Below are 129122 nucleotides of genomic sequence, written 5' to 3'. Positions count from 1 at the left end.
TCACAGTGGTTGAAAAACTTATCAGAAAATCAACAGGTGCTGAGAGCTCCATCCAGCGGTCCATGGAACCAGCAGGGGGCATTACACGTCACGTCACACAGCTGGTTAGCAGCAGTCATGATGCAAGTGAAGTGTTTACATCAAGTAAAAGTATCAACATAAATCATCCATAACAGGCAAAAATACTGATATTTTGATATAAAAGTACTACTACCCTTCAACATTGTACTTAAATAAAAGTACAAGGGAAAACATCCACTTTGCATAACGGCCCGTAAACAGTTGTAAGCATATTTAGGGATTTCTGTGTGTATTGTTCTTATTGTACCTTGGCTTTGATGTTTAAGCTTCACTGTGCAGAGTGATGGATGTGCAGAGTTTGACACTAAAAGGTTGTTTTTCACTTTCATCTGCTGAAGGAGAGTTTAATGGAACACAGCCAGGGGCTGCCCCAGGGTGCTGTTACTTCACCTGTCCTTACTTCATACACGAGTGTAAAACTACATCATTCAGTTCTCAGAGGATAATGTCATCTTAGGTCTAACGTAGGAGAGCTACATTTCAGGTTTACTGAGAAATACAAAGATTTTGGGGTGATCCTAACCACCTGGTCTCCTCGTACTAATACCTTGGTTTTGTTAAGGACAGCTCGCTGACCTGAACACGCCTGTGGACGGTCTCTGTAGCAGACTAACAGCTGCCACTCAGAGTTCATGGTGAGGACCTTGGTTTCATGAATGCATCATGGGTGGACCCCCAATCCAAACTCCCTACAGCGTGGGACAATAAAGTGAATCTTGAAATGAAAAATAGTTGTACATTCATTGATTCTGAAGGGAGGAGATGCAGTTTTCTAGTTAGGCAATCCAACTTTAAGGCGTTCACACTGCAAGTCTTAATGCTTAATTTGGATTTTTTGTTTGGCTGTTCTTAGACCTAGTTCATGCTATAGTTCACATGGAAATGTGGCCTATATCAGATTCCAGTGTGAACCGTTTGCGGTTTCGAACTGACCCGCATGAACAAAAGACCAATGACATCAGACGCAGCAGGCTGTTGCACTAAAGTTAGGGAGGTTATGGAGGAAGTCACCATTTTCACTTTTATTTCAAAATGTTTGTGTAATGGCAGCCGTAACATTAATGAGCAAGGTGCTGAGGAGGAGAAGAATGAAGAGAAAGAGAGAGAAATTGGCTATTTTGGCCTTTTGTGAGGTCATGGCTGCAAATTCACTACAGCGGTCTTGTCTTGCTGCATAATTGTGACAAATATCGATGTAGATTGACATAAGTTACATCAAATCAAATCCGCCTTGGTTGTTCACACTGCAGCCACATAAAAAAATAAATAAATAAAACAGACCAGGGTCTGATTCAGGACCCCATACAGAAGTAGTCTAAAACGGATTTAAAAAAAAATCTGATGTGGGCTAGATTTGAGCGTTCACACTATTTCTGAAGAAGTCTTACCTGGTCACTTGACCTCAAAAAAAGAAAAAAAAAATCTGATTTGGGCCACTTTTGCCTGCAGTCTGAACGTAGCCTTAGTTATCTTTATTAGACACAAATTACTATTCCGAGCAATAAGTTTTGTGTCAAAAAGAAAACGCCACATACAATATTAAATGAAGTTAACTGTTGAAACAATACAGAACCGTGAGCTATTTAAATGAGCTGATACATGGTTAAACCTCACTAGCTCTTAGCAGTGGATCTCTGTACTTTGTCCACAGCAATCCCACCAATCAGTCCCAAAACGTCCCAGTTAGAGAGGAAATGACATAAACATCTTTGTAAATCTTTACAATCATTCTCTGAAAGAACCGAGCAGGCCTGTCTTGTTGCACCGTCCTTAACTTCTTCACAACTGGACATTTTCAGCGTGTAGCTCGCTAGCTCGAAGGTTGTTGTTGTTGTTTCCTGAAAGGGAGAACAGCAACACATGAAAAGAGGAAGTTGAGGAGCAAACGTGCTGGACCTCAGGATTTATCCTGGAAATATACTTCCGTTGATCCAGACTAGACCTCTGTCAACACATACTGTAAAACTACCGTTTAACTAATTGAAAGAAAACAAGCATGCAGCGGTCATGGGCCTATTAGGATGATTTTATTTTCCATCAGCTTTACAGTGTCTCATCTTCAAAAAGGACATGACAAAGGGTTTTTTCTGTTTTCCTGGTCTTTAACTTAAAACAGGGTGGTGCTTTAAAACCATCTTAAAACCGTTGTCTCACTTCTTCTGCCAAAACAAACAATGTGCCAACAAACCAAAAAACAAAGCTGTTGCTATGAGAACTGTCAAACATCCATCTTCCATCGGTCCGCCTGCAGAACAATAACATGATCGGTTGAACATTTGGATCTTGTTTTACAGGGTGAAATCTCAGACCACAGCAGTACAGTCACAGGATTGAGGTTTCTTACAAAGTGTCAATTTGATTTATGAACATTGATTCCTCAGACACCTACCAGGATCTTGGCTCTGCCATCGTTCTGTGTCCATGGTTCTTCAGAGCCAGTATACTTGTTTGTTTTTTTACAATTCTGGGCATCTAACCAATGTTATATTACAGAGGAAATGGTTCCATCTTACTATAACAGGTCTTGTATATTCTAACAACAGTTATACATTTTTGGTACAACAGAGTCCTCCAGAGTAGGAGTGTACCTGGATCACAGTCCAGGTATTCTGTCCTTCTACAGAGTCTCTGAAACCATGACTCTCCTCCAGAGTCCAGACCACATTCACTCAGCCGCTCTATGCTGGACTAAAGGTTTATTATACTCGAGAGACTGCCGAGTTGTGTAAACTGAAATAGACCGAAATCATTTTAAGGGTTAAATTCTGTCTTTTAACTCTTTGACTTATTTTAGTCTCCATGTTTGTGGCTAAGAGCTGATGGTTGATAGTCTATTTTTCGACGTTTTTCATGCGTTTACATGTTTTTGTAAGGACAGTAAGAAGATCTTCACTGAGCTGATCCGTCTCATGGAGAAAAGAAGCTCTGATGTGAAGCAGCAGGAAAGAGAAGTGAGTCGAGTCAAAGAGCTTCAGGAGAAGCTGGAGCAGGAGATCACAGAGCTGAAGAGGAAAGACGCTGAGCTGAAGAAGCTCTCACACACAGAGGATCACAACCAGCTTCTACAGAACTACCCCTCACTGTCACCTCTCAGCCAATCAGCATCCAGCATCCATATCCGTCCTCTGAGCTGCTTTGAGGACGTGACAGAAGTCAGAGATAAACCATAGGAGGTTCTGAGAGAGAAGTGGACAAACGTCTCACTGACAGGGACTGAAGCGGACGTTTTACCGTCACAACAGCAACCCAAGACCAGAGCTGGATTCTTAAAATATTCACGTGAAATCACACTGGATCCAAACACAGCACACACACGGCTGTTATCTGAGGGGAACAGGAAAGCAACATTCATATTGAAACATCGATCTTATTCTAGTCCCCCAGACAGATGCACCAACAGGTCTCAGGTCCTGAGTAGAGAGTCTGACTGGACGTTGTTACTGGGAGGTGGAGTTTATGTAGCAGTCGCATACAAGAATATCAGCAGAGCAAGGGGGGGTCGGATGAATGTGGATTTGGACTAAATGATGTACAAATAAAGGCCACATAATCATCATAACCTGTGTTCAAGCTCACAAGGAAAGTCTCAGGATTAACATCTTCAGAAGACTCAAATCATAACATTTGTTGAAAATCATTTTGTTTCTAACCCACAAACGATCTTAACCGTGTTTCTTTTGTAAATCCAAATCACGGCTCACGGATTGGAGTGATGGACCTGGAGAGGACATGTCTCAGTATCAGCTGCAAATGGACCACAACTAAAAGCCCAGGGCAGGTGCAAGTGCAAGACTTACAAAGCTGAGAATAGTGCGGAAGAGTTGTCTTAATAACCTAATTAAGTCCCATAGTACAGTAAAGAGTATAAAACCTGTCAAAAACAAACATGAAGACTGTTTGTTGTTACATACAATTTACTAGCTGAACTTCATTGTGTATTTGTGTGTGTAGATTAGTCTTTCAACAGATACTCAAACACCTCTTGTTCATTTATAGGTGAAAGTCACCTAACAAAAGGTAAGAGGAGAACATACTGAGACAAAGCTTCTGTCGTGCTACTGAACCTGGACCAGCTGCAGAGAAACACAGGGGCAACTATAAACGGACCAGAAAACTCAAACTGAAAAACAATTTTGTATCTGCAAACAGCAGAATACAAAATAGCAATGAGCAACAGAATATACACAGAAAAATGATAGTGGTTCAGATTAGTTCAATTCACTTTGGTTGGTTAAGAGGGGCTCGTCTGTAAGGAAAGCATGATGAAGAGGTCATTTTGCTAATCACCTTTACGAGCTCGGGACATGGAGTACCAGGTACGGCACCAAAGAACTGAAAACCTCAATATCCCTTTTAACCAACGTATCTCCAAATCAGCCATTTAAAACATTAAAAAACTTCACAATAAATGAAAAAGCAAAGGGTTTAAAATGTGTATTTACATGTTGGTGATCATTGATTATTGTGGGGGCGGGCGGTGTTTGATTGACGCACTGATTCACAATCTGGTCTTTGATAACTGTTCCAAGCACAATATTAAGTGAATATATTCATAGGCAAAATAAAGAGCGGCTGGTATTACTTTGCCAAACAATGTTAGAGTTTGTTACTGCTCGTTACTTCAAGTGAAATGTTTCAAATACAAAGACATAATTCCATTTTCATTAACGTACTTGGAATGTTCAAAATCACAACTGTAGAACGTTGTAGAACTAACTGAATCAGGGTTATCTGCATCTTCTCCAACCGCCAGGGATCATTCAAATTGATGTGATGGCAAACTACCTCCTTCAAAACTTGGAACATTAACCATGAATGACAAGTATCTTCATTTAGTGATGACTTCCTCTCAGACTATGTTGGTGCTGGGAAACTAAATTAACAGCTATTGCAACTATTTTATTTACATGAGCTGACTGAGGGAACATTTCCATTAGAACAAGGTTGGCGGCCGGCAGTTTGGATGTCAAACTCGAATAACTGGAAAGCTGAAAACAGTTTTCACTGACTTCAATTCATTTGAATGTATCCGCCTGTGTCTGTTTGCTTATAAATAAAAAAAATTCCCTGTAAAAGCCTCAATGTACCAACATCACAACACGTGATGTGTTCACACTCAGGCCAAGGAGGAAAATCATACTTTGGGAAGACATACAGATCATGTGACCAAGAGCAAGTGGTATCTCAGAGACAAACTCAAGTACCATATACTACATTTCATTAGGAAAATCTACATTAATATCTATATATACACATATAAAGGCTTGGAATTTGCTAAAGCAGCATAGTTGTAAGAACAGCAAGCAGGACAGCAGAAAATCAAAGTGAAAAGTGAAGGTACATCAAATAACATCTCCTTTTAGCAGAGCAACATAAAAAGGAGCTGAAGGAGCTGCAGAAGGCGTGGGCAGAGACTGACACAGGATGTGGCTTTGGGTAGAACAAGTAGCAAAACACACCAATTCATTCAGAAGACTTTCAAACCGAAATAAGCATTTAAGAGCAGAGAGCAGTCTGTCATTAGCTTGGACGATATCTGTATATTATGTGGGAGATGACACAGGTATGTGCAGTGGGGTCTGGTATTTTATGGGTGTGTGTATATGTGTGTGTTTGTGTGTGAGAGAGAAAGAGACCCACAAACATCAGAATGCAGTTGATGTACATGGATGTGAAGCTACCGTGTTAAGTATTTACATGCAGCTTCCCTTCTTTGTGCATGGTCGTTTTTGCTGCCCCCATTTTTTTTGCAGCCACTTCAATGGAGGCAAAATGGCTGCCATTACAAGCTCACACAGATGGTACACGAGGTGAAGGCCAAGAATGTGGAAATGTTAATGTGTGTTTGCCAATTGTACTCATAGTCCGGCTACATGTGTGGCTGTGTTGAGTTCACCGGTCCATCATGCTGAGGATCATCTCTGGCGTCAGGTCTCCGTTGGCGGCGGCAGCCGCTGTTTCCTCGTTCACAGCCAGCTCAACAGTCTCCACCCCTTCCCCGTCCAGCCCCACACCCTCCACGGTCAGGGCCATGCCCTGATCCAGAGGAGTCACCGCAGAGACGTCGCTATCCTCCTTCTTCACTATGATGTTCTCCACTGCTCCGGTGCTCTCATCCTCCACCTGGATGATGGCAGCAGCTACAACACAACAAAGACACACTTAGGTGCTGCCTTCAGGGGTTATGGGAATACAAGAAAAGAGGCTATTAATTTCTGTCCCAAGTAACATCTGCACTGTAAATGAAACCGTTCTAGTCCTGTTTTACATGTTACAACATAATTTATTATTTTTGATTTGATGACTCAGATTGATGCGTGACTTTTAACAGAAACATTACCAGCTAAAAAAATTAAAACAACCTCGACCTTCGCCACAGTGCAGGCTGACATCATAACGCAATGCATTACATAGTGGGTACAATACCCTGGGGGTGTGTAGCACTGTACACAGCGCTGTACCATTTTTAATGTTTAGCTTGCCAGAATTGCAATGACCGAGCAGTTTTGCTGCTGTGATTGGGTCACATTTCCTTTAAGTGAGACGCTGTACATTATTGGATAGTTCAAAGAAGATTTTTAGTTTAACAGTTCACTGGCACATGTAACAACAACAACTCGTGTATACACCAACCTCTCTAGAAACTGTTGCCTGATAAGTCACTAGGAACCACACTAAATACAGAATTATGATTATATTTTAGCTACAGTGGATGTGCTTCTACAGTACTTAAATGTACATGTTACCACCCCACCCCAGGACTAAATACATCCAGATTCCATAAAAGGGCACATCATTAACTGGTCTAACTTCTTCTTCTTCTGTTCTCACCAGAAGCAGCCGCCTTGGCAGCCACCCTGACTGATTTGCTGGGTGTTGGAGTCTTGGGGGCGTTCTTAGGGGGTCGGCCTCGTTTCCTCTTGACCGGTGGCTCATCGGGAGCCGGTACTGGGATGGCGGCAGGCGCCTGGTCCAGTTCCATGTTTTCTGGCTCCTCCTCTTCCTGTAGGAGCGATGCATCTTCCTCACCTTCACCCTCACCGTCGTCGTCCTCCTCCTCCTCGTCCAGTTCAGCGTGGTCCTCCTCTGCACGACAGAGATGTAACAAAGACAGACATCACGTAAACGAATCAGAACTGAGCAAACACAGCATTATGCGCACACCAAATTCTCACCGCTGTCATCCTCATCTCTCCTGCTCCTCATCTTCCTCTTTCTTCCTCTCTTTCCTTTCTTTGGGGTTGGAGCTCCGTTCTCAGCATCCTCCACTTCACCATTGCAGTTCTCAGCGTGGCGAGCCATGGTGTTCTACAAGAACACACTGTTAGATAGTCTGTTGACTTTTATAACTTATAACTCATGGGTGGGCATGCTGAACCACCTAAAAGTATACTCCAGGTGTGTGACAAGTAGAATTAGTGCCGTTACCCTGCGAGTGAAGGTCTTGCTACACTTGGGGCAGACAAAGGCGGTGGGGACAAAGTTGGGGTCGTGGTAGCGTTTGAAGTGCATGTCCAGCAGCTGCTTCTGTCTGAAGGTCTTCTCACACTGGCTGCAGGCATACGGTTTCTCTCCTGTATGGGTTCGACGATGCATGACCATATGGCGCTCCTGGACCCAGCAGCATACGACACAGTTACACAGACAGTTCTATATAGGGCAGGGCTATATATCAATATTAAATCAATATGGTGATATGAGACTTGATATACAGTAGTCTTAGATTTTGGCTATTGTAATATGACATATATATAATCGTCTTTTCCTGGTTTTACAGCTTGCATTACAGTAAAGTGATGTAACTTACAACAGTAACAGTTGTTGTAACATGTAACAGTTTGAACGGTTTACCCACCCATCTTTGTATCCACATCACTGATCATTATTATCACATATCTCATTTTGTACATATTTTGCGAAAGCACTATTTGTCAACCCCACCATATTGTAGCAATATCGATATTTGGTCAAAAATATTGTGATATTTAAATTTTCTTTATATCGCCCAGCGCTACTGCTATACAGTGCCCTGTCTGTCGACTCTTAGTCTTGTTAATAACTCATTTTTTAAATTCTTGGGTGACCAATACTTGATAATCAAATGAAACTCCTCATTTGCTATGAGTATGGCAGCCCTACATATCACTACACAGATATTTGTGTGCACACACCTGGCGGCAGCAGTAGTCGCACATGTCACATTTAAACCTCTTCTCATTCTTATGGGATTTCTGATGCTGGATCAGAGCATAGCGCTCGTGGAAAACCGCGTCGCAGTAACGACACTTCTTTCCAGTCTCAATGAATGAGTGCTGCTTACGAAGATGGACACCTGGAGATGCACACAGATGAAAATATTAAGCACGTTAGACACACGAAACAATGTGGCAAATTCTTGTCTGTCTAGTAAGTCGGTGTTACCTAAGTCACTCTTGCGTGCGATGACAGTGTCACAGTGCGGACAGTGGAATTTGGCCACATTCTCTGTGTGTTTCTGCAGAATGTGCATCTTCATGGTTCCACTCTGGGTGAATCTGGCATGGCAGATGTAGCACTCATAAGGTTTCTCTCCTGAGAAGAGGATAGAGAATGTACACAGGTTTATCATTGTTCAATGTCAGAGGGGAACCCCTAGTGACTTCTAGGACTTCAGAGAAAGCACAACATATCAGCATTTTAAATGTTATTTTCAACATTTCAATTAATAATAATTCTCTTTAAATCTAATTTGAGCTTGATTTTCTATCAAATTTGCTTCAGAAATGACAGGGTTCGTGACCTAAAACCTTAAAATAGATTTATCCAATCACATTAAGTTGCAGCTCGGTCACTCATTGGTTAGGCCTTCATGACCGGGACAGAAGTCCGGAGGCTGTGTGTTAGTTTAGTATATATATAATATATAGTATATATAATATAGTGGGCCGGACAAAAAAAAACATCGCCGTACACCTTCTTAAAGGCCGCAGCGGTTGATGCACCTATTTTCAATGAGAGGCGAGTGTGCAGGTAGGGGGACGTGGATGGTTTATCAGGACATACAACAGTGGAGTTTTATTTGCTTGTAAGAGCATAGGCACATGACTGGATGTACAGGGTAACGTTACTATAATTCATTAAAAAAAAAAAAAAAAAAAAAAATATATAAATAAATAAATAAATAAATAATGATTATGCTAATTTAGCTAACTTTAGCTATCAACAATAACACTCTGGTTAGGGAAGACTAGGATTGCCACTATTTGTTATGAAACGACATGTGAATAGGGATATAAGATACCAGAGTCAACTCATGTCAATTAGTTGTACCAGTGAGGATATAGCGATGTGTGTATGTTTGCACGCGCGCGCTCACACACAATGTGTCGGTTCCGTTGGGAGGGGTTTGGCAAAAGGTCAAATGATCTCCTATCCTTTTGATTGGAATAAAATATTTTTTATTAATAGAGCTAAAATAAGCCCCTTTCATACGAAAACTCGGACAATTTATATGGGGTGTTTGCCCCCCTCCCCCTATAAAAATATAAACACACACACACACACACACACACACACACACACACACACACACACACACACACACACACACACACACACCTTTGAAAACTGACATATGCCACTTGGTCCTCCTCTACTGCTTTAAAAGTGTAGAAAAGCAGTTACGTTGTCAGTTTTACCTGAGTGTGTCCTCATGTGTCTCTTCAGCTTGTACGTGTCTCTGCTGGCGTAGCTGCAAAGACTGCACTGGAATGGACGCTCACCGGTGTGGGAACGAATGTGACGCTTTAATTTGCTCACCTACACACAAACACATCGTCATATATCAGAACACTACAGCAAAACACTACAATTACAAAAATACATTTAAACTAGATCCCTCCAGCGCTGCTGACTAAAGAACTGTGAATGTATCTTTTTCGCTTTTGGAGGAGTGGTTGTGGATGAAGAATAGTGTAGCAAATGTAATATATTAAACTTTGTAAACTTAAAAAAACACAAAACAGACCGGAGCTTGTATTACCTCCACACTGGCGTAGTCACACATGGAGCATTTGAAGGGTTTCTCATGCGTGTGCTTGTAGCGACGATGACGAACCAACTCTCCACTGGTCACAAAAGCCATATCGCAGTCTGTGCACTTGTGTGGACGAGTTCCTGCATAAACACAAAACAAGACACGTGTGAGCTTGCATGTTATTATAAAAATGATCTTAAACTACTATGTTTTGATGTCTTTGGAGTCCCATGCTTTTATGAAGATGTGTAGTAGTGTATACCAGTGTGTGTATTGAGATGGTTTCTTAGCAGGGTGACCGTCCTGAAGGCTCTTCCACACAGGTGACATTTGTGAGGTCTCTCGTCTGTGTGGCTCTTCATGTGTCTGTCCAGGTTGGAGCGTCGAGGGCACGTGTAGCTACACAGCTCACACTGAAATGTCTTCTTCACTCCTAACAACCAACAATGACACACAGACCTCACATTCAATTACAGTGTTTGTTTTACAATCCCATAGCCACCGCCTCAGTGCAAACAATGTTATACTAAATACTGGGGAAAAACAAAACTCTTCATACATGTAAAACAAAAACTTCAATAACTGATGAGATTAGTACAATTGTTATACTGTACATTAGGGGCGTTGAAATTAATTACTGCATCAATCCACTGCAATGCGAATGTGGACGATTCTGCATCAATGCAGTGACAGACCATAATTGATTATTACCTACTGATGTAACTTGTTGATTTTCCGCTCAATGCTTGTTTTGTTTTTGCCTTTTGTCTGCTGTGTTCAGACTCCACTACATTCAGGGAGTGTCTTCTTTAAGAGCAGATACAATAGGGGAATTCATATATATCTGACTGCTTGAATTTGTTGATGAAAACCATGTGTAGCAATATATAATATTGATAAGGTGACGCATATTGAACCGCCGACAGGATAGTCGTAATTGAATTGTAAAGATTCAGTAAAGATTCAGACCCCTACTGTACATATAACGCTTATGGATGTTGCATGTTGTTGTCATTATGTACTCAATGTACTTGTACTTGGATTTGATATAGTGGTATTAGTTTGTACGGTTACTGTGTATGAAATTCTCAAGTGGAAGTGCTGCTGCGTGTGCACTGTGAAAACTTTGACTTCACAATTAATTTGTAGTAACTTCACTGTATTCTTTGCCAATTCGGCACTCAACCCATTCAGCCTCTTTTTTCTTATGCAACAGTTATTTTGTATGTATATATTAGTTTTTTCTGTATTAATTGTTTATTTCATATTAATGTTTAATATCTTTGTTTATGTATGCACCTTTCACCAAGGCAAATTCCACATAAGATTTTATTGTAGTAATTATTGTGGCAATAAAACCTTTTCGGATTCTGATGTGGCTTATATTACAGTTTAACAAGTCTTTCTGGGTAGCACAAAACAATCATGGATGTATCCCAATCCACATCAAACTTCACAAACAGTTACCCATGGTGTCACTCTCATCATGCCCTCAGTCCAACAGACAGCAGGGTCTCACCTTTCTTCTTGATCTTGGTGGGTTTGGGTGGTTTCATGTTGCCCACCACTTTCTCAGCATTGACCTCAGACAGAAGGCCCTCCTGTTGTTCCTCTTCAAAGTCATAGACACTGACATCCATGTCCTTATCTCCTTCAGCATAACGCAGGCGACTCTTTTTACCCTGGACAGAAAGCAAGTCGGATGACAATTAAAGATACACCTACAATGTATCTTGTAGGTGTATCTTACCTACATGTTGTACATGTCCAGTTATACTAACAGAGAGTAGTGTCACATCCCCAATAACAAAGAGATTGATACCACACCAACTGTCTTACCTTCTTGGTCTTCTTGATAGTTCCACTTGGGGGCTGATAGTCCGGGTCTTTAGCCCAGTTTGAGTCGTCATTAGTAGGATGAATGGGTTCATCCTCCCCTTCTTCCATCAGCTGGGTCCCCACCTCCTCATCTTCCTCCTCTTCAGGGTGGGCTTCTCCTCCCTCCTCCTGCTCTACTGTCTCCACCTCCCCATTAGCGCCAACCTTAACTACCTACACATCAAGTGCATTCATTGTTTAGTCAGTCCCTTGTGTAATATTCATTCTGTCTGGTGCTGAAGTGAAAATTAGTGCATTAGTGTTATCCGTTTGAGTTGAAGCCCTGGGAGTATGTCTGTTTGTGTACCTGAAAGCCCTCCGGCAGCGGCAAGGTGTGGCAGATGACTGGGTCTCCGTCCTTTGGCATAGCAGTGGTGTCTACAAAGGTGCCTTGCTGCAGGGCCTCCACAGTGGTGGCAGAAACAGGCACCTGGACCAGCTGCAGCTCCCCCAGACCCAGAGCTGCCTGCTCCTCCATGTTTACCACCTGAGAACAGAGACCTAGGGTCAGCACACATGTTGAAAGAATCTACGGGTTATCTATTAAGACAAATTCAAAACCTGAGAGTTGATACAAACCATCTGATAATTGAACTGCTTAAAACCAACTAACAGAGAGTTCATGAATCCAGCTTTGTCCCAATAGGGACAAAAGATGAAATAACTAGAGGATGCGATCATGTAAAATGGCTTCAGAAGAGCACCTACCTGTAGTGTGATGATTTGAGTCTGGTCCACTGTTGTTACAGTTGCTTGGTGAGCGCCACCCGCTACCCCTCCAACAACACCCACAGTCGTTGCTCCCCCCACTGCAGCATCGATCACCTGCAAATCAACTTATTTTAATGGATTGTTACAAACAAAAAAGACATTTTGGGCAAAACAACATTCTCTGGCAGGCACTTTAGCCCCCCCTTAGTTCAAGCTGATTTCATTTCTAAAACTAGAGTGACGTCAGCACAAATGAAACTTCCATGTGAATCCAAAGCGTGATTTATTTCTAAAACTAGAGTGACGCATGCAGCACAAATGAAACTTCCATGTGAATCCAAAGCTACCCAGATTCCCCTACAGTGATTTATGCTTTTCCATCCCTGTGGAGGCTAGGGGCATTGAACGTACAATGACCTGAGGTTTATACTTTTTATTTACCTCTTTAAGAGGATAGCAGGGCCGGTGTGTGTATGCGTGGAGAGTGTGTGGTAGGGCGATTGAGAGCAAGTACTGAATCTGGAGGCAGACGGAGAAAGAGCAAGGGGATGTCTCCCGGAAGTCACTGTGCTCTCTCACCAAAGCCCCGGGGAAATCCGTGGTGCCATTTTGGAGGCCTTTATTCGATCTGGGGCGGGAGAGCTTAGACATGAAAGGGGCCTCCCTGGTAAAGAGGTGCTGGAAAGGGGGGAATGACATGCAGCAAAGGGACCAGCATGTCCTGGAACCTGGGAACCCCTACATGTGTTTTGTGGATTTGGAGAAGTGGACCGGTGAGGACAGCCTCTGTACATGGGGGTGGGCTGGGGATCTCACGCAGATGATGTGGTCCTGATGGCATCTACCAGTGAGCTACCCAGATTCCCCCGATACAGTTCAAGCTTGGGGTTTTAACGGAGATTGGTCGGAGACTACATTGGGCTTAAGCCTGTGTCCTGCTTTGGCTGCCAAGACTGAGTAACTATCATGTCACATCAAACACAAAGCTCTTAACAGTGAGCTTACCTCAGTCTTCATCTGCAACAGGGTGGGATCCAGTGAGTCCATAACCATCATTTCAACCCCTGCTCCACCATCCACACCAACCCCAACCCCAGCTTCCATCAGCTGCTGCTGGGCCTGGGTGGCTGTTACCATTCCGTCCCCGTGACCTGAAACATAACATTGCTGGAGATAAAACATTTAACCACATCCTTCACAAAAACTGGCAACAGCTTTTATTATGGGCTCTTTTTTACATATCGAATGTGGGCCCATTTTATGTCCAATTGGTAAGCACCTTGTTCCAGGAGGACTCCTGCTTGTCCCTCTACCATGCCCCCGGCCTCTGCAGCTTGCTGGAGGAGGTCAGCCACCATGGCATCCTGGCTGTGAACGGCCTGGATGGAGGGAAAGTCTTTGCCGGGGACCTCCACCACACCTACACCCTCTGTTGGCCCTCCGTCCATTCTCGGTAGGAACTGAATTATGGCATTGTGGAAACAAACATTATCTAGCAGCGTAATACATCACCCCCAGGCTTTTTAAGCTATCAACTGGAAACATGTTAACAGTGGTGTTTAGTCTTATACCATTGAAGAAATATGCAGCTTTTTCCTGCAACTCATCACAAAACAGCTAACTGATGAGGGTCTTCAAAAAACAGCACAATGAACAATGAGACAATGAACTAGCTAGTCTTGTCGCAATACAAACCCTTGACCCACACCTTGTGTCTGATTCAAAGTTCTCCCCATTCTTAGTTGAGATTGTTGCTGAGCAGGGTTAAACAATGGAAATTGAGACTTTTACATTTAATGCAAATTCTCACCAAAAATATGATGAAGATGGTGTTTTTTGGTGTTTGGTCTGAACAAATTTCCAAACCCTCAACATCTAAAATTCAGGTAAAGCCATTGCTGTTGTCGGAGGGTGGAGCCTGTTTTCTCTGCTTGTCAGGGGTTCAGTGAAGAAAAATTAATAACTACTAGTGCCCACCAAGCGCTCCATGCTGGGTGCGGGCGGACCCTGCTGTCAAAAAGTGCCACAGTGGACACGTACCTAGCTAACCATTTACTACGGACTTCTAACCTGCATGTTCTGTGAAAAAGGTGTTTCAGAGAACGTCTGTGGCAAGTGTGACATACTTCAAACAACCCATTGTTGGCACTTAACACTACTAGTGTTACCTGGAATAACAACGATAAATTGACTGTTTTCATGATTTCTTTCCACTGGGCTGCAGCCTGCAGGGCTGTGATACAGGTGATCTCCCTTTTGCTTTCCTGCTGAAAGCCCTGAGCTTTGCTGAATCAAATGCCGGCTACCTGACTGTCCCTGCCAACCTGAGAAAGGGAAGAGGGAAATGTTACACAGCTGCACGTATACACCGGGATGATTCTTTCACAAACTACCCACATAGTGACGTTAACAGCCTACACATCTCTTAACAATGTTAACTGTTCTTTTCAAGACACTTGCGCTCACCTGAGGCCTCCTGAGGCTGTATACCTGACTGTAAACCTGCAAGAGGGGAGGGGGAATACATTGTCACAGTGAAATGGACAAGAGACATTCACTCTACTATTGAGTGTCTCCAGGGCAGCTACTTTCTTTTTATTCTTCCTTAAGATATTTTAGATGGAGTGGCTATATACATTAACAACCAGAGTACTTAAAAAATAAACTTCAAGTCTGTGTGCTTGAGATGATGCGTGGTCGAGCGGTCAACTGTATTCGCTTAACTCATTTAAAAACAGTTACTGTGAGTGAATTGAATTAGGGCTGGGCGATATGGACCAAAAGTCATATCCCGATATATTTTGGCTGAATATCGATATACGATATATATCCCGATATTTTTTTCCGCAAAGTGAGAGCAAATGTTCAGTCAAAGCCAAAATCAAATATGACATGTCACAAGTAGTTTCATAGAAACAGTTGCAAAATCAAATAAATAATAAACCGGTTTCTTCACCTGGTTCATGATTAAATGCTCAGCTGTTCAAATAACAATAAAATGTAAACCTAAATACTGTATAACAGGAGTACCTTTTTTGAAATCAAAGCTCCATATTTGTGATTCGTTCCAAAGGTCAATTAAGCTTTTGATATTAATATAATCTACTTTGTTCAAAATGTAATGCCTCATGCCTGTAAGCCTAGGTTTATAGTCCCATTCTTCCACTTGATACTGCTTCCACTTAAGTAAACTAAAAGATGAACTATCGACTACAAAACAAAGAAACTAATTAATGTGTTAATACAAAGAATATTTATTATGATCGGTTCACAGATCTGAGTCCAAACGTACAGTAAACTTCACCCTTCTGAACTAAGAGTTTCTGCTTCAAGGTGAAGTTTAAAACAGACTGAAATGTCCAGGCTCATTCCTCCACTATTTATTTCTGTATGTATTTATGCGTTACATGTCATTTTAACGGGCACTGAGCTCCAGATCCTGCAGCTGCAGACGGTCTCTGCTGCCCCGCTGTAGCTTCTCTCCGTCCGCCTGCCGCCGGCAAACTTAGTGGAACTTTCCGCCGATATCGACATACAGGTCGTCCTGGACTACGTGTAAGATCCTACCGATCACCACTCTGTCTTTGGCTGGTCCGATTTGGATCAGCGGGGACCCAGCGCAGCAGCGAGGCAAAGCTGTGTTTTTACGGGGAAGAGACGCTGCGGCCGGGCCACGGAGCTCTCCGCCTCCCGCTGCCGCCGGAGCTCAGGTTGCTGGTCGGGCGGCATACATAATCATAAAACACATTGTCACCTGTTAAATGTTATTCATTGCTGTTTGTTCTTTTCATTTCCTCTATCGAACATAATTAAGCAGTACAAAAGTCCGGCATCTTTAGCGTTGATCTGAATGCTTCGGACCCCTGTTCCAAGATGGCGGCGGTTTTGACGTATGTTTAGAACCTCAAGGCGACATCTGTGTATATATCTATGGGAGCAAGGATCACATTTGAACTATATCGATATATGCGATATGGTCTAATTCCATATCTCATTTAAAAATATATCGATATATTTTTAATATCGATATATCGCCCAGCCCTAAATTGAATACAAACTTGGTAACTACTTGGTAGATGTAAACTGCATGCGTCATTATGGACAAGGAGTGTAGCAGCTGCATAGTCATGTTTGTGACAAACACTGACATCTGTTTGTTTGCAGGTTCCCATGTCCACTTGTCTTTATGTTGCTAAATGGTGGAAGCTGGGAAGGCTCTGGTATAACTGTTAGGCCTTCATAGATCATTTGACTGATGGTAACCTTACATCCAATTTACCACAACATGGCAACAATACTGAGCGCCCAGCCGGGCAGCTGTCGCCTCCTTGCACAGCGGTATTTTTGTAGCTCTCCTAGCCGAATCGTAGAGGGAGCTCTCTGCTATAATATATATCTGTGGCTATGATGCTCTAGGTGGGCTTAGAATAATAGACAAGCGGGCGACGGGTGCAACAACAACTGCCAATTCCGACCACAGCGCGATGACGGGGGGAAAAAAAGAAGAGAAATGCAATAATTCGACAATAGGAGACGGCATATTTTTGGGAGAACACATATCGTGTAACGCTACTTAGTGAATCAGCGGTGATTACCGTTTCACTGTGAATGCTTCGCCATTCTCTTTTCGCGCTGGCCTTAACGCCACAGTCCAGCTCGACACCAGGAAAGCGTACCGTCACTGAACGAACTTAGCTAAACTTCAGTAATAGTAACGTTAGATGCGACCACAACCAATTCAGTTAGCTAAGTTAAATACAAAAACTGAGGTTTGCTGTGGTTAGTTTTGGGGCGGTTTCAAACGTAGCTAACATTACTAACGTTGAGGACATTGGGTGGGGAAGGGCCTAGATTATTATGCTGGCTAACGTTGACGTTGAGATATCGAGTAACGTTAAAGGTCTGGTTTAAAACCATGTGGTAACAAGCAAAGAAAATACAGCCAGTTTTGTAAAATGTGACCCGGTTGTTTGTCTGCAAACCCGCAGTGGTGGCATTGCGTATATAGATATGTTTGTTTGTGTTACACTCGGCTTGTACTAGCATGCTAACGTTAGCTATTAGCGATAAGTTAGACCCGCCAGTTTCCATGTCGTCGAGGCTGCTAAGAAGACGGGAAACAAAGAAGCGAGAAAATGGACGCCTTGGCCTAAACTCTCCAACCAAATCGTCGAACTATTAGTAAGTTATCTTCGACGATATGCCCACAGATACGTGTAAAATACAGCTGGTTGTGTATACATTTAATGCAACTTCGGTTATTTAAACGTATTTTGACGGGTTTTTCGATAACGATAGAGGGAGACAAACACTCTCCGACGAGCTGCCCGGACCCAGAGCCCCATCGTGACACCTAGAGGCCGATTAAAGATCCTGCAAACTCCCCCCTTATCAGAAAAGTAGTGATACTTTACCTCTTTTTTGTGTGTTTCTCTTCCTGTTTAACTCGTCAGAAAGCAGAGAGTCTGCGCTACAAAGTTGAACAGGCTGGCGAGAAATGCAGGCTTCTTCGCAGTTTGTTTTAATCCTTCTCCCGCTTTAGCAGAGTAGCCTCTGCCACAAAATGGCAGTTGGGAGCTCAGTGCGCCTGTGCGGCCGCTGGGGGGTGGTGTCGAAGCTGCTGCAGACACCCTGATTGGCCAGGAGGGGCGCCCCGTTGGAATACATTGAAGCCCATTTATCACACTGTTATGAATAGTGCTTCTTTCGGGACCCTCGGAGATATGAGCTTACTATATGAAGAGAACCTCGAGATGTCAAAGTCGGTATAGAAAGTAAGCATAACAAGTAAAAACCTTGTCAGATATTCTGTTAATTTCAAATAAAAGTATTTATTTAAAATGATGGGAGTGCATCTAAATAATGCCATGTCAATTAGATTGAAGCCTACATATTGAGTGCAAAAATGACCATGTGAAACTGAAACTGCACAAAATCTTTATTCACTGCCTTTTGACAGCTTAAAATTGGTTTGACTAAATCACGTATGTTCAAAATTTTTCTCATTAATGCAAGAATGACAGGGCTTCATTCATGATCCTCTTGATTTACCTGCACATCTGAGAGCCAGAGACAAAACAGGACTGTAGGTTAGCAGCTTACTGTATAATTAACAAACACAATGGCACATGAGACAATCTTTAAACACATTTTTAATAGTTTGTATATATATTTGACACCAGAATGCCTGGAAATATATTTTTGAAATAAAAAATAGAATAAAATTTTCCAATGCTGCACAACTTCTCAAGATTGTGGGGAAAATATATACAGTATGCTGCAGTGTTTTTTTTTACTGCTTTACACTCTCTTCATTCTTAAATAAAGTATCTCATCTATGTCTTATTGCATCTGTTACTATCAAACCGTGAGGCACTTAAACACTGTGATGCTTTATGGATGCAGTAAATCTGCAGATTGCTGCTGTCCTTTAGAAACTAGTGGTTCAATACATTGAACTCTGGAAGCCATCATAAATACATAAACAAACAGTGAGTCCCCCCCACACACACATATCAGTTCTATATGATGATTCCAGTGACACTGCAGCCTGTTGCCTTTTTTTTTTGCTGTAGTAAAAAACTAAACCTCCAGATTTTAACAATATAATACTTCTCTCAGCTGAAAATAACATCTGAATGTCAGTTCTTTTCAGGGACACAACAGTACATCAGGAAATCATTATTGCCTTCAATAAATGTTTCTATGATGCATACAAGAGGATTATAGTGCTAGTGAAGAAAATCTGATCTGAGATTAATCCCTGAATACTAAATTCAGAGATTAAGATCAATTCATAGAGAATACTTACTTTTAACTACTCTTGTTTCTCACTACACAGTGTTGCTAAGAACATCTATGTCAGTCTAAGGGAAGTAAACCTGGTTGGCACATTGTAAAATTACTGAACCCTCCTGCTTCAAGACAAAAGACGTGTCCCATTTGCACACTTTACACTAATTCTTACGCCTATTTTGAGTATGTGGAACGCACGTCTGAGAAATAAATATAAAGTGATGTACAGTTACAACTGACTACGATTTGGTGTGATGTTGATGGACACTGCACACAAAAAGTGAAAATTGTGGACAGTGGTACGAAAGCTAAGACAACACAAAAAGTCTACAGCCATGCTAGCAGCCCTGTGAGGCCGTTCTTAGGCACGTAAACATGTTATCAATGACAATGCCAACATGCTGATGTTTAGCAGTAGCAGGTATAATGGTTACCATGGTCACCATTTCCAACATCAGCACTGAACACAAAGTGCAGCTGAGGCTGATGGGAATGCCATTAGTCCTGCAGGTATTTGCTCAGAAACCAATTGGACAAACTGAGATTTTGACCCGATGATGGCACTAGAGGAAATATCAGAGGATCACGATCGGTTATGACAATTCATCCTGAGGGGACACAAATGTCTGAGCCAAATTTCACAGATCCGTCAGTTATTAGTTTAGATATTTCAGTCTGCACCAAAGCGGTGGACTAACTAACCAACACGGTCATCACTCGAGCCCCACTGCTAGCGTGGCTAAGAATCACATAGCATTTCCCTTTCAGTACAAATGTTTTTTTTTCAAGGCTCCAACATTAATACAACATGTTTACATCATAGTATTAGTATACAGTATGAGACTGGGACACATCTATATGCCATCATCAGTCATCGGGCTAAGAGATGACGCTCCAGTAACAGTGCGCAGGACATGAAAAAGGCAGAGGGGCAACATCACTGTCAGCAGAGTCACTATGAAACAAATGACAAGATTACAATAAACAGGAACAAGTGAAGTCACTGGGGCTGGACATTTTGGCATTTTACACCGACAGTGGTCAAACTCAGTGTGGATAACTTGCTGAACTACAGTCAACTCTTTCAAAATATCGCCACTCGTTAAAGAGTGATACCAGTGTTTTTTTTTGTTGTTGCATCTTTTCCCCCCAAGCTTGTAGTCTTGTACTTTTGTTTTTTGAATGTGTGTACAGTATCACTGTCAAGTCACAAAGAGCTGACGCTTGAGTTGGTAATCCATCACAGTGAACGTCAGAAATACTGAGTCAGCATGATCTAATAAAGATTTATGAGGTCAATCATTACAAAATAAGGTCTTCAGTGTTTTTCTTTGGTGAGTGCAATGGGCCTACTTTGAAAAATGGTCAGCAGCATTGTAACAGCTTAGCATGTTATTTGTAGTAAATGACAGATATGGCACAAACACACTGGTAAGGCCCTTTAATATTTCATGGTGTAATGTTTGTGGTCCATTTACTTGACATGTAATCCAGTTAATTTATAATTATCCCTATTCAAATGTTTTAGGATGCCAATATTAACAACCGAGACAAATGGAAATTTGTATTCTTTCTAACAGAAGATATCTTTAGTTTGAGTATAACTGGTGTGAATTTAAAGGAACACGCCGACTTATTGGGAATTTAGCTTATTCACCATAACCCCCAGAGTTAGACTAGTCCATACATACCCTTCTCATCTCCGTGCGTGCTGTAACGCTGTCTGACGGTTCCAGCATTAGCTTAGCCCAGCACAGATCCTGCAGGTAACTGGTTCCAACTAGCCTACTGCTCCGAATTGTGACAAAAGTGACAAAATAACGCCAACATGTTCCTATTTCCATGTTGTGATTTGTAGAGTCACAGCGTGTACAAAAAACAACGTAACATGAGACACAGCCATCTTCTAACTGTAAACAAACCTGGAACTATATTCTCAGACAGGCTTGCTGCGAGCATATCGCTCCGCCCAAGTATTATATTCTTCCCCCCTGAGAATATAGTTCCCAGTTTGTTTACAGTTAGAAGATGGCTTTGTCTCATGTTACGTTGTTTTTTGTACACGCTGTGACTCTACAAATCACAACATGTAAATAGGAACATGTTGGAGTTATTTTGTCACTTATTGGGAGCAGTAGGATTACTGGAACCATTCACCTGCAGGATCTGTGATGGGCTGATGCCGCTGGAGCCGTCAGACAGCCTTACAGCACGCACGGAGATGAGAAGGGTATGTATCGACTTGTCTAACTCTGGGGGTTACGGTGAATAAGCTAAATTCCCAATAAGTCGGCGTGTTCCTTTAAAGGAAACCAACCCTAGACTGGATGGACCAATCTCTATAGCTCTACCCGGTGATTGGTCTTTGCCCTCTCATAAGACAAAGTCCTCCAGAGCAGTCTGTGACCGTAACAAATATTCAGCGACTCCAAGCATAATGCCACCCCATTTACAGCACATATGTCAGTGTCACAGGTACAGTAAGTGCCACAGAAAGTAATTTAATGAATCAATTCATCAAACCGATTGGTTGAATGAATATTTGAATGAAAATAAACTGTCATTAAAACAGTAAAAATAAATGCAATCTTATAAAACAAAGTATACATTTACAAATGAAGAATCTGCTAAGATATAAACAATTTACAATCACAGAATATTGAATTCCAGTGGCATTAAGTCATATTATATGCATTTCCATCAATAATAAGATGTCATTATTGTAAGGAGTAATGGCACTGAATTGCTTAAACCATTCTCTATGCAGAAGCAGCTTGACACGTTTTCTACAGTCTCAACCCTTTATACAGAACTACAGTGTGAGCTATGCTTTTTTTTAATCTGTTGCCAAAACCTTGACAGCATTAAGCATAAAGGCCTGCGAGACAGAGATTGAAAAGCTTTCATGTTTATCTTTTGAATTGGAAGACGTTTCACAGTTGGTAAGCCAGCAGTAGCAGTGTTGCAGTTATGTTGTTTGGACTGATGAATCTCCAGTATTTGTCCCTGCTTCAGTCCCAACATGGCATCCTGAGCGACACGGTGAAGCCTGCTCACACGATACGTGGCTTTATAATACAATTGGCTAGAAGGACCGCAGCTCCACTGACCGATCCAGGAAGAATGTAAAAACATGTACAAACATCATGTCTTTCCCCTTCACATCAACAAATACAATCCAATAAAAATCTCAATGTGTTTGCTTCCCAAGGTGTGGCTCAGTCCTGTGATGTACAAGACTCCATGACTACGTTTACATGCACATAATATTCCGTTTTTTGCACTTATCCTAAAAAGGCAATATTCCGACTAAGCTGTTTACGTGGCTAATGAAATTGAACATTGCACTAATATTCCCATTTACATGCAGCCATGCAAAACAGATTTTTCAATGTTTTCCAGCGGTGGCGGACTTGTTTGTCCATGCAAACACAGCCTCCCTCTTTCATTCCTTCCTGAAAACACCGGCGTTGCGATGTTTTTGCATATTCAAAAACCCGTTGCTACCCAAGTCTTTCATAATGTTTTCAAGTAGCTGTGTTTCTCCTATTGACCAGAGATGTGGGCCTTTTCTTTTAGCCATGCATCTCTACTGCAGCCCTGCAGACTGTTGGCTGCTTGGTTTGGGTTCAACAACCATAGCAACACACAGAGCTGACCATAAGCCGTAAACAGGCAAGAGGCCGTAAACTGTCGCAAACCTAAAAAAACCCTGATTGAGATAATATTCGGTATGTGCTTAATACATGTCCAAAGAATGCTTCGAAATCCTGAATAATACCTGCATATCCCATATGTCATCATCAGAAAATGTTACATTCAGAAGAAGGCCTTATTGGGAATATCCAAACGGAATATGCCGTTTACAGGACCTGTATTAAATCCAGAATATTATCCTATTCGGAATAATAGTGGAATATTTTGGCGTGCATGTAAACCTACTCAATGTCAACCTCTAAATCAAGAATGTGATGCCCACTGTCATGCAACATGCATGAAGTTTATCTCTTCTTTTAGCTCTTTGCGTCCGACAGTTTTTGTACATTTCTGGAACTGACAACCTGACAATCAGCCCACCCTGCGCAATGATTGGCCAGGTGTGTTTGGACATTTCTGTCGACCTCTCCTTTTTCATTATTCACACAACTATCTGTCACGTTTTGTGTTAACAAACAAGTGCAATGCCATGAATGCCTTTGAGAGTCTGAAAGTGTGCAACGTTATCCCTAAATAACAGTATGAAAGATATTGAATGGGCACGGTTTCAGTTTTTGTCTCGGTCTTTGTCTTTGGTTTAACTTGGACTCGGCTACAAAACCACTCGGGCTCGGACTAGTCTCAACTTATCTTGACTACCGCCTTGGTGCAGGAAACCACAGCCATTCTGGCAACAATTTCAATCATCAAGCATGAGTAGAGCCAATGGCTATAGTAAAGGCAGAATTGTATGAGAAAACGTGCAGTTCACAGGCATCCGTCCATCTGGAGGACTGTTTAGTCTAAACTAGAGACATCAGTATCTATTAAGAAAAGTAGTTTCATGTAATGGTAAGGGAAGCATTATACTGTGGAATTGGCTATTTACTCTATGTATGCCTACTGGTTCACCATGTAACCAGTCAAAACCACAGAGTCAAAGTAATAAAACATATCAAAAACACAAGAAACTCAACATTTTGGGCACTTTGTGGGTTATGAACATGTGGATTATCTAACAAAGTGACTTTAAACAGTTTTTTGACTTCAATATGACTCCGGGCCAACATGTTCCTTCATGTCCTGCTCCACATCTTCTTGCCTCAGTGTCCATTTCATCCTTCTACTCCTCCCTTTATCCATCCTTTCATTCAAGCCTGCTCAGCCCAGTCTGAGTAGTTAGCACAGGATGAGGAAACGTACACTGGTGTGTTTGTAGCTTACTGACTGTAAATGTTTGCCCAGTGTTAAGTAGAGTTTCTTTCCTTAAAGGGTAACTAGTGTTTTTTTCAACCTGGACCCTATGTTCCTATGTTCCTGTGTCTAAGTGACTGATGGGAACAACAACAACCTTTGACATTGGTCCAGTATTAAGAGAGATCGCTGCAGTCAGCAGCGGTGAAACAAGCTCCAATGTAAGTTAATAGGGCAGTTGTCCAGCTTGTATTTACCTTCACAAAGTGCTCGTTTTGACGCTGACAGACTCAGATTAATATTCTAAGAGTCTGACAACATTATGGAAAGGATTTCTAAGGAGTTTGACCTTTCTGTTAAAGAGTAAGATCCTTTTTTAAAAATAAAAACATCCGCGAAATTGCATTCCCTAAAGTCACCAGACTCCATGTAAATAAACCGTAATTTTAGCATCGTAAAATACCCTTCATTCAAAATCGACAAACTAAATAAAACTATGAAAAGCCGTTTTGGGTTGTCTTTCCACTGTTCCAACTATCACAATTCTAGTTTTGGTTGAAATAAAAACAAAGTTTACCGATTTACATAATACAAAATATGCTGGCTCTATGAACACTAAGTTTTTTTTTTTTTTTTAAACAATATATTTTTTTTTAGCAACCTCCGAGTGGTTTCTGGTTAAACAGAAAGGTCTCAAAGAGGTTTTAAAAAGCCCTCTCTCTGTAGAGATCCTTTCCATAATGTTGTCTGAAACTTAGAATAATAATCAAAGCATTTCAGTAGCATTCACGCTTAATACTGGACCAGTTTCAAAGATTGTTGTTCCCATCAGTCACTTACACACAAACGCAGGGTAGGGTCCATGTTGAGAAAAAACGAAATTACCCTTTAATGTGAGTATTATTGCAACCTCTCCGACAGTGTATATACTGTATACCATGCACTATATTTGTCCTTGTATGTTTTAGTGGCGATAGAAGAAACAACCTGCTGTATATTCTCATTGTGACATAGTGTTAAAGCACTGCCAAAACACAACATTCACATTGTGTTGTTCTGTGTGTGTGTGTGTGTGTGTGTGTGTGTCTGTGTGTGTGTGTTAGAAAGCTGTGCTGGCCATGCTTCCTGGAGCGAAGAGTCTAGGTATGCTGTCCTGAGACGTCTCCACGTGCCTGTGCGCCATCTTCCCCTCCTCTCCTGTGCCACACAGTGAATTAAAGGACAAAAAAAAGTGGAATGAAAGAATGGACAAATGAATGAATGCAATCGTCCTTTCAACAGACATTTGTGTTGGACAAAGTTAAATGGCAGAAAACAAGCAAGATGTGCATGTCTCATTTCTGACTTAAATATTGTCTAATGTCACAAATATATGAAAGAATGGAATAAAAAAAAAATGAATGGATGAAAAAAAAATACAGAGAAGCAATTTAGCATAGTTAGAGTAAATATTTAAGAAACATCAAGTAATTGCACATCCAACCAATGTCAAATTATTTTGCAACAGGAGTCTTATTTTATCCAGAAAATGTATTGTTTAGCGTTCATTCTAAACTAAAATGATGATTGTTATTACCGAGCACCAGCAGCGCTTGTTTGGCAGCATCGCGGACTTCGTCCTTGTCTGTGCGACACAGATACACTAACTGGTCAATACTTTCTTTGGCCTGGAATGACAACAGATGGAATACAGTGGTCAGCATGATAAGGACTAGGGCTGCAACAATCCATTATTTTCAATGGCAATCATCTATCGATTATTTTCTGAAAGAAAAAACTACAACACCATGCAATAAAAAACAAAATGGATGTAGGAAAATTAAGACCGGTTTAAAATAATTGAAGACCTAGAACACAACACTTCAGCGACTTTAAAACTTTGTACGGCCTAAAATTTTGTTTTTGAAATTTTAGACTTTATTAGACCCCACGGTTAATCGATTTATTTTATATTTGAAAACTAATTGATTAATCTTTGCAGTTCTAATTAGGACATACTACATTACTATACAGTACAGACAAGATTTTATGAGCGTTGAATGTGTAGTCGTTTGACAGCTGTGGATGAGAGCACAGACTGTGCATGTGTTTGTACCTTGAGACAAGCTAAGGCCTTGCAGCCACAGACTCTGGTGTCCACATTCTCATCTTCCAGCAGCTCCAAACAGCTGACCAAAGCCTGAGGAAGACAATGTACACAGTGTTGACTTCTGCAATACATTAACATACGTTACGTACCCACTAGTCTCGCATTGCCAGACCTTCCTCCACAGCGCTGCGGAGGAAGGTCTGGCTAGTCCACACAGCACTCTTGGATGGGAGAAAAACGTGCTCTGGTTTATTTGCATTTCTTTAAACCAATCACAATCGTCATGGGCGGCACCAAGCGCCGCACGGAGCCACGGTGCCTCTGCTAAATAGTCTCAGGAAGGAACTTGTTTTGGTGGAACGTGTACGTTCAAAAGTTGTTTTAGTCATGCAACAGAAAACTCTGCTGAGTATCGAAAAATACCCTATTTCAATACCTAAGTTGTAAATCTCATCAGAATCAGTGAGCCAATCAGCACGCAGCATGCTTCTACCAAGATCTAATAATGTCTGTGATTGGCTGTCTAATGTTACACGTCGTAGAGACACGCAGGAAAAACTCTACGTTACACAGAGACGGCTCACGGAGTAGGAGCTGGAAAATACATACAACAATTTGTGCCGTAATGTGTAATGTTGTAATTTCTTATGTTCATAAAATTGGTAGTGAAAAAAGTACTGTTTAGGATCCGGTATCAAAGGGACGGTATTGGTATCGGTACTGAAAAGTTTGGAACAATACCCATCCCTATACAGCATTGAGAACGGGTGTGTGTCCTGGGCCACATTTAGGACCGCCTACTCAACTGTGAGCAGAACTACATCCCCATTCAAAGTATCCTCACGTCACAGAAACCACTGAGAGTGGATGGTGTGTTTGGGAAGTTATTATCATTTACTGTCGGTGATGGGTCTGGGTTTCTGTTCCGGTGCTGCCTGCTCTTATATCCCCGGCTGTCTGGGGCTCTGTGCCTGACAATAACATTATTTTTAGTTTCATAAAACGTCCCTGAATTCACCAATATGTAGGATATTATTACAGACATTCCTGCTCTTATTTCGTCTCCTTTTGTTATTTGTTAGTCATTGCCAGACATTTCTCCACAGCACTGTTTATCTCCGGATAAAGCCTGAATGGTCAATGCAGCGGCTGTGGAACGGTTTCATTTCCTATAAATTCTTACAATAAAAGCCTCCACCTCACACCAAACGACTTTTCAAGCGACTTCACTGTCGCAGACTACTTTCCTATATCAGAATGAAATCCTGATTGTCTTGCTAGACTTGGGGGGGCTCCAGTCGTCTCCATTGTTTGGTGTAAGGTCATAAAACTCAGTCCCAGTCTGTCTTTCTCCCGTCTGGATGTTCCGACAAAATCTAACGTGTTTGATATTATCCTAAGTTTCAAGTCTTGGTAGTGAAGTTAAATCACGTGAACATTCTTAACAACCAATGGGTGCTCTGCCTCCAGCACCAAACAGGAAGCAGCAAACGGCTATAGGCAGTGTTGTTTAGGGTTGCTATGGCGCCGCGCTAAGCTAAATGCTAAAGGAGGGAAAGTTGCCGATTTTCAACCCTTCTGAAGCGAGATGTCAGACTTTAGTCGTTACAAAGTCTGTTCAAAGTCTTCTAGTGTACGGTAGGCATGAAACTACTTTTGAACGTACACATGTTCCACCAAAACAAGTTCCTTCCCTATTACTATTATACACTATTTAGTAGAGGCACCGTTGCTCCGTCTGGCACTTAGTGCCGTCCAAGACGATTGTGATTGGTTTAAAGAAATGCCAATAAACCAGAGCATGTTTTTCCTCCCATCCAGGAATGCTGTGTGGACTCGCCAGACCTTCCTCCGCAGCGCTGTGGAGGAAGGTCTGGCAATGTGGGACTATCTTCTAAGTAAGATGTTGGTGTGTGCTCTCACCTGCTCTCTCTGTCGGGGCTGGGCCGCCAGGCTCCTCAGCACAGAGCTGGCAGAGGCCGACACTTTGCCTCGCGGGTCCTTCAGTAGTCTGGCCACAGCGTGAAGTCCTTCTCTCCTCAGGCTGCACTCTGCAGGACGCCGCAGAGCGTGGACGATCACATCCTGCTCACACGACGCCAGGCTCTGCACCAACCACACTGCAGGAGGGATGATATCACTGATTAGTCACCGATCAGAAGCTTTTTCATTTAGCTGTGTGTGTGTGTGTGTGTGTGTGTGTGTGTGTGTGTGTGTGTGTGTGTGTGTGTTGTGATGAAAACTCAGCGTTAGACATACACAACATAAAAGTATGAAAAGTACTTTTATTTAATTCTCTCATCAACAGCACAGCCGCGCTCTCTATCTCTCCATCTTTCGCCCGAGACACAGGTTTGCATCCTGCAGTTCAGTACGGCCGCTGGCTCACGCTAGTCTTTCTCTTTTTCTCTCTGTCTTTTTGAAAATGAGTCAGGAAGCCGACAGCAAAGCCCAACTTCACCTATCACCATTTCTAGCCACTGGGGGACCATAGGCAGGCTGGGGGAACTCATATTAATGTTAAAAAACCTCATAAAGTGACATTTTCATGCCATGGGACCTTTAATAAGAATAGAAATTATTGTTGCTACAGAGCTAAAACTCTTGTATTGATGGAGATGAAAATGCTGCTTAAACGTAGTAGTGTAGATGTAGCCTGAATGTGTATATGTCGGAGTGTGTATATGTGTGTGTGATACCTTCTTCTGCTAGCTCAGTGACGTGTGTTTCCATGTCACTGATGCTGTTGGCCTCTAGGTAGCTCCACAGCTGGAACAGCGTCACCATCACTCCGTCTCTGCTGCGCCGTGGTAACTTCTGATCCAGCACTCGCTCAACCAAACACTGGAACACTGGACACACACACACACACACAGGTGTTAACATGGCGCACACACACACACACACACACACACACACACACACACACACACACACACACACACACACACACACACACACACACACACACACACACACACACACACACACACACACACACACACACACACACACACACACACACACACACACACACACACACACACACACACACACACACACACACACACACACACACACATCTTTGTACCTGTGTCGGCCATGTTGCTGGCCCTCTCAGGAAGTGTTCTGGGGTAGACTGTAGACAGCGTAACCAGGAAGCTGTTGGCAGAGACGCTGTACACACTGCCCTGCCCCACACACTGTTGCCATAGTGACACAGCCCCCGAGCACAGGCCCAGCTGTGGTATCACTGTGACAGAGGAAGATAGGACAGAGGATGGAGAAGGAGTTAGTCATTTCTTTAGTTTGGAGGTTCACTCTTGACCTCATGTGAGGAAATAATCTCAGAAGGTTTCAGAATCTTTGGTTAAAGCATACTGAAACCTTTAGGCATAGACGCTCTGTTGGTTTTTTCCAGGTTTCCAATACTTACTGTATCTATCCACATAGGCCACACTCATTTTTGCCCTTTAAATGTTGTGCAAAACCCTTCTATAAGTGTAATCCAATCTTAACCAAATTTGGTAACTGTAAATTGTATTTGCATAGATATAATTATTATCATTCTTCCGCTGCTTTTTTGATGTTCCATATTATTATGGAACATCCGTACCGTTTTACTGTAATTCTTGTGGACTATGTATTTAACATATAAATTGCCATGAGAGTGCGCACATAAACTCTGAGTGATCCTGTAAAATTGGTAGCGTTACGATTTGAAGTGGTGCAACATTTTTAAATAGCTGTAACTTACAAAGCCTGACTATTCCCAGGACTCCGGTATTCTTTAAAATCAGCACACCTATCCATCACTTTGCATATTTTGATGACAATACAGATGAAGATACACAGTCAAATATTACAAAAAGTTTCTGTTATTAAATAACACATTTAGAGGATTGTGCAGGCTTGGTGGAGGTATGTTTTCTTCTTCTGGCAGATGTGTGCAAGGCCTTGTATTTTAATGTGTCAGATCTAAAAGCCCATGTTCAGCAGTGATGAACAGGGCCAATATTAATTTATGATAAGGTATGTGATAAGATATAATGATGGTATGATACAGTAATATGTTACATGTATCACTTAAATGAAAGTTTCTACCAGGCTCATCTTATTAAATAGGAAGCAACATGCACTGAGGAAGTTACTCACGGTGCCTTTTTCATCAAGCTTCCCTTGCATTCACTAGGGTTGGGAACCGAACTCTGTACTTTTTAGGGTACCGACCAAATAACGTTGGCACTACTGAGGATCGATTTGCGTTAAATCAATCCGTGACAAATTTTGGTAGCTGAGAGTGCTAGCTTCTCTGTCCACTCCATGTTTAACGAGAGAGGAGCATAGCGCACAAGTTGTAGTGCAGATGGAGAGAGACTACATCCCCACAGTGAGTGACGGCAATGCCGATAAAGCGATTGAAAGTGTGGTTACACTTTTTAAAACTCCACACAGACAGCGTTTAATTGCTGTAATATAATGGTGAGCCAAAAGCAGTTGCGGAGTGGTTACACTTCCTCTGAGACAGACAGGCACAACGGCGTTCTCTATGCCCTGGGGACAGACTGACAGGCTGGACTCCGTTTCTTTGGGTAGGGCAAGGAAACTTTATTTCTATAGCACATTTCAGCAACAAGGCAATTCAAAGTGCTTTACATAAAACATAATAGAGCAATTAAATGAAATAAGATACAAATTAACAATTATTTTATTTAATAGGTTGTAGGGACTGGTTTGGGAGGGGAGAGGGAGGGGTTTTATTTTGTATGGCGTGTAAAATCTTCTAAATAAATAACAAAATGTTCTAAGTAATGAATTTGTTTTTGCTATTACAGAGGGAAAGTACCAAAAAAAAAAAAAAAAAAAAAAAACCTTACTATGCACTGATGTGAATTTGATCTCTAGGTGGGTCATCTACGGAGGTCACTGAACACAGAGCGACACCATCTATTTGATACATTTCTGGACAACCGTCATTGAACACATGGAGGGCTCAGTGGAAAGTGATTGATGATCTGACGGCTCTTCTGCATATGACAGTGATGGCTGAATGTAATATTGAGACAAACCCAGAGTATAGGCCCAGATACCAGAGCTTACCTTCAGCAGGATGTCTGAAGCGTCTCGGGTTGTCCTTGGCGATGCGTCGGATGATCTCGAGGACTCGAGCCTCTCTCAGCAGTCGGTCCAAGGCGTACATCTCTCCGCACCGCAGCGGACCAAACATACCCAGACACTGCACACATAACGTCATATATCACTTTACACAAAAACATCTTCAAAACAGCTTTGACACAACAGTAAATCTTAACTGAACTAAACACTAATCTGCTTCTCTGCAGCCAACCTCTAACAAGATGGATAGAATGCAATTTTGGTGATTATATGGTATGTTTATCAGAGAACTGACCAATCTTGTTGTTCCACAGAAAATATACCTTTAGGGGCAACCTCTAGCTCACCCATTAAGAGCGTGCGCCTGATGTGGGCCGAGTCCTTTGCAGCGGCCCGGGTTTGAGTCCAACCTACAGCTTTTTGCTGCGTTTCATCCCCCATCTCTCTCCCACCTTTCCTGTCTATCCACTATCACTATCAAATGGGGGGAAAAGCCCCAAAAAAATAATCTTAAAGAAAAGAAAGAAAATATATCTTTACTGCTTCATCATTTAGTTTTACAACCAGTAGGCCATTTACAAATCCGTCTGCTACTTCAGCACCACGGACAGCACCATGGTTTTATCCATAGAAATAAAATTGATTGAAAGGCCATTGAACTGTTTGCTGTGGTCATTTGATTAGAACAAAACAAAATGGCACGTTGTCATGATGACAACACGTCAGTGGGGTCATAAATTGTGTCGCAGCTTGCTGGAGGAGAGCGGTCCAGCGCAGCTCGGAAAATGTTCACCAGACCCGAGTGAGGGGGAGGGACAGTTAGACGCAGCGGCAATGGATCAGCAGACAGTTAGACCCAACCCACCATTACTGCAAAACCTCACCACTTCCTTCAATTTATACGGAAGTTAATACAATGCGACAATTTGATGACTTTCTTTTTTTTCAATGCCGACAGCAATGCCACAATAAGAACCACTGATGGCAGAAGGGTACTTTGCAACAACAGTTTGAGTTTCTCAGCGTTTACGAGGTACAATTGAATGCACTATTAGCTTAACAAGTTGCACATGGATGCGCCATGTGCGCATCCATGTGCAGTCCACATGCTTTATCTTCGTTGTTTGTTTCTATAGCAAAATGTGGCCACACGGTGACTTCAGAGAAGCAGGAGGATATTCCAGATCTGTTGTTATCTGTTATCTCCGACTCCGGCAGTAGCCATGGTGTCTGGAAAAGTGCAGCTGCAGGCTACCGCTAAGCTAACATTACCCTGTGTCTTTAGCTGCATGCTACCAGCCGGTAAGCTATGCTGTCTGTTTTTCTCTTTCTTCGGACATGCGCAAGTAGGCAGGGCTGGAGAAAGAAAGAAATACTGGGGAGTTGACGATCCTGGATTTGATTCCGATCCAAAATCAAAATTGAAAGCTCATTTCAAAAATTGACACCCCTAGTATCTATCACCACAATTATGACTGCTTCATGTTGTATTACAACTATGACTTTTTAATAAGCGAAGTAGAGAAACTATGACTACCATCATATCACAAACACTGTAACAACTAGAACTGCTTCTGCTACTTTTTAAAGGATGTATTACTTTGATTTGTTGATTTCCACTGGTTAAAAAGACATTAACTTTCTTTAGAAAAGTAATGCCAACCACTACTAATACTTCAAACAATCACGCTAGATAATCCAGATTTACTATGTACTTGTAGAATTAAAAAAGAATACTTTAACTTCAATACTTAAAAACAGCCGTTTTAAAGTATTTATTCAACTACTACAGCCTAACCTGCTTCTTCAGGACCGAACTTCAAATTGAAATTGTGTAGATGCTAAATAAAATGACTTTAGTCCGGTATTCCTCTATAAGGTGCTGCTTATGTCCAAGATAGTTTGGCATAACAAGCATGTCTGCTCAGCTGGAACCTAACTGTGTCACATCATGCATCTATTTGAGTGTGGGAAATGAGTCGAGGACAGTGTTTTGGGTGGCCTACCAACAGCTGTGTGCTGCAGTTCTTCAGGTGGACCACTAGGGAGCAGTCTAAAGTGGTGCAGCCTGTGGTGAGGGGGGTGGAGGGGTTATCCCAGCCTCTGTCCTGCAGAGACCTACAGACACACAAGAGCAATCTTTAATGACGTCCACAGAGTTATGGGAGGCTTCTATCAACACTGTTAGTGTCAGGGGTCACTTTAGTTCACTTAATTAGTTCTTTTGTGTCCCTCAGTGGGAACATAGCCAAATACAGACACAAAATAAAACAGGCAACACATCATCAATAAGCAATATATAAAAGTGTTACAGTGGTACAAAAAAGTGAATATACCGTATTGACCCGAATATAAGACAACGCCCCCTTTTCAAGACTCAATTTTTGGAAAAAGACTTAATTGTTGTTGTGTTGTTTATATATGTTGGGGATGTGTATTGGTGTTTAAAATTCTAGACCCCAAATACAAGACAACCTTACGTTCAGATATATTCATAGGGAAAAGAACACCGTCCTACATTAAGTTTATTTGGGTTTACGTGTAAGGAAAGGTGCTATACAAATAAAATTGATATTGAAACTATATTCGGGTCATTACGGTATTATTATGTAAGGTAGCTGGCTGGCCAAGAGCAGTCTGCAGCTCTGTCCCCAAGGGCAGCAGCACCTTTACTCCTGACGTTTCTTGATAAACTCTCCTTTGAAATATGTATGAAAGTGTGGACTGCTGTCTACTCCTCACCCAGACTGTGTACTGAAACCGTATTACATTGTTTTTAGTCATGGCTCTAGGGATGGCAATATCTGTCTGTCTGTCCACTGCTCTAGTAGTCTCTTAGGCTGGGTACACACGGGATGCGTCGCACGAGCGTGTCAGCTGCGTGGCGTGTCCGTTTATATTTGGGCTCCCATGGTAACAGGTTAGAGCTTACACACTGCCTGCGTGACATGCCTGCTAGAAATAGAACCGACGCCTATTTTTCATGCGACACGCAAGCGTGTTGGAAGCGTTTACAGGCAAAATAGAACAGGAAAAGATATTTATATGTCATTTAGACACAAATACATATTAATAAATGACATGTTGATGTTTGAAAGTCTCTAGGTTTTGATATAAATGTAGATATAAATGTAATAAAAAAAAATAAAATAACATTGTACCTGTCAATACAGAACGAAATATTCTGTAGCCTATTTTGCCGTCAATAATACTGCAGACGTTGTCTTTGCTGTAATCAAATCAGTATATATTTATGTTTAACATGGTATTATAGTATTTCACTATCGAATCTCAATACTTCTAAAATCATAATAACTGAAAATCACAATACAAATCCAATCAGCACCCATGTATCGGGAAAGAATCAAATCGGGACAAAAGCAGATCGGCCCAGCCCTACTAGCTAATATTAAATATTTGACCATATTCATGTTTAGAAAAGTATTTTCATTGCAAATATTTTTTTGATTTCTGCAACTAGGCTGCTTTGTGTTTGAACTGATAAATCAACCATAAAAATGGTCAAATGAAATGCTTACCGGTGATGAAATGATCCCATAAACTGGATTAGTATCTGTATCAGTCACATTGTTTAATAGATCAGGCATGAATGACTAATGCAGAATCAATGCATGGTTCATAAAGCAGAGGTTCTCAATATTTTTTCAGCCAAGGACCCCTTACAAGATAGAGAATATACCAGGGGTCCCTCATGGATGTCCCCTAGCCCATTTCTTTACAGTTCTATAGTCTTACTTATGTGAAAGAACAACACAAGAGAAATGTATTAGAACAATTTTAGACATGTATCAAACACATTGGCAGATTCCAAGAGTTATAGATTTGTTGGATTAGAACGTAATGTAGATCATTATTTGATATAGATTTTTATGGGAGCACCAGGGATTGTTTCCCAGCGTGCTCACTGATCTCACAGCTGCAAAGAGCAGTTTCTTCCACAGAGCAGTCCGTCTGTGGTATAGTGATGCTCCAGCACAGCTCCACTAGATGGCAGCAAGACACTTCCACAACAATGAGATTCTTCAACAACAGGAGCTAGACCAGAGGGCTATTTCACAAAACCTAGAGAGTGGATTAAGCCGGGATTTCACAGTTATCCTGGGTGACTTAAGCCTTGACTCAGTTTCACGAAAGCAGAGGCACCTAAGTTACCATGGAGATTTATTCTGTGCAACTAGCATGCTCCTGACCAGGCTAACAGCCAGGCTAACAACTAGCCTGCTCCTGACCGGGCTAACAGCCAGGCTAACAGCTAGCCTGCTCCTGACCAGGCTAACCGCAGGATGTATTCATCCTGGAGACTTTTCTGTTCACTCAGCAGTGGTTTCACCTTATTGTTATCAGCCCGTATTAAAATAACTGTTGCTGTTCAGTTAAATACTGTTATTATTTAAGTTTGTGACCATTCTTTTTCATAATTAGTCATTGTTACTGTTATATTGCTGTATGAAGACTGCTGTTCATATTGCTGTTAGAAGTTTGATTAATATATTCTGGCAGTTGTTGAGATAATTAGAAAAGGCTGATAAAGTTGCAAATGTGTTTTAAATGAAGTCAGTGATGAAGGGCAGTATATAAAGTGCTATACTACATGTGTGTTTCTATAATAGTGCTAACAACGGCTGACTGGACAGAGACCAATACTATATCTTTTTAGATGATTTATTTTTCTATTTTTTAACAATAAAGGATCATGTAAATTACTCTTGCATGTGCTTTTTATCTGCCATTCTTAGCACACAATTTGTGATCTGTCCATTAAACTGGGACTATAATTTGAGAGGATTGTACAATTATATAAACCTATCCCAAATTATAGTCTTAATTCACTGGACCAGTAACTATATAGTGTAGACTACTGTACATTCATGTAACAACAGGGAGAGGACACCCCAATGGTTCTGACCTTATATTTTGCCTGGGGGGGAAATAACTGATGAATATACTCTGTTACAGTCATGTTTACAGTGTGCATTGAGTTTATCACTTAATTATCTTCATAGTTTCTAGATTTTGAGAGTCCAATTTTCAGCGTCTTTTTTTTCTTCTATGTCTATATATACACGAGGAAGCAAAGCATATTTGGGAAGAAGCAAACTCGCTATAATAAAATGGCGAAATTGTGTGACAGACAATAGCAAACGGAATGAAGGATAGTCTAAAAATATACATTTAAGAACCACTTTTAATCCAAAATATACAACTGTTAATGCGTGCAAATTATTAGTAGCACAACGGTTACAGTTCAGAGCCGTGGTCACATAACGTCTAATTTTAGGCTTCTTACACATTCAGTCAGTCTGCGATCGTCTGCCATGCTTTCTCTCGCTGTTTCATCACAGCGGCCGTGTTTCTTTTTTACAAATAACGTGTTTCACTTCATCATACTTCCATAAGAAGCTGCTGCTCACTATGTATAAAGTATGAACAATGCGTTTTCTCCATTTCAGCATCAGTAAATCTGTGATCAACCTTGTGGTCTGTTAAGGAAAGCTGTGAACGCGCATCTATCCAAATGACTTAACCCTGTGTCAGCACTGACCTGATGTTTCTACTCCTCTGGTCGCCCTTCTCCTCCTCTTCCTCCTCCCAGTCCGATGTGTTGAGGAAGTCGAAGCTGCCCAGCGCCGTTTCCACGGTAAGGCTGGCCATGCTGGGTGAGTGGCTGTGCCTGCCGCCCTGCATGCACACACGCACAGACACACACACACACAGACACACACACACACACACAGACACACACACACACACACACACACACACACACACACACACACACACACACACACAAAATAGTCCAATTGTCAGATATGTCTTTAGATGTATAGATGCACAAAGAGCATACAAAGACTTCCACAAACTTGGTTCCACCTTAAATTTGTTCTTTGAAGAATTGTGACCAAGATATGAAGTAAGCCTGACATTTGACAGCATAAAAATAAACATTTCACTACTGTGTTTTACTGATACTGATTTGTCTGTGATAGCCAATGTTGGATGATTATATAAATCAGGCTATAATTACTTATGACAGGAACATTTTCGACAGCAACCTCACTCTTGAACCTCTTAGCAACCAAATCACCAGAACTGCCTTCCTCCACCTTAAACACGTTGCCCGTCTCCGCCCATCACTCCTTGTCTGCTGCGGAAACTCTGATCCACGCATTCATGACAGAATCGACTACTGCAATAGTTAATCTGCCAAAGCCCTAAATAAACTTCTATAGTCATTTCCTTTGAGTGACTTTGAATGAGATTAGAATAATCTGGTTGCTGTCTTCATGTGATTGGAGAGACCTGGATATCCCACCCACCTGATCTCTGCATCTCTGTGATGGGAACTGGAATTATCAAAGTTTGACCCTCTAAGGACGAAAGACGCACCGGCAAGTCCAAACAATGTTTGACAACACTTCTACTCAAAAAGCGATATTACAAAATTTAATTTTAGTAAGTAAATGTAGCAAGCTAAGCTACAGCAACATGGCAAAAGTAGTTGCACCGGAGCCATTTTTTTTTATGCAGCCATAGAGCTGGGCATTATGGAGAAAATCAAATACCACAATATTTTTGACCAAATACATTGATGTCAATGTTGCGGCGATATTGTAGGGTTTGACTATTGGTGCTTTCACAAAATATTAACACAGTGAGAGTTTTGATAAATAATCACCAATAATGTTGATATAATGACTCAGTGGGTAAAGGCAAATAATAAAACCGCTATAACAGTCTAGTCTAGTTTAGAAAATGACATCACTTTACCGTTATGTAGCCTGAAAAAACATGAAAAGACAACACTGATTTCATATCCCGATATTACAATATCCATGTACAGTAACACAATATATAATATCAATATAGAGCCCAGTGCTATAAAGCCATGTACATTACATACACGTCTGTGTTTGGCTGTGGCAGCATAAAGCTCTGCTGTGCTTGAGCTTCACACTACTTAATCAATACAAGACATAAGCTACCTTTAGGAAACAGCGACACTATTGAGAAGTAGTTAAACTAGTGACACTACTGCCCAACACAGCTTGCAATACAAGTGCAGTGACACCGTCGGCATGAGTTGCTAATGTAGGCTACCAGTTTATTTTTTACTTTTATTTATTCAGGGAAAGTTCACTGAGAGGAAGTCTCTTCAAGAACGCCCTGATCACATTCAAACAGTTACACATTCATACCCTATCAGGGTTTCTCCCAGAAAAGTTGTTCAGCCCGGCAGCATTAATGTAGAGCCCAACAGTTTCTGGATAATCATGGACGGAATCATGAAATTGAGAATTTAAAAAAGCTAAAAGACCGCTTTCAAAGAGCCCTATGTTAAATCAGTGCTAAAAGCTAACAGGAGATTTATAAATATAGACGTCTAAGTTTCCAACCGAGCCACCCCGCTGTGACTTTAGTTTAAAAAATTAATTCCCAGTGGCTTAGTCCTGGTGGTGGGAAACTTAGGCCCGGTGGGGAACCCTGCCTATAATATTTTTAAATTTGTCAGAAGGTGTGAAAGTGACAAATGCCGGTTTAATCGGTTAGCATAAATTTGAACAGGTTTGCCTCATACACTGGACCGATAAAACCAGAAATCGACCCAACTCTACTCACGCTTGCTCCATCTTTACCTTGAGTGTAACCTGCAGCAGCTTCAGCTCTTGCTCCAGGAGTTGTAACTCGGGGAACTGTCCTCTGTAATCATCCAGAGAGGAAACGACCGCTGCCAGGGCGTCTTCTAGCCCGCTGTCCACCAGAACACCTTCCTCTTCGGACACACCATCTGGCATCTCCTCATCCTCCACCGACACCCGCTGGGCTACATACGTCTCATCCCCGCTCTCTGGGCGTGTGTTGCACTCTCGCTCTGTGTGTGTGTTCATTTGTGATGGAGTGTTAGGGTCCACTGCTTCGGTCCCGGGGGAGGAGGATGTTCGGACAGGGCTGGATGTGTCCCGCTGCTTCCTGTGTTGACGTTGATCTGGGACAATGTCGCCTGTTGGGTTTTCCTCTACGAAGCCGAGCCTGGTCGGCAACAGGTCCGCAGCAGCAGAGGCGGGCGGCTCAGGAGTTCTGCTGAGCATCTCCATTTCAATGTCAGTGATGGAGAGCCCAGAGGCCAAAGACATCACCTCTCCGGACTCTGCGGACCTGTCCACCATCACGACGCCATCAGCACTGCTTTCGCTGATGTGGCTCAGAGAGCGCGAGTAGCTGCGCGAGGCATGGCTGTTGGTCACCACCGCAGGCACTGCGGTGTCCTCTTCCTTGCTGTCAGGTTTGGTCTTAACACTGACTTTCTCCTTCTCCTCTTCCCTGTAAATCGATTCATTTTATTATTGACAGAGCACCAGCATGCAGCATCCCTGTGGTTATGGGCAAATAGCAAGTAATCAGTCAACAATTATTATTTTTTAAAGGTCCAATATCATGCTAATTTTCAGGTTCATACTTGGGTTTCTACTAGAACCTGTTTACACGCTTTAATGTTCAAAAAACATTTTTCTCATCCGGTCTGTCTGAATATACCTGTATTGACCCTCTGTCTGAAACGTTTTAGCGCCTGTTTCTTTAAGCCACCCTCCTAAAAAAGCCCAGTCTGCTCTGATTGGTCAATGTTTGTGGGTCCGAGTCTCTGCTCAGTCATTGCAGCCGGCGAATGACTGTAACGGCACTGTAGCGCCACTTTCTACCTATATACAGCACATAGTATAGTTGTGACACAGCATACAGAAGTCTTGCTTCGGCTTGTTTAAAGGCACAGTTTTTGAATAGGGGCTGTGTGTATTTCTCTGATTGAGCGTTTAGATACTTTCACAGTATTTATATAGCACCTCCACCTGCTTTTTAATGAAAGAAGTCATGGAAATCTTACTTTTTACAAAATGGGACAGCAACCAAAATCAAACCCTACCTGTTGCTGTGTGCTTGGTGTGTGGACGCGTTGGGAGCCTCACTGACGGTGCTGACTCTGTAGGGAGAGTTTGGAGTTAAGGACGAGGAGTCTCTGGGGCAAAATGAGATGTCGGGCTGTGGGGAGGAACTTCCGCTTACAGCCGGCTGGATGTCTGGTGTCACCACCACTGCCTAGAGAGTGAGATACAGTAACAACAAAGTCAATAACTTCAGTTGTTAGAAGAGAAAAAAGGTCCGGAGTGCTCGGACATTTGAACAAATAACGAAGGTGCTCTTTGAAAGGGAACACATAAGTCAAAAAAATAGAAAGGTCCAAGGCAGTCTGCTGGCAAATGTTTAAAAGAATGCTGCCTGAGAGGCATCGCTCCAGAGAGGCCTTCCGAGCAAAAGTCCCCCTGAGAACCGTGACTGTTTGCACTTATAAACAGGGAGAGATCAAAGCTTGAGGAAATGTCATTTCTTTGTTCAAAGTGAAAAAACAAAAGCATAGATGCCTAAATTAGAGGGCGTAGTTTGGTTAGACTGTCAGGGACGACTGCATGGATCACCATGCACAGCAAGCAGAGACATTAAAAAGGTACCGACAGGTTTCAGCAGGAAAAATAGTTTGATTGCCAGAGTGTCCCTTCCACTGTCGATCTAGCTTACAAACCAATCCTTAGAAAAGATAATGACACAGTGATAAACAGAGCAGAGAGCTAGACAGAATCATAATGGCACAAGACTGCAGACCATCAATCAGGTTTAGTGTCTGTTGTGCGTTACCTTTGGATGCGTAGAGTTGCGTAGCCCTCCGACAGAAAGCCGAGGACTGGAGGAGTCGTCAGAAGACTCCGATGAATTGGACCAAGCTGTTCCATTCTCTAACTCGTCATGGCGGCGGAGCATGTTCTACAAGACAACAGCACTGTTTTAAAGGTCGGGCCGATGTAAGAGGAGTTGGATATAGACCAGTGGTGGAAGAAGTATTCAGATCCAGTTCTAATACCTCACAGTACAAAAACTCTGTTACAAGTAAAAGTCTTGCATTGAAAATGTTACTCGTTAGTGAAAAATGTTAGTAAAAGTGTGTAAGTATCATCAGGAAAATGTACTTAAACTATTAAAAGTAAAAAGTACTCAATGCGGAAACATCCTCCCATTGTAGTGTGTGTAAAGGATCCAACCAGTTGTGTGTTTAATGGTCTCATCATCTCAGCTGGACTTGTAGCCGTTATATTGTTGGCTAGTTTACTTTAGAATCAAACATCAGATTTTATAAACTACATGTGTTCTGTGTGCAGAAATCTGAATGTGTAAAGTAACTAGTAACTAAAGCTGTAACAGATGAATGTAGTGGAGTAAAAAGTCCAATATTTCTCTTTGAAATATAGCGGAGTAGAAGTAGAAAGTGGCATGAAAAGAAAAGACTCAAGTAAAGTACAAGTACCTAAACATCTGGACTGAAGTACAGTACTGGAGTAAATGTACTTAGTAACATTCCACTACTGATATAGAGAGAATGACCACCTATCACACAATAGTGTGTTCCAGATGGTAAAGAAAAGGTTGTTTGAGGAAATTTGTCGTCGAAATGTTTATGCTGGAATAAACAACTGATTATCCATTGCTCAGTACTTCTGTGCAGCATCTCCACTTGTAATGCAGGCTACACTATGTTTTCATTTTGAAGCGGCATTTTGAGACATAAACTATCTTCACCCACACAGGAGTTTTAGCTCCAGTAGCAGAACTAGTCTCTGTCCATATTAACACGTCTGACAAGGAATATCACATGACCATTCACACTGGGCATGTGCCTGTCGGTGTAAACAGGCAGGCACAGTCTGATGACAACAGTCTGATGTTACTCTGCAGCTGAAAATCATGGATGTAGAAGTTGAAAATACAAAAAATTCTTTGGAGAAAGAACAACATAAATTATGCATCAACATACATCATCATCTCTCTCTCTCTCTCATCAGGGCCCGCCCCCTCCTTTGCTCGCGGTCTGTCAGCTGCTCACATTGTTCGCCTTCTTTTAAAATATTAGAAACACTAATGTGGTGTTGCTCCATGATTTCTCAGACCAGAAGTGTCAACGACTTTCCCTCAGATATTCTGTCCAATAGACAGCGACTGTTTCCACCATATGACGTGTGTTTACAATGTTTGGTGTTTGACAAAGTGCAATGTGAACGCAAACCCAACCAAATGTGAAATGCAACAATGTTGTGAAACTCACAAATACAGAAAATATATGATTCTGGAATAGACCGTAGGGAGAGCTGGTTTAACCTGTAACTCCATTATGCTTTTCATTATTACAAATCCTGGAGAGTACTACAAAAACAGAAAACTGAAGGCCTCACTTCTATTCTGGATCCAGGCCACGGGCTGCAACAGACTGACAGCTAGCAGGCTAATACTGGCTGCAGCTTCAGAGAGTCACATAACAATCCAGCTGGCTGGTTCACACAGTTCACACACGTCATCCCTATTAACAAGTTTCACTGTGTATGACTCTGGATTCTTCCGCTTTGCTGATCAGTCACATATCGCACGCTGTCAACAACAATCCTTATGGAAATCTGTTGATTAGGTTCAACTGGATCATGGCGACAGCTTCTGCAGACTCAGGGTGCTTCAGATTAAAACAATCACAGTCATTAATTATCTTCCGTTCATAGAATAGGTAGTGTTCAGCTCTGCTTTGTTCCCTTCTATTCTGCTTCAGTGGCCACATTTGTAGAAAACTGAGCAAACGGCACAAGAACAACCGACTGGAAGGTGATCCTTGAGGTCAACAATGCCACAGTAAGTGGACACACTCCAAAATGTATGTCAATGTGAAGTTTCAGAGAGTGTCCCCTATTAACCTTTTCTCCTTTATAACTGCAATACTACCTAATAACAGTTCACGAACTGACGATGGCATGTCCTTTGAGACCCTATAAGGTTCAAAGTCCTAGCTCGGAGTGCGCGATCACGGAAGGCTTGTATCACACGCGCCGACAGTTTTGTTGTCATTACTTAGAATTCCTCATGGGGGAGACAGAAATGTAAAATTTAAAAAATAAAGGTTTTGTTGCATGTTGAAAGAAAAATAGGCTATACAATGTACTTCCCAACTGCTATGTCTGTGGGTCTCAGTTATGGGTCAGTTATGGGACACATGGCACTATAGACTATGGAGCACTGGTGGGTTAAATCAGCCGTCCTACACAGCTGATATAGCCTGTATGTATGCAGATCTTCAGTTTGACCAAACATTACAGCAGCAGATTTCCAGTTACTGCTCTCAAACTAATCTGAGAATCAGTGAAATCCGCTGGAGAGCAGAGAGTTTGGAAACCTTGCATACATGAAGCCATACACAAACAAACTGTTCTACCGTTCTAGGTTTCTACCATCATTACAGTCACTAGTCACTACACCACTGGGCTCTGTGCTCCTACATTCTCCAGGGGGTTCTACTCCGTGAGGACTTACTGCGGTGGGCTGTGCCGTCGGTGAGTTGTCACTACAGGGACAGCTCTGGCTAAGTGTGTCTCTGAAGATGTCCAGCAGCGGCCAGTGCTGCCGCCTGGTCACACTCCGAGGTAGAGACTGCACGTCAACGTGGCAGCAGGTGGAACAAAGGGCAACGGAGACGTTAGGCACCACGGGCTGGGATTTCTGTCCCGTTCTCTGTGAGTATACGGCCAGTTCCACACATGAATCGGATACATTCTATGATGAGAAGGATTTTGCTTCTTGTTTTCACCTGAATTACCTTTTTTCAGAAATCTAAAAAGACTTAAGTAAAAAAAGGTCACAAACAAACTAAATCCATTAGTCTATGAAGAAAAAAGTCTGTTATTAGTCAGTTGTCTGCTCCTCTTGCATTTAGGGGTTTTATACATTATAATAATCAAACATAAGGGTAGTGAACATTGCACAAAATGCCAGAAATCAGCAACTTTAAGCTAAATATTCCAGTATCACTCTTTGAAAAAAGCATCAGTCAAACGTTTCTCTGGAGAGAACAAGGGTCAAAGAGAGTAGAGCTGCAAAGAGGAATCGATTAGTTGTCAACTATTAAATTAATTGCCAGCTATTTGAGTCTTTTTTTTTGTTGAAAAAAAGTTAAACTTGTGTGATGTCAGCTTGTTAAATGCGAATGTTCTAGTGTCTTCTCTCCTCTGTGACAGTAAACTGAATATCTTTGAGTTGTGGACAAAACGAGACATTTGAGGACGTCATATTGGACTTTGGGAAACACTGATCCACATTTTTCACTATTTTCTGACATCAAAAGAGATCAAACAACTAACTAATCCATTCATCCAGAAAATAATCAATAGATGAATCAACAATGACAATAATTGTTAGTTGCAGCCATAAACGAGAGGCGACTAGAACACAGAAGAACTCACATAGAAGGCTTGTTCACGTAAAGAGGGCGTGTCAGGCGGACTCTGGTTGAAGATGGTTGAGAGTCTCTTACTGACGGTCGGAGCCTTGTTGACGCTGCTTGCCACTGAGCCCTGGTCATCTTTATCAAATGGACTGGGACAGTGGGCGGAGGGGAGAATTGTTCATGAATAAGACTGTAAATTGACAACAATACAGTAGGGCTGATGGATAATGGGAAAAAATCCTTATCAATTGATCCCGATTATTTAACATGATTTGTCATTGACTTTTGGAAAGATGTTACAACTATTGAATTAAAAAAAAAAAACAGTGAAACAATAAAAACACCCAGAACTGTGAAATTTCCCTTCATACTTTTCCCGTTTGAACTTTTTTTTGTTCTTTCTCATTCAGAACACAAGACAAAATGACAGTTTACTTGCAAAACGTAATATGCAAAATTATCATTTTTTATTTTGTTTTTGTGATGGTCAGGAGCCAACATCGTAATTACGATTCAAATTTCTAATCATTGCAGAGCCCTACAGCATGGCTGGCCAAACTTACTTCCAGGTGACTTCGAGGCTCAGCTTAATAGTCCCGAGGTCATTAATATCCACGGCAACCGTCTGGGGGAGTGCAGCAAACAGGTCCTTAGTCTCACAGGAAACACTTCCTACAACCACGTGATTGGCTAAGCTCTTCAGCTCTGTCACCTAGGAGACCACAGAAATATAGTTTGAACACGCTGCCTTCAACAATCCCCTTTGTGTCAGTCATTCGGGTTGAGCCCTTTATACTGTTAAACTCCATCAGTAGAGGTAGTAACATTAGTGTCCCCACTGGAAGAACGTAGACTCGTTTGAATGGAAGTTCTACCTTAGGTCAGAGCTGAGTCAATGAAAGAGTTCTGCAGCATGAGTATAGATACATGTAAATTCAAAAAGGGTGAGATGTTGGGAGGGACTGACCTTCACAGAGAGGAACTCACTGACGAGCGGCAAAAACACCATCTCTTCACTGTCCCACACCTGTTTGGCATTCATCTCTATTCGGCCACGCAGCTTCCACCGCTGCCGACCGTACTTCATAAAGATCTGCACAGACACACAACATAAATAGACATAGAATGGACATAAAAACTGGGGATAGCATGCCATATTAATGGAAAACCAAACACAACTGACACAGACAGTCAGAGGCAGATTCAAGAAAACATGTAGTATGTTAATTTTCTGTATGTCTTATTGAGAAATTATCTTTATTTATATGTTCTATTATTATTTGTATTGTAATTTGTGTTCCTAACACATACACACTAATTTTCCAGACAGACAGACTAACCTCATACTGGTCCCCAGCACACAATCTAGCAAATCCAGCCAGACCTGAAAGACAAAGATCAGTTTCTCATAAGACACACTGGGAATGGATTTAAGACATTGATTTTAATCCCATCTGGGGTGCGTATGCAAGTTATTTTTCAACCCAATCCCAGTGATAATTTCAGCAACAATTCCCTCCCATTTTTCGGTGAACTTGCTGGACCTTCTGTGATTTAAATCCAGGCCAGAGACGAAGTCTTATGCAAGTGAATGGAAAAGCTGCTTGTCCTCATTTTTTTATTTTTTTTTAAATCAACTCCGTGTGAGATTTGACTTTCGTGTGAAGCTGGTGTCAAAGATATGCTGATATTTGTTATAATAAATGAACATGCTAACACCAACATCAGTCTATTTGGGAACTAATAGGATGTCAGAAAATAGGGAAGAAAGAATAGCAAGACCCCAAATGTGCTGTTTTAATGTCAGCTGCAGGTAGGTACTAGTATTTTCTTTTAAACCGTGCTTATTTTTAGGCTATATTTGTTTACATTTTGGCTTAGCTATTAGCAGTGCCTGTTTGCAATATACCCATGGATGTACAGACAATTATGACTGGAATACTTTGATACTGAAAAAAAATAACAAAAAATGTGATGATTCTCAGGCTTTTCTATGATTTTTTTTTAAAGTTAATTTTTTTGGGCATTTTAGGCCTTTATTTGAGAAGTTAGCTGAAGACATGAAAGAGGAGAGAGAATGGGAATGACATGCAGCAAAGGGCCGCAGGTTGGAATCGAACCCCGAGCCACTGCGGTAAGGACTGAGCCCTCGTACATAGGGCACACGCTCAACCAGGTTAGCTACCACGGCGCCCCACGTTTTCTATGATTTGTAAGTGGATTGATGGACGTTTGGAGGCAATGCAGCTTTTTTTCAGCCGAGATGCCTTGTTGAGTCTGGCAAAAAAGTGACACCAAACGTTCAGCGCAGAGTAGACGCTCAGCGCCTTGTCACGCTGCTGTTGTTTGTAGCATTGTGTGGATATACTTGCAGCGCTCCCATTGCAAAACGTAAAGCCACCTTAGAAAAAAAAACACTTTGATAGACACAGAACACTACCAGGTACAGTGTGGACCAGAGATAACCAGCAGGTTATTTTTCCCCCATCGACCAATTGAGAATAGGTCGAATTTCAGTCAACCAAGATTTTCTTAGGTTGAAAACAGCCTATCCCCTAATGTCGACTGTTCACATACGGGATAGTTCCGTGCCCCTGGAAGTTCCACCGGATGTCCCTTACTTTCAGCTTTCTTTAAGTGGAATTTAAGCTCCAGTCGCTAAGCAACATTAACCGGAACCTCTTAGCAACGTTACACGCTGATAAAAGACAAATTCTAAGGACAAATTGGATTGTGCAACAAGTGAATGATTGTAAAGAGTTACAAAGAATATATTTAGGGCATTTCCTCTCTAACTGGGAGGTTTTGGGACTGATTGGTGGGAAAGAAGTATACACGGAGATACACTGGTAAGAGCCAATGAGGTTTAACCATGTATCAGCTATTTTAAATAGCTCACGTTACTGTATTGTGTCATTAACTTCATTTAATATTGTATGTGGCTTTTTCCTTTGCGGGGTGCAAATAAGACTGTCCAATCTGAGTTTTCTGTTCAAGACTAAAACTACTTTTGAACGTACACGTTCCACCGAAACAAGTTCCTTCCCGAGACTATTTAGCAGAGTACCGGCCACTGCGTCCGGCGCTTAGCACCGCCCAAGACGATTTGGTTTAAAGAAATGCCAATAAACTAGAACAGGTTTTTCTCCCATCCAGGAATGTGTGGACTAGACAGACCCTCCGCAGCACTGCAGAGATAGAGCTGGCGATGCAAGACTAAATACAGCCCTACTTCAGAGTATGGGATTTTTGTTTTTTTCAAGGAAAAAAGTGATTCAAGAAGAGAATGAAAAAAGGAGAGAAGAAAAAAGTCAAGGGTGAGAGAGAGGAGGGGAGAGTGAAGACAGACGGTGAACTTGCCCTCGATGTTTCATTCTTACCTTTCATCTTAATGTGGAACTCCCCCAGCTGGTTCTCCAACTCGCTCTCCAACACACACATGTTCTACACAGAGGAACAGAGAGGGAGGCTTTCATTTATTCATTTCTACCAACAGGAATAAACTATGGAGCTGTAGTTTATAAATGATCCCCATTAGTTGCGCTATGTTACATCATATTATTCTTTCATATAGCCTTATTATCTTCACCATTTTTCTCCATTACATCTTAATCCACTTTCTCACTCCATCTCTCCACTCCTCTGTCATCTTCCTCTTACCTCTGTGTACTCTTTGTATCCTTTATTGGCTTCTGCTAAACTCTCCCTGGCCTCCTTGCTGCCTTGAGAGCCAGTGTAAGCCTTCACCATCTTGTTGGCTCCGTCTCGGAGTCTCCTCTGCAGGCAGTAGGCTTCATATAGCTCGTCAATCTGGGAAAAGGGAACACATTTCATCTTCCTATTCAAAGAGGAATGCAGCCTCGTGGCAGGTGGAACGTTCAAAATGTGGGGGGGAGAGAGACTCTGGGCATGTGTCACGTAGCTCAGTTAAGTTACTAGCAAATTAATTAGCAGTTAGGAAATAGATTGTATAGCCTATTTCTCTTTTACAATGCATAAAAAAACATAATTTTTGTTTTTAACTGACAGAAATAAAATCTGTAACTGTTGTCGGTAAAACAGTTAATCATTAATATCCCTAATTCCTACAGGTAGATATGGAAGAAAATGGTAACTTTAATCAAATTAAACATACAGAGGTTATGCGTATCTGATGGAGGTGCTGTATGTGCTCTCAGTCTGTTTGAATTCTCCAGGGCCTAATCTGATAAAAGTATCAGTGTGGCCATTGACTGGAAGACATTTCCTTTTGACCTCTGTAAGATGCATCATGTTGACTTGAAAGCTGACCAATAAAAGAGGGGGATTGTCAGACCTCTACTACTACTACTACTACTACTACTACTACTACTACTACTACTACTACTACTACTACTACTACCTTCCTCCCAGACTAATGTGGGGTACTGAAATGTTTTACTGTTTTAACCCCGCTCTGCACAACAACTTTCCCAACAGATATATGAAGAGTAATCCCAACAAAATGAAATGTCAGGGGGCAGGGCATGGATCAAACCAATTATCGGCAGATTATTTGCAGATTATCTGCATTGGTGTTTTATTTTACCGATAACCGATAAAGTTAATGAATTAAAAAGTGTGCTACTTTGGTTCTGCTACAGCTCTGTAAGCTGTCTGCAACACTTGCAAACAAACTGTAATAATTGCTTAAAGCATTTAAACAAAGTTTTGTGTTGCAGTTTGTAACATTCTAAAATGTTAATTTTGACTAAAAGATTTCCATGTTCACTGTAAATGCATATCGGCTCCCAATATGGGTTATTCTTCATTTCACTACCAATAATCTGTATCGGCATCTTCCCTGGAGCTTTTTTCCCTTTATTTCAGAGTGACAGCGGATAGACAGGAAAGGTGGGAGAGAGATGGGGGATGACAGGTCGGATTCTAACCCGGACCGCTGCAAAGGCCTCAGCCCACATGGGGCGCACGCTCTTACTGGGTGAGCTAGAGGTCACCCCAACATTTACTGATGGCTTGACAGGGATCATGGTGCTCTTACCTTGCTGAGGTGAAACTCCAGTCGTCTTATGTACCTCTCAGTCACCTTCACTTGCTATCAGAGGGAAGCACAGAGTCACATGTATTCCCATTAGTCAACAGGGAAGAAGTCAGACCAGCACTGCAGATAAAGTTATGTTCTGACTACAAACAGCCCAGTCTCCTGTTATGTAGTGAGTCACATCATGCATTCGGGATACTGCACATTCCCACGGCACAGGCAACACAATGCACAAATACTTGATTCTAGTAGTGCTGGTTGAATATGGATAAAATAAATCATAGACGCAATTATTTTTGGTCAATACTGAAATCCTGATTATTTAACACAATTACTCATTGACTTTTGGAAAGATGTTGCAATTAATGAACTTAAAAAAGTTAAACAAATCAACAGTGAAAACTGTGAAATTTCCTTGAATACTTTTCCCATTTGTACTTTTTTTTTTCTTCATTCAGAACACAAGACAAAATAAGAATTTACTTGCAAAATGTAATATGCAAAATAATCCATTTTCTCAATGATTCAGTTTTTGTAAATCATTAGAGCCAAAATCGTAATTAAAATTAAAATGTTGCTTCATTACACACAGATTCTAGTTTCATTTCTCTGATTGCTGTTAAGCTAATGTCAACACTTCCTCCATACGTTTCAAATTAAAAGCCCAGCCAGAAAGAGTTATGCCCTTTGAGCAGTTGGAAGGCTTTTAATGTGCAACATATGTGCAGGAAGTGTTCAGATTCTTTGAGGGGAGCTTTTAAAATCCCAGAAAAGTGACTGGAAAGTGAGAGCAGCAGAGTCCGAACTCTGACATGACTCTGTTGTTGTACTGATGGAATTAGTGCAGTGGAAGTATACATGTTACTGCAGGATGTCCCCTGCCATTAGGAGGTTGAGGTGCAGCACTACCTGGGCTGAATGAATGCTAACTAAAAGAGTTTTCTCAGATCTAATGACTGTAGATGGACTTCTTTAGCTTTAAGTTTTGTCTTTAAGCTTTTTGAGTGCAATTTATTTATTATCTGCTCTAGCTTTTCCAATGTTTTAGACACAGATATGGTCAAGGCCAAGGTAGAGTTTGTTTACAGTGAGTGATGAGTGGGTCAGCCTCCTTTTACACACACAAAAATAAAAATTGAATAAATCAACAGACCACTAAAAATGAAAAATGAAGGTGGCAGACCTGTTTTACTATTACTCATTGATTGTACTGATAGCTACTGGGACAAAGCTGTTCCTGTATGGCTTAATTTTACAGGCTGGTACTTTGTACCTGCGTCTGGATGGTAGGAGCTGAAATTCACTGTGTGGAGGGTGGGAGTGCTCTTTCAAACTAGATCCTCTGTAACAGTTTGGTATACAGGGATTGGCTCTCCCATCAGCCAACTGGACCATTTTACAATTTGGTTTAAACGGTTCCTATTTTTAAGATACAGGTTCACAAACCATAACACCAGGCAAAAAGACTAAATAGATTCAATAAAAGCACGATAAAAAAGGTGTTAAATGGTGATAATAATGCTATAAAATGATGTGAAAAAGAGATGCAAACCTACCCTAAGGGACACAAAGCAGCTACAAAGAGACGCCATATGACCAAAAACAACCCCAAAGAAAACACAAATGATCAAAAAGAGACACAACACGACTACAAATAGATGCAAAAACTCACAGAGAAAACAAAATGTATGGAGAAATTGCTTTTTTTTTTCTTGAGGAAGGACGCCTCAACCCCCCCGCCAAATATATGCACTTAAGTCTTCCACAAAGCTAGGGAAATCACTGTACTGAATTAACAAGACAGCAGGTAAACATGGTTGGAAATAAATAAAGGAAAGGGAAAAAGCCAAAAAGCTTAATATGAGCACTTTACATTTTTTTTTATAGAAATAAAGGCCTATCTCTAATATAAACTCGTCTCCCATTCTCGTTGCAGTTGATGAATGTATTGAAGCATTGACAGTAGCTCACCTTGTCCAGCTCATACAGGAAACCCTAAAGAGGCAGAAACATCAGACATCAGTAGGTCTCAAATGTTTTCTTTTTTTGTGATTAACATTTTTTTTTAATTAATTTTTAACAACACACAAAACAATTTGCAACATTTCACAGAGTTAGGCTTCAACAGGTGAAAGGAACACTTTTCACTTGCAGTGCTGAGCCAAACGTACCAGTCTGGAGTTCCTCTTTGATTCTTTCATCTCTCTGCTGAGATTGTCCCAGTCCATCTGATGAACCTGCAGGTAAGACCTGAGAGGACACACAGACACACACACACAGCTGGTAGAGCAGGCGCCCATATATAGAGGTTTACTCCTAGACGCAGCAGGCCTGGGTTTGACTCCGATCTGCAGCCCTTTGCTACATGTCATTCCCCCCCTCTCTCTCCCCTTTCTATTCTTCAGCTGTCCTGTCAATAAAGGCCTAAAAATGCTCGCCTTAACGAAAATGAATTGGAACCGAGTGTTTTGTGTTTTTCTACCCTTAAGTTGATCTCAAAGCAACAGTTTGACATTATGGAAAATAATTAAACAAACGAGACACAACACGATAATCAGTGAGCTTTAAGTAGTGTTGGGAAGCAGATTTTTCGGCCTTTGGACAGAACAAGGCTCGCTGTTTGTTCCCGTTTCCAGTCTTTATGCTAAGCGAAGATAGATATGTTGGTGGTTCCAATCTATTCATCCCAGTCTCTGGTCTCTGCAAGAAGGCAAATAAGACGATGACTTCCCAAAATGTCGAACTATTCCTTTAAAGTGTTAACCAATGGCCTTTTGGTTATGGAGAGAAAGACACTTTGGTTTGAGATGGTGGGTAGAAAGGCTGAAAAAGTTGTGACTTCACAGGTTTACGTCTGTTTTCTAAGAAGTTCAAATGCTCATTTCATGGGACCTTTAAGCCTCATGTTAATAACAGTTTGTTATTAGCTTTTCCAGTGCAGGCTTACATGAGTTTAGTGGTTTCTTTGCCAAATTGAAGCCAATATTATAAAGTTTGTCTGTGAAAAGGTTTTTAGGTAGACAGGGACATGACAGAGCAGATTTTAGTCAACCCCATGATATTTTTTTTTCTCTGGAACCATACTGCTATAATAGTACAGTCGATTCAGAATTGCAGAAATATCAGTCAGTGAGTAGGAGTCACAGGTACTGCCAAGGACATTATCCCTCAAAATGAAAGCTTACAGTTGCTTTTTGTATGTATGCGTGCCTGTGTGTTGGGAGGGCACTCACTGAAGGCCTTTCTTCAGCGCCTCATAGACCTGGTCCAGTCGCTCAGGCTGAGGGACCTTAGGTGGGGGGTTGGATTTGGTGGACAAGGTAAACATCCTGCTGGCTCTGCTGGTCTTCCTGCTGAGACCTGGAGTGCTGAACACTGAGAGGTTCCTGCAACATCAGCAACATCATCCTCAAATATCCTCACCTGACATCCCCAAACCAGCCTCATCAAACTCTCTAACAGCACTATTACAGTATATCACATAAGACTGTCTGTCTCTCTTTCTCAGTCTGTTTTTCTGTCCGTCCGTCCATCTCTCTTTCTCTGTCCATCCGTCTGTCCGTCAGTCCATCTGCCTCCCCAATGCAATTTGTCCATGTTATGATATATTTTTCACGTTATCACTAGATACCAAATCATTCTATTTTAACATGCAGAAACATCTTAATTCTTTAAATGTTAAGTTACAGTAATCCTTAGTTTTCCCTAGGTTTGTAGAAGACTTACTAGGTGCATCTGGCAGAGGTTTAGGGGCCCTCCCTCAAGAAAATGTTACATTTTTCAATTAAAAAATATGCAATTTCACATCATTTTGGACAATTATTATTACCATCTGTGTGTCTAAAAAAGTTGGAAAAGCTACAGCAGATAGAAAAGTTAAAAGATAGAAAATATTGTGATATGCATAAGCATAAGTGTTGCCTTTTCCTGGTTTTTAAGACTGCATTACAGTAAAGTGATGTCATTTTCGGAACCTACCAGACTGTTCTAGCTGTTCTATAATTTGCCACCTAATCATTGTATCCACATCACTGATGATTATTTATCACAAATCTCATTGTCAAACTTACAATATCGCAATTGATGTATTTGGTCCAAAACACTGTGATATTAGATTTTTTCCATATTGCCCAGCTCTACTTATAGTGGTAGAGAAAACCCTGTAATAATCCATATCAAACCTGAAAATCCCTTATCGGTTAATTTCTACCTTATATAAAAGTGTGAGTGTGTGTGTGTGTGTGTACCTGTAGGGCTTGTCGTGGGTGTTGACTCCAGTGAAGCTCTGACTCCTAGTGATAGATGTGGAGGTGAGGCGTCTGGATGGGCGAACAGATAGCGACATGGTGGAGAGAGTTCGGGATGGACTCCCTGTACGGAGAGGAGGAGGAGGAGAACCGTCACTGATGGGCCATGTGCTTCTGTCATCCGTAGAACACAATGATGTGCAAATAGGAAATCCCAAGGAGTCCCACATGGACACGCAGGGGCATAGCACAACATTCTGGGCCCTGTAGAAAGGCATTCTCTATGGGCCCCTACCCACATCCACAGCTATTCATTCTAGCATCTTTTTGGGCCCGTTTCCACCCACAGTTCGATACCCCTGTGGACACGTGCAGACAATAAAGATGTATGGAAAGAGGGGAAAAAAAAAAACACATGTAATCTCAACATCCAATCAAATGCAAATAATTAAGATAAAACTACCAAATTCTTAAGTACTGCTTCATAGAACGTATTTTTTTTAAATCATTAGGGCTGGCTTTAAATCAACTGCCATTTGAATGATCATATATCAATTTTTAAAATCCAGAGATCGATCCTTTAACTCTAAGAGACCTGCCGGCGATGTCATCTGACATTACGGTCTGTAAGAGGCTGTAGCGGGCTCTGTTTTAATGCTAGAGTAAAGATATTAGTATCATATGAAACTACACAACCTAAAAGTTCAGCCATAGCTACATTGTTAGCTTCTAGCAAAAAGTCAGGCACTGTTAGGCACTGTTAGGCAAGGACACTAGTGGTGTGTCTCAGCATAGCCATCTAGCGGTAGGGGGTTGATCATGCACAACATAACAAAACATGCAAGAATGAAATCCCCCTTGCAATACCATGGATATGGTCAGGCACGCCAAAACACTTAAATATGCACTTCAATATTCAGCATAAAACACAGCGCTTTCAAGCCTTGGGAGCGGCGATCACTTTGCGGCAAAAACAAAATCCGTTCACCCAGGAAACTGCAGTGGGCGGGGCTGCTGCTCAGGTCCCCCCGCGACAGACAGACAGGCAGACAGACAGACAGACAGACAGACAGACAGACAGACAGACAGACGCAGGAAAAACCGGAGAGGAGACGTGCAGGACGACCTAAATCGAGGACAGCTCTGCTCGTTATTGTAAATGCAATGATAAGTTAAAGTCCAATAAGTACTTTATCAAACCGTATGAATGTGTGTCCCAGGCCAGGTTAGGAAATTAACTAACAATGTAAAGATCAACAAGACACTGACACATATGTTCAAATTTGATTCATTCAATAAATTATTATTTTTTGTCTTAAATCCACCAGCCACTTTCATATTATACCAACATTTGCGGCATCCTGAGCCTTTTAGGAAAGATTACTAGGAAATCTCAGCCTAGAGTAGTTTTATTCTCCCCGAAACAAGTTTCCTTTTTAAAAGAAGAAGTTTAGTTAAGAACTATACAATTTTTTTTTTTAAATAATATAAACAATATGATATTCAAACTTTTGACTGCTTTCTTTAATAACTATATAACAGAATACTTGTACTTTTACTTTCAGTACTTGAGTAGTACATTTAAAATAAACTACTTGCAATACTTAAGTACAAAGAATGTTGAATACTTTAGTACTTCCACTTAAGTGTGGTGCTTAAAGAGTACTTCAACTTCTACTTAAGTCCCTTTTTTGATAGAGCACTTGTACTTTTACTCAAGTCTGGGTCTCCAGTACTTTATACATGTCTGCCTACTGGCGGCTAAACAACTACCGCTGGGAGCCGGCGTCCCGGGGATCCATTTGTCCCCACCAGGGATCAAAATAATTCAGCAGAGGCAGGGATATGTAGACCACCCCCCCTCTGCCCTGCCCACGAGTCTCCCATTACTCGTAATCCCATGGAGTTCTGGGGCAAAAATATGCAGTTTGTGTTATTTTTGCCTATTATGAAATATTGTATTTGAATATTTCTTCATACTAGGGTCCCTAAACAGCCCTAGAGTTGCTTAAATTGGGTCTGACTAGACATAATGTGCAAAAATAGTTATTCCAATAGTTCAAACCGGTGTGGAGGAACATTCGAACATCATTTTTGACAGCTTATATGTATTGGATTTATCAGATGAGATGAAAAATTAAAGGAGCCTTGGGTGTGCTTGTCACAGTAGTTTGTTTGGTTTTCTCACTCTCGTTTTCAAGCTGAACAGCCAATCAGATAAATTGGCTGTTCGGCAGATGGCCAACGACCGCTGTGGATCGGCCGGAAAAAGGCAGACGAAGGCCGACAGGAGGCGATGGTGCAGGACCCACCGCACAAACTAGGACCAACGGCCGATGGTCGGCTTGGTGTGCCGGGGCCTGTGGAGGCCGTCTGCCTTTCATACTGCCTCTGCACCCTCTGCACTAAAGAAAGCACTCCATTAACACTCACTGACTGTAGAGTTTGTAGAGTTGCACCTTACTGTGTTGCTGTAGTGTGTTCATGTTCAAAAAGTACATTAATGTAACTGCTTTGGTGTTAATTCTTATTGTAATGTAAACATTAAATAGTTGTATTAATGCACCAAAGGGTTCCCTGTCTCTTATCAAAACATAACTGGTATTGTAACTGAAATCGCTCTAATCTGAATCGGAAATCAAATCACTATAAATCAATATTTTGTCCAATCATCCCAAAAGGTGTCAGAAGGTGTGTTAAACTGCCTTGGCTGATGAAGTTACTGCAGCCATCAGCCAAGATTTACTCTGAATTTTACAGAGCTCTGGAGCCGTCTTATTTATATCAGAAATTTGGGTTTCTTTCAACCAAATTATCAAAAAATAACATGGATGGTTCCATACAACCATTACTCTCCACAAGTAAAATAAAAGATCAGCTCAGTACTTTCATTGATTTTGGGTGTTTTATTCAATTTCAAAGCATTTGGAGAGAAAAAGAATTATAAAAGAACATTGAAAAGAGTGACAAAAATTTCGGAAATAGCTTCAAAAACGTGGGGAAAAAACTAAACAAAAGCGCAGGAAAAATGTGACAAAAACATTGGTAAGAAGTGACAAAATAAAAGCGGAAAAGCGACAGAAGTGTCGAAAAAGACGACCACAACATTAAAAAAAAGAAGTACATTTTGACCCAGAAAAATAAAGAGTTTTACGGTCAACAGGAAGAGAACATAAGGGTTAAGTCGGAAGAAATTTGATAACTTATATTCTTAGGTTTGTGAGGAGGAGTAAAAGGAAACGTAGGCTTTTTATTTTTTATTTCACTTAAGTTACCTTTGTTTACTTCTGTATTTTAATATGTGTCCTTACTTTGCAAATGAAAATGATGACTGACTTAAAGTCACTGTAGGCCTATATTAAAAGGTATGGTTGGCCGCCAAGATTGCCAATTTTCTCTTTCACCTAGCAAAGACTAGATTAATTTACCTGAACTCATCCAAAACAGAGTTCGTTCAATCTGAAACTAAGCTCCACAAACTCTCTTAAGTAAACTCAAATTAAACCCACCAAAACGTAGTCTTCCCAAGAATCACCAACTCTGGTTTGGTCAAAATAAAATCCTTAGAACTTAGCCTAAATGACACCGGGGTCTCCCCCTGCTGTCCACTCACGTTACCCGCGAAGCAGCGGCTAGTTCTTCCGAGCCAGACCATTAAATTAGCTACACAGTAAATTCTTTGAACGAACATAGCAGCCGAGGCTTCAGTGGCCGTGCTTCTTATCCAAACTGGGTTGGAAAAACGATAGATGCCACCCAGTAAGAGCATGCGCCCCACGTAGGCTGAGTCCTTTTACAGCGGTCCGGTTTCGAGTCCGAACTACGGCCCTTTGCTACGTGTCATCCCTCATCTCTATCCCACCTTTCCTGTCTATCCACTGTCAAGAATACTGCATTCACCAGTAGTATGCAGGATGAAAGCGTTAAATCGATTTATTTTGCACTATGCTAGGCCAGGCTGAGCCTTTAAACAAGCTCAATCTCAATTAGGACCTCCAGCATTTGAAGCATGCCGATGCAAAAAGTAAGTAGGTTCCACCCTCTAATTGGGTCTACGACTTACAGAACACAGATGTTCTTTGGCGGGACAGTTTTAGTGTGTTCCATACAGTTCTTTTTTTAATGTATATTTTGTATTGATCCCCAGTGGGGAAATTACAATTTTTACACTCTGTTGTTAGAACACACTACACACAGGCCTGAATTACACACACAAGCTCAGTGCCTATACATGTCAGAGTGAACGGGGCTGCAACTGCTGGACAGGCCTTGAGCGGTCGGGGGGGGGTTCGGTGCCTTGCTCAAGAGCACCTTGGCAGTGCCCAGAAGGTGAATTGGCATCTCTCCAGCTACCAGTCCACACTCCGTACTTTGGTCCGTAAGGGGACTTGAACCAGCAACCCTTCGGTTCCAAACGCAACTCCCCACAGACTGAGCTACTGCCACCCCACAAAAAAAAATAAAAATAAAAAATGTGAATATGGGTGCAGGGTCATTATGTGTGTAGATTTACAGTCTGGATGGCTTTTGGAAAGCAACTGTTCATTAGTCTAATAATCTAGCATAATAGCTGATACCGCAAGTGTTATTGCTATGACAAGCTGCCACAATCCATCATTCAGAAGCCTTTTTGTATCCCGTTAGATCCGTTATAATGGCTACAATTCAAAACTAGAATGGCTAATACCTGGATATGTTATGTGACCTGTTTTTATATCACCTTAAGCTGGCTAATCCTCTAGCCAACATTTGAAGTCTGTGGCCTGAAGCGGTGTTTTTGTTGTTGTGGTTTAAGTCAGTGCTTCATTTCTGTCAGCTAAAGCAGTGTTTTCCTACTGTGGCCTATCCAGTGTCCTGTATCCTGTTTCTTCAAAAAGCTGAAAAGGCCGTTGCAAGACGACTGCCAAACCCCCCACCCCCGCCCCACTCCCACAGCACAGGAAATGTCACAATCCTACAGGAAGTTAGAAGCAACTGCCTCTCCTGACAGGAAATTTAACAAAGGGAGATAGTCCTGAGGGCTGCAGTCATCTGGCTGGAGAGAAAAAAGGTCAATTCTGCTGGAGTTGAACTAAATTACAAAGGATGGAAAGAGTACTTTGGCAATATTGATTGTTGTTGTACAACTTCCACATCATCCATTCAAGTACAAATGTGTTTAACATTTACTCTGAATAGAAAGGAACTATTCAATTGTACTCTTAACTGGGAGTGTCAGAAATACTGTGAATACAGTAACAAATGGTAAAGTAATTACTTACTTCCACCCTAGAAAATCATCAACAATATGTATGTATGTATGTATGTATGTGTGTGTGTGTGTGTGTGTGTGTGTGTGTGTGTGTGTGTGTGTGTGTGTGTGTGTGTGCGTGCGTGCGTGTTGGCGCGCTGTGGGACTCTGTGGTCAACCATTTGTTGACCTAACTTAGTTAAAGTACCCAGACAGAGCCAAAAAAAGCCGAAGGGGAGTGTGAGATAAAAGAAGACAACACATTGCCGAGAAACTTGAGTCTGACAGACAGCCAGAGTGGACACACAGAGCACAGTGGAAAAGTTGGGTCACACTGGGTCCATTCCCACATTCAGGCACTTCCTTTTTAAGTTCCTGCTAAGTCATCATGTTGCATTGTCAGCATTTTACCGTCTCCATTAGAAAGTCTAGATAATAAGTGATAACTCCTTCTGGTTAAAGTGCAGTTTCAGCTCAGTAAGAAGTCTCTATGAAACAATTTTCTCTTATGTCTATGACTTATACAGTTGTCAGTCTTTTATCGATGCCAGCATATAGGCCTAGTGGCCAATAAAGGAGCTCCATCTTAAGACCCTGATAATGATGGTGTCAGCTCCTCGGAGGTGTCATAAAACAAGACCAACATTCTCAAACCACAGCAGTCTGGGAGGCTGATTTACTTGCTAATCTGGTTCTTGGCATGCTTAGGTTTTGTTTTAGCCAGTGGTGGAAGAAGTACTAATACCACACTGTAAAAATACTCCGTTACAAGTAAAAGTCCTGCATTGAAAAATGTTACTTAAAAGGACAATTCGGGTGTAAAATGAACCTAGGAGTTAATAACATATGTGTACCGAGTTGACCGTTCTCTGGGACATGTTTTCATGCTAATCTAATGCGTCTGTAGCTTTAAACAAGCTAGCGCAAACCGGTGATTAGCTGCTAACGCTAGTCTTCGGGGCAGAGGGGAAATCACTATGTCTACACCACTAACAAGGCTCAAAATAGCACCACACTTCAACAGTAGCATAATGAGGGTCCCTACATGTAAACATAAGCATTGAAAACTTTGTAAGTGTACAGACAATTTATTAAAAAGATAGTTTATAAAGACTGTACTGTTCAGGTATAGCCTACAGGCAGGCGCTGTCTTATATATCAAATTGCTTGATGAATTTAAAACAAAAGTAAGGACATCATTTCTAATATTCTTTTATTGAACAAATTGAACATTTTATTGAATATAAAAAAAAGTTTCTTTTTAAAGTGCAGTTTTCTACTAAAAATCTTGGCGTGTGTATCGTGATATGTAGAAGCCTTGTGCAATGTGATTATATATATATATATATATATATATATATATATATATATATATATATATATATATATATATATATATATATATATATATATATATACACAAATTTGGCAGCCCTACCCTAAACCTAAATGCTGATATACAACACCAACCTTGACGCGGCTCCATGTCTCTGTCAGAGTCCCGGTTCAGACAGGGCAGTGGTAGTCTGCACATTTCTCCCCCGTCACACCTCGCTGTCCTGTCTCCATGTAATCTGCAGCCTTGTTGTTGGACGCTCATGAGCTAATCAGTCAACATCCCATTAAGTTCAATGGTCCAGCAGCTCCATTCAAACTTTAACTACATGCACCTTGTCCTGAAGTCGGTCAGTTAAAGCCACCTAACTGAAAATGTCCTTCAAACTGTGCTGCGTTTTGTGTTCCCTACCTGATCCACACACAGTGGTCCAGTCCTGCCCAATGATAACCACAGGTTCCAGTCACACCATCTCCTCTGTTGTTGATGCTCTCACATAAACACTGGGCTCTGTGCCACACAGTCAGCCTCCCATGACACCACACCTATTGTTTGATGCTCTCTGGCCTCACTCTCCCACACCATTCTGGAAAACACACACACACACACACACACACACACACACACACACACACACACACACACACACACACACACACACACACACACACACACACACACACACACACACACACACACACACACACACACACACACACACACACACACAATATGTAAATCATAATCTTTGAAACCTGTACTAATACATTGGGGCTGGATGATAGAAATTATTAAAACACTACTAATAGTCAAACACATCCCTGAAATTATCCATTAGGCAGAGCAGAGTTGGACAAGTAGTGCAAGCTTAACACAACCCCATGCTGTCAATGAAAAATACGTAAAAAAAAAGGGCTAAGCTACTGTTCCCTAAATTCTGACATGAAACATCAATTGTGCCAAAAACGGTGCTTACAAAGCTGGAAAAAGTCTACAAACTTTATCACCCCAAACATCAGCATCCAGACATCCCTTCATCTTAAAAGCCACAAGGCCAGAGTCATGGAATGTGTTTTGTTTTCTGTACAGCTGTAACAGCCGACCTGCGGCCGTTTGCTGCATGTCATTCCCCCTCTATTTCCTATAAAAATAAAGGCCTAAATCCCCCAAAAAATAATCTTAAAAACGAAAAGAAGTCTTAAAAATACATGACAATAATTCCCAGTGGCTTTCCCTGTTGGGGGGCAACTAAGGCCCTATGGGCTGCCGGGCTTGCACTGCACAGGGGGGAAAACCCTGGAGCTGGATTAATATCAGCAAAGTATCCCTTTCAGTATACCCTATATTTAGTATATTTTCACTGCAATATTAAACCTGTCTTTAACATTAAGGGACTGTTCATTATTTATTTAAGGGGCCACCAGAGGAGTTTTGGGATCTTTAGTCAAAATTGAACTGGCCCTCCCTTCACCAGCAATATATTTTGGATGACCCTCCAAAATGATATGAGAAAAAAAAAAACCTCCCCAACAATTTATTGATGCCTTCTGTACTGGTTTGCGCTTGCCCATTGTTTTTATACAGCAATGACATACGTGATTAAACCTCTGCATTCTCATCTTACACATCCTACTCCTCTGTTATGGTGGGGGGACCATTTCAGTAGATTTACTCACTAATGTTGTTGTGGAAACACAATAAGCATGGAAACTAAATGCACGCTTCCTGCATTACTTCAAATACTAAGTTACTCCTCTAGTAAACTAGTATTCACATGAAATAAAACGATAAAACATTGAGACCATTCATCAAAGGACACTGGGTAATAAGAAATTCAACACATGAACTGGTTGCTATGGACTCGTCACTAGGCTTCCTAAGTCATTGTATATTTTAGCATATAGGTAAAGCTGGCGAAGCTGAACATTATCCAAAACTCCATTTCTCAGACGAGCGTCAATTTGGGAGCTTGCATGCTACCACTTCTTCCTTCTCAAATGCCTTGAAAAGGATGTCGTTTGCACAATTTCACAAATAATCACCGGGACCGAAAGGATATTTGAGTCGGGTATAGAGCTACATAGAGCTACATAGATAAATATGCACCAAACACTTTGAAATGTTGCTGTTCTCATGAATACAAAAGTTGGGTGACCCTCCCCACTAAACAAAAAAAATTGGATGACCCTCCCATCAACAAAGACTAAAAAGACATGACCCTCCCCTATTTTCCTCCGGTGGTCCATTCCATAAATACCGAAAGGTCCCTAAGCAAACAATTTGCCTGTGCTAGCTGCTAGTGTAAACTAATGTTACCTGCCAAACAACGCCACTCAGCTGTGATATTATCATGTCGTGAGCTACTGCTTTAATAAATAATGATCTCAGATCACCAATCAAAGAAGAGCTGTGTGTAGCACAATGCAAGAAACAGGGGAGTATTCTAGAAAAGCAATTAGACCCATCATCTAAAAAAAAAAAAAAAAAAAAAAAAAAAACAGTGAGGCCCTCGGAGAAGCATCCGCCAAACAAACTGCACACGTCACATGATCATCTGCTGTTTTTTAGCACTGTATCCTATGACAAAAAAAGTGCTGCTTCCTTTTTTCAATGAAGAAACACGTTACGCTGACGTGCAGGTTTATAAATTGAGATCTGAATCGGGACTCTGTTGGCAGCTCGGACCATAATTAGTCATTTTTCAGTCCTGATTCTACATGTAGGGATATTTAAGCTCAAGAGAAATATTGACTTAACTTAATGTTAGAAAACTCTTGATGTAAATAGTACTCAAAACCCCAGCGTTGGGTGAAAAAGATGTAATTATCTCAAAGGCAGATTGCCATGTAATATGCAGAGCACATACGTGTTCCTTTTGAACTTTGTGACCATTTACCATTGTTTTAACACCACTCCCTGGACAGCCTTTCTTGACTCACTACTGGTAAGCTTCTAAGAATAGCGAACCTGTCAGTATGTTGTTTTTGTCCACTAGAAGTGGTCTCTTCGTCAGAATCACATTTTGTATGTGTGTGTATGCATAATGCACCCCTGGGAACATTGGGCGTATGAATTTCTGTAACATAGGGAATGTCAAATCCAGAGAGGCTGGCTCAACACACACACACACACACACACACACACACACACACACACACACACACACACACACACACACACACACACACACACACACACACACACACACACACACACACACACACACACACACACACACACACACACACACATTATGCACAATTAATTGGTCAAATAATGCCCTTCCTGTCACAGCTGTGTTTACAGAGCTAAGTCCAATCAAACATTCCAGTGGAACTTTTCTAGAATACAAAATGCTGTGCTACAAAAGGGGAGTGTGTTTACTTGCTATTCAAACAATAATCCAATACCTATCATATCTGTAACAGACCACGGCCGCTACAGGAATGTCCCAACTGATAATGCAACATACATAAATATTTAGTAGTGAGTCATATTTCGAAAGTAAAATAAATCTGATAACTGATGTTTTTTTTAAAGATACACACATAACTGAAATTGGTCAGTAGAGACATTAGATATGTAGTGAGACAGGAAATTGTCCATGTCAAAAACAATAACTTCATCATCAAAATGTAAACAAATTAATTAGCAAAAAAGTAGGGCTGCCACGTCTTAGTCGATTAGTCGACTAATCGGTCGTTTTGGTCTTAGTCGACTAAGATTTCTTTAGTTAAGTCATTTTTTATGCTTATTAATGCTTAATTACTCATTTCCAAGAAACTCATGAGCACATTTATGGTAAACACAAGATTTATAGTGTTGCTTTTGCAGGATTAATTGTGGAGAAACTCAGTTTTACAGATAGTTAATTAACTACATTTATATTGTGCTTTTCTAGTCTTAACCACCTCTCAAAGCGCACAGCTCTGTCAATTAAATCAACTAATCGATTAGTCGACAAAATCGTATAAGTTAGTCGACTAAGAATTTCTTTAGTCGAGGACAGCCCTACAAAAAAGTAACACACAAACAACTAAAAAAACTAAAATATAGGATTCAGGAAAGGGTAGGATAGGGTAAAAAATAAAACTTATACAACTGCAGCCCGCCATCATACACACTACAAGAATCCAGCAGATCTGCCAGAGACACTGGCTGGTTGAGCTTTGAAATGCATTGCTATAACAATCTTTTCAATAAATGCAATACTCATATTTCCATGCTGAATGAAGAAAATGAAATGAAATGAAAAAAAAAAACACACAAGCATTGGTTCTTGTTGTTTGTAACAGTGTGGTAGGCTATGTGTAATGTCTAGCAGGCTATAATGATTAAACACTAACCTTTTAGACCGATCATTAATGATTATTTGAGCAGAGGCATTGTTAAATCACTTTTTTTTGTAACGTTACCGCGTCTGGCTCATTTTCTGTTTCTTCAGCGGCGGGCTTACCAAAACACGGCAAGAGTGTAGTTTAAATGTGCTTTTGTTTTACAAATCTACTTTGGTGTTTTAAATTAGTTAATTTCAAATTTGCGCAGGGAATGAACGTTAAGCAACTGGGTTATTGTTCCTAAGTGACTCGCAACACAGATGGGTTGAATTTATGAATGAAAGTGTGAAAGTTCTGTCACAAAACACTCACAGTTACGTGTTAATGGTGGGGACTACCACAGTTGACAACTCTGTGGTAGTCCCCACCCAGACCGCTTGACGACCAACTCTCCCTTACTGCCACTGCAACAACCTGATCATGTAGAGACATGCTGCAGAACATCAGAAGGATACGCCCTCTTCTAACGCAGAACCTTTAAGTGAGGGACATTCATCTCTTCCTGTAACTATAAAAAGGGACCTGTAAGAACCACACTGTAAAAATAATACATGAAACGTCCGGGTCTGAAAAGTAAAGCCAATGCGGAAAAGCCTTAAAGCTGCCTTCTCTCTCATTTCCAGCAGGGGGGCGACTCCACTGGCTCCAAAACAAAGTCTGTTTCTATAGAAGTCTGTGAGAAAATGAGCCTACTTCTCACTTGATTTATTACCTCAGTAAACATTTTCATAATGAGTTTATAGTCTCAATCGCTAGTTTCAAGTCTTCTTCACTACAGTCAGGAGTTGTCCCAGCTTATTGCAAGGAGGCAACTGTTGTACCTCTAATTAAAAAGCAAAATCTGGACGCTACCATTTTAGCTAACTATCGACCGATATCAAAGCTTCCTTTTGTCTAAAATCTTAGAAAAAACTGTTTTTGCACAATTACAATCCTATTTAGATACAAATGGTATTTCAGATAGTTTTCAGTCTGGTTTTAAAGCTTTTCATAGTACTGAGACTGCACTTTTAAGAGTTTTTAATGATCTTTTATTAACTACAGATCGTGGGGACGCAGTTATTCTTGTGCTTTTAGACCTTACTGCTGCTTTCGACACAATTGATCATGCCAGTCTTATCTCTCGCCTAGAGCATTGTGTAGGCATCCATGATACTGCCCTGCAGTGGTTCAGATCATATTTATCTGACCGATTCTTTTCTGTAAAACTTGGTGACTCTACATCATCTATAGCTCCCCTTCTATGTGGAGTCCCTCAAGGCTCAGTTCTTGGACCACTACTGTTCTCCTTGTACCTTCTCCCTCTTGGAAATATTTTTAAAAAACATGGTATTTCCTATCATCTTTATGCGGATGACTCGCAAATTTACGTACCACTGAGAAAAGATGCAAACGGTTCCCTGACTCCTTTACTTGAATGTCTCAAGGATATTAAAACCTGGATGTCTTTTAATTTTTTGAATTTAAATAAAGAAAAAACTGAGGTCATTGTGTTTGGACCCAGCCGGGTTTGTGACTCCACTCCCGTAAACCTTGGTTCCCTACAGCAATATGTAAAGCCAGTTGTTACCAATTTAGGCATTAAAATTGACAGTGATTTTAAGCTTGACAAGCAGATAAACATGGTGGTTAAATCCAGTTTTTATCACCTGAGGCTTTTAGCTAAAATTAAACCTGTGTTATCTTTTAAAATTTTCGAACAAGTGATTCATGCTTTTATTTCGACCCGTTTGGACTACTGCAATGCACTTTACATTGTCGTGAAACAAACTTCCCTTTCACGCCTACAGTTAGTCCAAAATGCAGCTGCTCGTCTGCTAACAGGAACACGGAAACACGAACACATTACTCCAATTTTGGCCTCACTCCATTGGCTCCCTGTATATTTTAGAATACATTTCAAGATTTTATTGTTTGTTTTTAAGTCACTAAATGGGTTGGCACCTCAGTACATTTCTGAGCTCTTGCACATTTATACCCCGTCACGTCATTAAGGTCTGGGGATCAGCTGCGGCTGAACGTGCCCAGGACCAGACTGAAGACCAGAGGCGACCGCTCTTTTTCAGCAGTTGCTCCCAAACTGTGGAATGATTTACCACCGCACATTAAAGGTGCGCCCACCCTCCACACCTTTAAATCTCGTTTAAAAACACATTTTTATTCCTTGGCTTTTGATTCACCGTGAGAGCTGCTGAGGTCTTCATTGTCGCTGTCATTGTTAGTGTTATTTTATTTATTTTGTTGTTCCTTTTGTTTTATACGTTTATCTCTGTGAAGCACTTTGGTAACCTTGTTGTTTGTTTAAATTGTGCTATATAAATAAAGTGGATTGGATTGGATGATGTTCATTTAGTATATGATGGTCCTATTTATTTTAAAATCGACGATAAAGCAGGGGATGCTTTAGGACCGGTCAATCAGGACAGAGGCTTAGCAATGCTAACCAAGCTAACACTGTGAACGTTAAAAGAGACCTCAACTTGTTTTTGTCCATGTTTTCATCTTTAATTTTGACTTAAGGGAAAGTTTGCCGATTTTCTGTTCTGCCGTAGATGCAGATGGATGGCACCAGTACCTGGAGGTCCGCGTTTACGTGCCGGTAAAACTCCACGTTCCCTCTTTAGCATTCAGCTTAGTGCAGCACCATTGCAAGTATAAACAACAATGGCGTGGATGAGTCATCCTCCCCAGCTCCACCCGCTCGTTCAAAAATCATCACATCAAAAAACCAAGATGGCGACGGCCAAATTGCCAAACTAAGAGAGAGAGGGGAGAGGGAGAAAGAGAGCGACTCCTGTCTCTGGCAGGCAGCACATGGAAGCGACAGGGAAAGTTGGAAATGTACAACTGACATGAAAAGAATGGCCTCAAAGACGCCAACGGTTTCTCCAGGTGCAATGTGGCCACTGACAACACAACATATTAAGCTAGGTGAACAAAAGGTCAGTCCCTAGTATTCCTCCTGGGATCATTTATGCATTCATCTGAAGTTAATAGTTCAGTTTCATAACTCCAGTCCTTTCTTCCCTCATATTACTGTCTTTAGGAAAAGGAAACCCAGGAGGGAGTAACATCCTGCAAGGAGGGCAGGGTCAGGAAAGGACTAGTGCAGTTTATGGCTATACTGAGTCACAGGAATAACCCAACAGCTTTACTGTACAAACATGCTTGCTCACTTCCAGGAAAGGAATACTAGTGTCTGAAAAAACTTAAGCTTAAGGGCCATAGCAGTGAGCATCATGCCTGATTTTGTGGCATTAGCGTGCAACAATTATGCAACTTTGACAACAATACAAGTAGACACTGTGTAAGTTTATATTCAAAGAATCCAAACTAGAAGCTGCCTGGACAGTAGACCGATATTCAAACATCTTAATGGAATAGTTCAACATTTTGGGGAATGTAAGTATGTGCTTTATTTCCAAGAGTGAGGTGAAAAGATAGATACAATCTCATGTCTGTGTATTAAAGGAGCAGTGTGTTTACAGCTGTTGAGGAGTACTACTGCATACGTGAAAAAAGTTGCATAAAGCCTAATGTGTCTCCAGGGAGCTGCAATCTGATGAACTTGTTCAAGAGACTTGCAGTTGGAGATAAAGACTACAAGTTTGGAACAGTGGAGTTAGAAAGAAGTTAGCAGAACTCTGCAGCCCGCTCCTCATGTTTGTTGGGTTACCATACAGCACACCCGGCCCCACGAGGGGGCAAAAGGGGGCTTTGCCCCCCCAGTTGTATTTTCTGCCCCCTTTGTTTCAGCATCACATCCATAAAACGTACAAACATAACAACACAGTTAGGCTAGGTCTCCATGGCGTCTTTAACGCAGGGGGCCTTCAACTACTAACAATGTAGTCCCATCTGCGGCGATATCCGACACAGAGAGCGAGCGCTCCAGTTAGGATCTAGTTACAGACACTGACGGGACAGGTGCTTACAGTTAGGATCTAGTTACAGACACTGACGGGACAGGTGCTTACAGTTACGATCTAGTTACAGACACTGACGGGACAGGTGCTTACAGTTAGGATCTAGTTACAGACACTGACGGGACAGGTGCTTACAGTTAGGATCTAGTTACAGACACTGACGGGACAGGTGCTTACAGTTACGATCTAGTTACAGACACTGGACGGGACAGGTGCTTACAGTTAGGATCTAGTTACAGACACTGACGGGACAGGTGCTTACAGTTACGATCTAGTTACAGACACTGACGGACAGGTGCTTCCAGTTACGATCTAGTTACAGACACTGACGGGACAGGTGCTTACAGTTAGGATCTAGTTACAGACACTGACGGGACAGGTGCTTACAGTTAGGATCTAGTTACAGACACTGACGGGACAGGTGCTTACAGTTACGATCTAGTTACAGACACTGACGGGACAGGTGCTTCCAGTTACGATCTAGTTACAGACACTGACGGGACAGGTGCTTACAGTTAGGATCTAGTTACAGACACTGACGGGACAGGTGCTTACAGTTACAATCTAGTTACAGACACTGACGGGACAGGTGCTTCCAGTTACGATCTTGCGATAGACATTCTAGTTAGTAAGTTAGTGTGTGTGTGTTTAAATCTGTAATAAAAGAGCCTAAAGCTCATAACTGACTTTTAAATAGTTACTTTGTCAAGTCGTACTTATTATTTCAAAAAATAGATACAAAAATTGGCAGTGAAGTTTCATCTCTTAAAACTTGTTTTCTGTCAACCATGTGATGCTGCAGTGACTTCCTGTTTACATACAGATGTTTCCTCAATCCTCACATCCCATTTACACATAAAGAAGGCCTTCCTTAAGTTTGACTGGTGCAACCTGATTCAGTGAGTCACTAGTTTCCAACTAGCTGCTGGTAACTAGAAAGTAGGAAAGACTTCACACACGCTTCGTGGGGGCGGGCCGACACACACACACACACACACACACACACACACACACACTTTTTCCAAAGTTGTGGTTGCTTTTTTTGGGACGTTTTTGTCCCGTTTTCAATGTTTTTGTCGCTTTTTTTAAAAAGTGTTTTGGGGAAAAAAATGTTATGGTTTTTGATGACTTTATGGAGGAGGGCGCCTACACCCCCCACCAGATATGCGCACCTAAGTCTTCCACAAAGCTAGGGAAAGCACTGCCCTCTGTGTGTTTCCACAGACAGCATCTCCACCCTGATAGACGCCAGAGACACAGGAACTCAAAGGGAGGATTCGGATCTAAAAAGACAGTAACTTTGATTTGGCAAACTCTGAATGGATCACAAAGGATTTTTACAGAGGTACCGTGGATTTTGTCTCCATCACTAACACTGAAATCACTTTAGGAAGGGATAATAATAATAATAATAATAATAATAATACAGCACTTTCAATCAATCACAAAAGTGCTTTCCAGGATATGAATTAGGAATCAGAAACCCATGTAAGTAAGTAAGATAGAGTGTCAATAACAGAAACATGTATGGAAATGCATCTAAAAAATACTAAAATGATAATACAATCAAGCATCATTTAAATACGTAATCGTAGGCCTGTCACGATAACAAATTTTGCTGGACGATAAATTGTCCCAGAAATTATTGCGATAAACGATAATATTGTCATTGAGAGACCATTTGCATCTAATATAATGATAATGGCATAATAATGCAGGTACACCTTTTCAAAGATCAATATACTTTTATTTCTAAAGAATATTTAACACTGGAACTGGAAGACATTTTAAATATCCACAATATGTCTTTGATCTCCTTTAGTATGTTGTCTTTCACGCTGATGTACAGTTGTGGGATTGCCGTTTAAGTTCTCAGACTACAGACTCTGTACTACATTTTACAATTATTTAACACTAAATATTAAATTTAAATAATATATAATTAATAAATTAAATCTATCTGTATCGCTATATGCCACATGGCCAGTAAATGTACCAAAATAGTTATGTTTTTCAGTCTTCATTTTGGCGAAGGTGCGGCTTCTGCTCCTCTTCAGGTCGGAGCTTCGTGGGGGCGGGCCGACACACACACACACACACACACACACACACACACACACACACACACACACACACACACACACACACACACACACACACACACACACACACACACACACACACACACACACACACACACACACAGTGTCCGCGGACAGCTGTAGGCTTGTACCGTTAATGTTCTGTGCATTGTCGGACACATGCAGCCACTTTCCTGAAACCGCTTGCGAGACTGACGAGTCCAGCGGCGTGTATGTCCGAGCCCGTCTCCACAGTCTCCACCTGCAGGTTGTCAGCTGTGTGGTTTGGAATGAAAGGAAGAAAACGGGACGCCGAGTAACACGGCGGATATCGCTCATATACTTTTTTTTTTTGACGCCGCCTTAACTGCAAAGTGCTGCAGGAAACCCTGCTCCAACTCTCAACTAGCGTTTTTCTGTCTCTCTCTCTCGGCCTGGAGTCCTGCCCACACAAAGACCATGCGACTGACAAGAGAGTTCACTCCTCGTTACGCTAAGGAACCGAGAGTGGTCCTCCAGTCTCTCTGGTAGAGAGAGACGAGGAAAACAAACAAACATGCAAATGGAAATTATCGCGGCCGGAAAAATTATCGAGCTCATTTTTTTTTATCGTGCGATAACTCGATTAATTGACTATCGCGACAGGCCTACGTAATTGTATCGTGCCTTCTCCGTTGTGGCCCCAAGACTCTGGAACAAACTTCCCATTCATATTGCCATTCATATATATTCATATCAGGTCCTCCTCTACTGCGGGGATCTTTAAGTCACACGTTTTTATTCTTTGGCGTACGATTTAGTTTAGGGACATTTGTATAGAAGTGTGTTGTATGTATGATGTTCATTGGGTCTATATTTTTATTGTCTTCCTTTGTTTTTATAACATAATATAACTTTGTACAGCACTTTGTTTAGCCTAGGTTGTTTTAATTGTTCTCTATAAATAAATTGTCTTGACAGAGAAATTCAAGTAAAACCATAAAAAAATAAAAAATGTCTTCACAGCAAGGTTAGAATTGTTTGACTTTATTTCATTGCAGTTTAGTTTTAGTGCATGCTAGTTTTAGTTTCAGTTTTTCAGAAAGGTTTAGTTTTAGTTTGTACTGTATATATATTTATATGACATATGTCGCTACATATCCATACAAAATACATGGCTGTATAGGACTGGCATTAATGTTTAATTCTTAAACGTCCAAAGTAAAGCAATTGCGTCGCAGTGCCATCTGCCTGAATGTCCAGTTTGATAAATTACTGTGTTTTACTGTCACTTTAATGAGTTGACGGAAATGAATGTCTCCTTAATTCAGTCGTGAAATATTAAAGCTAAAAGAAAAAAACTAAAACTGACCTGATTTACGTTCCTTTCCATAGTTTTTCATAGAAGGTTTTGGTTTTCATTTTCATTTTTACTAAAAAAACAAATCTCACTGCTTATTTTCGTTTACTCCATCAGTATGGACAGCAGAAACAATCCAAAAACTGCATCAATGTACTGCACATACAGGCACGTCAGTATTGTAACAAGACAAACATGAATAAATATGGAAGTATCCTTTAAACTCAGTTAAGCAGATCTGGATATTCACACTATATCCAGAGCAGAACTAGGTATCAAAACCAGCCCTGAAATCAGCTTGAGTTAGTTTTTAAGAAAGAATTCTCTCATTCCAGCTTGTTAAATGTGAATATTTTCTAGTTTCTTCTCTCCTTTGTGACAGTCAACTGAATATCGACAGATTAAAGGACGATGAAAGCAGTCGTTAGTTTCAGCCCTATACTTGATACAGCATGTTGCGGCAGCGGCCTTCAAAGAGGATTATTCATTAGTAGGAGAAACACTTTGACATCACCGATCAATTCAAAGAAGTATTTAAGAAAAGTGCCTGGAAAATGCATTTAAGACCGAATGCATGTTGCTGTGTTCGGGGAGGGACTTCCATCGACTCGTACAACTTTAACAATCACATGTTGCTCTAAACAAGTCCCAGGTTTGGTCTCTCAACAGCTCTCCAGCCATCTCCTCATAATAAGTTACAAACCTGTTAACCAGCAACTCAAATAAAAGTTAGTTTCATCCTGACAAACAGGAAGTTAATGATTAGAGAAGAGCTGCATGGCACTGGTTCCTACCTCCATATCCACTGTACATGGTAGCTGTCCTGCTGGATGTTGGGAAGTATTTCTAGCGACAGGTCCACCCAATTCCAGATACAACAGCTCAGACCTCGCTCCAAGTGGACTCTTAGTTGCTGTACTTTTGGATCTTTCACTTTTCCTTTCCCCCTTAACCCGCTCACTCTCAATCTGGTTCCCTTTTCTCTCTATCCCGGCCTATTTGCCTTTTTCTCTTCCCCCATATCCACTGTCACAGTTGTTAATCCTTCGTCCACTCACCTACTGATCCTCTTTCTCTCTCTCTCTCTCTCTCTCTCTCTCACTAACACACACGCTGATAAGAAGAGGTGGTGGAGGAGGGGGGAGGGAGGGAGAGGGAGGGGGAGGAAAAAGGAAAAAGCAAGGCGGTCCTCCCTCCTCTTCTTCTTCCCTGCTGACATCACCGGTTTTTCCTGCCCCTCCTTCTCTCTGCTGGACATATTGTTTCAGACCACACACACAAGTCTTTACCCAACATCCTCCCACCACAGTATCAATATCCAGTTTTCCAAACACCATTAATTCAGACTCATCACTGCAGTTTTTTTTTTAAACCAGACTTTGTGCGGCTTTAAATAGTTTTGGGGAACTTAGTGACACATTATTTACAAAGGTTTATTTATGAGGAAGAAACCTCGGGGACATAACTGAGAAGCCTGAAAACTGAGGCTACATTTACACCGCTAAGTTTAGTTTAGTTCTGAGCCAAAAGCGTGCACCAAGTGTTTTTAGCTCCAGTAGAAGAACTAATCTCTGTTCAAACTAACACGCCCAAACCTCATATCTCCTCAACATTCTGGTATACTGGACATAAACAGGAGGCAGCGTGGAGACTCCGCCTGCTGCTGGTAGTTGCCATGGTAACGTTAGCAGCTTTAAGTCTCAGAGAACGAGACGTCGTGACCGATAAGAACCAATCAGGAGAAACGTTGGCGTCAGCGTCGGTGTTGCCAAAGGTCTCCGTTTGCAGCCGTTGAGACTGTAACACAACCCCGCAGATTCCGAACCAAAACGGGTCAGAAGTGTTTCCAAATGTCTCCAGTTTAGGGGCTCGGAAACTCCAGAGCAGGGGGAATGAGAGGGGGAAACGCCAGAGCAGGGGGATTGAGAGGGGGAAACGCTAGAGCAGGGGGAATGAGAGGGGAAAACATACAAATATTCGAACCCGACCCAAACCCGACCCAAACCAGTCAGGCATTAAGATATTTATGTCCGAGCCCGACACAGTTAAAATCTCGTTTTTTTTCTCATCCTAATGACATATGTATGTTTGTTTGTGTGGAAAGCTTTTATTAAGCAACTGTAGGAAGGCATTCGGAAATGTCAACAGATGAGGCATCAGCGCACACGTTAACACAGGTGCACACCTACATAATAAGCTGTTTTAAATTTTAAATGTTCAATGGCTTATCACGCTGATGTGACCGAGCCCGACCCGAACCCGAACATCATTTCTAAATATCTGTCCGAACCCGGCCTGGCCCGTCCGGTACGGTTGGGTATCCATCCTCTAATACCTGGTGATTCAAACCTGTCAAAACACTGAATAAAGCCGTTTCACGGTGTTTCCACTAACTAAAGATACAGACGTCCGATGACTGAATAGTGACTGAAAAGATCTTATCCAAGTTCAAGAAACGAACAAGATCCAAAAAGTATATCGTAGCAATGTAGCTCAAAACTTAAAAAAAGTCAATTTATGAGCGTTTCTGGCAGACAACCACAACAGCTGACGCATACACAAAGGGGATATGACGCCATCTACAGGCGACAGCAACCAAATGAGACGGACCGCAATCACATATTTCTCTGGCTTTCAAAATTGTTATAAACATTTAGGATAATCTACACAACTCCACACTGCTTTTACTGCTGATGCTTCAAGTACATATGCTGGTCATTCGTCTGTGCTTACGTTAAGTACAATTTGGAGTGCAGGACTTTACTTGTGATGAAGTAGTTTTACATCAGAGGTTTTCCTGCATTGAGGTTTTAGCCAGCCCCAAATGAAAATCACCAGCACCCAAATAAGAAGTTAGAATTAAAATAGCAATTCAAACCTCTCTAAATGTGTTTAAGAGCAATTTACCAAACAACCATTAAACAAGCAGGACATCAACATAAATATGAGAGCTGATCTCAGTTTAATCTCCAGAGTCTGTACCAGACTCTCCCGGTGATTTATTTAAATATTAATATTATTTTTTAACCAGTTTTGTTAATAGGGGTTTACTTTACTCAAGCATAATATACATTTATGTTCATCAAATTGTCAAAATTTACTGTACCCGGACTGATCATGCTTACAGCCGTGCGTAGTCCCCCCCCCAAAGGCTCATTCTGTGCCAGAAAAAACCCTGTACATGTTGCGTTGGTACATTATTACATTACTGTACATATTTCTTTAAGGGTCCATTAAAAGTGAGATTTTGATGCCTTCTTTGATTATAACGCAGGTGGAAGTGCTGTATAATTACTGTGAAGGTATCAAAACGCTCAAATCGGAGAAATGCTCACAGCCCGAATTCAGAAACTGTAACTTTAAAACAAGCCGTCAGGACTTCTGTATGGTTGTGATGTCACAAATATACTATGTAAAGGTAGAAAGTGCCGCTACAGTGCCGTTACAGTCATTCCCCAGCTGCAATGACGGTGCAGAGACTCAGACAGCACAGATGCTGAATACCGGAAAGGCTGACCAATCATAGCAGACTGGGCTTTTTCAGGAGGGGGGTTGGAAGCATCCATGGTTTGAAGAGATAGGTGCTTAAACAGAGCGTTTCAGACAGAGCGTGAATACAGATATATTCAGACAGACAGGATGAGAAAAATATGTTCTTTGAACATTAAAGCGTGTAAACTTGTTCTAATAGAAACCCAAAATACAAGTATGAACGTTAAACTGAAAACACGGAATTCTTTACTTTTTGTTATTGACTAAATTAACACACAGATAAAAGTTTAAAAAGCAAATATAAAAACATCTTGGAGCATCATATTTGTAGAATGCCATGCAATTGGGATTTGAAATGTGTGGAATCAATTAGACTGTAATGTTTAATGTAGGTTTTTAAATGTGGACCCCAGGAAGAGTAGCTGTGCTTAAGGGCACATATAAGTATAATAAACTAAACTTAACCTGAAAATCAGCATAATATGTGACCTTTAAGTAAAGAAGCGGAGTACTTTCACCACTGCCAAAAAACAAAAGCTTCAATTCCCAAAGTGTCCCACAACTGCTTTTGTCATTTGCCTGTCATAAAAAAAAAAAACTAAAAACTGCGTGGTCAGTTACGATTCAGTGTATCTGAAATGTTTGTAAAACACAGTGGAAACACAAGGAAGAAAGTAGTTCTTAAAAGCTCAGGTTGTTGGACGCCCCCAGGTTCCAGGTTGCTGAGTTACTGCAGTGGAAAAGGGCTGTTGGCATCTTGAATTACAGTAGATCTACTGCTCGTCTTCCGATCATCAAAAGCGAGTGATAACTTTCCAGAGTTGTGAAATCCAGTCTCACAGCATAATACATCACCGTGCGGGGATTTGTCATCCGATAATAAGCCTCAAGGATCCGATACTCAACCTAACATCCAGGAAACAGCACGCCCACACCGACATGGCCCCATTGCATTCTTAGTGTTCAGTCTCGACACCTGCTAACAGCCTCAAACCCAACTAGTGAGGCTCTGCCTCCATCAACACAATCTTTTAATGTACAACATTTTTCAGCAAAAGTAAACATATTTTTCTAGTAAATATACCTATTTTAAAATGTTGTTTGCTACTTGGATTTTCTAGAATGCTTGAATCATTGCCCTATTTCCATGGACAAAGACATCCATAGCTTGTAAGACAGCCTGCTGTGGACAGGAGTGCCAGCTCAGCGTTTATCTGGGAAGAGCAGCTGCTATTTAACCTTCTCTCACACAATAGAAGCATCTGACACACACAAACAAATACCATGTTCAAGGGTTATCTCTCCATCTCACCCTAGGACCCACACACAAGACTGTAATTAGGATTCTTTTTTGTCTCAATAGATTTGGACATTGAGACTCGAGGCACCGTGTATACAGCAGCTGCTGCCCGGGTGATTCATCATTCACAGCTTTAAAGGGTAACTTCAGTATTTTTTCAACCTGGACCATATTTCCCCATGTTTTTGTGTCTAATGGCGCTTACCCACTGCTGGTACCAGCTCTACTCGGCCGCGGTGCCCCGTCAGATTTAGTACCGCCTCATGCGTGACCTGCCGTGACCTAATGCGACACACGCACAGAATGTCAAAGGTGTTTTGTCTTGATTCTCCGCATGAGACACATTTAGCTTCTAAAGAAGCTGGAAGCAGCAAAAAAAAAAAAAAAAAACTGCTGGCTAAACTATATAAAAAGGGTTTGTTCAGGACCCCCCAATCTGTCGCTAGCAGTGATGACGCAGTGATTAGTGACGATTCTCTCCGACCAATCAGTAGTCTTCAGGTTTTCACGTCACCTTTTGGTATGCCTCAGCTCGCTTGAAACCTCCACGGAGGAGATACTAAAAAAATACCCGTTAGCAGGTACCAGGGACTTTTTATCATTATGGAAAACCAAAAAAGGCAAGTCAAGGCGAGGTGAGTCGAGCTGGTACCGTGTAATGGAAAAACGCCACAAGTGACTGATGGGTCCAGTGCGTGAAACAAGCTAATGTTAATGGGTAATTGTGCACCTTCAATCTCCGTCCACTAAAAGTTCTGACAGACTAAAATCAAGTGTCTGACAACATTACGGGATGGATCCCTACAGAGATAGACCTTTTAGTTAAAGAGTAAGATCCTTTTAGTTTAACATGAAACAGCCCCGAAATCACCATCACCAAACCCACCAGACTCCATGTAAATAATCAGGACTTTTAGCGTGTATAGAGCCAGCATATTTCCACCAGACTCCATGTAAATAATCAGGACTTTTAGCATCGTAAAACGCACAGCCGTCTTGGTTCATCTTTCCACTGTTCCAACAATCACCACTCTGGTTTGGTTGAAATAAACACTTAGGTTACCCATTTACATGTGGAAATATGCTGGCTCTATACTAAAAGTACTGATTATTTACATGTTAAATAGTGTTGTCTTGTAATCCCATATAGTATGGGCCAATTTTTTAGCATGACACAAAAATAAATAAAACAAAACTAATTATTAACATGGAGCCTGGTGGAGTTTGGTGATGGTGATTTCGGGGCGGTTTCATGACAAACTAAAAGGTCTTACTCTTTAACTAAAAGGTCTATCTCTGTAGAGATCCTTTCATAATGCTATCAGACACTTAGAATAATAATCTGAGCCTGTCAGCGGCAAAAACAGAACTTTTAGTGGACGCTAACGGACGGTGGACAAGACGATTGTGCAAACAAACCAGAGGGCCCTATTTTAACGATCTGAAACGCAAGTATCAAACGTAAAACGCAAGTAGCTTTGTGGGCGGATCTCGGGCGCCTGACGCAAATCTAAAATGGGTTGGTCTGAAGTAGCTAGGTGTGGTTTGGGCGTAACGTGCAATAAACCAATCAGAGCGTCATCTCACATTCCCTTTAAGAGCAGGCGCGCTTGTTCCAAGGCGGATTGCTATTATGACGGCGGATTTGCCTGGCGCACGCCAGCGGGAGCTGTCCGGTATGCGGCAAAGTAATAAATGCCCGTCTTGTCCGGGTGGTGATGTTGCTGCGGCCTCTCTGGCGCATCTTCTCAAGTCTGGAGAGGATTGCTGCAGCCATGGAGCGTGGGCCTCTAAACGCACCACCTGCACCTGTTGTGCCCCTTCCTCCTCCCCCCACTCCATCTCCGTCCACCCGCTCCACCAGGAGCGCATTGCGCATTGCCACTCTAATATTTCCTCATTTATGTCATCAACACATCCATGATTCATGGAAATGTTGTGTAAAACACAACAAGCCACAAAGAATGCTGGGACTTTTTGAGGACTGTACTGTAAAGTGCCTCCTGACCTATCCAAACACCTGAAGCGCATTTTCAGTAATATGTTTCCTTGTAATTATGGTTTGCAAAAATGGGAACTGCTGCATCCGTGTAGATGAGGGAAGCAAAGTGTATGCGCGTTGTGCACACGCTACATCATGGCCAAGCATGCGCCCCTAAAATAGCATCTGAATAACGCGCTACTGACTTTAGACTAGCGCCACTGACTTTAGACTAGCGCCACTGACTTTAGACTAGCGCCACTGACTTTTTGTCTCGACAGTAGGTTAGTTCTCTCAAGCAAAAATGCTGTTACCAGTAGACAGTTATACATATATCAGTGAAGCATGGCATACAACATCTTGGCTAGACCACTGTATATGTACGGCTGATGCTCATGATTGCATGGAGATTGAGATTATGTATGGTGTAGCCACAGCAGATCACATACCTGTCTCCATGATAATACATCTTGACAGTCTACCTGAGTTGACTAACTATGATAATGATAATAATGAGCTAAATAGAAAAGTGGACTGGGCAAAGCTCACAGAATATGATCTATGGAAGTACAACGCACTGAGTGCTAATAGTCTTAGTAATATTGATATACCACTTGAAGCTATTTTGTGTGACAACTTAAATTGTAAGAGTCAAACATCATAGTCAAATAGTTATCATGTATGACAAAATTGTGAACAGTTTAATTAATGTCAGTAAATTATTCATCCAAGAGAAAAGGAAGCTTAACATTAGACCTGGATGGAACCAATATGTGTCTGAACGTCATGTGGAAGCTAAGGAAGCTTTTCTGAGCTGGGTATCATCTGGAAAAGCTAGGTATGGCCCAGAGTTTGAACATAAGAAAAAGGCAAATGCCAGGTTTAAATATGCTGTACGCTTTATCAAGAGTAATGAGCAGATGATGAGGGCAGATTCTATGGCCAGAAAGTTTCAGCAGAATAATTTGTATGATTTCTGGAAGGAAGTAAAGGTCATCAATAATAGCAAGATGCCTTTGCCATCCAGTATTGATGGGATCTCTGGGGATGAAAATGTTGCGGAGCTGTGGGGGAAACATTTCAGAGAGATTTTTAACTGTGTTGAGAGTGTTGAATATCATGTTGATGATGTCATTAATAATGATGGCGTGGTTATTAGACCTGATGAAGTATGCCATGCTATTGAGAAATTGGCAGTGAACAAAGCGTGTGGTCTTGACCAAATAACAGCTGAACACCTGAAGTATGCAAGCCATAGAATCTCAGTGTTACTTGCTATATGTTTTTCTGGAATATTAGCGCATGGCATATTACCTGACTCTATGTTACCTGTACTGTTAGTGCCAGTTATTAAGGACAAAACCTGTAAGGTATCTAGCATAGAAAACTACAGGCCAATCGCTCTGGCGAGTATACTCTCTAAAGTATTAGAACAAATTTTATTTGATAGACTACAAGAATATATAACAAACACTGACAATCAATTTGGTTTTAAAAATAAACATGGCACAGATTTGTGCATATATGCACAGAAAGAACTTGTTTCCAAGTACAAAAGCCATGGATCAACAATGTTTTTATGTTTCCTTGATGCATCCAAAGCTTTTGACCGTGTTAATCACGATAAACTGTTTATTAAATTACGAGAGCGAGGGGTCCCTCCGTACCTAATACGTATCTTGCCTTATTGGTACTCCCATCAAACAATGCAAGCTAGATGGGGCAAGATTACATCAGATCCTTTCCCAGTTACCAACGGGGTTAGACAAGGTGGAATATTGTCGCCTGTTCTTTTTAATTTGTATATGGATGATCTTTCTAGGACATTAGAAGTGTGTAAAACTGGTTGTATGGTGGGAGATAGGCGTATTAATCATCTGATGTATGCAGATGATTTCATTGTTATGTCTCCTTATAGTGCTGGCCTACAATAACTGCTTAGTGTCTGTTCAAACTATGGACTACAGTATGACATCAAATTCAATGCAAAAAAGAGTGTTGTAATGATTGTCAGAACTAAGGAGGACGGGAAGCTATGCTTTCCGTCTTTTTATTTGACAGGGCAAGAGCTAAATGTAGTTACTAAAACAAAATATTTGGGCCACATTATTAGGGATGATTTTTGTGATGATGATGACATACAGCGCCAGTTTTGTAAATTATATGGACAGGCAAATATGTTGGCACGTAAATTTCATATGTGTACTGAAGAAGTTAAAACGTCTCTTTTTAGAGCATACTGTACACCACTTTATACAGCTCACCTATGGTGCAGCTATAGTAAAGCAAAGATAAATAAGATAAAGGTAGCATACAATGATGCATTTAGAATTTTGTTGAAGTATCCAAGATGGACCAGTGCTAGTCATTTGTTTGTGACGAGTAATGTTCCCACCTTCCATGCTGTGCTTAGGAATTTTATGTACAAATTTAGGTGCCGATTAACAGAGTCAAAGAATACAATTTTAACTGCCTTAACTAACCCTGCACTTAGTGATACCAGATTTACTTCCAAACTCTGGAAACACTGGCATACGCATTTGCACATGTTCTAAGTATTGTGTATAACTATCTTTGTGTCTGTGTATGTATGTATGTATGTATGTATGTAGGTATGTATGTTTTGTATGTTCCCTCTGTGTACTATGTGACGGACAGTGTGTCTATATGTTTTTTGTGTTTGGGTGTACCCTTCTGTCTGTGGTATGTTGTGTGTACTTTTATATTTGGACCTTGAGTCTGTAAATAAAGTTATTATTATTTAGACTAGCGCCACTGACTTTAGACTAGCGCCATTGACTTTAGACCAGGTTTTTCCTGGTCTGTGGAGTAATTGTTTTCTGAAACTGCAAAATAGCACCAGGGAATGTTTGCGCCTGAACATGCCTCCTCTTTTCGCTGAACCGCCCACGGGAGCGCAAATACATTCCCTAATTTACCAACGTGCGTCTGTGGAGGGAAAAGTCCGCTGTGCGTCGAGTGCAAAATAGGAATGATACATGAGTCTGTGTACAAAGGCAATTGCGCTGAGTGCAAGATAGGGCCCATAGTGTTTTTTTTCTCCCATTCCAGAAAGTATGTGTGGTGTAACCAGACCTTACTCCATAGTGCTGTGGAGATATGTCTGGCAATGCGAGATTTTTGATAATTCAAAGAGATGATTTCCTGCTACTATTGTTTCGCACTAAAGGGTTACATATGTACATGAGAAGAGATGTGCATGTGTGCTTACACTTGAAATTGATCACCCTAACTGTCTGGTATTCCACTCCAACATGCTTTTCAAAAAGGGAAACACATTACAATAAGGAAAAATTAAACCTTTAATGAGTTACTTAAGCATTTTAGTGGGCGGTGTGCATGGCGTTGGGAGTCTACTGATTTAAGATGCAACAGTAATTTTAAATGTTTTTTGGGTTTAGAGCAACGCTGGCACAACTCCTAACACACACCCCCACACACCTGCTGCTTTAAATTAAACTTGTCTTCACTTAATTCATTTCAACTACTTTTCACACACACACACACACACACACACACACACACACACACACACACACACACACACACACACACACACTCTAGACCAGGTATGCTGCTTGGTCCCCTCAATCTTCCTCCACCAGTGATTTTCTTGGCCTTCACTCTTTCCATTTGTGGATCTTAAAGCTCTGTTGCATTTTTCGACGTGTAAACTGCTGAAGCCTCAGATTAACATTAGTCTGCTACACCACTTATCTAGTCTGGGATAGGGGGAAAAAACGCTCTGGCTTATTTGTATTTCTCTCCAATCACAACTGTCCTGGGCAGCGTCTGGATGCAGCAACGATGCCCTTGCAAAATAGACAGCGGAAAAGAGGGACATCCGGTGAGTCTGTCAGGCTTTATCCCAGCAACTGTTGAGCCAGACTATATGAATATGAACGAGGAATGATTACAGCAAGCAAAAACCGTTTCAATGAACAAGTAAGTAAGTATGACTACTGGTTTAAGACAGAGTTGGGAATTTTCTTCTTTTCCCATTCTTCTATAAAATTTTCTATAAAGTATTCATCATCTCATCATATTGTAACTCAGATACACCATATTGATTTAGGTACCTTGCTGGGGAAATTGTGCATTTGACTTCCTACATGTGAAAAATAGAGGTTTAGTGACTTCACGTAATTCTAATATAGCGTTTCCCAAAAGTCTAATTTGCCAGAATAAGTCAGGCTTTTCCTCCCAGTATACTATACGGCTTAGGCACAGCACCAAAGCTGTTGAGCACCTCCTAAGCCAAAGTGATTTAAAATCAATGTGAGCATCAATAGTAGTTTGTTTAATGGATTGTTTGTGCCGCCTGAATATCCGCCGGATGTCCGTCTCCTTCCTCTTTCTTTGTGTTGGCGTTCTAACCTCCGGTGGATTTGTGAGGACTATGGTTAACTGCTCCTCAGATCTCTGCAGGGTAAATCCAGACAGCTAGCTAGACTATCTGTCCAATCAGAGTTTTCTGTTGCACGACTAAAACTACTTTTGAACGTACACATGTTCCACCAAAACAAGTTCCTTCCTGAGGATATTTAGCAGAGGCACCGTGGCTCCGTCCGGCCCTTAGCACCGCCCAAGACGATTGTGATTGGTTTAAAGAAATGCCAATAAACCAGAGCACGTTTTCCTCCCATCCAGGAATGTTGTGTGGACTAGCCAGACCTTCCTCCGCAGTGCTGTGGATAAAGGTCTGGCAATGCGAGACTACATCAATAGTAACTAAAGGTTTTTTCTCAGATCTAATGATTGTAGTCGATCCCCCGGTGGACTTCTTAACAAGTTTTATCTTCAAGCTTTTTGTGTTATTTATTTTCTGCCCTAGCATTTTCAATTACGTGAAATTACATTTTTTCACTAAAAAAACGTATAATTTTCTTGAGGTAAATAAAACTCTAAACCCCCAACCAAATACGTGCACCTAAGTCTTCCACAAACCTAGGGAAAACACTGTAAGTGCAAACACCTGCGAAGGTGTGCAGGGCCTTTAACAGCCGAGGTAACAGATCACAAGTAGAACACATAAGTGAATCATTTGGATGTATCCTACACTTTCTTTTGCTCTCCTCTCCTTTATCCCCTTCAGGTGCTCCTACATCTATAAATGCTAGTGAAGGCAGTTAATCACTGCACCTCTACTTTCTGTTCTCCCTCTTTTTCACCATCAAACACATAAATCATGGTTTGTATTCCTCACCCAGTACTCCTCTTCTTCCCTCCTTTAAAGAGGCACATACTGCAAATGCATACAACTATTTAACTGTACTGGCAGACTGAAAGTTGTATCCATTTAAGTACAACTTCTGTACACTTTCCATGACTGCTGACCATTTTGTAACATTTATAAAATCATGCCAACAATTGTGAGGCTATTTTAATAGCTTAGTATTCTATGCAAAAAAGGGTATGTATAAAGGCTTTATGTTATTGTAGGCCCAGTTTTATATGAAACTTCATCTTATACAATATATGTAGTAGGGGGTCCCTGCTCCGTCTCTCTTTCTGTTAAGGGGTCCTTGACTTAAAACATGTTGAAGTTCTTCTTCTAAAGCATAACATTAATTTAAAGTCAGTTTCCTACCTACCAGACAGCCACTAGTTTTTGTTCATTTAGTACAATAGATAAATCAGAACTGCTCAGAGCTGCAGATAGCCAGTCTAACACAGTGGAGTATTTGCAGTTACAGGGTGTTTTTGCCCAAGTTAACAGTATCATCATGTGGTGAGCAGGGACAGTGTTGAGACCTCCCTCTACTGGTGACTTTAAATTCACTCCAAGTTCTAAAACTCCAGCAGTATTTCCAAGTAAAAAACCAACTTCACATTGTCATTTTTCCAACTGCCATGTCTGCTTATTGTTTGTTCCTGTAACTGGGATTGTTAACATACTGCGTAGTTAATGCAATACTTTCCTTGATCCTTTCATGTACCACTGGGACGTTCTCAAAAGTGATTGTGATGGATTATTTTTGTAAGCAGCTTTCATGTTTCTACAAGTTATTATTTCATAGTGTACTGACCTACGCAAAAACAAAATTACCAGTCTAAAAACTGTTTAAAGTCAAGTGCATACCATTTCAGAAGAATGGTACTGGATGTAAAACCACTGGTACAGTCCTTTGGGAAGGCTGTTGCAATCTAGTTTTCTCATTATGTTAGTCTTTTAAAAGTAAGATGGAAAAAACATGCATCTCTGACTGCACATGACAAGTACCAGAGGTCTCTGTAGGATGAGGTCAGATAGTGATTTGTATCATTATGCTGCATTTCTTGCTTGGTTCTGTACAGACATCACACATTGTCAGTAGAAACAGCCTTTTTTGTTTACCTGACTTTGACAGTTATTACATGTTCATGGATATACACAAATGTCGATCTAGGAGAATTTTTAATACCTACAGTACAAGCTGACAGCAGTCAGTGATAGAGTGAGTGAGAAAGAAAGAGCAAATGGCAGATGTAGGGGAGGATTCCATAAACAGAGGAATCCAGAAATATTTCACAGGGCAGATTCATGGAGGCTGGCACAGCATGACACGCACGCACAACATATTTTCCGATTTGTCTACCACACCACGGTTAGGAAAAAGGTATATTTAGAGGGATACACCGACAAACAAATATTGGCAGCATTTCATTATACTGTATAGACCTAGCTCCAAAAACACTGGATCCTACACTTCCCGTAACGCAATTCAAAGAATCATTTTGTCAGACCCTTACTGCTTGGTAAAGTCCATGCACCGGTTTGTTATGCTGGCTTTCTTTATTTCATTTCTTCTCAAGCCCAAACTTTACAGCCTAAAACAGTACCAACAGTGCAAATGTAAAATCTCTATACCTCACTGTGGGAATATGCTTATTTGCTTGCTTACTGAGAGTAATATTCCTACTACTTTCATATCTACATGCTAAATGCGATGAAACCGTAATTTAGCTTAGCATAAAGACCATAAAGGGCTGCTAGCCTGGCTCCACCTATTAACATGGTAACTAGCCCCAAAGAGGTTTTCAGCCAGCGCCAAAGGAAAATCACAAGCGCCAAAACGTCAAAATAGAAAACATTACACTTCATAACATTTTATATTTATAACACGATTGCATTATTGTACCAATTATCAACAACAGGGATAGCAGTTACCTAATGTAAGTCATTCCTACATTTTTCAACTTAGGGCAAGGTCAAGGTCAAGGTCAAGGTAAACTTTATTATCCCACAAGGGGAAATTCATGTGGTCATTCATTTTGCACTCTTGTCACAACATATTCTCTAAACATATAGACACCACAGACAAACCAATAAACATGTATATAACAAAAAAGGAAAATTGGATCTACCATCCAGTTAAAGTGCCAGTGCGGGATCCAACTACTTGCGATGTGCATGGTCATTATACAGTCTGATCGCTGTAGGCACAAATGATTTATTGTACCTTTCCGTTTTAATTCTCTGTTGTAAAATTCTACCAGTTGACCTATTGCTTCTCATAAATTTATGATGAAGAGGGTGAGGGGGGTCATTAAGGATTTGGTAGGTCTTTTTTAGGATCCCATTAACTACTTGGGCATTAACCTAAATTAAAGGTTATTATACATATTTACAATATATTTTAAAATGATGCTTATATTTATTTTAATAATTTAGGGAATCCTGTCAGTCATGATAGCTTCCTGAAATGTCAAGTGGTGTAACCACCATTTAAGGTGCCATTTTGTTAAAATCAGCAAGAAGACCACATGACAGGAAGTTACATCAGAGAAAAAGACCCCTGATCAGCATAACTGCTGCAACACAAGGTTAATAACTCTCTGATAAATATAAGTTAATAAGACATTTTTAGGTTAAGTTCAGTTCTTTGGTTTGACCCAAGTAAAACATAGAAAAAAAATCTTTTGAATAAATATTTGTATTTAGTGTAAAAACAGTGTTTTGATTATTTACACCAAGGCCATATGCTGATATATGTGTCCATTATAATGCCAGAATAATTTGATTTAACATTGAAATGTCAAATGGTGTAACCGGTTACACCATTTGACTCCTATTACAAGCCTCTCAATTTTTGGCCAATCTTTTCAAATATAACTAGTTCAGTTACTGGTCCAAGAGGTTATATGAACTTAATTACTATTTAGAACTATTTGTATGTGTGCTTTGTTTGAATTTTTTAAAAGTGGTGGTAATTTATCAAACACTTAATTAAGATAGCTTATTTAGCTTGGCTAAATCATTATAGTGCAAGGCCTTAGTGTTTAAAAAAAGTTTTACCCTTAAATTAAAATTTCCATATCATTCCTTTGCAATGTTACAATAATTTCTTAACAATTTAATAACATAGAATGAGGCAGTTGAACTGTGACCCCTAATGTGGTACAAGAACAGGAGCTTTAAAATACCTAAAACATTCAAGGATTATTTAAGTATAAAATGTTACTTAAATATTAAAAATGCCATTGAAAAAATGCAGTTTATCAAATTGAATTCAGATAAATGCACCAGAATAAGTTAAAGAGCTCATATTATGCTCATTTTCAGGTTAATAATTGCATTTAGAGGTTGTACCAGAATAGTTTAACATGGTTTAATTTTCAAAAAACACCATATTTTTGTTGTACTGCACATTGCTGCAGCTCCTCTTTTCACCCTGTGTGTTTAGCTCTCTGTTTTAGCTACAAAATGAGATCTCACTTCTATTCCATCTTTGTTGGGAGTCGCACATGCGCAGTAGCTAGGTAAGGACTCCTAGCCAGTCAGAAGCAGAGTATGAGGGCGTGCCACGCTAGCAGCTAGGCGAGCATTATAACTTGTGTTACAAAGTGACAATAGAGCTGTTTGGAGCGGTTTGTGAACAGTGATTTCTGTTGGAGATGGTAAGTCCCTTTGGGGTGGACTTTGGGCTTTTTCACTTTGTACACCTTGACATCCCAAAAAGCATAATATGAGCTCTTTACCTGTAAACATGTTAAACGGCATGCACAACCCTAAACAGACTTGCTTCTCCCTCTCTCTTTCACCGATCTATCTACCTCTTTCTCACACACAAATACTGTTCACACACAATTTGTTAAGATGTTAGTTGTTTAATTTAATCTAATGAGTTATAATATATTTAAATATTTGTCATTGAAATGAAATTAAACGCCATGTTCAGTAGTTTAGTGTCACTTACAAGCATCATGTCAGGTGGTGTAACTGGTTTGTGTCAAATGGGGTAACCAGTATTTTTCTTGAAAAAATGATCATGTGCAGGTAAATTAATGTTTGATAAAATGTAATACTCTACTCCACTGTAGAAACAAATTTTTAAGACTTTTTTCACAATTTGTCCAAGATTATTTAGAAGACAAATGTTTCCAGCACGTCTACCACTTGATATTGCAATAACAAATATAATTTAAATTTAGAAGTAATCCTAATCAAATCTATTTTTGGCTGAAATTTGGAAATAGGTAATAGTCATATTTGTATGAGTGCACTCACAAACAATGTAGTGGATGAAATATTAAATATTAATCATTCCTTTGTGGTTACACCACTTGACATTTTAGGTCTATTTGGTCCTACCTTTGTTAAAAAAAAATTGTGAAAATCCTATTTCAAATAAAATAAAAATGTACAATAACACAAAATATACATTTTAACGAAACTCAAGGATGCCTTCAAAAAATCTTTTTCAAAGGTTTTTTCATTTTTTCATCTGCCCAACCCTTATTTGTCACTGACCCTGAGTGCATTTTCTTAGTTTTATTCAATGCACATGTTTTAATGTCATTAAAAATTAATTTAGAGTCAATTTCAACTCCCAAATATTTGAAAGTTGAGACTCTCTCTACTAGTTCACCATTGATCTTAGAAGGGGGGACTATAATTCTGTTTTTGCTAAAATCTTTGACCATCTCTTTTGTTTTCTTCACATTTATTTCAAGAAAATTATCACAACACCACTGAGTGAAACCCTGTAATTCCCTCTGGAATTCATTCACAGAAGAAATGTCAGATTTTAGAAAACCAACCTGTATCGTCAGCATATTTAAAATAAGTGTAAGCTGAAGAGGAGGCTTGACAATTATTGGTGTACAATGTGTATAAAATAGGCGACAGAACGCACCCTTGTGGTGCCCCTGTGTTTATAGTTTTTAAGGATGATATACATGAATTAAATCTGACTTGCTGACTGCGATCCGTCAAGAAGTTATAGATCCAAATAATCAATTGGGGATTTACTCCCAAATGCACCAATTCTTCCACCAACAGGTGGGGTTGGATTGTATTAAAAGTGCTGCTAAAGTCAATGAACACAATCTTGATCAGGCTCTTAGCATGCTCAAGGTGCTCATGAATGCTGTTAATCAAAAATGGCAGCGCATCCTCAACACCTCTCTCTGCACGATAAGCAAATTGATTTTGGTCTAAAAGAGGTGAGAGCTTATGGAGAAGTTCCTTTAAAATTATTTTTTCAAAACATTTCATAACTGTGGATGTAAGGGCAACAGGGCGCAGATCATTGAGTTCCTTAGGTCTATTGTTTTTAGGCACCGGCACTATTAAGGATTTTTCCGATAAACGTGCTCATTAAGGAAAACATTTTTTAAGTTCAAGCCCTGTTCATATTAATTAAACAAACTGGAATGTGGGGTAAAGTTGTTGGACCCAGGCCCAGGTCTCAGATGTGAAAGCCTCCTTACGGCATTATATTCCATTATATTTTAATATTTTAAATAAATGCCACCAGAATTTTTTGTTTTCCTTGACATAAATAAAAGACATTTTTAACCATAAATTGGTGCCTAAAAATGTATCAGAATGCAGGAAATTAAAGGTTTGATGCTGATTAATTTCCTGTAGGGCGATCCCCACAACTACCACTCAATATGTGTCCCCCAAAGGGCCATTCTGAGCCAGGAAAAACCCTGATTAATCCACAATCGGCACCTGTAAAACTACTTACTATTGTTAAAAATGATAGGAAGACCGAAATGTAAAAAGTACAATTCTAGCAGGGCAGTTATATATGGCTGGGACCAGCAGAAAATCAAGAACAGTGCTAAATCCTTTCTATCTGGTTGCCTGAGTGACCTGTTTCCTATTCCTGTTAACATTCCCTGGATAAGGTTAAAAATAACCTTATCCAGGGAAAGGTTAAAAATAACCTTATCCAATAACCTTATCCAGGGAATTTTAACAGAGCTCCACAATGTCCTGCTTTTAGAATTTCACACTTATACACTGGTGTCCAGGTGTGTGCCTCAGTCTAAAAACTCTCTGGTCTAATCTGTGTAGCTGATCTCCTGCAGCTGTTAAAAGCTACACATTCATGTAGAAAGGTCTGGCGCTATCAAACAACCCCTCATATCTTAGCAACTGCATCAAGACACAGCAGGTTTGTCCCCACATACTCTAGCGATGCATGGGGTTTTAGTTATGTCATTTTTTTGTAAGCATTTTGATAACCCAAACTGGGGCCATCTTGCGACGAAATCACTCTAGCCGTGACGCCCCAATCGGGCCAGGGACGTAAAGTTCCCCACTACTTTCAGCGTCCTTGCTCGCACCACACCCATCTTCTATCACGGCCTTCATTATGAATTCAACTACACACCTGTAAAGTTCTGTGACTGCATTTTGCATGGTTGTGAAGCTATCAGAGCCATCATGGTGACAAAATCTGTCCGCAGACAGAAAGATTTTTAAACACATAGCAAAGTAACCGCCTCTGCGCTACAGTTCCTGCTACAGTAGGGGTCTCCAGGACCAAAATACACCAACAAAACTCAAAGGAGTGCATTCAGAAGCGTGTTTATCTTCTTTAACATAAGCTGCTAACATGACACTACCTAAAGTAGTAACCTAGTGTAACTTCCAGGCCAGGAGCACATACTGTGTTGGAGCCAATCCAGGGTGTTACCATATCAGTGTTTAAGCTAACGCTAAGGGCTGTGATCTGCTCTTTAATTGGATTTGGGAAGTTTACACAATGCACCAAACTCATTACACGATAGAGTAACTCAATATTTATCTCTCATCCTATAAACGTATACTCTTGTTTAACTGGAAAGCAAACTGTACAAACAATAAAGCCTAATGTGTGTTGCTTGTCCAAGTATCATTTCCAATTGTATACAGCCACACAGGCATTGTATGCCTTTGATAGATAGTGATAGTAAAGACAAGAAATGGAGAGAGAGAGAGAGAGAGATGAAAGGTGCCCGACCACATTCAAACCATGGACGTTGCGGTTCATGATCTGCGTCTTATCCCATAAGTTACAGGGACATCTGTGATGACACATTTTTTTCCTTATACTGAACTACTAATACTTGGGCACATTTCACCTTGCAAAATACGAACACTTCTTTTTCTTTATTCCCATGTCTTCTGCATAAATCATTAGCTGGTGGGAATGTTGACTTTCTGCCTGGACCATGCAGCTTTAGCCTCAGTCATTTAGCACGATATCTGGTATGTAGCCATCAAAAGCATATGTGAAACTTCCAGGAGTTCTCGTTTTATTTTTAAATGTCAGCTGGAGACAAGATTCACCCTACTAACAGAGTTGAGTTAATAAGCCAGTTAGCTGCCGTGGATAAAATCTGCCAGTGACTGTCGACAAATGAACGGTCGCAGATTCAAAATAAGAACTCTACCATCTGTCTACCTGTGTCTTAAAAAAGGGACCAATAGTTTACCAAGAATTTTAACCAGTAAACCTGCAACTACTACAAAAACTTTGCTGAAAGGCCTTTATTTTGAAGTAGCAGCAGGAAGTGTTCATTTTGCATCCAGCATTCCTGGATGGGAGAAAAACATGCTCTGGTTTTGGCATTTCTTTAAACTGATCACAATCATCTTGGGCGGTGCCAAGCACCAAACACAATAACAGTGCCTCTGCAAAATAGTCTCAGGAAGGAACTTGTTTGGATGAACATGTGTACGTTCCAACAGAAAACTCAGATTGGACAGATAGTCTAGCTAGCTGTCTGGATTTACCCTGCAGAGATCTGAGGAGCAGTTAAACATAGTCCTCACAAATCCACCGGAGTTTAGAACGCTAACACAAAGAAAGAGGAAGGTGATAACCTGCTGAGAATGAGGGACATCCAGCGGATTTTTGGGCGGCACCGGCGCAACCACCAAATGAATTGCTGTCGATATAGACTAATTCTCCAGTAACACTTTGTCCCCAGCTCATACAGCCTGACTTTTAGGTGGTCAGATTGGTCCTCTTTACATGTAGGTGTGCAGAGACAAACCCTGTACTGTACTACACTGTATTACACTGTTCTGTACTGCACTGTACTACACTGTATTGGTTGATGAAACAAATAATTTGAATCATATTGAAGTAGAATGAGCTTGGTAATGTCTCGACAGACTGTTCCTACTTCACTAAGCATCACATGACTGGCTGTGCGTGTGTGTATGTGTGTGTGTGTGTGTGTGTGTGTGTGTGTGTGTGTGTGTGTGTGTGGACCACTGTGAAGTGGGGACTTTCTGGTTAATCTCCAGCTGGCTAATAAGCAGCTTAACTGTCACTGGAGTGCAGCAGGCTAATTACTAGCTTGTAGCCTAGTCTACTATGGTTCAGAGTCACACAACCATACTGAAAATAACCTCTACATTAATACTTGGGTTAAAATAGGTCGGAGGATTTCAATTATGCCTTGCATTTAGGTTGGCAGTGTATCAAAGGTGTCAAGTTTTACTTCCCATTGAATATCAAACGGTGTATATTAATGTGTTACAGACTTGAATGTTTCAAAAAGACCAACCACGTTCTGGATTGTATTCAGGGTTGTTTTACGTGACGAATTTTGACTGTGGAAGTGAAAATATTATGCTAGTGCAATTTCATGTACATGATCATTATGGAGTGTTGATTGTACCCGAGTCTGTGACTCTACACTGTTGGGCCAGTGAGCAGGATGTGCACGCAGGGAAACGGTTTCATTAGGTTAACCCTTAAGGTTAAGCTTCTGCATGGGTAGGTCAGGTAAAGAGACACAGAGCAGATGCTGTATTGATGGTTGACCACAACATGTTAATAGTTTTTCCCCAGCTTTTTTGACTTTTAATGAATAGAGGGGGCGACATGCAGCAAAGGGCTCTGGGTCGGAGTCAAACCCTGGCCTCTGCAGTAAGAACTCAGCCTTTGTCTTAGTATATTGGGTGCACGCTCTACTAGGTGAGCAACCAACTGCACGCCTCAAACCCAAATTATTTAAAGCAGTAGGGGATTCAACAAAGTTAGACCTGTCCAGGCCCCAGTCCAAGTGATTCGTCACTAGGGTACAGCACACATTTAACTGATTGGCTGGCACTAAAGATATCAACATTTCTAATCTTATTCCATTAGTCAAGTATGATCCTGTATACATAGTACATTGAAACCTTGTCACTCACTACAATACACTCAGCTTCCCCCACAGTCCCTTGTCAACATAAAAACATGGATGTCATCTAACCTACTCAAGCTTCAAAGCAACAAAACCGAGCTCATGGTTGTGGTTTCAAAGCGCTGCTCCAAAAGGTCAGAGATCTCCTCAATGTGAACGGCTGCTCCATCTACACATCCCCAGAAGTCCGCAACCTGGGTCATTCTGGACTCAGACTCCGGCCATCACTCACAGACTGTGGCAGAGACACTTATCCATGTGTTCATCACCTCCTGGATTATTGCAATGAAGTTGTGTCCGGGGTACCCAGCAAAGCCCTGGAATGCTCCAGTATGTGCAGAACTCAGCTACCAGGGTTCTCACTTGCACCAAGCCCTGGCAGCCCATTATCCCCACCCTAGTCTTTATCGACAACGTTTAATTTCCAAGATTGTCCAGGTGCCGCCTGAAATTTTGCAGGATGTCCCTAATATTTGGGCAGATGTCTGTCCCTTTCCGCTTTCTTTGTGTTGGCGTTCTAACCTCCGGTGGATTTGTGAGGACTATGGTTAACTGCTCCTCAGATCTCTGCAGGGTAAATCTAGACAGCTAGCTAGACTATCTGTTCAATCGGAGTTTTCTGTAGCACGACTAAAACTACTTTTGAACGTACATGTTCCACCAAAACAAGTTCCTTCCTGATGCTATTTTGCAGAGGCACAGTTATTGTGTTTGGTGCTTAGCACCGCCCAAGATGATTGTGATTGGTTTAAAGAAATGCCAACCATCCAGAGCACGTTTTTCTCCGATCCAGGAATGCTGTGTGGACTAGCCAGACCCTCCTCAGCACTGCTATGGAGGAAGGTCTGGAAATGCGAGACTATCCCCACCCTCATCCACCTTTACTGGCTCTGTGTAAAGGTCATACTGTAACAATTACAGAAACTGGGCTTTGAACGGAGTTGACGGATCAAATGTTTTTTCGTTTAAGTTCAATCACTTAGATTGAGCATGTAGAACCAGTAAACATGGAATAGCCTACACTCTGATTAACGCTTTAGAGGGCACAAAAGTAAGTGGGATAATTTTAATCCTATAGTGCACGTTTCTTGCTGGAGTGATGCCTCTTCACTACGTATATGCAACTCTCAGTGTTTTTGGCCTCACTGTGACCCAGTGCTGGCCTCCGTTTGCTTTGTATGCACGCTCCTCGTTACCACCACTTTCTTTCCAAAGTGAGCACCAGGTTCACCTGTTCAAGGATCAGCTCCAGCATTCCAGACACCTTTACTGCTTGGTATTTATGACCCTTGAAGACAGGAACTGAAGCAAAGACAAAACAAAACTCGGGCTACGGGCTCCCGTATTCATGTTAATCAGATCTCTGTTGGTGCAGCAGAGCTGCACAGAAACAAATTAAAAATAATAAATAAAAAAAATAAATAATGGGGTAAACCGACACAAAAGTTGGTCACAGCTTTGCTTCTGCATGGCATCATTCAACTGCACTGACCAATCTCGCACAAGGAAGAACACATAGCGGGTAGAATACATTGTGTACTGGTTAGCATTTCATTCAACTAACAAGCATTGACACAAGGAGAAAATGAATAGTGCTGTGAAAACGTTCCAGAGTTGTATTGTCCACCTTCAATGGAGTACAAACACCCACTTGATATCTTGGCATTAAATAAACCTTGAAAATCCATAATTTCATAACCCAAAACACAATGGTGACGTTGGTTGGGCTAGGTTCATCCAATTTTGTATTTATTGCTTAAGGATTCATAGAAATACAGTACGTCTTTCTCTGCCTATCTGTTGCCATGGCTTTGGTCCAGCAGGGAAAAGGCCTAGTAATTATTTTATAATGTCTCTCACCACCAGAGGTGGAGAGGACACACACAGAGAGAGACAATCACTGTGACAAACTTTCTGTGTCAGGTCAAAACTCGTTCCTAAACCCAACTGTGGGGTTACGAGAAGAGAATGGGCAAGGCTGATGCAATGAACTGGGAAAAGGATTAAGAAGAGCAGGGTTTTTCCTGCCCTATACATATATATGTCTGGTTTAGACATATCTGTGAAAACAGATCTGCTGTGAAACAGAAATCACTAATAACACTATTAACAAGCATCATAAGTAGGACTGGGTATCGACAATGATTTCTTGAATCGATTTGATTCCGATTCGCAAGGTCCTGATTCGATTCAATATCAATTAGGTCAGAGAATTAATTTCAGTTACAATACCAACTTTGCTTGAAAATATAAAGAGACTCTTATGCTGTCAATTGTAGAAGCAAAAACAACCCTCAGATATGTTTTAATAATGCACCAGGTTAATGTTTACATTAAAAATGAAACCCTAAACATTTTAAAAAATGACTTTTTACTCTTTTACTCTAATCATAAGGAGTGGGCAATACTAAAGGAGAATTAAAGCTGCGAGCAGCGATGGACGGGCCCTCGCGCCTCTGCGTGCGTCGGGGTTACCGGTAGGGCTGCAGCTATCGATTCTTTATGTAATCGATTAATCTAGCACTTTATCGATCAATTAATCGATTAATCGGATATATTTTTTTTGCATTTTTAAACAACCCAAACTAGGGGAAAAAGCAACATTTTCGGAAAAAAGCAACATTTTCGGAAAAAAGCAACATTTGTATTGCCTACACTGCTTACAATATCATCTCTCAAAAAACTAAAGTAAGTGCATTTAAGTGCCATATTACATTGTTTTTAAAGAATGTTTTTTTTCAAATGATATCAACCTCAAACTAAGGCATACATTAAACATACACAAACATTACATTAAAGTTGTGCCACTTAACTTTCAGAACTACAAGTTTCAACCTGACTGATCTGTATATACAGTGGGCCTACATGTAAATATTAGTTATACTCAACCTATTTTCATTTATATATTTGATTATAATGTCACACAGCTCTGTTACACTTATGCTATTAGGTCGTTGATCAGCTGTTTCTCCGTAGAGAGAGAGAGAGAGAGAGATGCGCAACAATCAGCTGTTTTTCCGAAGGGATAGTCAACGCATCAGCTCTTTAGATCAGATCGTGGTCTCCACTACATATTTTCTTGTCTTTGATTTTGGTAGTTATTGTGTTTGGTGTAGTTACATCGTCCATACGACTCTGTGATGTACTTTTGTCGGTCCACTTCGTGGAATGGATGATTAAGTTAGACTCAATGTTTTCTGCTGAGATGCTGAAGCATTGACGTCGTGCTATTATTGTGGTAAGCTAGTTTGATTTTGCAGTAGACATACTGTACAGAGTTTTAGTTTTAATTACGTTTGAACTGATTCCAAACTTTGGACACTTTGTCGTTTTCTCCAGCCTGTCTCTTCTCTTAGCCCCTCGCTATTTACGCTCTGGCATGTGTCGCCAGCAGCAGACTGAGCCGCGTCTGTGCGACAGTAATAATGCTCCGTGCGGAAACACCGTGCGTCAGTGATACAACGTTGGTAACATTGATTTTACAAAGCTTCGAGGCAAATCATTTTGCATCAAGGATTTTTTGTAATCGAATTATTCGAGTTATTCGAGGAATCGTTTCAGCCCTAGTTACCGGTGGATGCCGCTCCTTGCGACCGTGCATTGGTGTGGCACTCAGACACCACAAATCATCAACAATGAAAAGGGAACTCCCCACTGAGTTCAACGATACCTCACACAAGGGTCTACATCAAATGGGTCATTAGTTATAAAAGGGGGCGTGGCTAAAGCTTAGGGGGCGAGTCAAACCATCACCAATGAAGTCTCTGCTGAGTTCAATGATACCTCACACAAGGGTATACCTTAAACGGTTGAAATGTTATGAAAGTGGGCTAGGCTTAAGCATAGAGGGCAGGCCAAACCATCACCAATGAAGAATGAACTCTGCTGAGTTCAATGACACCTCACACAAGACTCTACCTTAAACGGTTCAAATGTTATGAAAGGGGGCATGGCCTGAGTAAGTGGGCGTGGTTAAAGTATAGGGGGTGGCTCAGTATCACATGTAGACCACACATTGTAAGTTTCATGTAAATCGGATAATGTTTGTCATATAAGGCAGATTTCCTGGTGCCATCGGGGGGGTTATGACCAAAAGTCAATTTTGGCCTGTAGGTGTCCTCAGGCCTGGACCCTTGTCAGTCGTAAGAAATTTCGGGCAGATACGACAACGTACACTCAAGTTACAACAACTTCTTTGTTCATCGCTAAACACTCAAAATGGCCGCCACACCACGCCCACACCGTCTGAAGAAAAGTTTTTCTTTTAATAACTTTTCATCGTTAAGGTGTTGGGATGATACAGACCAAGTTTGAAGTCCATCGGATGAAATCTCTAGGAGGAGTTCGTTAAAGTATAGCACCTTGACTTTTAGGCCTACTTCCTGTTGCCACTAGAAGGCGCTATGACTTTAAGTAAATATTGGCCTTTATTTGTCCTCAGGGTTGGACTATTATGAAACCTGAAAAGTTTCGAGGTAATCGCACAATGTACAATCGAGTTACACCCACTTCCTGTTTTGGCGGCGAAACGCACAAAATGGCCGCCCTGCCACGGCCATGCCCTATGACAAAAAGTTTTTCTTTTAACAACTTTTCATCTTTAACTTCTTAAGATGGCACAGACCGAGTTTGAAGTTGATCGAATGAAATCTCTAGGAGGAGTTCGTTAAAGTACAACGTGGAAATGGCCAAAATCGCACTAATTTCGAACTTTGAAATAAAAATGTCGGACTTCCCGTTGGGTTTAGGGTATGGCTCTAATGAAGGTTTTTGTACATCTTGACATGCTTCATATGTGTACCAAGTTTCGTGAGTCTACGTTAAACGCACTGCAAGGGCTCAATTGTTTTAACTTTCTATGGGACGCTAGAGAGCCATTTTTGTGCGCCTATTCCCGAAACCCTTAAAATACGTAAATTTTCACCAGACTTGATGCGACCGCCAAATTTGGTGAGTTTTTGAATATGTTAAGCCCCTCAAAAAGCCTATTCATTTGACGGGAAAAAGAAAAAGAAAGAAAGAAACAATATTTCCTTCAATTTCAATAGGGCCTTCGCCGCTGTCGGCGCTCGGGCCCTAATAAGAGAGAATGAGCAAAGCTTGTGTGATAATAAATGTCCTAGTTAAAGCAAACTCAACACTTCCTGTAACTGATTTTCAAAGCAAAAGCCTTCCAGGAAAGAGACTAAGGTTGTTTCAACAGTAACAGCTGCCCAGGACTAGCCTGACGTGGTCATACTCCGATTCTAGTCAGAATAGGAGTCTGATGCTGCTCCACTGGGCTGTGATTATGGGGCGTGTTTCAACCGAACCAGGAAAGAAAATGCCTCTGCACTCAATTGGATAGACCTACAACCAATCAGAGCAACGGAGTATGTGACCACAGGGTTTTCATTGCGCCCCATCTTCTTAACGACCATTGGGGCCAGCTGATAAATTTAACTTTTGCCGAATCCCGTAGGAAGGACGGCAAAAACATCTTTCCGATCGACAAATGCCTTGATTGCTGTTCTCTGTTCCTCTTTTAAAATTAATGCGCTGTCGATATCTTCTAGAACAGACGCAATGGCAGAATCTATACATCTCAATTCTCCAGCGGCAGCCATCTTTGTTGTAAACAAATTCAACCCAAGCGCTCTTTGGTGACGTGGTTGATTACGTTACTGTTAATCATCTGTCCATCATCGTATAAAGCCCGCCCTGACAATTTGATTGGTCCAAACAGCTCTGGTTGGAGCATCGTTGCTCCAGAAGGGAGCAAGTCCAGACCGAACTTCCCAACCTCAAATGTTGTGGGCGGGGCTAAGTTCAGCTGGCATCCAGGCTAGCCCAGGACCAGTGCTGAAAATAACAGCAACCAACCCAGCAATATCCAAACTTCCCTCAATCCCATAGGAACTTACTTTTGGAAGAACAGAAAGACAAGAGGTCAGCAAAGGGCTAAATAGCTCTTTCAGTCAGTGCAATATATTATTACTGCAACGGCTCTGTTATTATAAAAAAAAAAGGCAACCCTGCATGAGTCACTCTGTACAGTACGCCAGTGCACGGATACACACAAGTGTGTTCGGCTGAGACTGAGTCAGAGGTCAGGTCAGGTAGAACTCTAAGGTTTGATAATGACAGTGATCCAACTTCAGTCTGTTTTCTCAAGGTTCCACCCATGTGTACCTACTGTACGGCTGATGACTATTCCAATGCTTTTGACCAAAGACAACAATAATTCATGTTTCACCCCAATGGTGAAAATATACTACAGTACTAATATATAACATTTTATCAATTATATAAAAACGCTTCTCCCAATCAGTTTAGTTTTAAGGTCTTTCCAAAGAGAATATCTTAAGAGCGGACCATTTGTAAATAAATTAGTGGTCAGTCTTCTGAAGTCCTTAAACTTCATCTCTTAATATTCTCTCTTTGTGTTGTAGACTTAGCTGCCTAGATGCTTAGTTCAACAACAACAACTTCCAAAACTACCTGAAAAATCCAAAGCATGAGCGCTTACGTTAAGAAAATCTGCATAAAATACCTCATTTTGAAAACCGAAGGTCAGGATTTTACGAGAAAAGCTGCTCTGCCTCACTAAATCCACAGTTATGAGTTATGTGAAGCAGAGGCTTATGGAGCAGCATAGTTTGGCTGATTTACAGCTGATGAGATGTCTAAATGTTACTGAGAGGTTGTAGTTTTTTTTAACTTGTAGATTATATATAACGTAGTGCTTGTTTCATGGGTACACTCAGCAACCACTTAATTAGGTCCACCCAGTTAAAACAATATATCCTCCCTTCATACACGTTTGTGTCAAAAAGGTTTAAAGGGGTCGATTTCACTGTATGCTCATTTTGGAGGCTGCATTTTGCGATGCTGTTGAATTGTATTGCATTATAATGAATATGGTTTTTAATAACGGATATAAATAGTAGGGGTGTGCCAAAAAATCGATTCACAGAAGAATCTAGATTCTCATTTGCAACGATTCAGAATCGATCTGAAATGTCCAAGAATCGATTTAATTAATAAATAAAATCAGCTGGCTGTTCCCTCCATTTTTGTAACTAGCCTATACGGGACGTCCGGACGTCACCACGCAGCCGGTTTTTGAACGTGAACGGCAAATCACTAAAACAAAGAGGAAGCAAATATGGATGAGAGGGAGATCCAACCAGCCCCGTCTTCACTTAAAGCTAAAGTTTGGCGTCATTTCGGTTTTTACCGAATGCCTGGAAGCACTGCGCTGGACATGACACACACAGTGTGCAAGCTTTGCAAAACGAAGACCCAGTACTTCGGCAGCACAACAAATGCGCGGGCTCATATTACCAGGCAGCGACACGGAGCAGAGTCAGCCGCCAGCTGCAGACCAACGCACACTGCAGTGCTTCACGAAACTTCCTGCCAACTCCGAGAGGGCAAAAAAAAAAACTCGGTCTATCGCCTGCTTCATGGCCAAAGACCTAAGGCCTTAGTGTGGTGGAGAACGAGGGGTTCGTCTGCATGTTGCAGACAGCGGAGCCGAGGTACGCACTAGCGTTGCAGCTGAGAGAGTTTTCTCCACCGCTGGAGATATAGTAGAGCTTAGATCGGGCCCAAAAAATCAAGCCCGACCCAGCCCGACCCCGTGCACGTTGTGTCCGAGCGCGGCCCGGCCCGACACATTAACTGGAATTATGAGCCCGAGCCCGATTTCAACCCGACACTTTTTTAATCCCTGGGCCGTCATAAATGACGTTCTCAACTACAATTCAGAGTTGTTTTAACTGCAGAAATCTGTTTAAAATGATCTTAATGAATAATGCAACAGGAGCGAAGCATGTAAACTGCGCTGTTTGTTTATTCAGGATGGAACGGATCGCAAATGGACCTGAATGAAGAAAGTAAAAAACTCAACGTATTTCTCTGGGAGGGCTTGCCCGCTTGCCTCGCCCTCAGGGGGAGCCTATGCTCGGAGAACTAACAGAAGAGGAGGTTGAAGGCTGACTATCATCTTTTCTGCCACGGCGAGCCTGCTTCATGTGTCTCTTCATCATCCACGTCTCCGTTTTATCAGCTGTCATAGGCGAACAGCGGCCGCACTTAATGCACTCAACAAAGCCGACACATGTGTTGTCACTGCCCCATGACTTGTTTAAAATGGCTCCATACCTCTGACTTTCCTCCAAACTTGCTTAAAAGGTAATTCTCCTGGTTTTCTTTACATCCTCAAGCTTCATGTTGCACTTAAGCTCCACAATACAGCCCGCAGCCCCGGTGTGATGCGTGCAAGAGGAAGAGACTCCGCACAAGACACAGGTTACATTTTGTAACTGTAGTCCAAATTGTGTAACTTTTTGGACACATTTGTTACTTTGGCCTAAATATAGCCTATATAGATATCCTACTAGTTCTGATTATGGCATAGCTTTCTCCCCACCCAATTAGGCTAAAGTAATGATTAAAAAAAACACAAATGCTTGATCAAGGGTCCGGCCCGGCCCGAGGATAGTGGCGGAAAATAACGGCCCGGCCCGGCTCGGGCAGAGAATCAAAACTCTAAGATATAGTGACAGCACAGCGAAGCAGTCTCACTCCTGCACATGTTGATCAGCTTCTTTTCCTGCAAAAGAACCTGAATGTTGCATCTGCAAATGGACAGTAACCTTGGACACAGTTCATGTACAGTTTTTTTCATGATTTGTTGAAAATCATATAATCAGTTGCACAGTTTACAGTTTTATTGTTGCAAGAGACACTGTCATGAACATTTCAGAGACAGTAGGGGTACTATTTTTCATTTTGAAAGAAGCACTTTATTTTCATAACTTGTTATTCTTTAAGTTACTGAGTCTGACTGAGAAATATAGATTTTTTTTGTCTTCACCGGTTGTGTTACATATTTGTGGTAAACTTCAACTTTCCTGGTAAATGAATCTATTTTCATCCATTTTGTATTATGAAGAAGCACTTTATTTTTGTTCCAACTTATTTTATAGCTAGCTACTAATGGGTAGCAATTGAGAACCAGACAATGTTTTTGATAAAAGACTTTAATGTCTCAGTTTGTCATTCTGTATAGCAAAGCAGATGAGAGTAGATCATGATCAGAAACCCGATTAGAAATCATTATGGATAAAATCGAATCGTTTTGAATCGAAAATCTTTTTTAATCAAAAATCGATTTTGAATCTAATCGTGGCCTCAAGAATCGGAATCGAATTGAATCGTGAGATGGTAAAAGATTCCCACCCCTAATAAATAGGGTATGCTAAATATTTGAATCACCTCTAATACACTGACAACTCAGTGTACATTTCAACATGTAGCAGGATACAAGATCTCCTTGGACATATCTTTGGGCAAAAGCTGCACAAAAGTGACATTCTTTACATACTTCACAGTATCATCTCTCAGGTTTAAAAGTAACGGCTGCTTGGTTAGGTTTCACCTACAATCCAACATAAGTCTAAAGGTTCCTCCATTATTATACCTCAAACGTTAGGCTGCCAGTACGCAGTATGCCTACAAATGTTCCAGGCTTCACAACACTGTCTATCTGAAGAGTCAAAGTCATTTACGCTCATTTTATCTTAAGTAGACCAGACGTGTGTGTGTGTGTGTGTGTGTGTGTGTGTTTCTATGTATGTCCATGTTTGAGAGTTTGCGTGTGTTAATTGGCTGTTTGTCCAGTTCTTCAAGGAAATGTACCCTGCCAGAGGAAGTCATTAACTTCAAAAGGACTGTGTGTGTGTGTGTGTGTGTGTGTGTGTGTGTGTGTGTGTGTGTGTGTGTGTGTGTGTGTGTGTGTGTGTGTGTGTGTGTGTGTGTGTGTGTGTGTGTGTGTGGTTGTGGCAGAGGTCTAAGGCTTTCCAAAAAACAGAATGCCCGCTGGGTAGACCACGTCAGGTCGCTTTTTGGAGCTCAGAGCTGGTTTATTGTCTGCCAACACATGTTCAAACTGCCGATCTCTCTGTGGTGCTTCGTTTTCACTTAACTCTTCCTCTTTACTATCAGCTGGAACGACACAAACATACTTAAAAAAAGAAAAGCCACATTCAAAAGGCAAGGGGACACGTTTGCATCATAGACGAGCGAGACATAAGAATCATCATAAGAAGTGAAATGAACACACTGAAGCGCAGTCTCTTCTCGAAGGTATTCTTAGTGTGGCACACACAACGTGACAGAAGTAGTTGATTAAAGAATGTAAAAAGAGAGCTTGAGGAGTTTGAATTTGCGCCCGCTTTCTGATTGATGCATAACTAAATACTATTGCATAGGAAAAAGCTTCCGTGACAGCTTTGTCCAACAGCCAGAAATTACACAAATTTAGAAGTAGATCATCTTTTGATTCATGCAAAAATCAAGTGTAAAATCACCATCAGACACGGTCTCAGTTCACTTTACAATTAAAAGGAACACAGAAATAACAGACAGCAACAAAACAATGGAACAGCATTAACCTAATTTTATTTTGGCACTTTTTCAATGCATTTGACACTAAAAAAAAGTTTGTCACTTTTCTCAACGCTTTTTTAAATTCATGGTCAATAAACTTAATTTCTATGACATTATACCTAATTTTTAAATTAAAAAAAAGCAGAAATTATGAATTGTTTTGACCAACAGTTGAGATCAGAGGATGTTTAGTCAGGATATGCCATTTCCAATTTTATTAACCATTTCAAAAATGTTTTCAAATGCTATAAAATTGAATAAAACACCCAAAATTCAATGAAAGTAATCATCAATTTTACCTGCGAAGAATGTTGTATGGGTTTCATACAATGCATCCATGTTATTTTGGGTAATTTGGTTGTAAGAAACCCATATTTCTGATACAAAAAAAACTTTAGAAACGGGTCAAATTTGACCCGAGGGCAACACAAGGGTTAAAGCAGTAATGGTGACAAATACAAAACCACCAACATAAGACAATAAGTGAAAAGGTTTGTCTGTCAAGGACTCCGAAATGATGGTGTGTTATGGTTGGCTGTAGTATAAAAGGAGTAGAGGTGGGTTTTCAAATCGACATTTAAAAATGCCAGCTGAGTGAGCTTCTTTAACATGTAGTCAGAGGCCATTTCAAAGATGAGGGACACAATATTGAACAGTTTGTTTTTGACCACAAATAACCACACTAGTATTTGGTTGGAATTAGACCTTCTTAAGCAGTGTTGTTGACTGAGTTTGATTGACAGCTTTAACAGGTTAAGGGTGAAAGAAACCTTGATCACCTACTGGTAGCCTGCTAGGTTTGTGGAGGCAATAATGCAATGCTATGAGCACATTTAGCATTGTGACTTTCCAAATTGACCACATTCACCACTTTACCAAACTAGACACATTCCAGTACCCTGGAAGTGTGAATGTGCCAGAAAAAAGGGTGTGGTCCTCCAGAACAGCTTCAGTGCTTCCTGTCAGACATTCTCCAATGGTGAGGAACTCTGCTGGAGAGAGGAACAGCATTGCTCCAAAACATATATCCTCATTCGGTTTAGTTGATGGTGGTGGAGAGCACTGGTCAACCGGTAAATTCTCGCTGCGCTCCGAAACAATCATGGCCACTCAAGACAATGGTTGTGATTCCGCCAAGCCACGACGCAGCCCATCCCAGAAGCATCTCTCCCCTCTGCTCCACTAAAAATATGCGCCAAGTCTGTTTTTTGAAGGAGCTGCGGGTTGTTCCACAGGCCGGGCAGGAAGGGGAAGGGCTACAGCATCCGGTCAATATCAAAATAAACACCCTCTGAAGACTCCCGATCGTATATCACATGACTGCACTATTTTAACAACTAAAACACAGCCACAAATATTTGCTCAATGTCGTTCATGTTCCATGTAGACTACTTACTTTTACGGTAGAAGCAAAAATATCTAGGAAAAATGACCAAAACACCAAAATCTGCGAGTAGGGCAGGTAAAGGCCCGGACACAGGGAGCCGATAATCGGGCGTCTGACAGTCTGGCGAGGTCGGTGACTCGAGTCTGTTCGGTGTGTCACGTGCCGTCGGCCTTCATTTTGGCCGATTTGACATGTATAATAGGCGGGGCGGGCACAAATGACCCATCTGATTGGTAGAGAGCTAACCCGGAAACGGGCAGCGGGATGAGCGTGACTAGAGTCTCTCAAAATCTGACGAAAATCTTTTAAACTGACCTTTGTCAATTCAGCAACTGCACGGCCTATTTCTCGCTTAAAATGGTTTCAGAAACACATTTCGGTGAATTATTTTAGTCCAATATGAGATCGTATTCTGAACGAGCCGCCATGACAGTCTGGCTTTGAAATTCCGGAGAAAACAGACCCACGTGGCGTGTTCGTCCAATCAGCTGCCGGTTTTCATTTTTTGGCCAACAATACAGATTAGCACCGCCTGCTGTTATGGAGACGTATTACGTCTCGTCTCTTCAGTGTGTTCTGATACATTTTTTGACCAACTCGGGGAGACTGATCAGTCCAACTGCCTTTTCTGCCGACGGTTCGCCGTCTGGTTGGTGTGTAAGCAGCTTAAGACACTCTGCTTCTGAGACGCTACCAGTATGGTATGGAACCAAACCGCAGCGCAGCCGGAACGCGGTACATCAGGTGGAATCCTCCGGTAACAAGTTGCTACCAAATCTAACAAAAGGTGTTTAGCTGGGTTGAGATGGGGTGGCTGAGAAGGCCAGAGCAGGATTCACATCATCCTCATCAAACCATTCAGTGAGCCCTGTGACCTGTGGGTAAGCATCTGCATTCAGTAGGTTTCTAGAAACCTACACATTTACATTCATTAGGCATCTAACGGTTTGCTTCTTTCTAGGTTAGTTATTGGTATTTCCACAGCATGTATACTGTATATCCAAGTGCCTGTATTATTACACTAATTGAGTACTGCCAAAGTTGAGAAGTTCTTAGTAAATGAGTCATCTTAGACCAACTTTTCATTCTCACTTTCTGTTTCAATCATTCTCTTTACCAGATGGAACTGTGAGAGTTTGAAATGTGTTCATCCTACAACTGCATCACTTGCTGTAGGGTTGAGCCAGTATGAAAGCAATGTGCCTTTAAGCAGAGTACCAAGATGACAAATATGTCAGCTTGTCTATCCTGCCAAACAATTTCCAGAGTGTGGTAATGTTCAATAAGCATGTCAAACTACAAGTACACACGTAAAGTTGAAAATGACACACAATCCTTTATGGTCCATCTTGCTTTATGGATGAATAGAATACATGTTGAATGAAAGGAGAATCAGATGAGTGACTACAGTTTCATGCAGCTTTTTAGCTCAGGCCTGATTATTAGCTGAATTAGGTCTTCTAACAGTGAGAGCCCTGCAAAGGCACAATGGACTTACTGTTCACCCGGGCCGGGCAGAGCAACACAGAGACAGTGTGTATGACGTTTGGACGGAGCTTTCCCACAGTCAGCCCAGACGAGTTTGTTTTTGTCACCTACTACAGCAACATTTGGAACACAATCAAACAGGGCTGCGAGTTGGCTTCTGCAGGCAGAGTGCTACTACAGTATGCGCTGTATTTCAAAGCTATGCCAAGAATGCTGTCATTCCATCTGGAGATGTCATAACACAGGGGGCGGGGGGGAAGCCAAGGGGCTGCAACTGACAGTTTCATTATCAATTAATCAATAAACAATGTCAGAGTTTAAAGGTAAAGGTACTTTATTGTTTAATATTTTAACCCATCCCTCAAGGGAGTAGTGGGCAGCCATTTACAGCACCCAGGGACCAACTCCAGATCTAAGCCAGTGCCTTGATCAAGGAGACTGACTGGAGAACCTAGTACATGTTTTTGATGGTGGGGGAAACCCACACAAACATGGGGAGAACATACAAACGCCACACAGAAAGGCCCGGAACGACCAGGATTCAAACCCAGAACCTTCTTGCTGTGAGGCCACAGTGCTAACTAGGGGTGTAAGAAGAAAAAATACACTTGAGTAGCACGATATTTTATTTTGCAATACTGTATCGATTTTCAAAAAGGCAAAAAATATTCATGTAAGACAGTGGTTCACGTTTATGTTGTGTTTAAACCCCCTACCGCTGAGACACACCACTAGTGTCCTTGCCTAGGAGTGCCGAACAGTGCCTAAATAATAATTAAATCACTAAGAACCTGTGAACCACAATCCCAAACTGGCAGTTTGATTTTCTGTGTACTGAATTGTTTACCTAGAGTAAACTTCTTAGACTTTTATGAACATCATGTCTTTTTTTAAATATTAGTTTTTCTAAAATTATACTTCTCCCAATATAAAATCCCAATATATCGCCTTACGCACAGTATCGAAATATATTGCAATATATTGAATCGTGACCCATCTATTGTGATACGTATCGTATCACCAGATTTTTGCCAATACACAGCCCTAGTGCTAACCGCTGGGCCACCATGCTGCACGATGAATGTATTCTGAGTGGGGCTGGGTATCGTTAAGAAATGTTCGATACCGGTACCGGTACCAATGCCGTGACTTCATCACTGGTTCCTAAACTATACTTTTTTTTTTCGATACCAATTGTATATAAAATAAAAGAACTTACAACATTACGGCACTAATCTTTTCATTTATTTTCCAGCTCCTACTACATGAGTCCTGTCTCTGTGTACCGTAGAGTTTTTCCTGCGTGTGTCTGCGACGTGTAACATTAGACAGCCAATCACAGACATTATTAGATCTTGGTAGAAGAATGCTGCATGCTGATTGGCTCACTGATTCTGCTAAGATTTTCTCCTTAGGTAATGACATTGGGTATTAAATGACAAGGACTTTTTGATACTCGGTACTTTAGAGGCGATTCGGTCGGTGCCTAAAAAGTATCCAATTCGGTACCCAGCCCTACAGATAAGAGCTTATTTTATCAGACCAACAATACAAAATAATCCACAATGATTTGAAACAGAAAATGTAGAAAATCCTCATATTTGAGAAACAGATCGTGTTTGGTCCCTCTGAAGATACTATTTCATCATCCCCCTGAATCTAAACTGCACATACACCAAACACACTTAAATTGCAAGGTGAATAAAAATTGTAAGGAAAAACTATCCCTAATTAGGCTTAAAAAGGACTTTAAGTCACATTCCTGATTTTTACAGAAGTCACAGGACATGAAAAACAATGCTGTTGTTCAAAAGGTTTATTTCCAAGAAACTCCTGAGCACACCTCTGGTAAACACAAGATTTTAAGAGGTGCTTTTGCATGATTCTTCGTGGAGAAACTCAGTTTTACAGATGGTAAATGGACTGCAATTATATCGCGCTTTTCTAGTCTTAACTATCAGTCAAAGAGCACAGATCTGTCGATTTATCGATTAGTCGACAAAATCACAGAGTGTAAGTCGACTCAGAATTTCTTTTGGTCACGGACAGCCCTAATATTGTTTTTAATTTAATATTATACTAAAGTGTTATTTCTTATTTTGGACACGATGAATTTGAAGATGGAGGACAAATAGGTTTTAGTAGTTGTTAAAGTCTGCATAATATCAGTTGTTTTCTACAGACAGGGACAAATGTTAAATGTTGTTATGTAGATTATGGCCCTTTTTAGATAAATGTGAGCCAACATCACATACACTTTCCCCATTTGCAATCCAGTGACAAATATCCACCCCAACCGAGTGACAATTACAGACTGGAACAACGCTGACTTCGAGACGGGTTTTTTATGTATTCGCCAAACAGCACTTAGCATATATTATGTTATCGGAACTTAGCACTTATGGATGTTCTGCAATGTTTTATATAAGTAACATAAAGTAACAGTGAGTGGTATACCACTCATTGTTACTTTATGTTTTGTTGTAAGAAGATTGGGGAATCCGACAGTGGTAGACTACATTTCACTGACACCGCTATAGACACCGCTATAGACTGGAGCTACAGCTCAAGCTCAAAGTACTGCACAATTAAAAGATTGGTAAACAGGGTTTGGTACGCTGGTTCCTATCCAGAGAGCAGAGAACGGGACGGGACTGCAGCAGGCAGAGAGGCAGGTAAAGAACAGCCACTAAACAAGAACACAGAAGATATCCTGGGCTAACGATATAGCTAAGCCCCCAACCAAGAATAGGAGGTTGAGTATGACTCACCGAGAGAAGATAGCGGGATATACAATGAGGCTAGTTAGATATGAGGAGAAGTAACGTTAGCTTTTTTGAAATGAGAAACATTTTAACCAACGTACATGTCTGCTGCGGTGATTGTGGCTCCTCTCCTCAGCCAGCTGACACAAGTCTTTCCTTTATCCAAGTAAGAAGAGCACAAGCTCCTGAGTGGGATAAACACGTAAAGCACAGCTCTTCTCTCAGTCCATCTGTGTTCACAGTCAGTGTACCGCCCGCCCGGTGGAAAAGAGGTTCGGTCGGCGGACAGCTTTCTTCAGGCAGCCGTGGCGGCAGTGCGGCGTTCAAGTAGAACGCAGTTAACGTCAAGGCTTCCGGTCGGCTTTTCAAACTAAAATATAACTTAGTCAATCGGCTGACACTGAATGAGTATTCTTGTGTTTATTGTTATATGTGTATCGTTAGTCTTTTGTAAAACCGAACCAATGGAAGGTTAGTAAGGGGTTGGTAAGTAACACTTGTGCTTAATCTATTTGGTAAACCCTAAAATTGCATGTGGCTCCAGCCTGGCCCCTCCATTTGAAATGGTCTAAAACCACCACTGAGTATTTCATAATAGAAGTAGGCTGCTGAATGGTTTCTGGGACTGAATCTATCATGTGCTGTCTGCAGACAGTGCACACTGTATGTGATATGTACTCAAAGGCAACAGGATACGTGCACACTGCAAAGTGAGTGGGAGGAACATAGGAGGTTAATTTGTCTTTGTTCATATGTTGGAGGAACCTGGGGTAAACAGGGGCCCAGCAACTCATTTACCTTAATTAATTGGAAGATTAAAACTATAAAACAGTACAAAAAACTACACATTTTCACCTACATAGTTTTGCAAAAGAAATATTGTTATGAGAGTAGACAGGACTTTACACTTGCAATTAAACAGATTGGTGTATTTATGGTTGCTCTCGCTATGGATCCATTAAACAGAAGGTGCATTTTATGCTCCCCTTAACAAATAGTAAAATTGAAAAGTGGTCCATGGAGTTTGTCTAATTTAAGAGAGAAACAAAAGGACGTCATCCAAAGCATGTTCCACATTCAATTACTGTCTGAAAATATTTTGTGTGATTTAAAACCCAGTATTTATTTTTGTAAAATTGAATTTTGTTTTCTTTACTTGACCTTGTTGAGAAACACAGAACACATACCAGAGATGTTAAAAAAAAGACTTCAGGTTGTACTAGATCGCCATCTGCTGGACATTTAAGTTCAGTTCAGTTCCAGTTTATTCAAATAATATATCTGCTCTGCTTCTGTGATTAAAAAATAATAACGATGGACAGCCAATTACAGCTACAAACTAATACAAACATTTGATTAACATCTGTTAAAGCCATCACAGCAAACCAGAGCAAGTTGACCAAAACATTCCCAGCAGCAGAACTCCCACAGCATATGAAGACAAGGCTTCCATGTATCTGCAGTTAGGTGTTTTATTGGAAATCATATAGAATCTGTCTATTTGTCTATATTTCTCCTTGTGATTTCTCCTCTTTCTCAGCCTACATGAAGCCGACTGTGGACATGTCGTCATCATTCATACTGGTATGCTGATGACATTGCTTTCCATTCTGCAACAACACACAGAGGCAGATTTAGCATTTTCATTTGAAACCTACCTGTTGCCTTTGAAAGCTGCAGGACCACAACCTGAGTTTCCTTCACCAGAACCTTCCGTTTCCTGCTCAGCTCCCACATTCTACAGTAGTGGGCGATAGCACAAAGGAGGTTCCAGGCTGTTATTTTTACTTTACAAAACTCTTCTCAAAACCCACTAACTCAAACACCATGCATACTGACTCAACTCTGTTGATGGGTACAGTATGTGCATGCAACCATGTTTTAAAGATTAAAGAGTAAAAACTGAGCCAGCCCATTGACATAAGTCTTCAGACGTTTTATAACTTTTATAATAAAAATAAATAAAAATAAAACTTTTTATATTATATGTATATTAAATATAGATAAACAAATAGTATGTAGTTTAGTTTATGGTCATAACCACTACAGTGCTCAATTACCTATTTGTGAGGGTGAAATAAAATACAATTTTTCGCAGCGAAGGCTTGAACGGTCTTCTGGAAGACCTCCACCAGACCAGCGGGCGCTTGTTGGATTGTTATCGGCCTCAGCAGGCGAGAGAGGCGGCTAGAAAGTAGAAGGATGCCGGTCCGGGCTGCTAGCCTGGCTAAGGAAACTACCACACAATTCGCCACTGCAGAGACTCATATTCACCAACGACAGCACACAAAATGGATATATGCTACAAATACACATGGAACTGCTGCGTGATGATTATTACCGGAGCCTGGCTGAACACACTCACTCATCCCAGACGGCAGCTAGCAGCTAAGAGGGTAGGTGAATTTAAACAATAGCTAAGTTGCTAAATGCATCTTGTTGTCATGTAAGGTCCCTGTTCATGTTGCACAGACATTTTAATTGCATTTTGTGTCTGTTAAGAGGCACAAAGGCACTCTTTATCTTATGCCCCCATAACTGCCGTTTTAGCTGAGTGGGAGCTCTCGGCATTAGCTGCAGCAGCTCCGTGTTGCTAGCACCGATTCGGCTCGTTTTTTTTGCTATCGACAGTACTCATATTAGGGCTGGGCGATATATCGATATTAAAAATATATCGATATATTTTTAAATGAGATATGGAATTAGACCATATCGCATATATCGATATAGTTCAAATGTGATCCTTGCTCCCATAGATATATACACAGATGTCGCCTTGAGGTTCTAAACATACGTCAAAACCGCTGCCATCTTGGAACAGAGGTCCGAAGCATTCAGATCAACGCTAAAGATGCCGGACTTTTGTACTGCTTAATTATGTTCGATAGAGGAAATGAAAAGAACAAACAGCAATGAATAACATTTAACAGGTGACAATGTGTTTTATGATTATGTATGCCGCCTTCGACCAGCAATCTGAGCTCCGGCGGCAGCGGGAGGCGGAGAGCTCCGTGGCGGCCGCAGCGTCTCTTCCCCCCGGTAAAAACACAGCTTTGCCTCGCTGCTGCGCGGGGTCCCCGCTGATCCAAATCGGACCAGCCAAAGACAGAGTGGTGATCGGTAGGATCTTACACGTAGTCCAGGACGACCTGTATGTCGATATCGGCGGAAAGTTCCACTAAGTTTGCCGGGCGGCAGGCGGACGGAGAGAAGCTACAGCGGGGCAGCAGAGACCGTCTGCGGCTGCAGGATCTGGAGCTCAGTGCTCGTTAAAATGACATGTAACGCATAAATACATACAGAAATAAATAGTGGAGGAATGAGCCTGGACATTTCAGTCTGTTTTAAACTTCACCTTGAAGCAGAAACTCTTAGTTCAGAAGGGTGAAGTTCCGTTTGGACTCAGATCTGTGAACCGATCATAATAAATATTCTTTGTATTAACACATTAATTAGTTTCTTTGTTTTGTAGTCGATAGTTCATCTTTTAGTTTACTTAAGTGGAAGCAGTATCAAGTGGAAGAATGGGACTATAAACCTAGGCTTACAGGCATGAGGCATTACATTTTGAACAAAGTAGATTATATTAATATCAAAAGCTTAATTGACCTTTGGAACGAATCACAAATATGGAGCTTTGATTTCAAAAAAGGTACTCCTGTTATACAGTATTTAGGTTTACATTTTATTGTTATTTGAACAGCTGAGCATTTAATCATGAACCAGGTGAAGAAACCGGTTTATTATTTATTTGATTTTGCAACTGTTTCTATGAAACTACTTGTGACATGTCATATTTGATTTTGGCTTTGACTGAACATTTGCTCTCACTTTGCGGAAAAAAATATCGGGATATATATCGTATATCGATATTCAGCCAAAATATATCGGGATATGACTTTTGGTCCATATCGCCCAGCCCTAACTCATATAGTTCTCCTTTAAGTTGAGACACCAAAACGGTTAATATTAGAAATAAAACTTGTGGTTTGGATTAAAATAAAACACTGACCCCCTTAAAGAGCAATGTGCAGGTTGAATTCATATCTGAATTAATACTTAATGTTGTCTGAAGAGGTCTTTTAAAAACACATAAGTAGAAATTGCTATGTTACACAAACCCTAAAGCAGAAATTTCGATGAAAGTGTGCCCATTTTTAAGCTAGGCTGTGAAATAGCCTTTCCCGCTAGCAACGCGTCATATGACGTAGGGAGAGGTAAACAATAGGTTTCTTCTCACTCTACAGTGGTGAGAGAGAGAGAGAGCTATAGAGAAAGTTTATGTAAGTCATAATGGTAAATTATTGTGTTTGTGCTGGTTGCACAAAGTCCAGCCTGTCAGGAAATCGTGTACATAATTTTCCTTGTAGGAAAAGCAAGGTTTTTCGTTTTTGGGTGCGTTTTGTGCAGGTGAAGTGAGCAGACTTCACTGCCGCGTCTGTCACCACACACTCGGTCGTTTGTGGCGCTCATTTCACTCCGGAGAGTTATAGACCTGGAGATTTGTTGGAGTCTCGGATGGGATTTTGGATTAAGGACCATGCGAGGCTGATTACCGATGCTGTTCCCTCGGTGCACTCGATGGAATTAAGTCCACCACCATCAAGGCTTTCACCTGAATCTGGCGTGGGCTAGATTGGGGACCAAGTGCTAGCACTTGCAGAAATTCCATGCACCGAAAAAGAGCTCCTAGCAGAGTAAGTCTTACTTTTAATTCTTGTAACTCTTAATTTGGCTGATTTCGTAATGTTTTAGTCTAATAATTTCAGAATAAAGAAGTGATTTGAGTGTGTATGTATTGGGCAATCCACCATCTAACTAGTAACATACATGTTAGCTTGGCTATTGTATTAGCAAACATTTGGTAGCTGATGATTTGATGACAGGAGTAGCTAAACTTGCGTCTGAAATCATTCCCTCATCTGGATTAAAAATGCGCTGACTGCAAATTCCTAGCATCAGGGCTTCAGTATACAGAGAGAGAGCTTTAGAACAGGTTTTCGTAATTGTCTGCCTTGAAATCAATGCAGTGTGCATTAAGCTAGCTATGAGCTGTTGGCAGGCAGCTAGCTAGCCCAAACACCCCCGTTTCCCCCGCATTTTATTAAGCTAGCTATGAGCTGTTGGCAGGCAGCTAGCTAGCCCAAACACCCCCGTTTCCCCCGCATTTTATTAAGCTAGCTATGAGCTGTTGGCAGGCAGCTAGCTAGCACAAAACTCCAGTTTCCCCTGCATTTCAATTCTGACTGTTCTCCCGCACAATTTTGTATCCCAGTAGGCTACTCTCTGGTAATTTAGAAAGTCCAAATTGATATATTAATCAATATGCTGAAATCTCCTAGATTCTGCCACTAGAGGTTTTGACACGTCAGAGCTGCTTTGGTTTTATTTCTCTTTTTTTTTTTTTTTATTACTGATCCAGTTGGTAACTAAGCTTGTATCCTATTTTTGTGAGTGATTTTGAACCTCCGTGTTTTTCAGATTTTGGCAGAGCGTGCAGCCAGTAATGAAGGGATAGATGCACCTGACAGAGGGCTTCTCTCTACAGGATCCTGGGCCATTATTGCTTTGTCGTGGGTTACAGTGCTACATCAGATGTCTGCAAAGCTCATCAGGTAGTGTAACTTGCATCTATCATTCGCTGTATATGACACATAAACATTTACAAATTACTTCTAATGGTAGGAAGAATACATTTCATACTGGACTGTATTAGGTTGTGTTAGGTTGTATGTGTTGTGACCACTGACTATGTGATGTTGTGCAAATCTTTTTTTTTTTGCCTAGCAGTTTTCCTTGGACTAAATCATGGCTGCAGCTGTCACCGTGGTCCTGCTACACCGTGCAGTTCCCTGCTACGTCCTGTACGACCCTGCTACACAATGAACTACTGCAACTGTTATTTATAGTCGTAGTTCAATTATCTTTATTGTGACTATTATTGCCACTGTTCATAACACCCCCAACTGACAGCGTCAGACACTGCCTACCAAGAGCCTGGGTCTGTCCCAGGTTTCTTCCTGAGAGGGAGGTTTTCCTCGCCACTGTCGCACTGAATGCTTGCTCTTGGGGGAATTACTAGAATTGTTGGGTCCCTGTAAATTATAGTGTAACATCTCCAAATTATAGTGTAAATTATACCTACTCTATTTGTATTTGTAAGTGTCTTGAGAAAACTCTTGTTATGATGTATTAAAGTTGATAAAGATGAGACTTTATTGATCTGGTGGTGAAATTCACAAGCTACCTGCCAAGTCAAACTAAAGTAATACAAAAGTAGTGTAAAGCATTACAATTCAGAGACTGTAATATAACTAATTACTCTGAAATGACAATAACTAGTAATCTATAATGAATTACATTTTGGAAGTAACTTGCCCAACACTCCCAGTTACTATCAATGAAAATATGAATACATTTTATACAACAAGACACTTTGTGATTGTGTTCATTTTGTGAAAACAAAATATATTTATTGATTGCCTCCCTTCCTCTGGAAACTGCCTCCTGATTGCGGCCACAACACAAGCTGGTATCGCCTTCCTGATCTCCCTGCCCAGAAACCCATATGTCTATCGGACCACCTGCCTGTAGGCTGTGTATCGGAATTGCCTAGAGAATGATAGGGGTGCAATGTTGATATTGAGTGATAGACTTATTTGATGTAACATTTTCAGTTATTTTATTCCATAAAGGTATGTATGCACATCAGAGTTGAAAAAATCCATGGCTTAGATGGACTCCACAGCTGTCTGAGTGTTAAAATCTTAGGTTGTAGAATATCACAAGACAAAACGTTGCTGGCTTAAAATTAAGCCAATCTACATGTATGTTTCATCTAAAACAAGGTCGAAAGTATGTTTGCTAAAGCAGATTTATTGTATAACACCAATTTACTAGCCTAGATGAACCACAGTTAGCCACCATACTACACAGTAACTCACCAAGTCACTTGCCCTATTCGCCACTGGTTCGCAACTCTACTTCTCTTTTCTCTTGTTCCTCCCCCTGATCTCCCCCCTAATCTCCCCCTGACCTCTATCTCACCTAGGAGGCTCATAATTATAGGCCTGTGGGCCATCATAGGCATGCTCGCCAACTTTGGAGAGCTCGGTTTCTTCATCCACGGCCATTGTAATTTGAGCATGAACTTGACCAGACTCCCTCGCGTTACGTCACTTTCGGTCAGTGATAGATAGATGCGGAAGTTATTTTATTACAATTTTATCTCAAAATATCGTTTATGGCGGTTATATATTCCTCCAGTTTTGAAAATGTAGTTGTTTATCATTAATATACACTATGCTGTATAGGGGTGTCCAACCTGCACATTGCTCTTTAAGTATTACTCCCAGGACACAAACACCCGTTTCCTGGGCGAAAGTCTTGTGTTTTCCTCTTAACTTGTTCCTTGTGTTTTCTCCTCTTCTTTATTTCTCCTTCTTTCTCAGCCTACATGAAGCCGACTGTGGACATGTTGTCATCATTCATACTGGTATACTGATGACATCATTGCTTTCCATTCTGCAACAACACACACAGGCCAAAAGCTTGTCTACGGCCCCTTTCTTCATGAAAATATACAGAACTAAGTCTGCAAGAGGACTCAACCTGACAAATACAAGAGACAGGTACCCAAGAATATGTGAGGTGTATACGTTTAACCTGTCAAGCACTGTCAAAATGGTGTTGGGCAGGAACAGCAGCATGTAAATTAGCAGCACCAGGACCAAAGTTCCTACAATTCGTCGTTTTTCGTCAGCCGGGACCGAGATGGAAGCTGACAGGGCTTTGAGGGTCCCAACCAGGAAGAATATGAGTGGTGGGAGGGGAAGGAGCAAAAAGACAATGTCAATGGTTTTCATAATATTATTAAAACTGAAACACTGAGCGATAGGATGGAAAGCAGACAGGGCCCAGGCCATGACACAGATCACCACAGAGGTCTTGATGGTTCGTCTGCAGCGGTACCATACTGGGAAGACGATTACCAAATACCTGTAATACAAGATATACAGCTTCAGAATTCTATAGCCATACAACGGTCAGACACACAAGTAGCTACACACATACTGGATAGTAGAGTTGTTCCAATACCGATACCAGCATGGGCGTAAATCTCATCTAACAGTTGGCAATATACATAAAATTTCTGAAGAGCAATTTTTGAAGGGGACACAAATAATACAGCCACAATTATACTTGTAGAGGATATGTGTACACAGAGAGGAAAGCCTTAATACTATCATTAGTGTAGCATGGAGACAGTACCATTATCCTTGTTTTCAGTGTTTCTCTTGATTCAATGAAAGAAATATGTTTTCCATACTGTAGTAACTACCTCATCCAACCAAATAGCAAGACTTCTACACTCTTGTTAAATTAGCTGATCGTAATGTAAATTAGTGAGCCACTGGTAAAGCTCATCTGCTAACCGTGACACCCACACACCTCCAAAAATATGAACTAAGCTCTACACACTTACCTGAGACTCTACACCTGACGTACACTACAAAATCTCTTCAGTAAAACTGTGATGTGTACAGTATGCAAAGCTTTAGTTACGACGGGTGGCCCTAGAGTTACCAATTTTAGTTTCACTACTATACTGTTACTGTACTATTTAAATAATAAATGTATTTCATTTACTAAATTGTGGATGCACAGTTTTTTGGAATTGTTATTTATTTCTAGTCTTTTTCATATGGGACTGTAAACTAGATAATGCAAGAAAGTTCTATGGCATTAATTTACTGTATGTATTTGTTCATATTTTCATATCATATTCATATCACATCCATACAGGGCTAGTAGAATACAGCTGTTACATTATTTTAATTTATTTTATTTTATTAAAGAGTATTGAGGAATATTTTGGTGTTTGATCTTGGGCCCGTTTCAGGAAGGAGGTTTAACAAACTTTAAGTCTAACCCTGAACTCTGAGTAGATTTACCATGAGATGGGAAACTCTGAGTTTTCGGTTCCAGAACAGCTGATTAGAGTTGGTTCAATCAACTCAGAGTAGGTTCACTCAGAGTTAAGCATGTGCACCACCACTATAAAAAGGCAGCATGAATGGAGCCATGATACTACGATTCACCATGGTAACAACCACAAACAAACTGGTCCGCGGAAATACTCACACATACAGCGAGTTTGAACATGTATTTCATTAAAAAAGCAACACAGTGGCTGCTGAAAAATGAGAGAGAATTTGCGTGGGAGAAAATTGCTGCTGGAGTCAATGCGTAAGTTCCAATATAGTGTATTCATTTCATATTTAATCAGAAGTATAATATTACTGGTGAAATGGTATTGAACCTACAATCTATTTCATTTAGGTGGAATCCTGCGGGCGAAAAAGTCCTAGGTCTACTAATCCCATTCTGAGGCTGCAGCACCATCATTTACATAATCATAATTTATAATCTTTTATTTCAAAGGGTTTACATGATTCACCTGCAATACTGTGGAGCTCCTTTTTAATCGCTCTTACTGGTTTGTGTCCAGGGAACACTGCAAAAACATTTAAAAAACGTTTCAGAGCGAGTAACTGACTCTGAGGTTAAGTTACCTCTCTTTCTGAAATGGGCTGGAGTTCCCTCTCTCTCTCAGGTTCGATTAACCTCCCTTTCTTAAACAGAAAACCCAGAGTTGTCCTCATCTCAGGGTTAACAAACTCAGAGTTTTCACTAAACCTGCTTTCTGAAACGGACCCCAGGGGCCAAGTCCAGGTGTCGGAATCAGTATCCGGAAGAAAAAAAAACAGTATCGGAACATCTTAACTGGATATTATATACCTTTCCAGAGCGATGCCCACCATGAAGCAAACACTAGCTGCCAGACTATATAGGTAAATGTAGTAGAAGATATTCAGGCTCGCAGGTTGTGCCACGTCAGCGATCATGCAACAGAACTGAAGGAGGTCGGAAATGAGAAGGTTGATGACGTAGATCGGAGCAACATGTTCATTTTGCACCTGCAGGCAAACATGCACATTGGTCAAAGTAAAGAAAGCTGTTGTAAATATGTTCTGAACTTCACCTCCTTCAAAATATGTGATTTACAGTCCAGACTTACTACCTTAAAAGTCCAATATGTAATATATTTACTGTATTAAACTAAAAAATGAACACAATATGTCACCAGCTATTAAGGTACCATGCTAAGTTGAAATACAATCTTCTCTGACAACAATGCTAAAGCCAGTATTTTCTCCTTTGAAATTTAACTCTACATCTTCCTAAACAGTTGCATGGTAAAAAACAAAAACTGTAGCTGAATGGTTTAGGAGAAGGCTGGAATGGAGTCACGCATGTAAACTGCATATGTTCAGGGTCCAATCAGCTTTATGTAATTATGAAATAAAGTATTCCTGTAAATTTATATATCAACACTTCATCCCCCTGACACATGGCGCCCAACCCAGATCTAGCTCCTTTACAGACAGACTGTACGACAGACACATAGCACATACAATAAATACATCTCAGTCATAATGTTCATACCAGAGAATAAAGAGCAGGGATGGCTACGAAGCTCAAAATAAGGCCGATGCCAACGATCATGCATTCCACCCCATGTATGAATTTCTTTACATCAGAATCATAGTAGACGATGATGTTGTTGCAGTAAACATTGCTGTTGTTCTGTGAAGTGTTGTTAATGTCCATTCTTCAGAGTGAAACCTGTAGTTCAAGAGATCAGGTAATAGAAAGGGAGCATGTTGTTTAATATCTCACTAACATTGTTCAGTGATATCAATAAAGCTATGAGCTGCACATTCACACACATGAAGTAAACCTTTAGTATAGCTACAATTAGAGCGGCAACTAACAATTATTCACATTGTTGATTAATCTGTCGATTTGATCTGAAGATATTCAGTTTACTGTCACAGAGGAGAGAAGAAACTAGAACATATTCACATTTAACAAGCTGGAATCAAAGAATTATTACATAAATTACTCAAACGGATGAATGAATTATCCAAACAGTTGGGGATTAATTTAGTAGTTGACATCTAATTGATTAATCAATTAAAATGTGCCGCTCTACCCACAATCACATTGAATCACAACATGCTGAAAAAGGACTATAGCTCTCAGCTGGATCAGTGTTTCCCAAAGTCCAAGATGGTGTCCTCAAATGTCTTGTTTTGTCCACAGCTCAAAGATATTCAGTTTACTGTCACAGAGGAGAGAAGAAAGTAGAACATATTCACATTTAATAGGCTGGAATCAAAGAATAATCACTTTTTTTCATAAAACAATTACTCAAACCGATGGATCAATTATCAAAACAGTTGGCAATTAATTTAATAGTTGGCAACTAATTGATTAATGTATTAATATTTGCAGCACTAACAACATTCACATTAAATCACAACATGCTGTCTTTTCAGTTTGTCCTTAATATTCATAATATTATTATCTAAGCTAGTTATATTTAATCAAATAATACAGATTCAGACAGTTCAACATGTTCTGGTGACATAGACAAATAGTTAACGTGATGATATTTTATATGCTGTCTTTACTGCAGCTACAGAACATTGCCCAGTTGTTCAGTGATTTATTGTAATGTTTAATTTTAATGTACATTGGATGACGAGTTTTGGCAGTCTTCTATACTTGATGCCCCACTACTTGTTGAAGGCCCCCCCCCGTCCTCTGATTTTGAATGAGGATATTTTATAATTAACTGACTCTAACCTGTCTTGGGTTACATAACTCTATCCTGCTGGGAGACATTCACGAGTATCAATTTGTGTCTAATAACGTCATCACAATCGCCACATTGATTTGCAAATTAGGAGGTAACTAATCAAAATGAGCTAATTTGCATACCTTTGACAAGGCACTGCAAGTGAATAAGATAAACAAAGTAACTAAAACATATCACCCCAGTACTTTGCCAGTTAAATGACTTACATCAAAAGTATTTCCCCTGAAATGTTATGTTTAAATATGCACATAAGCTTGTTTGGTTAATTTAGAAAAAAACTACAGATGCAAACAGATGGAGATTAGTAGGTCTCAAACAAACCCCAACTAAATGTGTATTTTGGAAGTTTAATTTCCATTAGATAAAAAACAAACAAAACAAGAAGTAAAGTCGACCAAAAATCCAAATTGACCACTAAATGAAAAAAGTGTCCTGCGTTAAACAGTAACTTCATAATTTTGATCGCAGGCTCCTTATCTAAAAAGTGTTTTGTTCATTATTGTAGCACTGTTTTTTTCCTGTCAAATTAACAAAATAGCAGCAACAGCCCTTTCAGGTGAGTGTGAAGATTTTTGTTGCTTTTGAAGTGATATTTTTTCTAATAATACCAAAAGAATTAAAATGATTTATTGCCAATTGTATGCAACCTGTCCGAGAAATGCTTGTTACTAATCTAGCTCTGGGGAGTTTACTCCCCGGAGTACTTATGTTTTTTCTTCGCAGAGCTATGCTCTGCAATTCTCTGCATTTCCCGGCCGCGTCCTGCTGCATCCGCAGCCTCCCCCCGTGCTCTGCAGCGCCACGTTACATCCCGCAACGCCCTGCTGTGATGTTCCTATGCACAGAGTAGTCAGGATCCGGTATAGGAGACTGCACTACTCAGTATGACACGATGTGCCCTGCTATGACATGAACTTCCACGATATCCTTCGAAGTCACTGTGACTTCTAATGTGACTGTTATCACCACTGTTCATCACGCCCCCAACCGGCCCGTCAGACACCTCCTACCAAGAGTCTGGGTCTGCCGAGGTTTCTTCCTAAAAGGGAGTTTTTCCTCGCCACTGTCGCAATAGCCACTGCTAATGCTTGCTCTTGAGGGAATTACTGTATTTGTTGGGGTTTTGGAATTTATAGAGTGTGGTCTAGACCTACTCTATCTGTAAAGTGTCTCGAGATAACTTTTGTTATGATTTGATACTATAAATAAAATTGAATTGAATTGAATTGAATTTGCAAAATAAACAAACTATTATTGAAATCATGTCCCTCTCCTTGGTGCAGTCAGTTACTCTAAATATATACTTGAAACTAGGAGCATAGAAAACATGAACATTGGGGCAGAGAGGTCTCTGTGTGAACTGATTATTTAAAAATGTGACTGAGGGAGTTAAAATAAATTGGTAAGCAAGTCAGAGTTGTGTTAATATATTTTACGTTTTGTTTACATTTAAAAAAAACATTAAAAAGATATTTATTATTTGCCCTTTTTTCACTTGATCCCCTCCCATCCAAAATGTCTGTGCACTTCCCTGCTATAATACCTCTCAGTGGATTAATATCTGTTCAGAACAATAGGAATAATAATAATAATAATAATAATAATGCTTCTACTACTACTACTACAACTACTACTACTAATAATATTTTGTATAGAAAATGCTCTATATGTCTCAACAGTACTAAGTTATTATTTATTGATTTCCTATTGATTGTGCATTTTCAGTTTCTTCCTTTACCCAGATTTATTTAGTTAAAAATAATGTATCTTTTTTTGTATGTTGCTTCTTTTCTTTCTTTTGGTTTTAACACCTAAACTGTTCAAATACAGTCACATCTCTCTGCTTGTTACAGTTTGCATATTCATTTTGACTGGTTGCAGTTCTTTTATACTTACTAATAATATATTTAAGTAATGTTTCAAAAATTACCTTTAAAAGCTGCACCAGTGTCTGATGTTCTGTCCTCTGCATTCAAACAGTCTACAGTAAATATGGTGACATGCAGTCAGTTGATTCAAATCTACACCTCCTCTAGAGAAGAAGAAGAGAGATAAAAATGGTCAGGCATGAATTTGCATTAGTCCTATGCATTGCATTTGCTGTTGGCTAGGGTGAACAGAAGGTATTTCCATGCCTGCGCCGGTTTCATATCTTAGTTTTGCCGTGCGCCATAATGGGAGGAGAGGCGTGGTAGAGGGTGTGGCGATGTCAATCTAGTGGCGCACTGAAAACTTGGAGCCGAGGATGAGGGCCATGGATGGATTATGGTACTATGGGCCCCTGTACACAGACATGTCAAAGGCCGGTCCTTTTGAGCATCTTTGTAGTCGTTTTGCATCTCTTTGCGGTCAATTTGAGTATTTTTATGGGCGTTGTGTCTTCTTATAGTCTATTTCTGTCTTTGTAGCATTATTTAATCTCTTTGTAGTTGTTTTGAGTCTTTATTGGTTTGTTTTGTGTTTTTTCGTTGTTGTCGTTTGTGCTCATTTTGCGTTACTTTGTAGTTTTTTTACATCTCTTTGTGGCCATGGTGAGTCTGTTTGTATCTTTTAGCATCTCTTTGCAACTCTTTCCCCTCTCGTTGTGGTTATTTCATAAAAATAATTTCAAACAAAAACATAAAAAAAAACATTTAGAGAGTAAATGCCTTAAAGGTCCAATATGTAATATATTTACTGTAATAAATCCAAAAATGACCCCAATGCGTCATTATGATATTAAGGAAACATGCTAAGTTGAATTACTATCTTTTCTGACAACAATGCTAATGCCAGTATTTTCTCCTTTTGAAATTTCTGTTCCGTGACGGAATGTTTGTGTTTTGGCCTGTGTGTAGTTATCAATGGCCCAGTTTGTCAGCCAGGCCAGGTTGCCAGATATACCTGTAAAAACATAAACCCAGCACGCTACAGCTGTAACGGTAGTACAGCCATGAAAGCAGCACACAAACGAATAGGATCAACAGAGATAGATTCTACCTGACAAAAAAAACAGCATGTTTCTAACAGTTGCGTGACCAGAGACGTAACAAACCCATCTGGGTAAATATTGGAGATGTATTTGAAAGATGGAGACAGCTTAGAGCCCAAAAGGACGCCGAGTTGGCTAATTTCCTCCTGAACAGGTAAGCATTAGCTTCAGGCTAATTTCTCACAGCTACTAGGGATGGGCATTTTATATCATTTCAACATTCGTGTAGCTACTCACCAAGTTGATTACTTGCAAAAACAATTGAGACACAGCCAGTAAAGTGATCCCGACTGGTCGTGGCTAACGTCGGCATGCTAACCCTGCTAACTGCTAACGTTACAGGAGGACCAAGCAAGCGGTCCATGGCTGTTTACACCGTGTAGCCTGTTCAGTGGCTGGAGCCGACAACGGTGAGTTATTTGAAGCCAAGAGAGGGGGGCTGTAAATCGGGAAGAGAGGACCTTGAGTTTGCAGTGTGTTTAGCGATTGTTGCCGTAATTCTACGCCAATAAAGTGTGTTCAGTTGGGTTGAAAAGTACGACACCGTAGTGATATTTTTAGCGTTTTCTAACGTAATTCTAAGCCGAGGAAGTGTGTCTGTCTGGCGTGTGGAGAGGACGGCAAGGTTGTGGGATTTTTATAAGTATCTACGGTAATTCTAAGCTGAAAAGGTGTGTCTGTCAGTTGGGTACAGAGCTCTGTGTGAGCATGGGCTTTTATGACTGTCAATATAGCCAGCATCTAACGTTAGTTACTCCGCTGTGCTGTGGAGTAATGTCTGACTATGTGAGACAAGCGTCTAGCAACATTGTTGTGGATGCTGTGGTCTCAGCCTGGCAACCAACATGAACTCCAAGTCTGGGGAGGAGGGGGCAGGGGAGACGACTCTCTCCAGTATTTTGAATTTGTACTACAGTAACTATTTTAAACACTAACTGTCAGTATTACATATTGCACCTTTAAACATATTCTTTGTAAATCTTTACAATCATTCTCCGAAAGAACCAAGCAGGCCTGCCTTCTTGCACGACCCACATTTTCTTCAAAACTTGACATTGTCAGCGTGCAACGTTCCTCATCGGTTCTGGTTGCCTCTAGCCGTTACAGCACATTAGTCGCCTGCACCAGCCGAAGCTGGCTTTAAACTTGGTGTCGGTACGTTTAACTCTCTGGCTATTTCTAGAGCTCTTACATGGATGACAGATCGAGTTATGGGCAGTCCCTCATTTTGTTTTTCTGTCACATATTCACACACCCTTGGTTCAATCTCACTGAAGTGGCCAGTTTGGGGACCCGGTATGGTTTTATTCCTTCAACCACCTTCTTGAAAAGGTTGGTGTTGCGATGTTAGTGCATGTGCAAAAACCTGTTGATATCAAATTGCTGATATTTCATAATGTTTAAAGGTTCTGAACTGAAATGGGGGGGCTTTTCTTTTAATGCATCGCCTTGCAAACTGTTGGCTCTGATTGGGAAGCAGATTCTGAACACATTGTATACATGTAGCCTACAAAGAATGCTCCCAAAACACACACACACACACATATACACACACACACACACACACACACACACACACACACACACACACACACACACACACACACACACACACACACACATTTTTCTTCTTTGAGGGATCCACATATGTTATGCCAAATTGTGGGGTCCACACTTTCCAGTGGTTCTACTCAGTTAAAAATCAGGCAAGATATTGAAAGAATCCTGAATTTGAAAGTTTTGTCTCCACACCACTTTTTTTGTCACTTTATATCTTAGTTACCATCTGGTGACATAAATGTTTCCATGGTTTGTCCTTGATTACCAGTGAAACTGCAGGACTGCATCAGAGATTTACATTCTCTATCTTGTCCCTTTTCCCTCTGCACTAATCTATTCAAAAGGTTCCCTCAGTCACTTTGGTTGGCCTTATCTTAACAAAATATTATCATTAGGTAGACAGAGCAGTACTCTATATCCTTGACGTTCCATTTCTGGGATCGCTCCGGTGTCGCAGGAAATTCCGCCGGATGCATGTATTTTCTCCGATGTCTGTTTTCCTTCTGCTTTCTTTGTGTTTTTTTGTGATTTATGAGGACTATGGTTAACTGCTCTTCAGATCTTTAAATTGAGACAGCTAGCTAGACTATCTGTCCAATCCGAGTTTTTTCTCGCACGACTATTTTACAGCATCTCTGTGCTGAGCTAAGCTCCACCCATGACGATTGGTATTGGTTTAACCCTCATGCACTCTTCGGGCATTTTTGTACATATTTATTTATTTCTTTTCATTTTGTGATAATTTTTGTTGTGTTACTGCTTATGGCATGGTATTTTGTCAGAAACTTTCTTTTTGGTCAACATTTTCAAATCCAGTGTTTTTTTTACTTGATTGATTCATTTTACACCCTCTGGACACCTTCGTGGCAAAAATGTACATGTCCAAAAAAAATATAAAAAAAATGACAATCCTTTGTGTAAATGAGTTTTTTCCTTTTCTTTGATTCACTGCAGTTTTCCAAGTGGCATCATCAATTTAGCACTGTGGACTTTCTTTAGACCTGCCAGGAGATGGCAGCCAAGGATCACAATAATCAGAACTCCTCCTGCATATTGTGTTCAGTCTACACGCTGAGTATGGAGGGAGGTTTTGCGTAGTAAAGGATGACAACTTTATCATCCATCCAAGGACACAATAAATGTATCCTTTTCAGAATGTAACTCCTATCGGATCCTCTGATTTAGATAGATAGGATTGACTTTCCCCAGTTGATCACCTGTTTGGATTGGTATCACAAATATGTCGACAAGTAAGGAATTCCACATTATTGGATAGATTTTGTTTATTTTTAGTTAGTAAAAATAAATAACCTTTAACCTTTGGATCTGAGTGCTAAAGGACACACAAACAGCCACAGATGAGTTCCCAGATGATGTCATGAGAGGAGTGTTGCGATGTCACTTTGTCCCTTTTCTCCGTTAACTGTATGTAATTATTGTTCTGCACTGTTCTGTGTGTGTGTGTGTGTGTGTGTGTGTGTGTGTGTGTGTGTGTGTGTGTGTGACCAGGTCAGTGTGTAATTAATGTTCTGATATAAATAGAACTGCTGTCTGCCTATAATTACTGCATAGTTGGGGTCCAATGTGGGCTTTACATTGGATATGTGTGTGCTTGTGTGTGTGTGTGTGCGTGCGTGCGTGCGTGCGTGCGTGCGTGCGTGCATGCGTGCGTGTGGGCAATCACCAACAAGTTACTTTTAATTTGGAAGTTAAACATGTATTCCCAATTAAAGTGGCCTTGATTGTTTTCTGAACATTTGTTTTCCAGGGAAATGTTTAAACAGTAACATTCACGTTAAATATTCATTTTTTTGTTTGCCCTTTTAGGCCTCCATTCGATAGGTCAGCCCAGACATGACAGGGGAGAGACAGGGGGAACGACATGCAGCAAAGGGCTGCAAGTTCGGAACCGAACCCACGGCCGCCACGGCGAGGACTGAGCCTTTGTACATGGGCGCACACTCTACCAGGTGAGCATATTCATAAATGACCAGAAACAGAAGTACTTGGTAGGTGTAGCCCGATAGTCCCTTTTAGAGAATATAGGAGTGTGTGTGTGTGTGTGTGTGTGTTTGCGCGCATGTGCGCTATGAGAGGCTTTTCATTGTCTATGAGATGTCATAATGACGTTGCATTGTTGACAACCTGAGGGGAACAGAGGACAAAGTAGGACAAGAAGGGAATAAAGTGGGAGAAAACACAAGGAGAATGGAGAGGAGAAAAAGAGAGAGGTGAGGAGGATAGGACAGGAAAGGAGGAGAGATAAGACGGAAAGTGAAGAGAAGTGGAGAGAAGAAAAGGTGGAAGGAAGGGAGAAGAGAAGATGGTCGGAGATAACCATCTCAGGTTGTCTATAATTACTGTTCAGATGTAAGTAGATGTGTTGACTATATAATCACTGTGCACTAATACCTGTGTGTGTGTGTTTGTGTGTATGAGAAAGAGAGAAAGAGTGCTGATGTGTCAAAATGTCCTTCCCTATATATTATTATTAATGTGTTCAGAATTACTAATTACTGTACACTTGGTCTGAACATGTACTGAGGGACCACAGACCTTCTATACATAACATGGGACATTGGGCAGAAGATGGTGGGCTGTACTGTATATATATATATATATATATATATATATACACACACACACACACACACACACACACACACACACAGGGTACTGATGTATGGGGTATTTGGTTATTAGGTATTAAAGTTAAAATCAAAGCCTGTTTTTGTTCATATGACAGAAAGCTCACACAGGGTAAACAGTTCTTGACAGTTTATTCACAAAGTCTATGAAAAAACACCAAAAGTACCAAAACACAGAGGCAGGGATCACAAAGCAGAAGATGAAGCAGGGTCATAAAACTCACAAGAAGCCCACTGGGAAAACAGGCTGGACCGCTGACCCAAACGGTACAAGACGAACTGGCAAACTGACACAGGGGAGACAACTGGACACAAGTGCAGCACAAGAGAGGGGCAGTAATCACACATGGTCGAAGTGGAGTGACCTAAAACGAGACAAGACAGGGAGTATCAAAATAAAACTTGCCTGCTCCTTAAAACATGGCTATTAGTGGTGAGAATTAATTAAAACAGTACTTGAGGGCCATAAAATCAAATTTGGATTAGGGCAGCTTTTTTAAATACATTTTATTATAACAGTTGGATATGCC

The 129122-nt window shown here is 40.9% G+C and overlaps 2 protein-coding genes across 8 annotated transcripts; both read right to left on the bottom strand.

Moving 5' to 3' along the window:
- Positions 1 to 5963: 5963 nt before the first annotated feature.
- ctcf (CCCTC-binding factor (zinc finger protein)) lies at positions 5964 to 18316 on the bottom strand. 3 transcript variants are annotated; one of them, XM_028584248.1, is made up of 18 exons: positions 18100 to 18316; positions 15152 to 15187; positions 14854 to 15009; positions 13965 to 14145; positions 13691 to 13836; positions 12683 to 12799; positions 12282 to 12461; positions 11936 to 12148; positions 11616 to 11778; positions 10359 to 10529; positions 10103 to 10236; positions 9759 to 9879; positions 8503 to 8652; positions 8253 to 8413; positions 7510 to 7692; positions 7257 to 7389; positions 6913 to 7167; positions 5964 to 6221 (listed from the first exon to the last, which is right to left on the bottom strand). In XM_028584248.1, exons 3-18 carry the CDS (start codon positions 14884 to 14886, stop codon positions 5974 to 5976), a joined length of 2589 nt encoding a protein of 862 aa, XP_028440049.1. In that variant the 5' UTR covers positions 14887 to 15009; positions 15152 to 15187; positions 18100 to 18316; the 3' UTR covers positions 5964 to 5973. The 3 variants fall into 3 exon arrangements, with proteins under 3 accessions (XP_028440049.1, XP_028440051.1, XP_028440050.1); XM_028584250.1 differs by lacking the exon at positions 14854 to 15009 and having other exon boundaries at positions 18100 to 18315; XM_028584249.1 differs by lacking the exons at positions 14854 to 15009; positions 15152 to 15187 and having other exon boundaries at positions 18100 to 18315.
- Positions 18317 to 25153: 6837 nt separating this feature from the next.
- ripor1 (RHO family interacting cell polarization regulator 1) lies at positions 25154 to 110007 on the bottom strand. 5 transcript variants are annotated; one of them, XM_028586242.1, is made up of 25 exons: positions 109787 to 110007; positions 61140 to 61314; positions 54163 to 54286; positions 53149 to 53301; positions 52087 to 52165; positions 51887 to 51910; positions 49916 to 49969; positions 48556 to 48705; positions 48276 to 48339; positions 46236 to 46279; positions 45863 to 45988; positions 45459 to 45607; positions 44912 to 45044; positions 41280 to 41405; positions 40513 to 40685; positions 39230 to 39914; positions 37138 to 37274; positions 33581 to 33692; positions 31560 to 31695; positions 29551 to 29712; positions 29159 to 29311; positions 28383 to 28579; positions 26466 to 26549; positions 25947 to 26037; positions 25154 to 25567 (listed from the first exon to the last, which is right to left on the bottom strand). In XM_028586242.1, exons 3-25 carry the CDS (start codon positions 54258 to 54260, stop codon positions 25470 to 25472), a joined length of 3228 nt encoding a protein of 1075 aa, XP_028442043.1. In that variant the 5' UTR covers positions 54261 to 54286; positions 61140 to 61314; positions 109787 to 110007; the 3' UTR covers positions 25154 to 25469. The 5 variants fall into 5 exon arrangements, with proteins under 5 accessions (XP_028442043.1, XP_028442045.1, XP_028442042.1 ...); XM_028586244.1 differs by lacking the exon at positions 109787 to 110007 and adding an exon at positions 73206 to 73475; XM_028586241.1 differs by lacking the exon at positions 61140 to 61314.
- Between the last annotated feature and the right edge of the window lie 19115 nt (positions 110008 to 129122).

This window comes from Perca flavescens, chromosome 8, assembly GCF_004354835.1.
Source record: "Perca flavescens isolate YP-PL-M2 chromosome 8, PFLA_1.0, whole genome shotgun sequence".
NCBI classification, from domain to species: Eukaryota; Metazoa; Chordata; class Actinopteri; order Perciformes; family Percidae; genus Perca; species Perca flavescens.
Note: the sequence above shows the minus strand (reverse complement) of the source record. Positions and strands in the feature narration are given on the sequence as shown.

Bases quoted from the DNA above. Each gene is read 5' to 3' on its own strand.
- ctcf (XM_028584248.1), bottom strand. From the start codon at position 14,886: ATGAAAACAGTCAATTTATCGTTGTTATTCCAG. The intron at 11,779-11,935 runs GTAAGACAGTTG...CTTTCTGTCCAG, and splicing joins CTATCAAGAAGACCAAGAAG to GGTAAAAAGAGTCGCCTGCG. The intron at 8,653-9,758 runs GTAAAACTGACA...TCCTCTTCTCAG, and splicing joins ACACATGAGGACACACTCAG to GAGAGAAACCTTATGAGTGC.
- ripor1 (XM_028586239.1), bottom strand. From the start codon at position 60,992: ATGAGCGTCCAACAACAAGGCTGCAGATTACATGGAGACAGGACAGCG. The intron at 54,287-60,862 runs GTTGGTGTTGTA...CTCTCCGTACAG, and splicing joins AGACATGGAGCCGCGTCAAG to GGAGTCCATCCCGAACTCTC. The intron at 37,275-39,229 runs GTAAAGATGGAG...GTGTGCATGCAG, and splicing joins TGCTGCAGGTTACACTCAAG to GGCGGCAGGCACAGCCACTC.